General features: G+C 35.1%; 5 protein-coding genes across 9 annotated transcripts; 3 read left to right on the top strand and 2 right to left on the bottom strand.

Moving 5' to 3' along the window:
* Positions 1-14,400: 14,400 nt before the first annotated feature.
* LOC133300262 (eukaryotic translation initiation factor 4G-like) lies at positions 14,401-27,221 on the bottom strand. Its single transcript, XM_061499776.1, has 10 exons — positions 27,037-27,221; positions 26,630-26,884; positions 26,215-26,354; positions 25,866-26,015; positions 25,626-25,699; positions 25,465-25,521; positions 23,636-25,009; positions 20,522-23,538; positions 15,395-15,589; positions 14,401-15,088 (listed from the first exon to the last, which is right to left on the bottom strand). The coding sequence occupies exons 2-10, from the start codon at positions 26,785-26,787 to the stop codon at positions 14,761-14,763; spliced, it is 5,493 nt and encodes a 1,830-aa protein (XP_061355760.1). The 5' UTR covers positions 26,788-26,884; positions 27,037-27,221; the 3' UTR covers positions 14,401-14,760.
* Positions 27,222-33,822: 6,601 nt separating this feature from the next.
* Positions 33,823-35,594, top strand: LOC133300267 (probable calcium-binding protein CML22). Of its 3 annotated transcripts, none has more exons than XM_061499784.1 (5): positions 33,823-34,066; positions 34,365-34,575; positions 34,666-34,865; positions 34,965-35,049; positions 35,266-35,594. In XM_061499784.1, the coding sequence occupies exons 2-5, from the start codon at positions 34,380-34,382 to the stop codon at positions 35,355-35,357; spliced, it is 573 nt and encodes a 190-aa protein (XP_061355768.1). In that variant the 5' UTR covers positions 33,823-34,066; positions 34,365-34,379; the 3' UTR covers positions 35,358-35,594. The 3 variants fall into 3 exon arrangements, with proteins under 3 accessions (XP_061355768.1, XP_061355766.1, XP_061355767.1); XM_061499782.1 differs by having other exon boundaries at positions 34,965-35,139; XM_061499783.1 differs by having other exon boundaries at positions 33,823-34,070; positions 34,965-35,139.
* Positions 35,595-35,820: 226 nt separating this feature from the next.
* On the bottom strand, positions 35,821-38,395 carry LOC133300268 (receptor like protein kinase S.2-like). The gene has a single exon (XM_061499785.1). The coding sequence runs from the start codon at positions 38,318-38,320 to the stop codon at positions 35,828-35,830; it is 2,493 nt and encodes an 830-aa protein (XP_061355769.1). The 5' UTR covers positions 38,321-38,395; the 3' UTR covers positions 35,821-35,827.
* Positions 38,396-77,292: 38,897 nt separating this feature from the next.
* On the top strand, positions 77,293-108,067 carry LOC133300260 (phragmoplastin DRP1E-like). 2 transcript variants are annotated; one of them, XM_061499773.1, is made up of 15 exons: positions 77,293-77,552; positions 78,277-78,340; positions 78,441-78,548; positions 79,192-79,293; positions 98,868-98,918; positions 99,014-99,075; positions 99,651-99,741; positions 99,832-99,896; positions 100,011-100,205; positions 100,286-100,405; positions 100,499-100,569; positions 105,960-106,185; positions 106,269-106,319; positions 106,408-106,776; positions 107,703-108,067. In XM_061499773.1, exons 1-15 carry the CDS (start codon positions 77,409-77,411, stop codon positions 107,829-107,831), a joined length of 1,848 nt encoding a protein of 615 aa, XP_061355757.1. In that variant the 5' UTR covers positions 77,293-77,408; the 3' UTR covers positions 107,832-108,067. The 2 variants fall into 2 exon arrangements, with proteins under 2 accessions (XP_061355757.1, XP_061355758.1); XM_061499774.1 differs by lacking the exon at positions 98,868-98,918.
* Positions 108,068-110,547: 2,480 nt separating this feature from the next.
* Positions 110,548-137,883, top strand: LOC133300266 (uncharacterized). 2 transcript variants are annotated; one of them, XM_061499781.1, is made up of 14 exons: positions 110,548-110,699; positions 111,031-111,155; positions 112,539-112,659; positions 112,761-112,825; positions 112,931-113,044; positions 113,270-113,344; positions 113,784-113,822; positions 113,902-113,973; positions 114,356-114,469; positions 123,859-123,930; positions 124,027-124,063; positions 124,897-125,009; positions 136,607-136,813; positions 137,361-137,883. In XM_061499781.1, exons 1-14 carry the CDS (start codon positions 110,627-110,629, stop codon positions 137,397-137,399), a joined length of 1,266 nt encoding a protein of 421 aa, XP_061355765.1. In that variant the 5' UTR covers positions 110,548-110,626; the 3' UTR covers positions 137,400-137,883. The 2 variants fall into 2 exon arrangements, with proteins under 2 accessions (XP_061355765.1, XP_061355764.1); XM_061499780.1 differs by having other exon boundaries at positions 137,325-137,883.
* The last annotated feature ends 6,296 nt before the right edge of the window (positions 137,884-144,179 follow it).

Raw genomic sequence — 144,179 nt, 5'->3', positions numbered from 1 at the left:
ACTCAAGAAGGAGGGTGGAAAATTTTGTACTTTATAAACACATGCAATTGTGATAAAATAAAGTGTAAATGGAAGAAGTAAAATAATTGTTTAATGTGGTAAAAAATCCAACTAGAGGAAACAAAAACCCATGACCCTAATTTGGATACCTCTATCCAATTGAGAGACAAATTCACTATCAATCAATTCAAAGTACAGGAATAGACCCTATTCTACCCTTATACAAGAATTGACCTAAAACCTTGTCCAAGGTTTTCAGAATCCCATCCCTAGGATTCTCATTGAGTCTAATCAAAGACTCTCTGAAGCCAAACGGCTCCCGTCTTTATTCATAACAAATAAAGATCGACTTATTTATAAGCCACGACCTTTTCCGACGTCAAGAAGAATAGAGTCTAATCAACGACTCTCTAAAGTCAAACGGCTCCCATCTCTATTCGCAATGAATAAAGACCGACTAATTTTTAAGCCACGATATTTTCCAAGGTCAAGAAGAAAATCCAATTAAAATTAGTTGCCTTGCACACTTCTAAATAATAAGCAAATATGTACAAATAAAACCTAAGTGGTGAGCTCAATGAATCTGCTCATGCCTTGATCCCCAAATTAGTTTGAATGTGCCTTAAGAAGAAATACTCATAATATGCTCAATGCGCTCTTTCTTTTGAATGGTCAAAAATCTTTTTCTCTTGAAAGCTCACTATCACTCTAGAAAAAAGCTCCAAGTATAGTATTTATAAAAATTTTCTCAAAATTAAATCCTAATGAAAAAAATAAAGATTATCATAATTTTTTAGAAAACTTTCCAAAATATCTTTTTAAAAATAAAATCAAAATCTTCAAATTAACTTTACAAAAATAAAGATCAAATCAACTCTTTTAAAAGAAAAATTAATCTCAAATTAACCTTTTCTTTTTCAAATCAAAAACCAAATCTTAAAAATCTATTTGGATTAAAAGTAAAACTTTTAAATCTTCTTTCCTTAATTTTCAAAACTTAAAAGATTCTAACCAAGGCATGATTAGGATTCACCTCATCCAACCATTACATGAAATCTAAAATTTTATCTTGCATCTTTGATCTTCACAATTTCAAAACAGTTGTGTTGCATTCTCTTCATAACAAATTAAGTCTTGCAACAAATTTTCAAAAACTAAATAAACTGTTAAATACTTTGACATCACTTGTTTGTAATCATCAAAACTAGACAAGATGTGGGACCGAACAATAATGAATTGAATAAGTAAATGTATGAATTATATAGAGTATGAATGAGTTAAAACGAGTTTAATATCATGATAAGGAAATGAAAAGGTTAACCCCCACTTTTGTATATGGATAAATGGCAAAGTCACAAGTGTAAGTGACAAAGTAAAAGGATTTTCTTAATGTTATTAATAATTATGCTACACTTAATTACCATAAATGATATACGAACCGGATGCATACGGGATATTAGAGGGACTAGTTCTCTTCTCGTTTGTGGCTGAAGTTTTCTATTTCTAAAATCTTTTGTTACATCTAACTTTGTCAGGAAGGTGTTGGTGTAGTCCACGGTGATCGAGTTGCGGGTCTAGGTCATGATGGAACTTGGGGTTTAAGTTGTCTTTAAGTTCACATTGTAGCAACTCTGTGAGGTAGCCTAGTTCCTTTTGGTTTTGACATACATAATCACTACAAGAAAATGTGTGTTTCGCGACCGACGATCCACGACGGTTAGGGGAAAACCATCGCAGAATTAAATATCACGACGATTATGACGATGTTTTACTCAACCGTAGTTAAATATTATAATTGTACGACAAAAATTCTGCGGTGGTTTAAAATCGCCTTGAAACATATATTTTAAGGTCGGTTTAAACCGACGCAGAATAAAGAAATTCACGACTGTTTGAAACCGACGCAGGATAAAGAAATTCACGACCGTTTATGGCATTTTGCGACGGTTTGGCTAAATGTGAAAAATATTTAAACATAATTGTCGTTAACGGGATTTGAACACAATATACATTGGAGGATTTAAATGACAACAGTCATTATGCCATTAAATTCTTTATGATAGTATATTATTAATAATAATATATATTGCACACTTTTGTATAAATTTAAATCAAGCTTTTCAGCTAGTAATTAAATGATGGGACATAAGTGCTATACTTGCCCTAATATATGGGCTGGCAATTGGAATGATGTAAACTTAGTTCATGGAACTTTGACCAAGGTGCCATGTTTTTGCATTTATATACCAAACTACCACACGAACAGTAAAATTTACCCGACTGCCACGCGTTGAAGTTCGCTACGACTGGTAGCAAACTTGGTAGCCAATGAGTTCTTGACATGTGGCACACTTTCGAAAGAAAAGCTGGATGCCACGTGTCCAAGCTCGCTACGATTGGTAGCCAATGATTTCGTGACACTTGGCAAACTTTCGCAAGAAAAGCTGACTGGACTAAGTTCGTTACCAGTAATAGAGAACTTGGTGCGCTATGTGGCACAATCTCGTTGCCCGATCAGAATTAATGTACCAATCACAATCAAAAAAAGAAAATGAAGGAAAAGGGCTATTTAATTATTATACCAATCTCAATTAATGTAACAATCAACAATCACAATTAATGTACCAATCACAAATTGGTATTAATTTTGATCACAATTAATTTTTATTACAATTCATGTACCAATCATAATTAATTTTTACTGGTACATTAATTGTAATTGGTGATTGGTACATTAATTATGATTGGTGATTGGTGAATTAATTGTTTGTGATACCATTGTTACAAATTCGAACAATGATTGTGAGAGATAAAATATGTCAAATGAGGTGTCATTATGTACATTGTGGAAAGTTATGTGAAGTAAAATAAAAAAATTTATCTGATTTAGATATCCGAAGCAAAAGTTATGGTCTTCCAAAGTGATTGGTGATTAGTACATTAATTGTGATTGGTACAATAAAAAATTAATCCCATTGGTACACAAATTGTGATTGGTGATTAGTACATTAATGAATAAATATTTTAATGAATAAAAGATTTTATCTAGTAAATAAAAAACAATAGAAAAAAGTAATATATGTATTAAAGTTAAATTAAAATATTTTCAAAATGTGAAAATATTTAAACATATTGGTCGTTAGCAAAAACAGAATACATTAGAGGAATTAAATGATAACAATCTCTATGCCATTGAATTCTTTGTGATATTTTATTATTCTTAATAATATACATTACACCCTTTTGTATAAATTTAAATCAAGATTTTCTGCCAGTAATTGAATAATGGTTACATAAGTGCTATACATTGTTACAAATTCGAACAATTTTTGTGAGAGATAAAATATGTCAAATGTGGTGTCACTATATAGCTCTTGAAAAGTTATGTGAAATAAAATAAAAAATCATCTTATTTGAATATCCGAATCAAAAGTTATGGTCTTTCAAAGTGATTGGTGCATTAATTGTGATTGGTACAATCAAAAGTTAATCCATTGGTACACTAATTGTAATTGGTGATTGGTACATTAATGAGTAAATATTTTAATGAATAAAATATTTTATCTAGTAAAAAAAAATAATAGAAAAGAGTAATATATATATATATATATACATATTAAATTTAACTTAAAATATTTTTAAAATATATTTTTTATTTAAATATAATATATATTTTTTTTTTAGAAGTTACAAGGAATTGAACACAACACCCTACACTACACACACTCCTAACACACACACCCCACACCACTAGGCTAACCCTAGTGGTAAATATAATATATTTGAATTATATATCTTCTGATGTTTTTTTTTCTTAACTAATAATAATCGGTATTTCATATATAAATATAAAATACAAATGAATTATTTTCCTTAGAAAAACATTTTTGCTAACAATTTTAATTAATTATATTTGGGTGACATAAATTTTAGTTTAATTGCTAACAATAACACTAAGATATATTTGAATAAATTCAGTATGATATTAATATTGTATATGTAGAAAATCAAATTTTCTTGAAAAAATTAATTTCAACAATAAAATTAATAAAATAATTTTTACCAGAAAAAATTGATAAAATAATAATAAATCACTATTATTTAAATTGAAAACAATTATAATTTTAGAAATATTTAATATATACAAATTTATTTAAAATTTTCTAAAGTTACTGTATTTTTTGAAATAATATTTAGATAAAATTATAAATATATTAATAAAATTATAATAAATCACTATTATTCAAATTAAAATAATTTGAATTTTCAAATTTTAATATATAAAAATTTATTTAAAATTTCCTAAAATTATAATATTATTGAATATTTAAATAAAATTATAATAAATCACTATTATTCAAATTAAAATAATTTGAAATTTTAAAATATAAAAAATTCTTTAAAATTTTCTAAAATTACTAGAATTTTTGAAATGTAATTTACAAAAAATATATAATACATCACTATCATTCCAATTAAAATAATTTGAATTTTCAAAATTTTAATATATATAATTTATTTTATTTAAAAAACAATAATTTAATATTAGAGGCGGTTTGAAACTGCCGCGAAATACATCTTTCACATTAACTTGATTAATGGTATGTGGGGGTCATACCCGCATTTGAAACCGTCGTCGTATACTACTCTACTGTTATTTCAACGGTTGATTTGAACAATCATGGATTCCCTGCCGACGCTTATTTTCACGATGGTTTTATATCCGCCGCAATGCGATTTTGGCGACGGTTTGAACCGCCGCAAATAGATAATTTAACCGCCGCAAAATACACTTTTTCTTGTAGTGAATATTCAAGTCATACACAATGGTTGTTATGGAAACACATTTGGATTTATCCTTTTGAACGTGTTTCCTTAACGAGGGAGGTTTGGGGACATCTAGAGCTCGATGTTCATGACCTATTCAGGGATTTGAAACTAAGATGTCTATACAAGATGCATTATGTATTTTCCTTTGTGTTACGATCTGATAGATTGATATGTCCAATCATAGATTGGTATGTTAATATAGGATCTGTTTGCCCTCCCTCAGATACCTATAGGATAGGTACCTTAAAGATAAGCGGATCACTGTGCACAATAATATAACGACATAGTCAAAGCGTGAGGTGTGTGCACAGTGATAAGCTAAGAGAGAGGGTTTAGAGAGTGTGTACCTTATTGGTTTAACCCCTTATTCATAGATGGGTTACCTGGCAGAAGTAGACTTTAGGGCCTCTCAGGAGCATTGGGGGTCCAATTGTTGATCTATTGTTGCCATAGTAGGATTAGCATAATTAAAGAATGTTTCCTTAATTCCCTCTTAGCTGTTAGCCCTATTTGGGCCTTCTAGAATATAGACCTTTGTCAGGTCCATAACAGTTGCCCCCCAGCCCGGTAGTTTGGTTGTCCAGGCTGCCGGGGTGAATTGTCTTGCCTTTGGCTTCAGGTTTTCTACTGAGCTGAGAGCGTTTGAGTTTTTGTAAACTTTTTGTATATATGTTCCTTACATCTCAGGCTTTTAAACCGGGGTCCTCATTGCCCCTTATCTCGGCGGGTTGATCATAAACCATGGAAAACATTTCACGTACCGAGTAGTTGCCCCCAAGCATCATTCCATACGCACACATCCTGAGTTTGTAGCTTTCTTCTGAAAGCGGGAATGATTTTCCCTTGTCAACTATGTGGGCAGGTTATGCATGAACCCGGCAAGATACTGCACATGTGTAACCGGGGAACGGACGATCTTGAGTTGTTGGGATCCAACTGGCGAGTTTCCCCAAGCCTCATCCATGTAACCCGGCTAAAAGTTGCCCCCCAGCCCGATAGTTTGGTTTTCCAGGCTGCCGGGATGAAATAGCAGTAATTTCTGCATTTGAATTTCCTTTGCATATTTTATTCAAGTTAGGAGTCGAAATCTTGCTTTGACTTGGCATCTTTATTCAAGAAATTTTCTTTGGGTTGGAACTTTTCTTGGCCGATTTAATTGGGTCAGCGATTGCAGATATTATCTCTGTTATTCTGAGGTGGAATTTTAGTGAACCGAGTATTGAATATGTTGTTTCCATATTTCTCCCTCAATCTTTTTTGGCTGAGGTGGTGCTTTGGTGAGGCAGTGTTTGCCTCCTTTTAACATCGAGCTCGTAGCTATTCCTTCCGAGGCTTCCCCTTGGAGTCCAACTTCTTGCACTGTGGCATTATTGATTCAGATTTAGCTTTTCAGCGTTAACTGAACAAAAAGACCTAGCCAAGGTTTTTCATGTGGATTCCGCTTTTTGCTTTTAACCCAATTTTCTTAATTAGGTTTTCAAACTTGAGGCGTCATGGTGACTTGATCAAGGTCGTACCAATCTGCCCCTTATTTTTCAAGCCTGATTTCATTTATCACAGCTTGTACACATGTTGTTTATTTTGACAACGTTTAGGATTCGGAAGCGTCCTTCCGTTTTCCTATGCCTCGGCTAGAAGCCACAGTCCTACAGTGTGCTTTTTATTTTTAACCAGTTTTCTATCCAGGTTCTTGCACGTTGCAAGACGTAGGTTTCCAATACCTTGGCTTTATAATATTTGACGTAGGTGTCATTTTTTGACTTTGTCTTGTTTCGTCGTTTCAGATTGGGGTGTGATCCTTTTTCTAGGATCACATCTCTCCAAACCCGTCTTCATTCTTTACCCCAGATTTTTATCATGGGTCTTTATCCCGGATTGGGGTGTGATCCTTTTTCTAGGATCACATCTCTCCAAACCCGTCTTCATTCTTTACCCCATATTTTTATCATGGGTCTTTATCCCGGATTGGGGTGTGATCCTTTTTCTAGGATCACATCTCTCCAAACCCGTCTTCATTTTGCTGCGGATTGGGGCGTGATCTTTTTTCCCAGGATCTCGTCTCTCCGAATCCGTCTTTATTTTATCGTGGGTTGGGGCGTGATCCTTTTTCCACCAGGATCACATCTCTCCAAACGCGTCTTCATTTCGTCGCGGGTTGGGGCGTGATCCTTTTTCTAGGATCACATCTCTCCAAATTCGTCTTCATTTCATCGCGGATTGGGGTGTGGTTCTTTTTGCAGGATCCCATCTCTCCAAACCCGTCTTCATTCTTTATCTCGGATTTTTATCGTGGGTTGTTGCCCCTCAGCCCGGCAGTTTGGATGTTTGGGATACAGGGTTGTTGTGCATTACTCTTTATCGCATTGCGAATATTGTATTCTCAGTGTCTGGAAGTCGGCCATGTTCATGGTCCGAGCCTTGTTAGCCTTTGTTGGGCTTCAGCTATCTTGTTATGTTGACTTCTTTCTCGAAGTTTTATTGATTCATTGATCCATGTTCTTAATCTATAGATTCTTGTCGATCCGTGTTTCAGATTTATTTTTGTTCTTTCTTTGGTGTCGGGCTTCATGAGCTGGGTGCCGTGTGTACTAATTCAACGTTCCTCCCTCAACCCTTTTTTTTTTGGCCGAGGTACGTAGCTCGGACTAGTTGACCAGTCTTTTTGACTGTCTTACCGAGATCTTGAAGTATGAGGATTGCTGCTTTTTTCTTTTAATTTTGGTTGCATTCCTGCATTTTCCCCCCAGTCCGGCAGTCGGAAAAGTCGGGTTGTCGGGATGTAGTGCTTTAATCCAAGTATCTTTATGTTGGAATACTGACTTGCTTTTGTAATTTGCCTTTTTTCTTATTTGAGAATATTCGAGATCCCTTTTGACTGATGCTGCAGGGTTTTGTTCCCAGTTCTTTGCATGTTTGGTTTGCAGAGTTGAGTTTCTCCTTGCTATAATTAGCCCGGTTTTATATATTGTAGCTTTATTTATCTGAGCTCGGCTTTGCCAGAATCTCGTATTGATATCGTCTTCTGTTTCAACCCGGCTGTGCATTTCGTGTTATTCACAAATTTTGACTTGATCAACATCATTTACCTTTTTTAGTCCGGCTTCCATTGTCGTGACGTTCAGATAGAACGGGGTGAGAGTCCCGCTGAATGTTTTTGCCTTTATACTCGCATCTTGAGTTTTATGCGTCCCTGATAACTTAGATATATTTTTCTAAGTATTCGAGGTTCATCAGATTCCAGAGTTGCCTGAAGTATTCGATAAATACTTCTAAGGACTTAGCATTCTCTTGATTTTGATAAACAAGCTTGTATCCTTGTTATCTAGGTTTGTAACTTAGGCAATTTTCTAAGAATATCAAACCTTACTCTAGTTGTTCCTCATCCGAGACGGGTTATTTTTACAACTCGAATAAATTCTTATTTTCGCAACTCGTGTATTTTACGAGTTCCGGTATATTGACCTGGCCGAGGTCAAAGCATTATACGGATTCCGCTTTTTGTCACTCTCTGTGACGCATGTTTGTTTTAACTTAACGTTTTGTTAAGTCAGCATTGATGAAGGTGAATATTGTCGCCTTCAATCATGACCTGGGTTTCGTAACCCAGTACTATCCAAGGTAAAGGCAGTATTGTCACATGTCCCACTTGTGTCTTTCGACCTTAGTACGGAGCATTTCGACTTTATCAGAGTCAACGTGACAAATTGCGCTTATATCTCAGATTTATGTTGATGCATCAGAATCACAAGGATCCATATTTACGAAGGTATGTACTTGTTCCCTCGTTTTACTTTAACCCGGATTCGTATACCGTGGTTTTATAATATTCAACTCGGCCTTTTTCCTGAGTTTCAATTTCAAAGGCGTCATGATGACTTGATTAGTGTCACTTCAATATGCCCTTTTGAATTTTAGTTCAGTTTGGATTACGGAAGCGTCCTCCCGTTTTCCCTGAACCAGGCTTGATGTCGCATGCATGCATTATTCTTACATTTGAACCCGGATTGGATCCTTCTTCCAGTTTATATCTTGGATTTATATTTATCCTGGATTGGATATCTCCATAGTCGTCGTCATTTTATTTCCGATTTATATCTCAGATCTTTATTTCTATCTTGGACTGGATCTCGCCATATCAGCCTTCAGCTTGGATTGGATTGGATCTCGCCATATCCATCTCCATTTTACCTCCGATTTGCATCTTGGATCTTTATCTCTATCCCGGATTGGATCTCGCCATATCCGCCTTCGACTTGGATTGGATTGGATCTCGCCATATCCATCTCCATTTTACCTCCGATTTGCATCTCGAATCTTTATCTTTGTCTTGGATTGGATCTCGCCATATCCGCCTTCGACTTGGATTGGATTGGATCTCGTCATATCCATCTCCATTTTACCTCTGATTCGCATCTCGGATCTTTATCTCTCTCCCGGATTGGATCTCGCCTTATCCGCCTTCGACTTGGATTGGACTAGATCTCGCCATATCCGCCTTCGATTTGGATTGGATTGGATCTCGCCATATCCATCTCCATTTTACCTCTGATTTGCATCTCGGATCTTTATCTCTATCCCGGATTGGATCTCGCCATATTCGCCTTCGACTTGGATTGGATTGGATCTTGCCATATTCATCTCCATTTTACCTCCGATTTGCATCTCAGATCTTTATCTCTATCTCGGATTGGATCTCGCCATATCCGCCTTCGACTTGGATTGGATTGGATCTCGCCATATCCATCTCCATTTTACCTCCGATTTGCATCTCGGATCTTTATCTCTCTCCCGGATTGGATCTCGCCATATCCGCCTTCGACTTGGATTGGATTGGATCTCACCATATCCGCCTTCGACTTGGATTGGATTGGATCTCGCCATATCCATCTCCATTTTACCTCTGATTTGCATCTCGGATCTTTATCTCTCTCCCTGATTGGATCTCGTCATATCCGTCTTTCGTTTAATTAACCATTTATATCCCGGAGGGCCAGTCTTTATTTAATAAACCATTTATATCCCGGAGGGCCGGTCTTTATCTCGGATTTAAGTGCCATCATGTTGTAAGGATTGCAATCCGTCTTTATATTTATATTTCAGATTGGGGTGTGATCTTTTTGCCAAAATCTCATCTCTCCAATCCAGTCTTTATTCTTTATCTCGGATCCCGATGCTGTGATCGGAATGCTTTTGATCTTTGAATTTAGTGTCAAAAGCTTTTGGAACTCAGCTGCATGGCCAATTCGCTTATTTATTGGGGGTCATGGCCTTATTGCTGTTTCTTTCTTTCCTACTTCAACTTTTATCTCGATTGGATCACTCCACATCTGTCTTCAGCTTTTATGGCTCCATTTAATAAACCATTTATATCCCGGAGGGCCGGTTATCATTCTGGCTTGGCTTCTTTTGTTGAAGCCTTATATTTAAGGAGACGCATTTTACCTTTTTGAATTGCATTTCTTCTTCTTCTTGCATGGCTTTTTAATTTGGGCCCCACTTCTTTGCGGTGCCATTTTATCTGAACCCAGCTTCATTTGCCGTGGTCTTTTCATTTTCTCAAGCCGGCTTCTTGTGCCTCGGCTCTTCTTTCAGCTTGGCTTCTTTAGCCCAAGTCTTGCATTCATCTAGGTGGATTTCCTTCTTTATTTGAGTGGATCTGGATCTCCTTCCTTTTTTTTAGAGGGGATCTCTACACCACCTATTTGATTATTCTTTGCAAAAATAAATGCAACATAGTAAAGCATGAAGTAGGCTATTAGCAATAATTTTGCTTCAATCAGTAATTATCTGTGTAATCAGATAATAATTGTAATCAACAATTAATAGTTGATCAGCATCAATCAATAATTAATATTAGTTGACCGTATTTCATATTATCAGATTTGATTGAGCATCTATCATAAAGCCACGTGTGTGTGTGTGTATATATATATATATATATATATATATTAAAGGTTGTATTAAATACATTATGCCAATCAAGACAAATATTTGATTTGTCCACAAATTATTCCCAAAGCATTCAATTTAATCAGGTTTTAATCAAAGGCTGTATTAAATACATTATGCCGATCAAGACAAATCTTTGATTTATCCACAGATTACTCCCAAAGCATTCAATTTAATCAGGTTTTAATCAAAGGCTATATTAAATACATTATGTCAATCAAGACAAATCTTTGATCAATTTTATCAGTGAAAGTTGGAAATGGCCTTGAAGGCCGATGCATGCTGGAGGGAAAAACAAAACTTTTTCATTGCGGAACACACATGCATTCAAGATCATGCTTTAGGAAAGCATGATGTTACCTTGTTCGTGAAAACTCGTGATGATCAAGGTAGGTCTGAAGGGTTCAGACCCTCTAACGTTGATCCACATCACCCACTGCGTCTAGGTGCAAGAACTCCTTCTTGTGAAACCGCCAAGTGATCACTACAATGAGGCTTGCTAAGCGCACACTGTGTGAAGAGAAAGGCTAGGTAAAAGTGTTTGAAAGAGTGAAGCTTTCAATGTGAAAACTTCACAAAAGTGGCGCAGGAGAGGAGAAGAGAATGGCTTGGTTGGTTTTCTAAGAACCCTAGAAGGAACATATATAGCACAAGAGGAGCCTATTTGTTAAAAACAAATCAGATTTTTAATCAATAAAAATCCCTTCCAAAAGGGCGCTCCATCAAAGAGAGAGATAATAGGATTTGTTGCAAAGCAAATCTCATCAAATCTTGCCAACAACATCCTATAATATCTTTATGATATATTAGGTTCAAAACCTAATCAAATATCTAATCATAAATCATCATATAATCAGTTATATGGTGCGCCCCATATAGCCTAAATAATGACCAGATACATTTGAGTAGTTGCATTCAAACTTGAATCAAATCACTCAAATATTCTCCCAACAGTCAAATCAGCACCCCAAATCTTCTTAGATTATGTCCAAAAGATTTTCTCTTGATATGTTCCAACAAGATCTCATATTATCCTTTTGTTATGAAACAACTTTTCATAGCCAATTCAAATTCGAATTTCAAACATTTGAATTCAAACTTTCAAACACTTAAATTTCAAATTCAAATTCTAAATTCAAATTCAAATTTCAAATTTCAAATTTCAAATTTCAATTCAAAATTCAAAATTTAAACATTTGATAATTAATTTAACTAATTAAATTAATTAGTAATATCTTGGACTATCCAAGCCTATTACTTAGATCCATGCGCCCTCCACCCTATCTGTGGAGTTCCAAACTACTTCTTGGGCTAATAACAATTGTTAGGCCCAATACCATTAATGCTAGAGCATCTAGACAATTAGGTGTTAGTGTGTGACCCATTAGGTCCAACATAGCCACTGACATAAATGGGCTTGGGCCCAATAAGCCCACAACTCATCTAATGACAACACAGAGCACTAGCAATGCTTTGTTGCTCCAGAACTAGTTAGATTAGTGACTTGATCATCCTATTGCACATATTTGGTTGCCGTATATATTTCCTTCCGTCTCGGTTACCTTCCCATAAAACCTAGGGTAAGGAAGCGTATCAACCCCTGCGGTTTAGGGTAAGCTTTATTCGAAATAGGAAATCTTCAATTTACAGACTCTAAAGGCAGATCATCTCATTATCTCTTTTACTATGCATAGATTCCCGAGTCCCTGTAAATGTCATCCTGATTTCTCCGGTTTACAGATAACTTAATCTCTCACAGAGATTTGACGAATTCATTCAGCTTATCACCCTAGCCCTGTGTTCTTTCAAGACAAGCCCAAAAGTATACCTATGAGTCTCCATGTTTCAGGCAGACGAGGTGCACAATCAAAGCATGCATTCTAGAACACGCATGCATTCTAGAACACAGTCTAGGTAATAACTTCTGGTCTTAGGAAAGACATACCCAAATATAAAGAGACTACTCTAATGATACTCTCTGTGAGAGTTCCTCATAGAGTCTCTTTGTGGGTCTGTTCAGTGCGAGCTATACCCTTATAGGTCCCCCCACGACTTTAGCTAAGACATCTCCATATCTGTAGCACATGAGGTCTATACCTTGTATCCATATACAAGTAGATAAGTCATGCTAGTCTTACCCGAGATTACTGACCCCATTCTCAGTATCTCTAGACTAGGAACATAAAATTAGGAATAAACATCCGGTATTCTTGAATCCTCATGATTGTGATCTCATCACAGATACTCGAGAGATACCTATTTTATTCCACGGGGTTTATCAAGTTATTCATAATATATTAACATTAATATCGAGACAGAATTACGAAACAAGATAAAGAGTGCTTTTATTTATTTGCGACAATATTAAAAAGGTCTACATCTATGTCCTTATTTAATCATAAGATTGTCTCTAGGACACCCAAATACTAACAATCAGATATCGATATAAAATATTAAAAAGGTGAATCCTTTTATCAGATATCGATATGAAATATTAAAAAGGTGGATCCTTTTTTTCCCCTTTTCATGTAAATTTAGAATTTAAAAGGAAGGAGACTTAGCTTTTTCTCTTTGCTTGATTTGCCCCTTTCTTTTTAACCTCGATCTCGGCCACAATCTCGCCTGGATCTCAGCCACGATTCTGATGACAGCGGTGGTCACGACCTTGATCTTTTACGCCTATACCACATTTGGGTGGGAATCGAAGTTTATCGTTTCCCACAGACGGCGCCAATGTTACGATATGATAAATCGATATGTCCAATCATAGATTGGTATGTTAATATAGGATCTGTTTACCCTCCCTCAGGTACTATAGGAGAGGTACCCTAAAGATAAGCGAATCACTGTGTACAATAATATAACGACATAGTCAAGGCGTGTGGTGTGTGCACAGTGATAAGCTAAGAGAGAGGGTTAAAAGAGTGTGTACCTTATTGGTTTAACCCCTTATTTATAGATGGGTTACCTGGCAGAAGTGGACTTTTGGGCCTCTCAGGAGCATTGGGGGTCCAATTGTTGATCCATTGCTGCCGTAGTAGGATTAGCATAATTAAGGAATGCTTCCTTAATTCCCTCTTAGCTGTTAGCCCTATTTGGGTCTTCTAGAATATAGGTCTTTGTCAGGTCCATAACACTTTGGAAGCCTTTGTCGGGTGCATGATGCTTTCCCATTTTGCCTAGGGTCTTTTTTATTTTTTTGTGGTTGAGTCTCATCGTGTTTACGTAAAGTGAGCTCATTTTAAAAGAATTTTACCCCTTAAATTGAAATGAAAAACATGCTTGGTATGATTTATTTATTTTTTAATTTAAAAATTACTTTAAAACTAAAGTTAAAAAAAAAATAAACTAAAATTATTGGGTTTTTAAGTTATAAATCGTTTAGCCTAAAAATAGTTTTAACAAACGCTTAGTCCAAAAAAAGTCGTCAATTAGAATTTACGTGAATAAATATTTCAAATTGAACCAATGAGAATAGTTCTGCTACACTAAACAACCCCTTGTGTCTGAAGTAAAGTGATTATTATAGTAATCCATTAATATAGCCTACTCTTTTAGTGCATTTACCGAAACTAATGAAAACACACAAAATTATACACAGCTACTATATTTAAAACCATGTAGCATTGTGCTTAACTACATTCCCCATTTACAACACATTCTTTGACGAAACTATGGAAGCCTTCACGTACACACAATGATATGGCGCAGATCAATATGCCAGTATATTATCATGGACAGTTGAATGATACAAGACTGTTGAAAAAGTAAACCCCTCATGACAGACAGTATATAACAAAGCCTAAATTTTCTGATGCTTAACTGAACCTTTTTATAATTGCAGAAATAGTATTTAGACACAAATCCCCACATAAAATTCTCCCCATCCACCCAATGGAGAAAACCATTTCTGCAAATTTGAGTATATCCCAAAACACCATACATAAATAAAATCCCCCTCTATAAGCATCTCTCTATCCTCTAAAGAAATTTCTCTAACTTCTTTGATGTGATCGGATGCGGTGGCCGGAAAGTCTCCAATAGCAAGCCGGAGCTTGCGCAGATCTCAATGAAAACAGCATCACCCTTATCCATTTTGATTACCTCCAAGGTGCTTCCAAGAACATCAGCTGCAAGTCCAACTTGTAAGAGCTTGCCAGGTTCCTCTCCACCATCATATATCAACCGCCCAATCTCTTTCAAAGAGACTACATGCTCTGTTATCGCTTTGGCAAAAATACGGCCAAGAAATTCTGCTGCTTTGGGGGCATAATCCGCATCTTCCAAAGTGCTGAGAACAGATTCAAACCTAGCCAAGAATAAAAAAAAGGAATTAATAACAAACAAAAAAAAAGGCACCCTTGTGATACTAAGCTCCTGCTAGGCGTGCAAGGTGCAATGAAAGATCAGACTCATTGTGTGAGTCTACAATAGACAGTGTTAAATTGTATTTGCAAGAGGCTGATTACATGAATCAAAACCTCTGTGACCTCCAAGTCACATGACAACTACAGTGCCCGTTGTGCCAAGGAATGAATAACAATTTTAATTTAATTTATTTTTCACAAGTAGATTATTCTCACAACTAGTCATCATACTATAAAATAAAACTCACCCTTCGATGAGATGGGCTGAACTCAAGGTGCCATCGTGAGACTTCACAAGGTTGACTAGCAGTTGGGCCAAAAGATCTCTCTCTGTCTCCTTTCTCTCAAACGAGTCTGTGACCCAGAGAGAAACCATGGAAGGATGGAAGCTTGGAGAGTTCAAATCTTTGACACATAAAACAACTTCGTTCACATCTCTAGCACTAAATTGCATAACTTAAAAGAGTCAGATGATGTGACAAAACAAAATAACTGCAAAATAGATCAACGCTGTAACACTACATAGCAAGTTTAGTTTGATTCATGTGACAATATTTAAAAGCTTAACATTGAATCTTTATCATGAAACATTTCTAACATGTACAGGAAGCTGCACCAAAAAAACAATTTAAATTTATTATAGGTGTAGCAAAAAAGCACATTTTAATCCTTTAAGGGAAAGAAAAATAAAAGTAGGGAGAAACTCAATTAACCCCAATGGTTTGGCCTTTTTACTTTGAACCATGTGGATAAAAAGTAATGAAGTAACGGATGTTAATCTCTTCGCATGCATTTTTTTCCAAAAGCATGGGGTTGCAAAGTGAAAATCAGGCAAACAGAAGGGTAATAATCGGAACATTTCTCTAAAAAAATTAACAGAACCTAGTAAAACACATATTGCAACCATAAAAAAATATGTAAGAATTAAACAAACATCTCACCTAAATGCTTAAGTTGTTAAGTGGAGACCGTTTTAATGGTTTTATATTAGACTTCTCTAATACATCCCCTCACACAAAAGCCCATTGGGCTTGAAGAGTAGATAATGCACAGGCCCAACCACTCATGCCAAGAAATTTTACAATTAAATATTTATTAGAAGAATGGGGGTGGTGAAGATCGAAGTTGTGACCATTTGGTCACTAGCTCTGATACTATGTTAAACAATCATCTCGCGTAAAAGCTCTAGGTATTAAGTGAAGGCCATTTTAGTGGTTTAATATTAGACTTCTCTAACATTAAGGAATCACATCACAACCATAAAAAGCCAGGATCCATAATTAAAAAAATTCATAGGCTATATCAAAATGCAAATAAATTCCTAAACATAGAAAAATGGGAGTTAAACATTTTCATGTTGTTAAGAGTAAAGAGTGATAGAAGCTCCAAAAGCAACATGCCTCAACACCCCCACAGGCCTCGTGAAGGTCCAAACAAAAAGGCACTAATTACAGAGGAAAGGCAACTTGAGGAATTTGACTCCACGGTAGAAAAGAAAGGGCTAAATCAACTAAGACAGTATAAGACGTTACAATGAGAAGAAATAACGCGAAAATAAGACAACACAACAAACATTTAACACATATAAAGAATCTCAACTTTGGACAGATCTATTTTTTTCAGGTATCATACCCATTTTAACAACCAATTCCCTTCTTAACAAGTATCAGATATGCAATCTACTAGAAAATAAGACACATCTCACAACGCATAATCACACTGCTGAGCATACCATGACAAGCCATTACATATTAGAAGACAAAAAATAGCATATCATTCACTAACTGCTATTACAGTTAATTATTAGATTGATAAATGATGTTTATAAAATCATTCTCACATTGACATATGTGGCCCACTGAACCTGGTACAACTTGAAAGCAAATACAAAAGTTATGAACCTCAGATCTCAGCTACAAGATCCACTAACATAACTGTCTTCAATAATATACTGATACGATACCAAACTTATGGTTGAATTCTAGAAGTGTATACAGGGGATCAATACATGCTGAGTCATCAAATCAGTTATGGGAGAATATTCCCGAATTTGTGAGAGTGGGAATTGGTTAGTAACTGTGGCAAGTTTGTTACTGCTGAGCTATTAGAATAAATGGGTGATAGTAGGAGGATGGAAGTATCTTTGGGGCATTTGGGAACCTTGGGCACCTTAGGGTAATTTCGGAGAGACTCGGGGCTCTAGAATTCCTCTAAAATTATCCTTTTCTGTTATTTCCTTTTCTGTTAGTACATTTCTAGTTCATTGTAATTTTCTCTATTTCACTATTTCCGGATTGTACTTATCTCTTGATGAATATATGAAAATCTGATTATTCAGGCCAAAGTCTTTATTCTGTGTTATTTATGTATTTGATTTGAGTAGAAGGTCCTTATCAATTGGTATCAGAGCTATCCAATTCGGGTAGCTTTGAAGGATACCAATAAAAAAAATAAAAAAAATGGAAAATCAATTTCATAGGATGACGATCCCTGTATTTTCTGGTGAAGATGTATATGAATGGTTAAATTGGATAGAGTGGTATTTTCGAAAGAATGGTAAACCGGAAGTTGCGTGGCTATCATAAGTGAGAAAAGCCTTGCGGGGAGAAGCTTGGGACTGGTTTTTTTGGTGGAAGCTTCGGACGAAGGAATTTACATGGTCGCAGTTTCGAGTGGATGTGATTCAACAATTTTTGTCGTTCACGGAGAATTTACTGGTAAAGGACACGCGACCATTGCCAAATACAAAAATTCAGAGCCAGAAACACTCTGTGCTAGAGAAACAGGCGGCTGACAAGTTGATGACTGTCGAAAACCAAAAAAATAGAGAAAACAAAGGGAAAATAATAGAAATAGAAGAGAAGCAGCCCCACGATGGTGCTTTGGAGAAGCACGAGAAAGTAGGTGAAGAGGTTACGAACAAAGTTTTGCATGTGCAGCTACCGGCGACAACACTGCCACCAACGGTAGTTGTCAACCTTCCACCATTGCCTGAACCGCCAAATGTGAATCTTCAAGGGGAAGGGGGGGAGTACTTACTGCACCGCTACAGTCATTGAACTCCACAATACACGTGAGAGGATGAAAAACAAGCAAATTAGGTTAGAGGAGGTGTTGCACAATTTGGGCCAAGTTGCTGACCCGATGAATCAAGCCCAATTGAATATTAAAACACCTTTAACCCAATCCAATGATATTAGCGTTTTATATGGTTGGGGTTTTCAGCTTGATAGGGCAGGTTTGTCACTAGAAACAAAGAAAACGACACTTGCTAAGCATAAAGGAGTAGAAGAACTATGGAAGCAACGATTTGAACCACCACCAGAAGAGGAGAAACCTAAAGGAGAGCCACATGCAAAAGGAATTGCAGAAACTCCGACACCACCCGATGCCAAAAAATCATTTAAATCCAAGCTTAAAGCAGAATCAGGTGGGATCAGAAAGGATGTCAGTTTAAGGAGGGACGGGAACAAATGTTAGAATTCTAGAAGTGTTTTGGGAGGGAGTATTGATACGATACCAAACTTATGGTTGAACTCTAGAAGTGTATACAGGGGATCGATACATGCTGAGTCCATACTTGTGAATAGCCCCGCTTTAGCGCGCTATAGCGGTGTAGCATTGCGGTGCAACAGCCGCCCGCCCCATATTAGGCGAAGTGTAGCGGATGTAGCAGCCACTATTGCGGCTGAATTGCGGAGCAAAAGTGTTCTCGTCGTAGAAGGAAGAGATTTACAACTTAGATACAAGTGAAAGTGAAGATGAAGATTTGGATGCTCATGATTTCAATTATGATTAGTTCCAGTTCTTTGATTTTGACATTTCACTTAAGTGGCAGTTTGAATTTTGACTAATTTTGCCACTTTTTTGTTACATTATTTGAGACTTTAATTCCTTCAATTTGCTTATGATTTGAATTTTAATGTTTGGAATCATTTATGTTTGAGTTTGAGATCCTTCAAATTTGTTTTTTATGTCACATTTTCATATTTTAAGTTTTATATTTGTGGAGTACAATTTAGTGTATCACTTAGGTAGACTTTGCACAATAGCGTTGTAGCGCTATCCGCTATAGCGATATAGCAGTTTGGAGGGTCAGCTGCTACGCGCCGCTATCCGAGATTAATAAGTATGGCTGAGTCATCAAATCAGTTATGGGAGAATATTCCCAAATTTGTGAGAGTGGGAATTGGTTAGTAACCGTGGCAAGTTTGTTATTGCTGAGCTATTAGAATAAATACGAGATAGTAGGAGGATGGAAGTATCTTTGGGGCATTTTGGAACCTTGGGCACCTTAGGGTGATTTGGGAGAGACTAGGGGCTCTAGAATTATCCTTTACTGTTATTTCCTTTTCTGTTAGTATATCTCCAGTTCATTGTAATTTTCTCCTTTCTTTGCAATTGTCTCTATTTCACTGTTTCCGGATTGTACTTATCTCTTCATGAATATATGAAAATCTGATTATTCAGGCCAATGTCTTTATTCTTTGTGTTATTTCTGTATTTGAGTATAAGGTACTTATAATATACCTATAAAGGACATCTTATCCTCCCATTTATTTCTCCTTTCAAAATACAAGCTTTCCCCATCCATATCAGGCCCTCTTTCTCTCAACATGAAAACAAAACATTACTTACAATATTAAGTTCAAAGGTTAATTTATACACAACCCATGCATAAAATGTATAAAGTATCAAATCATACACTTATTATTGTAAATTTATATAGCTATTAAAAATGGCTGTATTAGTATACATCACATGCATACTAAACACATATTTCCTTCACATTTACTAACACTAGAACTTATGGTTTAATTTTTCGACACTAGTCTGTATTTTAACTCAAGCACGTCATTTTCATTGTTTATTAATAATATAAAATTCAAAATTTTAACCCTTTCAAGACAAGTATTATGATATGCTTTGAAAGCCATACATACACAGAAATAAAACAATACAAGACACAAAATATGATATAAACCAAAAAAAATAAATCTTTTACCTCATGGGCAATGTTGTTAAAATCGATATCTTAAATAAAATCGGAAGGAGATTAAAAAATCGTAAAACGTAAAATCGTAATGTAAAAAAATCGTAAAAAATCATAGAAACGTAAAAGCGTTTGAAATATTAGTAAAATCATTTTGATGAAAAAAAATCGTAAAATCGTAGTGATAAATCGAGATTTTAACAACAATGCTCGTGGGAACAATCTGTCTTATTAATAATTATTTTTCCAATAAAGAATTTGGACAGGTTCAGCATGCTGAGGATTATACTTTTTAAAATATGATAAATACTAAACTATAAATCATGCTTCTCAAACAAGCTGAAATAAAGGGGATAGAAACACCGTGAAGGGAAAGCAGTACCTATAGTATTCTCTGATTGCTGCCATGGACATGTCCTGCAGTCGCTCTTCTGGCCAACCCTTCTCTGAAGAAGGGTTCCGGGAGACTGCTGTCCCTTGCACTCGAGCAGTAGGTGAAGTTACAACAGGTTTATCAAGAATCCTATCTGCATGCCTCAATTCCCTGCTACCATAATTCATGTTACGCTCTTGAGCACTTGATTGATCATAAGCAGTTGGACCAGCAAATCTATCCGGAGCATATCTTGATGCAAGGTCATCCCTAAAGCTGTATGGAGTGCGCTCTGATAAATTATTATAACCATTAAGACCAGTTGAACTTGAAACTGCAGGTGGACCTCTAATGGACATTCCTCTAGCAAGACCACCCTGGGGTCCCAATGTTATTGAATCATCACCTAAAGGCCTTTGAGGCAAGGGAACTGACAATGTCCTAGGCTCATAAGATTGCCTTTCATCCATGCGAGCATCCTGAGAACCATACCCACGAACTTGAGTAGGCAACCCACGAAGTCCACCCATCTGAGAATTAGGAGAAGATAACATAGATGACCCTCTTGGACCAAAATCCATAGGGATCCTTCTTGCTGGATTGTTGCCTGGACCACGACCCAGCCTACTAGCTTGGGCCTGCCTCTCTTGGGAAGCATCTCTGTGCACCTCTTCAATCTTCTTTGGACCTTCAACTTTTCTCCTTTGTTGCCATTTATTCTTTCTCAAATCAATGGCATCCTTCAACATGAACCTCACCCTAGAAGATAAATTCATGTTGTTTGATAATAATCTCATCCTTTCAAAATATACATCCATGTGTTCCTTGGCTTTGGGATGGTCAATCATCTCCCCAATGGTACTCATCAGCTTGCACAAAGCTTCAATATCTTCTTCATCAGGATCCTGATGCTGCCCCAATAACTTCTTGATGCATTCATGCATTATTCTCTCTGTCAACATTCTCTTCTTATAAAGTTCTCCAATCAATCTGATATTACCCAACATGCGTCTTCTAGCCTTGGTTCGTTTCTGTTCTCTTTGCTCATCAGACTGCTTGACCTCACCCTCATCAGCCTTATTAGCTTCTTCTTGCTCTCTTTCACCCCTCTCAAATTCTTCCTGGCACTTGTTTAATAATAATCTTTTAAAAGTTATCTTTTCATTGTCTTGACTGAGATCAGGCAGCTCATCTGCCAGATGTAAACAGAAATCGGCATACATTTCACAGAAGGTGGGCTCCATCAAGGCTTTCTCGAATATTTGTGATATGACACCAGTGAGAGTGACTGCATTGTCAATATTAACTGCTTTTACCTGTTCAAAAAGCTTCTCAAAATTCTGAGGAGTTAACTTGTTCAAAATAGCTTTTAACTGCCTCTGCTTAGCCTGTTCCTCATCTGTCACTTTACCCACCTCATACTTCTTCTCAGCTTTGTGCATCATCTGTAAAGGAGTTTGAGGAGATGGAATTAAACCCCTGTGCTGGAAGCTTGGAGAACGCAACCACCTTTCACCATCAAGGCTACTTCTTTGCATTCCTCCCTGATTTACCATGGATTGCATTGGCCCAGAAAGAATCCCCCCAGCATACTGCAGAGGTGTTTGCATGCGTGGATTTCTTAGAACACCAAAATTGCCTCCTTGGGCCGGTCGAAATCCTGCATTACCTCCAATACTATCCATGCGCATACTGGAATTATAAGCACCAGCAGCTTTACTCCATTTGTCTTCCTCGATAACACCACTCCCACGACGATCCATCCGAAGCATCCCACCCGGCCTATCTATAATTCTTCCAGTAGAAGGATGTGAATCATGTTCAACAACATGAGGACTCATCAAAGCCTCAGCAACATCTGCCGTGATTTCAAACCCTTCAGGAAGATCAGTACATTGCTCTGCAAATTTCAAAAGGAAATCTCGGGAGTACTTTTTGGCAGTAACTTCACTTCCATCACTAGCTGGTTGACTTTTATCCGAAACTTCTAGTTTTGGTGTAGACATGTCAGCAGCATCCTCCCAGTCATCAAGTTCAGCTTTACTCTGCCCACATTGCTCAGTTGCTAAAACATCTGGCTGAGCAGCATCCGTAGGCAACTGCTCCAGATTTCCAGAAGTAGAAGCACTTTCTGTTTTCTCTGAAATTACAACAGCTTCTTTCTTTTCGCCAGGTCCCTTATATGCATTATAAAGATCAGATGTTGACCCAGAAGCATCTGCTTTCTGAAGAATCTCTTTTAGTTTCTTTTTCCCCTTTGATGTAGTTTTCACCTTACTTGGCTCTATTGGTCTGTCCTTGGTACCTGACGCTGGAAGAAACACTGAGCCACTAGCAGCATTCTCTGAACTATCCTGGCAATGTTTTAAAGTTGTTTCTGGAAGATCAACAGACTGCTGATCTGATGGGCCAGAATTTGTAGAAACAGCTTCATTACTAACTACATCATTTCTATTTAAAGAGAAATTTCCAGATTCCAATGCAGACATGCCTAAATTACCGGCCATCCTGTCACATTCTGCACTACAACTTGTAGATTCATCCGGTCCTCGCTGTACAGTCCTCAAGGTTACAGCCTCAGTGCTTAAATTTGCAGCGCCTTGCTTAGGTTGTTTGAAGTCTGTTCCACCATCACTAATATTTTGTTTACATCCTTGAAGAGATGAAATTTCAGTTTTACCATCAATTTCCAAAATATTCTGCTTTAACAGTTTATCCTGTTGTGATAATTCATATAGCTCATCATTCTTATGATTGTTCAAACTATCCACAGCTTGAGTAATTCCTTCAGCTGAAGCACAAGCAGAAACTTGTGTAGAACCATTGGTCTTCACTTCAGAAGCACAAGGTATGCTCCCATTGGTAGTTGATAATGTGACTGAAGCTGCTGCTGAGAGATCTTCACTGGTGATTGCTACAGAATAGTTTGTCTTAGTTCCTACAGTTTCAGAAATTCCACTATCAGAGACACCACCATCAACAGCTTGGGAAGGCACATTAGCCACAGCAGGAGATTGTGCAGTAACCTGCGAGAAAAAAATAATAATGATCATTCACAATACTTGAAGCAAACCAAGATCAAATTAGTAAAAAAGATAACTGAACAACAAAACACTTAGATACCTGATGCTGTGACTGGCCTTTCTTCTGTAGTTTCTTCTGATTATCCTTCGAAGAATTTGACCTACTAAGAGATTCCTTCTTTCTGCCTTCGTTATCAGACATAACTGAAACAGAATCCTCACTCACAGCAGATGTAGAAGGCAACAAGGAAATTGACATAAGCTTCTCACCAGATGCGACAGATACTTTTGGCAATGAGCTCAAAACTGAAGGATCACTGGACAACTTAGAGTGTTGTGTAGAGATTTCAGAACAAGTTTCAGACCCTTTTGTTGGCACTGAAGAGCTAGTATCACCAGATGCTACTGCAAAAGTAGGAGATTCACTCTTTTGAGCACCAGAAATACTGGAATTCACAAATGATGAGTCCACAATACCAGACCCACCATTTGGCTTAATAGACACAGAAGTTACCGCTGATGGAGCTGATGAGAATGCATGATATGTATTGCGGGAAAATTCCGGATGAGGCTGTTCAAGAATAGGAGTGCTAGCTTTATTAACAGGCAGGGAACTGTGAGACGATGAATTAATGAAACCAACATTTTGCGGACCATGGCTCATTGCATAATTAAATCTAGGCGGCTGAGAGTTGGGAGTTATCTGGCTACTTGTTAATGGAAGAGAGCTAGGAGTTGGATAAAAGACTGAACTGGTACTGGAGGAACTTGATGGATAGTACTTAATAGCATGAGAAGCTGCATATGTCTGGACAGGCTGAGATTGAGAAGGCACGCCAGAATCTGCCCTTTTATCAAGTCTAAGCTCTTCATGCGTATCAGGATGAGTTATCTTGACAGGAGTAGTTTTACGAGGAACAGCAAATTTTCCTCCTTGCTGCGGGGGATATTGTGGGTTGATGCCAATACCCATGTTGCCTAACTGATGGGGCAATTGAGGAGCCATTTGAGGAGTGAAACCCATGTTTTGGCCTTGATGCATGATTCCTTGAGGATGCATAGGATGAGGTTGAAGATTTGGAACATAAACCTGATGTGGCACTTGTGCAGCATTTCCAATTGATAAAGGCACCTGAAGAGATGCCATTGACATTCCTTGTGATTGAATCTGTGGATTAGGACCACCAAAGTGTACAGATGTCTGTGACTGGTGATATGGCATTGCCATTGAAATTCCAGTTAGAGGAATAACAGAAGGCTTCTGCATCTGGCTTGCTGGGGGTAAAGTGGATGCCTGAGTATCCTTTTTTGCCCTAGACCCTGTATGAGTCTCCCCAGGGTTAGATTGATCAGCGGCACCTGTATCCTTCCTCACTGGCTGCTGCTTTGGAGCAGGACGTATTGGCACTGGCTGCTGCTTTGGAACAGGAGCTGTTGGCACCGAAGGCACGGGTCTAAAAGAATCATGACGAGCCTGAAAGTTATGAAATTAGACGCCAAACAGTTACTTGCATTTGCATGAAAACTGTTGAATAACAAGGAATCAATAGGCAAACATTTAAATGCCTGTGTATCAATAACACGGGAGACTCTACTATATGCAGCAACTAAAACAATTACATAAGACTAATATAATGATGTGGGACTTCTTATCAACCTATTTTCAATACTTCTAACACTCCCCCTCAACAAGTAAAGAAGACTGCATCAACCTCAACTAGACTGAGTAGAAAAACATAGACGCACTCCTTTGTCAGATTCTATTTCTGAAAAAGCATTCCTAATGAACTTTCTAAGACATAAGAGGATTCAGAATCAATGGTCACGAATTAGATAATTTTTCCTTCATAAGGATAGGCAAAGGCATAAAATCTATAGTGCTGTACAAATAGCAACGATGATGGAAGGAAAAAAGGATAAACTTCATACCTGATCACGCTTCTGCTCATCTAAATTAGGAGGAGCAGAGCTTGTGCGAGCAGGAATCTGCATATAATTACAGAATGTGATCAACTCCACCTTGAATTCCAAGCATTATATAATACAAAACTTCGGGTGTACAATAAACAACTAGCAGATAAGATACTTACTGCCATCCCATTCATAAAGCCAGGACTAATAGATCCAAATTGGAAAGGGAACGTCTTGGATGCATCTCCTGGGGCTGACAACAACGTTTAGATCACTCTCACAAGTCATAAGCAATATGTAAGAAAAATAAAATATTTTGCAACATGTCACTTTACCATGAACCGAAATTACAATTCAAAAGTCATCAAACCTATTTTACATCTTATGTACTACATAAAAAACCTACAAGAGTAACATACCCTTAGCAGGGGTTGTAGGAGCTGCTGGATCAGAACTCACGGCAGGAGGTTGAGAAGTAGGAGCTTTTGGAACAATTCTGGTGCTCCTCTGTGCAGCTGATGATTCAGAAGGTTTGGCAATTGCATTTGTAACCGGTGCATCGGATCCTCCTATCATACAACACATATGAATGGATTCTATAAATGATAATCACATTTTACCAAACACTCAATTGCATCTACAAAACTCGCAGGTCATTGTAAAGCGGAATGCAAATAATTCCACAGAATAAACATAAACACACTCAAAAACCAATTTAGTGAAGAACCAACTGTTTAAAAAAAAAAAAAAGATCTTACTCAAACTTACCATGAAATTGAGGCTGTACATGTGAACCATTCGGTATTGTCCGGGCTGCAGAAGCACTATTAGACTCAGCTGAATTCACTGGGGTAGGGTTTACCCTAGATTGCCCACCGTGTGCATTATTATTAGACTTCTTGTGAAAACTAACACAAGAAACAATCAGAATCCATTAAACAGGGAAAAGAGCACACCACTTTACAATGCTTTTTTAAGAAAATAAAATAAAATAAATCATATAACCCCAGGTCACATAAACAAACCCAGTTTTCAAAATCTACACCACGTCACACTGAAAACAACACAATTAAGTACTACATACAAAAACGTCAAAAAAAAGAAAAGAATAACCACTATAAATGAAAGCAAACAAATATTAAAAAAAAAACGAACACACACAAATATGCAAACCCTAACTCACCTCCGGCTAGAGGAGAGTGACGGTGAAGGCCCGGCGCCGCCGCCACCCTTAACGTACGCACCGCCGGAGGAACCTCGCTGCTGATTGAAGCTGGCGGATCGCCCAGATTTTCGGTACACACCGTCGCTCTTATCGGACTTTGATTGATTGAAGGACATATATCCCAGCCCTTAATTCCTCAAGAACAAAGTTTTAGAAACAAAAAGAGAGAAGAAGAAGGGAGGAAAAAAACCGATTTTTCTTCCTCAATTTTCCCTGCAACCAAACAAGCAGATCCAAAACATCATCATCACATGAAACCTCGTATGAACCTCAAACCCATTAATCAACACCGACCCATATGCCCAATTCCAACAAAGAATAATGGGTAGGAGGAAAAAATGGAGTAGGGTAAGAGAGTGAAGCACCTCAAGTGTGTTGCACTGTGTGTAAAATTAGGGTTTTTAATATTTGGTGGTTATTGCTTTGCAGTCGTGTGCCTGAGATGAACACAGCGATTGATTGAAGGGAAAAGAGAGAGAAAGAGAAGCCAAATAGGATGGAAATCAGGGAGACTTCGAAGGAGAGAGAGAGAGAGAGAGAGAGAATTTTTCAGTGAGAGAAAGCGTGGTAACAATAACAAAACATGAAAAAAAAAAATAGAATGAAGCTTTTGAGGGTCAAGATAAAAAGGGTAGGTTTTATTCGAGATCACTTCTTCAGCTATTGTTTCCTTTTGAAAGGTTTATTTTGGGATTGATGGAAAAGTGTAAGTGGATATTGGAAAATATCATGTTTGGTTCAGGTTTTTTCAAAAAATATCAGGCAAATAGGACAGATGAGAAAATGACTTTTGTGTTGATTTTTGGATGAAATTCACTGTTACAGAATACCACTTGAGATGTGGTATTTTGAGATAAGTGGGAAAGTGAAAAAATAGGTGCAAAGTTTCTCCCGAATATAGATTTTGCATATTTAAATAAATTTTCCTGTTAATATTTGGGTCAACCAAATAACTTTTTTTACATTTTTCTACCAAACTTACTTTCCAACCATTTCCATATCAATTACGTTTCCCTAATAAAAATAATTTCTAGAGGAACCAAAGACTACCTCAATACCTATTACCTAGCGCTTTTTATGAGATACCCTCTCCTCTCTCTATCTCACTCTCTTTCTCGTTTAAATTTCATTAATTCATCAAAATATTTGTTTTATTATATGCTCTAATTATCTCTTTGCGCAAGAACTTTTTTTTTTATTCCATGATTTTAATTATCTAAGTTTTCGAAATATAAATACAGACTAATTTCAAATCGAGTAACATGATAATTATTGGTTTTAAAGATTCTCACTATACTTTTTTTTTTTCTTTTTAACACAATAGTCTTTTCAGTAAAATTATAGTATGATTCTAAATAATGAATCTTACCCGTAATATTAGGTGTAATCTAATAAGATCTTTCTAACTTAATAAAATAGTCTCAATGCCAAAAATTTTAATATACTTAATAAAAACCATTTAATTCTATTGTAAAAAATCCATGTGTAGTGTCGTACTTATAACCAAATTAGGTATCGTGTTAGGTAATTTTAAAATTAAATCAAATGTACAAATAAAAATTAAATTTTAAAAATTGTTTTAAATAAAAAAAATAATGATATATAATTTAAATAGAATTTTAAGAATATGAATTAAACAATTATATTTAGAAATATACACAATTAATTAAAAAAATATGTATTTAAATTATTAATTTTTTTAAAAAAAATCAAATTATAGAAATCATTCTTTAAAGTTTAAAAGCAATAAATTAAGAGATTTTCACAATCAAGAAAATATACTTTTATTTAATATATAAAAGTAGAAGGGTAACGTTATTATTTTAAAAATGATTAAATTATTAAAAAAAACTATTTCTGTTGCTTATGTGTCTTTGTTTGGATTTTGCCAAAATAGTGGCTTATATGTTGTGCGTGCGTGGCGTTTCGCCGCATGTTGTGTTTCCCCTACTTGCTTAATGCTTACTCCATCCATGGTTCTTGGTGTTTAATTGCCACGTAACAATGCACGCGCACTATTCACGCGCCGCCACGATGGAGATTGATTTTTTACTTAGAAAGTTACCTAAAAAAGTGTTTACTTTTTAAGGTAAAAAAGGAGAGAATTTTTTGAAGAGATATGCTTCTTCCTTCGTCTAAAAGAAAACACAAAAAGCAAAATAATGTTTTTTACCTTATATATGTTTATTTAAAATATGGATGAATCTAATTTTTTTGGTAAGTAAGAACAAAATTTAATGTTAACTAACAAATTAAAATGTGAACTTAACTTTATTGTAACGTGAGTAAAAGCAAAAAAAAAAAAAAAAAAGTGTATAATCAGCTTATTCCCTAATTTGTGAGTTGATATTATAATTAAATTCCACCAATAATTAAATTCTTCACCCTAAACCCATTTGAGGACATTGTTGAGTTATATTTAATTTTGATTCATTTAGTAAGTGCTTTTATTATACCCTTATAAAAATGGAAAATATGAAAAATTGATCCTCCATAAAACATGCTAATTCATTTTATTAATGTAACACTCCATTATTGGACTAGTATGTTATTATCACGTATGATAATCACAACAGTTATAATCACAGCAGTTAATTAAAATATGATAAAAAAATTCTTTTTAACAACGTTTACCTGTAAAAATGCCTGTATTTAGCAAAACTCCAAATTGTGATTATAACTCAAAAACAATTGTGGAATCATAAATTCTATTATTTAACATCATACAACATATATCAAGGGTTGTTAAGTGGTTCGCATAAACCAACAAAGCTTAATTACACAATTTTATAATTTCCATATTAGATTTACCCTCGATTTTTGTCAGGCAGGGCCAAGGAAAGCCTGTGGCGAGGGATCACCATCAATAAGCTAAGTTGATCAAATACACCAAGTGGGTTCGATATAACATCTCAACCCAAAATCTTAAGGCATCGGGTTCATGGATCCTTCCACTTATATCACCTTCACTTAGCTCATTATTAACCAATGTGGGACTCATCACACTCGAATACCCAACAATCTTCCCCTCAAGTGTGAAACTTAACAGTGGGATGCTCCCCCTTAATCCAGTACTCAAGCACAAAGTACTTAACCTGCCTTCTAGCCAAACACCTGGCTAGTCCAAGCCCAACCCAACTCTGATACCACTTTCAGACAGGTTAAGGGGGAGCCCATGGCGGGGGTCCACCACCAATGGGCAAAGCTACTCCAACCATAGCAAGTGGATCCAACACCATGTCAAATCCCAAAGCATTAAGATTTTGGGTTGAGATATAGTGTCGGACCCACTTGATATGGCTGGTTTAGCTTAGCCCATTGGTGGTGGTCCCCTGCCACAGGCTTTCCCTGAACCCGCCTGACAGTGGTATCAGAGCCGGATTGGACTCGAGCAAGCCTGGTGATTGGCTAGGAGGTGGGTTGAGTACTTTGGCCCTGGGGGACTCGGTTGAGGGGGAGCATACCAATGGTGAATTTTACACTTAAGGGGAAGATTATTGAGATATTCGAGTGTGATGAGTCTCACATTAGTGGTAATGGGCTAAATGAAATATATATAAGTGGAGGGACCCATGAACCTAATGCCTTAAAGTTTTGGATTGTGACATGGTGTCAGACCCACTTGCTATGGTTGTAGTAGCTTAGCCCATTGGTGGTAGTCCCCCGCCATAGGTTTCCCTAGATTCGTCTAACAATTTTTTCAAAACTGGGAACGGACAACATGTCCATAAAATCCTATATTTTAGTATGTTAAACTATACTCTCTAAGCTTTCCAAAGAGATATCATAAGCCTAATTTGGAGTTATATAACTTCAAATATGCTCATTGTAAGTTATTTACTCAAAACTGTCAACAGAAAGCAAACAGGGCATCCGAGTTTCCTCACTATTTTCGCGATTGCTCTAAAATTTTAATAAGTTCTAGTAGAAACCTAGACATTTAATTTGACATATCATAAGCCTGATTTGGGTAAGAAATGAAAGATATTGAATTTCAAAGTTTGAAAACTGAGGCTGTAGTTTAATTCGTGAAACAGGGCGATCATCAATTATTAGAAAACTGGACATGATCTATAACACACAATGATCTCATATTTTAGGACAGTGTAAGGGACATCTTAAGCTTTAGAATGAGAGCTCACACGCTTAATTTGACCAATAATTGAGGGAGATATGAGTCTCCAAAGTTAGGCAAAATCACTACATTTTCTATAATTATTGGCAGCACCTCTTTTGTTTTTACAACTAATTTTCTTTCTTCGATTTTGCACCTAATTCACATGGAATGGCATCCAAAGGCCCAACAAACTTTGATGCACTTACATCCTTCATTACAAGTCATGTTATGATCATATCTTAAGACACAAGTCATTATCCACAAGTTACTTATCATCTTTCATTAATTCATTTCATATAATTTTCATCACATACATTCCCCAATTTAGCATCCATAATCAACATAAAACATCAAGCTACTAAATAGGCCTAAGCCCTTCCATCGTTCATACATCAATATTACATAACCAAATCTCAATGGAGCAATTAGAATTACATCAACTATACAAAATATAACTATTACATCGCGTTTACAATCTTATACAAATACTAGAATTCATACTCAATTGAACTTAGCAAAAATAATGCATGAACAAAACCCAAGGCATGGTATACATCATTACATGTACATAATTAATTTCATGCACTAAGTCCAATCTCCAAAATAAACAACCCAAATATGCATCATATACTCCAAAGTCATCAAGGCATTATGCACTCCAAAATATCCAAGTCCAAAACCCTAAGTGGGCTTCTTACCCAAGTCTCCACCAACATCCTCAACTGTACTTGAAATATTGTCCACTAAACATGGGATGAGATTTGACAATCTCAGTAAACCAAGAGTCCTAAAGGGTCACTACACCCAATGGTTCACTCAATATGCATATATAATAATCAAACAATGATATTTCATTCAATTATCCATCCAAGGAAATCCAATGGCATCTAAGCATCTAAGCCCCTGCCCGCTCATTTGGGAGCGAGACCCAGTTGTCTTCCTGCTGACCCCGCCAACAAAGACCTTCATTAGCATGCGAAGTATGAGTCATACCCAACAATCTTTACATGAATTGAGCTCAATCACCGCAAAGCTTCCCTTGCAATGTCAACCATTGTATGACAATGGTGGAAAAACTCTGTGTAGAACTTCACATAGGCATACATTCTCATCCATATATACCTCAAACATCAAGTTTATATCAATTCCATGATTGTGATGTAAAAATAACCTTTAATTATAATAAAACAAAAAAAATCACATCAAGAGGGATCAAGTAAATGGCTTTATTTACTAGAGTAAATCATGTGTCCAGCTAAACAAATTTGCAGAGCCCGTGGATAAACCATTTTTCTTCACTTCTGTTCCAACAACTTCTAATATACCTCTATAGCTTACACAAATTTTTCTAGAGCATACGAAAAAAGGATTTTGTACTTTGATTCATGGGCTCTATCAACACTCACATGCAAGTATTTATCAACAGGAGAAGCACACATACATTCATTATCCTATTGAATAAACACACCAATTCAACATTGTAATTCAGAGCGACATACACTCACGATTCATGGACAAATTTTAAATGGGCAGAAAGTTTCTTAATCTTACTCTAGTAGTAGTTATTCCAAGATAAGATTTTTCCTACAATTTCGTGCTCCTCTCCTACATGCAGAAACACTCTTGGTCAAATTGGCCTTTGTTTTCACTCCTTAGCTCTAAACGAATTTTACACCCACTGTTCAAGTTCCAAGTTGTTTACTCAACCCAAAAATTAGCTTTAATTTTGCATGCAAACACTTTTTGGATAGGTCTAGAATTCTGTCCTAGCTCAAAAGAATTGCTAGACAAGCTAAAAATTAAAGGGAGTACGGCAGAATGATCACAGAAGGTGGCTATGATGTCTAAGGAAAGAGAGATATTCAGTGGAAATGGTGGAAACTTGATTTGGAATGATGGAGGAGGGAATTGCCGAAGGTGAAGTTTTGGAGAGAAAAGGGGAGGGGACTCATGTGAAAAAGGATTAAAAAAGGGTGAGTTTTTTCTGCAAAAAACTGCACATGATTTTTTTTATTTTTTTTCAGCAGACATAAAAAAAGTAGGATCCAAATAATCAGTATCCATCAGCTTATACTGGCTTTCTTGATTTTTCTATATGTTGCTATAAAAGATTTTTTTTTCCAGCAACAACAAAGCTATATTTCCCTTAAAAAAATAGGAAATAATTTAATTGGAGTTTAGGGTGAAAAGACGAAAATTCCCTTCTTGTTAAAGAAGGCTAATAGTTAGAAAAAACCCAAGTGTTTAGAAAAAAAATTAATTGTCCCGAAATTTCAAATTACGCCTTACTCAATTATATAAAATACATGAATTCTAATAAATGACATCCTTCTCTCATTTTTTTTCCCGGTCATTATAGTTAAAGTCCCCTTTGAAGGTGGGATTGAATTTGTACGTACAAGTTCCCCCATTACTTCAATAACATGTTTGAAACTGCATAACATCATTGAAAAATTTAACCATCTACAGTACAATACTCAAATACCCTTTATTTGCTTTAAAATCTTTAAAGTAGATAAGCTAAAGAGAAGTGGTCTTTTATTTTGCTTTAGTTTGTTGTAAAAAAAAAAATGGTGAATAAGCATTATTTGGAGTTTGTATAGTGAATGGAACATATTCCTTAGCCAGTGTTTGGTTGAAGGATTATTTTGGGATTGATGGGAAAGTGTAAGTGGATATTGGAGAATACCATGTTTGGTTCAGGTTTTTTCAAAAAAATACTAGGCAAATGGGATAGATGGGGAAATGACTTTTGTGTTGATTTTTGGATGAAATTCACTGTTACAGAATACCACTTGAGATGTGGTATTTTAAGATAACTGGGGAAGTGAAAAAACAGGTGCGAAATTTCTCCCGAACATAGATTTTGCAAATTTAAATAAATTTCCCTGGTAATATTTCGGTCAACCAAATAACTTTTTTTACATTTTCCTACCAAACTCATTTTTCAACCATTTCCCTAGTAATTACATTTCTATTTAAAAAATTTATCCTCGACCAAACACCCCATTAATTACTTCTGTAGATACTTGAAGGGAGAGAGAGACTCAAAAGGCTAACACTCAAAGCAATCATGGCATCTCCCCTTTGGAATCCACCGTACTTTTTTATTTTTATTTTTAAAACTTTTTCAGCTTTCATCTTTTCCTTTCCCTATAAATTTCGAGATGCTTCTCTTTTCCATAAATGTTTGCACATATATAACCTACTTCCTTCTGAACCTTTGGTTGTCCCAAAATTAGTTTCCTTCTGTTCATAAGCCAAGCACCAGGAAACCTGTGAGTATGTTTCTTTTACTTGTCATATTCATTTATCTTATTTAATATTCTTGCATGTCTTATTATTACTGTACAGTTTCAAATTGAAAATTTTCATTTTTACCCTTGATCAATGTTGAAGTTTGCTTAATTTAAGAGTGGAAATTACTGTACAATTTATTTTCTGTGGCTGGTGGAAAATTAACACTTGATTAATGTTAAACATGATCTAGCCCCGTATGTTTTTTTGAATTCGTTTGTGTTTCCTTGTACTTCATTCCATGGAATGTTAATCTTACCTTCTGCTTTTTGTCTTAAGTCTTTGCCCAATAAAATGGGAGCCATAATTTGTGGTATTGGTAAGCCAAGCAAGAAAAAGAGCTTGGATGGGAAGCTTGAAAGGAAAATAGCTGAATTGAAAAGACATAAATTTGGACAAAGCAGATTGAAATCAATTGATAGCATAGTTATACTGTTCCCTATGTTCAAGGAGAGATTGAAAACTTTAAGAGGAATGTTTGAACAGTATGGTAAGTTTCAAAGACAACCCAAACATTTTATTTTATTTTTTTTTTAATTTTGACAGAAAACTAACATACTTTATGTTGTATCTTTCACAGATGAGGACTCTACTGGATCTATAGAGCCCAGTGAACTAAAAAGGTTCTTAGAACATCTGCAACTTCATCTTCCAGAAAAGGACATTGAGGATCTTTTTCATTATTGTGATATTGATGGAAGCAAGGGCATACAGTTTAATGAATTTATAGCTCTTCTATGCCTCATCCATATCATACAAGAACCTCCATCCTCTGATAATGTATGCACAGAAATTTAATTTTATTCTTTCTTGATTTTGAAATTGGTATATTTGCTTAATCTGTGCTATCACTATATAATGACTATATTTTTGTCTCAGTTATTAAAGGAAGAGTTAGCACAGCTTGGAGAAGTTTTTAATTCCATAGTTGAAGCCTTTCTGTTTTTTGATAAAAATGGTGATGGTAAGCTTAACAAGAAGGACATGGTCAGGACAATGAATGAGACTAACCCTTGGGAAAGATCCCCAGCGCGCATCACTAAAGAACGATTTCGTATTATTTACTTCACTTCAAAGCTTCTTTTATACCATGCTTTGTTGTTTCATTCTTCTTTTCCCCTTCCTTATTTTTAAATTGTTACCTTTTATGATGCACTTGCTGGTTTTGTCTTCCTTGCAGAAGAAATGGATTGGGACAAGAATGGACAGGTCACATTCAGGGAGTTCCTCTTTGGTTTCATTAATTGGGTTGGGATTGATGTTGATGGATAGATGCATGAAAGGAAGTTATACCACAGAGAGGAATGCTTGAAGTTAGATTGTGTTGACTGTGTTTAACCTAGATTGTTCTCATTTCTTAAAATTGTATTGGAGGAATTTATACAATTTGCTTGTGGCATTGAAAATTAGAAAAACTGAAGTATGAATAGAATAGATTGTGTTGACTGTGTTTAACCTAGATTGTTCTCATTTCTTAAAATTGTATTGGAGGAATTTATACAATTTGCTTGTGGCATTGAAAATTAGAAAAACTGAAGTATGAATAGAAATATATAATTTGAGTCCTGCTTCAGCTGAAAGATACACTGATACATTAAGCTTCTGTTATGAACAACCTAGCATAGATAATATAATAAGCAGATAAAATAGATAAAGCATGGAGATACAAAGAAGAAAGTGCATTCTCTATTTTACAAAAAGTTCAGTTCCCATAAGGTTACTCCAATGTCTTCTGTAACCTCTTACTGTATTCCTAGAGCTTGGATTCTTTTAATCATTGACAAAGAACTAGCATTTCTTTGCCTCCATTCTTCCCTACTTTCCTTGTTTCTCTGGATAAGTAATTTGTCATTGCCATCAAGGATGCTTACTATTTGTCTCATGCTTGGTCTTAATTGTGGGTCACAACGGGTGCATGCAATTCCTAATCTTACCAATCTCATCAGCTCTTTGTTATTGTACTCTCCATTGAGTCTTATGTCTGCTAACTCTTTCAATGGTCTTTTTCTCATCTCAAATTCATGAACCTTCTTCACCAAAAGTACCTCTGGCTGCCGGAAGTCCACTGCCATCTGTCCACTGACAACTTCAAGCACCACCACACCAAAACTATAAACATCAGCCGCAGAGGTTGCTTCACCGGATTCCACATATTCCGGTGACATGTAACCGAAAATGCCGCGAACTGATTTGCTTGTGTCAGTGATTGTGTGATGACCCTGCTCATTCCTTGACAAAAATTCAGCTAGAGCAAAACAGCTGAGTCTTGGGTTCATATCTGGTTCAAGAATGACAGCTGAGGAGGTAATGTTTCTGTGAATCACTTGTTCCTCCCATTCCTCATGAAGATAGAGAACTGCAGAGGCAAGTGCTTTCACTATGTTGTATCTGTGATGCCATTGTAGGACAGAACACCCAATTTTACTATTGTTATGATGGAGGAGTTGTTGACTGAGAATTCTACTTGTTGAGTAATCGTAAACAACAAGCATCTCTCCTTGCTCAGTGCACCATCCACGAAGTTGCACCAAATTCCTATGGCGAAGCCTTCCTAGATTCCGGAGTTCATTGGAAAATCTATCACGCAATGCAGGGCAAGTCTTCATCCCCAAGCGTTTCACCAAAACATGGCAACTATCATCAAGGATGCCATGATAAGCAGTCCCAAAGTCTAGCTCTGCCACCCTTCTTGACTCTGAAAAGTTATCTGTAGCAGAAACAATCTCCTTGAATGATATTTCCCTTGGAGTTTCAACCACAGGAAATTGTGGCTGGTGATGCATGCTCTTTGAAGAGATGATTTCACTGTTTTTGTGTTCAGCAGTTACATACATAGTTTCCCCTATGGCTGTTACATAGTTGGATGAAGTATAGTTGGTGATTATGCTAGCATTCTCTGTGGCATAGCTAGTGCCACTTGTGCTGCTGGGACTAGTCTCAGATGGGGAAGACAAAGAGATGTATAAAGGGTGGGAGAGAAATGAAGGGAGTTTTGGAAGTTTGAAAGAAAGATCAGAAAGTGCTTCCACAATCCATTTCATGGTTGGCCTTAATTGTGGTTCATGGAGTGTACAAAGTAGGCCTATGTGAATGAGATGCTGCATCTCAGAAAGCTTGTAGGATCTATCCGGTAGCCGAGTATCGGCTGCCTCCAGAAGCTTCCCTTCATCAGAAAGCCTTCTGATCCAATCAAGCAGAATGATTTGATCATCTGGGTGTGTGAGATCTATTGCTCTCCTTCCAGATACCACCTCTAGCACAACTATCCCAAAGCTGAAAACATCAGATTTGGAGGTAGCGTTGCTTGGTTTCTGCAAGTTTTCAGGTGGAAGATACCCAATTGTACCACCAATTTTTGATGTATCTCCCAACCGGAAATAATCAATTCTGGTTGATGTTTTCCTATTCTTAAACTCAAGCTCATGTTCTAGCCACCTTGCCATGCCAAAGTCACCCAACCGAGCATTGTAATGGGAATCAAGCATCACATTGCTAGTTTTGACATCCCTGTGAATGATTTGAGTTTCTAATTGTTCATGGAGATAATACAATGCAGCTGCCAAACCTTTGACAATTGTCACTCTTTGTCCCCAATCAAGAGGCTCAGCCTTCAAGTTCTCCAGCCGGCGAAAGAGTATGCGGTCGAGGCTGAGGTTCGGCATGTAGTCATAAACAAGGTGTAACTGATCATCATGAACACACCAACCCCTCAACCTGACAAGGTTCTTGTGACGAAGATCTGCTACAGCTGTTAACTCTGCTGCAAAACTCTTCTCAAATTGTTTCCCTTTCTCTGCTAAGCAGCATTTCACAGCAACCACAGTTCCATCACTTGGTAAAACAGCCTTGTACACTTTGCCAAATCCTCCACTCCCAAGAACTTGATCTTCTCTGAAACCATTGGACCCTATGAAAAGCTCTGCATAGCTGAATATCCTTGGATTCTCCCTACCAATCTTGAGAGAAACTTGCACACCATCCATGTCATGAAACACATCAGAGTTCTTCTTTTCTTTCTGCACTCTATGTTGGCAAGTTCTCCAGCACCTTGACTCATATAACCTGCTCAAAGAACTGCGAAGCAATGCAAGAACTTGCACCCCACAAACTCTATGACACTGTTTGACCTTAATTTGTTTCTTTGCAGATTGAAAGGATTGTTGTGAACCCATTTCAGGTTGCTCCATTTCACCAGAATTTGATGGTAAAACAATACAGAGGCGATTGAGCTGCATGGCTATGGTTTTGGGGATTGCTTTGTGAGAAAGCAAGCAATTTGAACATGGATATGCAAATGGTATTAAAGAAGTTATTAATGAGGTTCTTTGGTATTTGATGATGACATTATTGTTATTTCTTCTTGTGGTGGTGGTGTTGTTTTTCAACGCGTTTAGTTTTGCATAGTGAATTGTGTGCAACTATCTGCCGAATTGGAACCTACCTCTAAGACGACGTCAATATTTCTTATATGCATTTTTCTCTTCTTTTTTTTTTGGGTTGAAATTCGTAAATTGTTTCTTGAACATCTAGAAAAATTCAATTAATGATTTCACACTTCGACATTAATATGAAACAATAAAGTAAGAGGCTTTTCGTGACAAAACGTGATAAGGAAAGAACAATAAAAGGGAAGATTAATCTACCTTTTTTTTTAGGTGGAAGACTAATCTACCTTTTAGCTGTATATAAATGGATGTCACTGTCTGTCATACGCTATGCACATATTTTGTATATATATTGTATTTTTGTAAACGGAGATAAGTTATCTCCATTGAGTTCAAAAGGACATAGTTTTGAAACAAAAATAAAGATGTTTTTGTAATTCTAATATATTATAGGGTTATATTAGTCTTTATCATTATAAAATTTTAATTTTATAATCTTAAAATGACGTCGTTTTGAGCTCGCTGGAGATAACTTTATTTCCTGTGACCGAAAAAATACTTTTCTCATATTCTTAACTTTCATTTGTTAAAAAAATAGGTCATAGCCAACAAAGGTGGGCACGGTTGACTAAGGGTTTGGTCCATACCCCTCAAGGGCGTGGGTTCAACTCTGCTGGCCGATGTGAGGACTTTGTTGGTAGGTGATATGTAATCCCTCCCAGAAATTCTTAAAGAGGTTGGGGGTCTGCCCTGACCCTAGTGGGATACCGATGTCTAACCTTACTTAAACTTTTTTGTATTAAAAAAAAAAATAGTTCATAAATTTTGAATTATATAGAAATCACTTAATTTCTAATTAAAATTATTTATAAATTTATATTTAATGTAAAATATTTTATGTTATCAGTCAATTATGAGCTTTTGTGTATTATATTTATATTATTATAAAGGAGATTTCCTACATTGATGTTCAATTTTGTTATAAAAACTATCATTATTGATAAAATTCTACAGTTACGATAGATAATTTATATTATTAAAAAAAAATTTAAAAAATTTAACTAATAAAATATAATTAAATGACGGTATAAAAATTTATTTTGTTAAATGAATTAAAAAGTAAACCCTTTTTGCATACAACAGCGTATACATTAAGTGACGTGCAAAAGCATTTTTATATAGATGGTATTGGGCTTCTTGGGCTTAAGGACAAAAGTGTTCTTCAAAACAGACAAAATTGCGCAACTATTAGGTTTGCTTTAGGTGAACTCCGCTAATCAATGTAAAACATTCCCAAAAGAATGGACCAAACCACACCAACCAACTTTTGAAAATCGGAGACATTGTTGCGTTAGAAAATCCACCCTTTATCACTTGCGTAATATTCTTTACCAAAATTGTTGCTGAAAAAATCTGGTTGTATGAAGATTACTTTAAGTTTTAAGTTTCAAGTTTCGGTGATGTGTGTGATTGGTTGGAGATTTTAATTGTATGGCTTGATTTTGTTGGAAATATTCAAGTGTAACAGTGATAAAGTTTCACATCGGTTAGATATAAACCAAGTTAAAATTATGGGAAATCATACTCTTATGCAATAGGAGAGCAACAAGTTTTCCTACACTAATTCGTTTTCCGTGCTAATTAATTATTTTTTTCTTTTCTAATATAAAATGTGGGACCCACATGTAATTTGTCTCTACTTTTGTTATCTCATGTTTTCATGCAACATAAGAAAACATGGACCCTAAAATTATATAAGTGTAAAAGATTTATAAATTTGTCTTGAGATTCTTTGGGATTGAAATGTGACATCACCTGTTGTGATTTTTCATTTTCTCCCATTATTAAATATACCCCTTGTGTACCAAAAAAAAATATATATATATATATACCCCTTGTAAAGGGAGTTAACAATGCACTTGAGTCACAAACTTTTTCTATATTTAAAAATTTCGAATTCCCCATCAAAGCAATAAATAAGAGAAGAGTTGGAATCCAATAACTTGTGGATGTAACCCACATACAAGTTTCCCATTGAAAACCAATAGAATGGGGGTTGGGGAGTGGGGAGCATTTGCAAGAAGTCAAATGTGATCATCTGATATTTTTTATTTTATTTTATTTTAAATATTGTTATTATTCTCTTACTGGTTGTTGGTTAGGATATGGGTGAGTTGAGTAACTAAACCTCCCTTATGATATCATAATTATAATCTTTAATGTTTGGATTGGTGTCAGTTGGGCTGCTTCACTATTATAATGTAGTATTTTGTCACAGAGTGACTGGATTTTGTGTCTAAAAATGCAATTTCAATTGGGTCCATTTGTGTGGACTTTCAAGACCTTCACTGTCATATGAAAGAAATAATGATTTTTAAAATAATTTTAATATAAATTCATTTTTATAAAAATAGAATGACTTAAAATAGAAAAGTTAATTTTTACTTTTAATTTTGGTTTACTAAAAATATAGAAGTTATTTTTATTTTGTTTTGTTTTGTTTTACTCAATAATCCGTTTTAACATGATTACATTTTTTTATAATTAAGCAGATTTTTCAAAAACAAAAAAGCAAAAAGATAAGGAATAGGATATTGTGACAACCAAATAATGTTACTACCAATGTTACTACCACATCTTAACTGTTGATTTCCGTCAATCAACGGTTATCATTCATTGCGAATTAATAATTAATTAATGAGTTTGATTTGAAAAATGATAACCGTTGTGTAACATCCCACGTAATTAGGAAATATATATATATATTGCTATGAGGATTATGGATATTCATGTTAAATTCGAGTTAGGTACAATACATGCTTGGTCTTCGAATTATATAGCTGTTAGAGAGGAATTAATATCGAGTAGAGAATTAATTTAATTACAATAATAGATGAGTACCTATTAGGCGTGTGGAACTTGTATTATAAATATATAAACCATTTAATTGTAATAGGTATTTAATGACTTATGAAAGATAAAGGACATGGAAACTTATAAACTAATGGGCTGGTCATAAAACAACAAAGGAATTGTAGAGTTTTGGACCCAAGTTCTAGGGTTGGCCCACGGCCCTAAGGGGTTTAGGGAGCAAATGAGGTTCAACCCAATCTTCTTATAATTGCCTTATCTTAGAATCTTCACAAGGTAGCCTTGGATTGGGTAGTGATTAACACATGGCAGCCTCATCTTATCATTCAGCCACTTGTGCGCCTAGGGTGTGTAAAATTCTGACCTTTGTTTGCTTTTGAGGACTTACAAGTCAGCCTCATTGCCTTCCAATGCAACTAATAAGGGGAGAGAAATCCAATTGCATGTCATTCTATTGGTCTTGCATCTTAACATGACAACCCTCTATCCCTTGAACCTAGTCATGCGCATAGTTTGAGTAATAAGAAATCTGACTCCTTGTTATGGACACAAGTTTAAACAACCTTTTATCAGCCATGCAACCATTAGGACCAAAAAGAATTCTGCACTTGTGTCTTTGTCTCAACAACCAAGATGTCCTATTCCTCCATTCTCCTTATTTAGGCGCTAGACTGTGAGATACATCAGCTGAAAATTTAACAACCCTTCTTCTTTAATTCCCCTAGCTGTGAGTTGTAGGTGTAGCAAGAGAAAAGAGAAAAATTGCATCTTCATTCTTCCAACCTCTTTGAGCGTACGCGACCTTGAGAGGAGACCAAGGAAAAACCACCAAAAATCGTATAACACTCTTATTCCCTCCTCCTTGAAACCGTGAACCTTGGTGAGCAACCACAATTGAAGAATTCCTTCCATTCCTCCTCTATCCAGCCGAGGTTCTCCACACAAGAAGGTATAGAAATTCCTCATCTCCATTGTTTTCATCTACCACGCTTAGTTGATGGAAACGTTCCCTTGTACATAGGATTTCGAGAAATTTCCTTTCTCCCTTGGTGCGCACAACCACGGTTTGGAGGGCTGAAGTTGTGGTGTCCGTGGAGCCTAGAAAGCGAAAGTATTGCTCTTTGTTCTGTTCGATTTTCCTTGTGTGCTGCAAGAGAGGTAAGCACAAATGTAGAACCTCTTCTTCATCTTATGTCCAGGTCGTGAAGCATGCCTAAGAAATAGCTTTCTTTTAGTTTATCCCTTTTTGATTCTGCCTTGTTACATCATTGGGGTTATAGTTTAAAAGCATAACTAGTAAATTTGGAAATGATCTTAAAATTAAATGGTGGGGCTGTTTGATGATGTCTTGGTATGTCTCTAAAGTTTTATGATACTATATGATATGGACAATATGTCTAGACCCCCCTTGTAGCGCACCATGAATGAAGTAGTTGAGTTTTGGAATAATCTATCTTTAATGTTTTGTTTAGGTAAAACTCATTCTGTTTTGAACTAGGCCCTTCTTAAATTAAAAATACAGCATGAGGTTAGACTTGTCTTTCCCTCACCTATGGTTTTGTTAAGCTAAGATTTCGAATAAACATCATGGGCCCTTGTATGATTAAACCGATTCTATTTTGGTGCAGCCTTATTGTGTACTAAACTCCATTTAAATTATATAGACAACATGATAATAAGCTCTCTTTTTGCGCACTTTATGAGTAGAGAAGTAGGAATATTATGAATAAAGTCTTGAGTAATTTTTATGCCAAAACCGATTCTGCCATGGTTGGGAACATTAGAAATCCTCGCTGTTTAACATTGGTAAAGCTTAAATTAAAGTCAGAATATTTTTGGAAAAATAGCCATGGTGGCCGAATGGGTACATGAACCCTTAAGCTTGGAAACTCGTTGGTAATGTATAAGGAATAGCTTAGAACGTATTCTGATTGGATTGCACTTGTATATATAGGTGCGCATATTTTGTGAGACTTTGGATCATTTTAGCTGCTGCCTGGTAAATTAATTGTGACGAGTGAGGTAAGTGTCTGGTGACATTACCTTCTGTGACTGCTAGCTAGAGCAAGAGTTATGAACGTTGCTCTCTTGTGTTTCGGTTTGGAATTCTTATATATATGATTTTGCTCATGGTTTAAATGCTGGGTATTTGTTTTGAGAATTAATTCTGATTCAGCATCTTGATATTAGACCCCATGAGATATATGTATCTTGATGACTATCTAGTCACGCATGCGCATTCATAATTTTTAACTGTATGTTGTGTGTGATCCATGACATAGCATACATGCATAATTTCTATATTGGTATCTGAAAACACTTTTAAAAAGTATGCATACGTTTGAGCACGCATCATGTAGGCATCCCTTGGGTACCAGGGTATGAGACACTTGGCTTCAGTCCGCTTAGGTTGCAGATGGAACCCTCTTGAGGAGCCACTATGGGATCTCCACTGTACTTGTGAGTACGGACACGACGGTGCTGTAAACGTAGACTTTTGGCGTTATATACGCATCTTGATTAGTATTTTTGGCGTTATATACGCAATATGATAATGTTTAGTATCTGTCGGATTTAACTTGATGATGTGACTGCTTTGTAGTTTTGTATCTAGTTAGTACTGTTGCATTATTGATTTTGTTATCACACTACTGGAATTTTTCTCACCCCTTTGGGGCTGCAATTTTTATAAAATTGCAGGAAGACGCAAAAGCATTTGAGGACGTGATTATATGGATATTTGCTGTAATTGCTGCTGTTTGAACTTGCTGCTGTTACTGTTTTATTTGATGGATGACTGTATTATTTTGAGAAGTTTGGATTACTGTTGAACCTATGTTTTAGCTACTATTTTATGACTTTTACGTTCAGTTCGTATCTTGGAAAAATTCTGAAAACGTTTGTGAAAATATTTTTTGAAAATTTTATTAAGTGCGGATTTATAAACAGTTTTGCGAGCATTTTGCGAGTTACGTTTCGAGGGGCAAACGACCTCCGATTTACTATTATTTTATATACACACGAAGCCCCAGACGTGCTCTTTCTATATTACAAAGAATATTTTTTGTGGATCGTTGAACTTTATTTTATATGAATTTTTCAAGACAGCAACGTCTGCTAGGAAAATAATATTTTCAGCAAGTTAAGAAATTTTGAAAGTGCACTCTGATTTTTGTAAGTGACTCGACTTCAATTATAAGTTTTAATTAGCAACATCAAAATAATTTTTCAGTATCAAAGTAATGACGTCAAAAACTCTAATTCCACTTAGCAAACAACTCTGTTGGATGCATACAAGGGATGGTGTTACACGTTGATTGGCGGAAATCAACGGTTAAGATGTGGTAGTAACATTATTTGGTTGTCACAATATCCTATCCCAAAAGCTAAAATGAAAAGTTTTTCTTTTTTATAAACTAGAAAGAGTAGCTTCTAAAAAATACAGTTTAAGAAAGTATATCTTTAAAACTTTTTTTTCATTATTTTCTCTAGTATGTATACGTATGACAAAATTTGAATTTGACTTTGAATTATATCGAGTTCACTTAATTTCTATCTGAACGTGGATTTTTATATATATCAATCACTTTAGGTGTATATGGAAGGATGAGCAAAAGCAATTATTTTTTTTAATAAAAGGGATATCTGTTTCGGCGCAGGTATTGGGCTTAAGGACAAAAGTTCTACTTTATTAATAAAATCAATTTCCCCTAAAGTCTATACTGACAAAATTGTGCAACTGTTAGGTTGAATTTAGGCCAACACCGCAAATCAGTGATACCCCCACATACATATAAACAAGAATTTTAAAATTGGAACCCCAACTAACTAATTGCGCTTAAGATAATGTAAAGTAACCTTATCTAATAAGAGTCACAATCAGCTAACTGTATTAGTTTCTAACAGCTCAACGCAATCATGCATATAGAAACTGAAAACCAATGTAACCAGGTTCAAATTCAATTTTTAGTCACAATTGCAACGCGGGCATCAAAATAAATTGAAATCAAATATGTTCCGATCAATATATGGGCTCCAATGTTAAACTATAATGCTCAATTACCAACGATCATCCGAGGAGGGTTGGTATAGTTGGTCGAACCTTTTGTTCATGTTAGTTGTGGCTTGAGTTTAATTTTCAGTTTTTTCTCTTTGGTAAACCATATGTAATCTCCCTGTAAACCGTTCATGAGAATGGTGATCTTTCATGATGACATGGGTGTCTTCCTTAATCTAAACTTTTATGTACCAAAAAAACACTAAAAGTTTTACAACATTATTTACACACTTGTGTGGGCTTTTAAATTGATGTAATACGAAATTGAAGATATTTTATCGGTTTAATTTTTTTTGGTAAACTATTTATCAATTTAATGTAAGTGAAACACATATGAGAAGTGTGCTTGTTTAGGCCACGCATTATCCCCATACGTGACTTGCGCAAAAGTCAAAACGTGCTTATCACGTGCCGCTCTCTATAAGACGTGTATGGGGGCGTGCGCGACTTGAAGCACATTGTCAGAATACGTGTCTTGCATTGCGCTAATTTTTGCACAAGTAGCGCATGGCGATGATGCACGAAATAAATACGCACACTCCTGATATGTGTTTCACTCGCATTAAATTAATAAATAATTTACCAAAAGAATTGATCTGGTGAAATATCTCTAATTTTGCTTTACATGGCCAAAAGTCTGTTATGTGTATGGCACATCGCCACATTATGACACCATAGTCAAACTCATACCAAATACATATATATAGGGGCGTTTGGTAGAGGAGAAATTCTTTTGTTCCTGGGAATCACGATTTCGAGGAATATGATGGGAAAATGAATTTTCTATGAATATTATCAAAAACCTATTTGGTAGGCCAAAACATTCTCATTAATGTTGGTTCAAGTTTCTTGATTCTATGTTTAGTTGATTGTTAATGATTCCTGAGAATGTGGGCTGATTTTACAAAACTAACCTTTGATGAATTTTTGAAATTTTTTCTGATTTGCCACAAAATGCGGCGTTGGGGTCACTGGAGTAAAGCGGTGTAAAGCAAAGAAGAAACTAGTAAAATGGCGTCGTGAAAGGGAAGAGATGATATTTTAGTCATGAAAATATTAAAACAGGATTATTTATGTCTTATAAATTATGTAAAAAAAAATCACCAAATGGAAATCCAAGAATACCACCCACCTGATGGTATTATTTTATGGAATTCTTATTCATAATTATAATTTCCAGGAATCTCATTTTTTCAAAATTTTTTTAAGAATTCTTATATCAAATATTGGGTAACTATAATTCTCAATGTGAGTTTCTTGCTAATCCTTTTTTGCTTTCTGTCAACCCATTTGTGGAACAGTGATCAAAGTGTCACTGTTCACCAACTTTTTTACCTAAATGTCACGCGAACAGTCTTATTTTCCAATCTGTCACGGGGGCAAGTTCGCTACCCGGTGTAGCGAACTCGGTTTGCTGACGTGTCACATTTCTAGTGGATAACAAATACCAAATTAAAAAAAAAAGTTTGAAGGTCGCTACATAGGGTAGCGAACTTGGTTAAAACCAAGTTTGCTACCCCGTGTAGCGAACTTAGTGTCCACTACAAACGTGACACGTCAGCAAACCAAGTTCGCTACACCGGGTAGCGAACTCGCCTTCGTGGCAGATTGGAAAATAAGACTGTTCGCGTGGCATTTAAGTAAAAAAGTTGATAAACAGTAACATTTTGATCACTGTTCCCCCATTTGTTGGATTACCTTTCACGAAAACCAAAGCAACTCCTATCTCACTCTAAATCTTCTCTCATTTTACATACCTCACCTCATTCACTTACAAATTTGGGCATCGGAGTCTATGTGGATACACCACCGGCGCATGCAAAGGAGTCATAATTAACAATCCTCATTTATAATTTGAGAGGACACTACAACAATATCACAACCTGTCCACATAATTTGGACATAACAAAATCATATAAACTGATTCCCATATATGCTTTCCCTCAAACTTATACTCACTTTCTAGTTTTGGTTACAAGAAATTAAAGAAATAGATAGGATATCCAATAATGAAATCTAGAGCATTGTAGTTCAATTTTACCAATTCAGCAAATCCTATTTTGCTATCTACATATTTTGCAATTCCTCATATACAAATTTCTTAATCAACAAGCTTTTAGACGTATAAACAATAATATCTGGGGTAGGCTGCTGCTCAACTAGTTGTGCCACCTGCAATATATATTGAGATATATTTAAAAGAATAATTAAGTTCAACACATTTTATTATTTCTCTCTTGATTATTCTCAAAAAGATAAAATCAAAGCACGATAAAACAAAGTATATTATTTTGGATATTAAGCTTAACCAAACCACGGATCAAATATGATGATAAGTTGATGTTACCATATCATCTTCCATAGTTTCTAGGTAGTAGCAATAGCTTTGTTAATACTGATTCGTAAACATCTACAATAAATTTTCTGTAACTAGATACCTCTAACTTCAAGGTCATATTTTCCGCCTTCGATAAATGTATGAAAAATAATGCATATTCTTTATTTGGTAGGGTAATGATCTTAGATCCCAACGAGAAAAAAAGAGAAAATTGTGTTGGGATATTCAAGTGTGATGAGTCCCACATTGAATATGTATATTCTTTATTTGGTAGGGTAATGATCCTAGATCCACTTGCTACGGTTGGTGTAGCCTTAGCTTATTGGTGGTGGCCCCCCGCCACGGGCTTTCCCTGGACCCGCCTGACATTGGTATCAGAGCCGGGTCGGGCTCGAGCTAGCCTGGTTTGGCTAGGAGGCGGGTTGAGTACTTGGGCCAGGAGTACTCGGTTGAAGGGGGCATATCAATGTTGGGTTTCACACTTGAGGGGGAGATTGTTGAGATATTCAAGTGCGATGAGTCCTGCATTGGTTGGTAATGGGCTAAGTGAAGAGTATATAAGTGGAAGGGACCCATGAACCCAATGCCTTAAGGTTTTGGGTTGAGATGTGGTGTCGAACCCACTTGATGTACTCGGTGTAGCTTAGCTTATTGGTGGTGGCCCCTGCCATGGGCTTCCCTCTGGACCCGCCTGACAAATTGGATACGGGGACAAAAAAAAAAGATTTTAGGATTTGAGAATCACAATTTGCTGCACGATCTCCTTGGTTGTGAGATTTGAAAAACTAAGAAGCAATGGGGAGATTTGGAAAAATTGCTACCCCTTCATAACAGGGAGTGGCTTAAAAATAAAGGGAAAAAAAAATGAGGAACAATATTTCAGCAACTAATAAAGGTTCCAAAAATATTTTGTAAAAAGTTTATATGTTATTTTATTTTTTCCTGATTTAATAACATGTGGCTAATCATCCATTTTATTTTATTTTTATATTGGTTGCATTAGACAATTTATCTCGAGGCTGAGAGATATATTTAATTCCCCTTATTAATAAACCAAAAGTTTGACTGTCTTAATAAACAACCAATTTTTTTAACTAAACTATCAATTAAGGAAGTTAAGATAATTAAACTTGTCTTAACACAAATTAAAATAAACTTTTGTATCGTTTCAAAGTTCCACATATAACCTCGAATAATTAAAATTGCTTATGACTCTAATGCAAAAGTAAAGGAAGAATTCAGTCTTCAACTGTTACGATATCATCTTCCTTTTTCCCCAGTAAAGGATGCAACAGTTCTTATTGAGCTAATTGCTTGTTCAACTACATGTGCAGCTTTAGCATATACTGTTTGACCTCTGGAAGCAGTCCTTCCAATGGTAAGGACCATAGCAGCGCCAGAAACAACTAGAGGTGGAAGAGTGGACAACATGACAACAGTAAGAAGCCACCCTTTGATAAAAGCTTTCATAAAGCCACCAAAGAATGTTGCTACTAACTGCAGAAATTTCCCAACAAGTTTAGGAGAATTCTCTGCACCATCATAACGAACCTCTCCTTCAATCTCAAGACCGGTAGCCTTTGAAACAACAACTGTCACTGCAGCAGCTTCATCAACAGTCCTTAATTCTGACAAAGGTCGATTTCCAACTAACTCCTTGAAGGTTCAAAAAGAAAAGAGAACTATAAATCCTCTCGGGTCCCAATAGAACATGGGATCTAGGATCATTACCCTACCAAATAAAGAACATGCATTATTTTCATGCATTTATCTGAGGTAGAAAATATGACCTTAAAGTTAGAGGTATCATTATGGTTCGCCATTTCGGCAAACACTTGGTGTGAATAACCATATAATTTCTGCTCATATGCTCTGGACACTATTGCTTCACGCGCTATGCGGCCCAACTTAATGAACTGCTCCTTTGCTTTCTTTAGATCTTCTTGAGCACGATTCAACTGGTTCTGCAATTCTGAACTCTTTGCAGCTCTTGGGGTTTGTGTATCTGGTGGAAAGGATATGGGTCGCGGTGATTTCCACTCAACCACTAGCTTTGAATTTATAGATCGCGATGATTGTGTAGGAAATCTTAGATTTATGCGGAAGCGGTTTAGGACCTAGTACATTGGTATGCTTACCGAATCATCCTTGTTTCACAATTACCTCTCGGTGCGCAGGTCTCGTGTAGAATCTTTCCTTGTAGGATTCCTCTTCACGAACAGCTCACCTCAGCGCCGCAGCACGAACAACCTCCTTGAAGCTGGACTGTGGCAGATCTTCCAAACTATCTCTCGAGGAGGAAGGGGAAGTGTGTGGGCACTGATTAGATTCTGAGCTTGCCTCTTTCTCACAAAAGAGACCTTTTTTGGCTGATGACTTAAGAGGTACTATTTATATGGGTTCCAAGAAACCCTAGCTCATTGGGCTCTAGGTTCCTTGGGCTCTTCTCATACTAATAACCCATTTGGGCTTTAGTAAAAGAGCAAACCCAACAATCTCCCACTTGCTCTTTTGGATACAAACTTGAGTCGTAAAACCCAAGATCATGTAACCCATAAGTCATCATCTATCCGAAAAATACCCCATCCCTTGTCTCAAGCTAGCTTGGGGATCTACCATCTGTTATTAATCAAGACTCCTGATAATCAACGAATGATTATCTAATTCGGTGCTACTCCACTAAAAGCCCGAACTTGAACTCCAAGATTAACAACACTTATAACATGAATATGCATCGCCCCTTTGTAGAATGTCTATAATTGATTGACAAGTTTTCTGTAACTCAATCAATTATTTATTCCATTGACTATGATAGTTTCTCTAATGGATTACATGCACTGGCCAGTGTCTTTAATATCCAAGTACCGAAACATATCAAGGGGACATATCCTACAAATTCCATATTGTTTATCTCATAAATACCGATAATCAAATAATCTCACTCCCAAAATACCGAGTTATTGGCCGTCAATAGATCGAACCTCACCCGTTGGTAAATCAAAGAATGAAAACTATTTGATTACCTATTTATAATAAACTCAGGATTAAGAGCAATTACATAACTATAGTTAACTAGAGATTTGATACCTTATGACAGAAAAACAATCTTAATCAAATCTCTCTTTGATCCTTTCAATGTGAATGTTAATTCACACCAATATTTTACAATGATTCGGACAAAATCACTTCATAAAATATTGCAGCCTGAATGAAGTGCCCAACTTTATTTAATGGCTGTGACTCCATTCATCAATTGTGAGATCCTATGATCATGTCCTCCATGAACGTATCCATATGATCATATACTCCACAATTTGATCCGGACCTTTATGTTTGTAAATAGTGCGCAAAATAAATAAATAAAACCTTATTTATGAAATTCAGAAAATTATTTTATTGTTTCATCGTCTTACTCCAAGAGCACAATGAAACCAATAACTCCCACTTGCTTAATGCAAGTCTGGGATCCTCCTAAGACCCAAAGAAGTAACATGCCTCTCGAACACAAGTTCAGGCAAACTCTTAGTAACTGGGTCTGCAAGATCCACCTCTAATGCTATCTGAGTTTAGTGAAAAACTCATAGCTCGAGGTTGATTTTCTTGAGTCAATATCCACTTGAAATAACTGAATTTTTGAAAACTCAGCTTTTCAAGACTCCCAACCAGCATATAATCTCTCGTTCTCCAAAGATACTTGAGTACATGCTTAACAATAATCTAGTATTCCTCTAGGTTCAAAATGGTACTATCTCACTACTCCCACTGCGTGACAGATGTCTGGTATAACGCCCAACATGATATGCGTGAGTCTACCTTTGCCAAAGCATAAGATATCTTGCTCATGCATTCTTCATTCTTAGAAGTCTTTGGTCACTCCTTAGGAAGATGAATTTCACATCTGAGAATTATAATTCTTCTCTTAGAATTCTCATGTTGAATTTTGGGTTTTGTCAATGTAAGTAGCCTGAGGTGATGCCAACAACTTATTCTTCCGGTCTCATAAGAGTTTTATACCAAGAATATAATTGGCTTCCCCAGTACTTCCATACCAAAACACTAACTTAGCCAACTCTTTATGCTTGATATTACCTCCACATTGTTTCTAATAAGGAGCATATCATCTACATAAAGTACCAGAAAAGCTACTGTCTTCCGTTGTATCCTTTACATACAAATACACATCATTCATCAAGGTTCTCTCAAAATCAAAATTTTGATAACCTGATCAAAACTGATGTTTCAAGACCTGGATGCTTGCTTAAGTCTATGAAATAGACTTTCACAACTTGCATACCGTGTGTTCCTACTCATTTGCTATAAACCCTTTTGGTTGTTGTATGTAGATATCCTGACATCCAACTCCCAAAATGAAATCTCATAATTGAGACTTATAGCAACTAAGAGAATCTGGATAGACTCAAGCATGGCGTCTGGCAAAAAATGCCTCCAAGCTAGCTTTGAAGGTTTTCACCTTTCTGTCCATCCTCTCTTTGCCTTTTATGTCCACATGCACCTTGTGGGTTTTACCCCTCTTGGTGTATTTACTAGGACCGAACGGAGTTGAAATACAAATATTTCATCTCATTGTTCATAGCGTGAGCAGCACTTGATCAACAACATCTTCTAGTGTATTATCGTAACTAGTAGGATCAATATCACTCAACAAGAGACAACTTGAGAGTTAACAAGGTTCTCTCCTACTACGAATGTACTGCACTAGACCTTGTGTATTTATAGGTAAAACAAATAGTGGGTCAAATGATGGATCTTCAATTTCTTGAGGATCCGATTATCCTTGATATTGTTCCTTTACATGTGATACTAATATTTCTACTAGTTTCACTTATATATTATCATGTTGAATTTCCAATCATGGTTCTCTTGTTTGTTCACTTAGAGATATATCTATCCCCTCTTGAACAATCAAGGGAACAATGGATGAAGCTTCTAGAGATTCTGGAAATTCTTGATCTGAGATAAATCTCATCAAGAATAACCTAACTTAAGAGCTTATAATTTCTTATCTAGTCCTCCTTTAAGAAAATCATGTGAGTGCTCACTTAGATTATCTTGTCCTTAAGACTAAATAAGAAATCATCCCTAGTTCTCTTAGGGTAGCCAAAAGATATGCACACTTCCATACAAGATTCCATCTCATTTGACTGCTGTTGTAGGACGTGTGTCGTAGCACCCTAAATTCGAATATGGTTTGATCTGGGCTTGCACTCTTTCCATAATTCTTTAGGTGTCTTTACAACAAACTTTGACGGAACCAAGTTAAGAAGGTACATTTCCTTCTCTTAGGCATCTCCCTTGAACAACATTGACAAAGATGAATAACTGAACATGATCTTCACCAAGTCTAGAAATGTTTGATTTTTGCATACTGCAACTTCATTCAACTAATGCGTTCTTAGAGTTGACAGTTACGAAAACTATCCCCTCTTAAATCAGGTAAGACCTGAACTTACCAGACAGGTAGCCAACACTTTAGTCAGACCAAAGTGCTTTTGATTTGAACACCTACATGTTTTTCTGCCTCAGACTTAAACCTCTTGGAAATTTCCAGAAGCTTTAGACTTATGGCGCACTTGGTTCATCTGTCCCAATCCAGAGTAAACATTCATATAATGAAGTACTCATCACCTCTTATGGTCTGAACGCTAAGTGGTCCACATACATTAGTATGTATCAGTTCCAGTTGAATAGTTGTGCAAACCTTTTTGGCCCTTGTAGGATTGCTTGGCCACTTTACCTTCCAAATAGGACTAACATGTAGCTGTTAGTTAAAAGATTCTTGAACTTTCAGTATCTCTTTTAACTAAAACATATTTTCTACTTGAGATAATGTGACTCAATCACAAAGGCCAAAGTTATGTTTCATTTGAAACTTTTATTTCTTTGGTGAAAATCCTTGTTCATCATCCTTTCCATTCAACATAACAAATTTAAAAAGGTTATAAGACATAGGTAATAAAGACTATTTAAACAATGTACCAGAACAAAACAAGACGAAGATGAACTTCGAAATGTAACTGAGGAATCAATTGCATTGTCAAACCGTGTTTTAACCAAAACAACTAACAAAAATTGAATTCCTCTTGAAATCTGGAACAAATAAACAGTCACCCAAAACCATAGTCTTATAAATAACTTGTCCTACTGCAAATGTAGACACAAGTTCCCATTTTCAAGCTTAAAATATCTATGTCCATTGCTGGCAGGTATGCCATGTTTGAACTACTACAAAGAGTAACAAACATAATCAGTGATTCCTGAATCAATAATTCATTCACTGATCAGGCCTTGATATGCCCATGTCAGGTTCTTTTCATCACCTCTGGACAATTTTTCTTTCAGTATCCCTTCAGTCTGCACTTGAAGAACTTGCCTTGCGGCTTCTTCATAGCAACTGGTTTGACAACTGATAACCAAGTCATTTTGTTACCACCCTTGGGTTTCCCTTTGGATTTAACAAGACTCTTAGCAAAACCTGCTCCGACTGCATTCTGTCTAGCAGAGCTGCTAGACGCAGCAAACATGTCATTAAGAGTCTGAAGCATTTTTACTCCACTCTTAATCATGTACACTTGCTTCTGCAAGTATTTGGAAAGACTGACAATAATATAGCAGCGAACTACCATATTTGCCATTTCCTAATCTGAGAAATGCATCTTAGTTTCCTTATACGCATCCTCTGCAGGTTGCTATGGCCCTCGCGTTGTCAGGACAAATTTTAGCTTCCATGTTTTAGAACAATATCAAAAAAAATTTGTTTTTCACTTATTCATAGTTGGTACCATCTAGAGGTTTTTGACTCAAAATCATTTCTAAGATATTTTCTGAAAAACATATAAAGCACACAATTACAAACAATTAATGCAATAAACAAACGAAGTGCAAGTAGATTCTCATAACTACTCTTGTTTATTGTTAACAATCTTTCAATTTATCTTTACAAGGCTTACGATGGGCAAGTCACTTGTAAAAACCAAAATTGTTATTTGGGCCTTCAGTGCCATTGCCAGAGCCTCGATGGGAGGGTTAACAATTTTACCAAAGTTGAATGTAATTAACCATTGTTTAATTTCAAAATTATCCTTAGTTTCTAAGCATTGCCGACGATGGGCCGTACAATACTTTACTAAAATTTTGAAATTATTAAGATTTAATCTAGTGAAATCTGATTATCCTTATCCGATGGGGCTTCAGCGATAACCATTTCACTAATAAACCCACAAATGGAGCCCGCAGGTTTTAAAATTAATTAATTTTTAAAACCTTCACCCATTCAACATTTTTGTTTGAGAATTTTCATAAGGCCAGTCGAATTCATTGTTTAATTTCAAAATTATCTTTAATAACTTAGTATTATCGACGATGGGACGTACAATACTTTATTAAAATTTTGAAATTATTAAGGCACAATAAAATCCAATCATGCTTATCCGTTGGGGCCTCACATGATTATTTTATTGATAGGCCCACAATGCGCCTGGAGGTTAAATTAATTTCTTAATTTAAATCTCCTCCCATAGATATTTAAGTCCAATCTAATAAAATCCAATCATGCTTATTCGATGGGACTTCACATGATTATTTTATTAATGGTCCTATAATGCGCTTGAAGGTTAAATTAATCTCTTAATTTAAATCTCCTTCCATTCAACATAAGCAACATTTTCTAATTTCCAAGAATTATTTAATTGAGAGTATCCTTTGTTTGATTTCAAAAACTATATAAGTAAGAGCGTCGATAAACGTGCAGTAAGCTTAACATAATTTTGAAAGTATTAAGGTCCTGAAATCCGGTCACTTTACGTCAGCGTGTGCTCCAAACAATCATGATACATGAATGTTGTATGCAGCGTGTGTTATTCCATGACCATTTCAGAAAAACCCACAAATTACTCGCAAAATAAAAGAATTCTCTCAGGAAATTTTCTCTAATTATTTTTCTAGATTTAAATCATCCAAATAGCTGACTTAATTATTCATCTAGATTGCAACAATCATAATAATTATCATTTATGAGGATAATTTGAAATCAAAATAATTTCCATAACGATTATTTGTCTTGATGTTAATAATCCAAAATTAATTAATTCAATTATTAATCTAGATTTTTAATAAAAATCATAATAATTATTAATTAATTTCTTAGGATGATTTAAAATCAAAATAATCCTATAATAACTATCATACTAGTCGCTGAAGACATAATAGCTATTATGCTCATGCAATCATACAAGTTATGCAACAATATGGCACCACCTATTCTATAAGGCATGTTATCGCAAAAAAGCATGTTATCTATCATATAATTTATACCAATCAATAAAAGCATTAAATAATAAATCATAATTACTTTAATCCATGGCCTTCCTATTTTAAAGAAAATAAAATAAAATAAAATAAAATAATACAACTTTGGAATTCAACTTTCGCCTAGCCCATAGTATCTGTCTCAAGCCCCTTTAGGGTTTCATGGGCCCAAAAGCCCAAAGACCCAATCCTTTGGCGAGAAACCCTAGGACGCGAAAGAGGAACCCTAGCCGTCAGGTCTGCCGCGCCGTCACCCAAAGTCAAATCAGGCTGAAACTCCAGGGGAAGGACCGCCACGTAGAGACGAGTGCACCGCCACCGGAACCACCCAAAAAGGTGGCCGGACGCTCTCTCACTCTCCCATTCTTTTCTGGAGAGTGGCGGCCACTCTCAGCCTCTTGTGGAGGCGCGTGGTGGAGCGTGGAGTCTCCGATGGGGGTGATCCACCCACCGTTGCGTTCGTATTTCCGTCCTCTTTCCAACCATATATAGATCTCCTGATTCCGAGATCGGGAAGACCTCGAAAAGTCTTCGACAGTACTGACTGCGCATCTTACTCGCGGTTTCTCGATCTTGAACTTTTACAAAATATTGGAAAAATACACAGAAATTTCGAAAATAAATAAAAAAAGCAAGGAGGAAACCTAATCATATGGGATTAGCCTCCTTGTTACAAATCGAGAAATACACGAGAGACCCTAACCATGGATTAAAGCATTTTTACCGATTAAAATTTAAACTTTTATGAAAATGAATTATAAAATACACATGCTAGATTCATACCATAATCCTAGAACCCTAGGTGCCACATTTCAAGAAGCAAAACTAATTACATGAATAGTGAAACTAGATTCACATACCAATATACAGCCAAGGCTCTGATACCAATTGAAGGAAATCTTAGATTTATGCGGAAGCGGTTTAGGACCTAGTACATTGGTATGCTTACCGAATCATCCTTGTTTCACAATTACCTCTCGGTGCGCAGGTCTCGTGTAGAATCTTTCCTTGTAGGATTCCTCTTCACGAACAGCTCACCTCAGCGCCGCAGCACGAACAACCTCCTTGAAGCTGGACTGTGGCAGATCTTCCAAACTATCTCTCGAGGAGGAAGGGGAAGTGTGTGGGCACTGATTAGATTCTGAGCTTGCCTCTTTCTCACAAAAGAGACCTTTTTTGGCTGATGACTTAAAAGGTACTATTTATATGGGTTCCAAGAAACCCTAGCTCATTGGGCTCTAGGTTCCTTGGGCTCTTCTCATACTAATAACCCATTTGGGATTTAGTAAAAGAGCAAACCCAACAGATTGTTCCACAGAGAGATGCGAATTTTGCAAGGAGATGGTGATTCTGATTCTGAATTCAGTAGCTCTTTCTCTGAAACTGAATTATTTTCCTTCGATTCAGCCATATATATTCTACACTTATAGTCATCAGCCTTTTTGGTCTTCATTTGGTGGTTGCAGAGGCTGAGGTAAGGTCATCTCTCTGAAAGTGAGAGAGTGCCAACACACTTCCCATTTTCCTTTGAGACATAGTCTGGAAGATCTGCTACAGTTCAGCTTCAAGAAGGTTGTTCGTGCTGCGGTGCTGAGGTCAGCAGTTCGTGAAGATAAATCATACATGGGAAGATTTTGCATGAGATATGCACACTAAGAGGTAATTGTAAACAATTTTGATCCTTTACATCCAAACCGCAATGGTCTAAACGCTTCCGCATGATTTAATTGTTCCTACAATTGGTATCAGAGCCGAATTGTGAGTTTGGATGTGGATCTAGTTTTGATTTACAATTTCCATGTAATTAGTTTTGCTCCATGAAATATGTCACCTAGGATTTCTATGTTTAATGGTATGAATTTTACATGAGTATCTTATAATTCTTTTCATTAAAAATTAATTCTTTATTTGGTTTTGGCTTTAATCCATGGTAGATATTTCTTTGTATTTTCTTGGATTATAATAAGGAGGCTAATTCCATATAATTAGGTTTCCTCCTTTATTTTTATTTTTATTTTTGTATATTTTCTATGTATTTCAAATAAAATTGTAATAAAAAAGACCAAGAAGATGCAAAGAGAAGGACGTTTGTCCCTGTTTGGACATGTTTGTGACTTTTTGGTGGCCGATCTCAGAAACCAACCACATGGCGTGAAAGGGGACAGAAGCACGAGAAGAACGGTGGTTGGAGCAACGTGAAAGGATGCCGGACGCGCCCACACGCGCCGCCTGAAGTGGCTGCGCATGGGTCTCACTCGTCGGTACAAATCTGGCACGTGAAGGCGCGTGGATGAACCTTTTTAGGCGATTCCAACGGTGTTGTGTTCGTCTCTTCATGGTGGTCATTCCCCTGGAGTTTCGTGCTAAGATGAGTTCGGGTGGCAGCGCAGTGGACGTGACGACTAGGATTCCTGAAAGTTGACTTAGGGATTCTCGCCAAAGTTTGGTATTTTGGGCCCATGGTTACCATTAAGGGACTTGAAACAGAACCTATGGACCATAAGGAAGGAGCAAATGAGCTGAAAAAGTTTCCTTTTTGTTTATTTTGTAATTTCTTTTTGGCAACCATGGATTAAAGTTTTTGAGTAAATACCCTTTTTGGTCCTCAACAAATTTTACGATGCCCGCTTTAGTCCCTAGCAAATAAAAAGGCTATTCATGGTCCTAAGAAATTCAAAATGGACCCATTTAGTTGAAATCGTGGTCCCTCATAAATTCAAAAAAGACCTATATTAGTCCCTCAAAAGGACTAAAATGAGTCCACTTTAAATTTCTTATGGACCACGAATAGCTTTTTTATTTGCTAGGGACTCAAACGGGCATCATAAAATTTTCTGAGGACCGAAAAAGGTATTTACTCAAGGTTTTTAATAATTAATTGCTTTATTTTATGAATGGATGAATTATATGATTGATAACATGCTTGATGTGTTAACATGTCATATAGAATATGTGGTGCCATATTGTTGCATGACTTGTTAATTACATGAGCATGATGACTATTATGTTTGTAGTTTTGTATGACTAGATTAATAGTCATTATGGTAATTAATTCATATTTCGAAATTTAAATGTAATAGTCATTACATTTGAAAGGCTAAATTAATAGTCATTATCACATTAATTCTAATTTTTGAAATATGTGCATAACGAATTTAATAATTTAATGATCGTTATAGAATTTATTTTGATTTCAAATTATCCTCATAAATGATAGATATTATGATTGCTGAAATATAGATTAATAATTAAATCAGTTATTTGGATGATTTAAATCTAGAAAAATAATTAAGAAAATTTCCTAAGAGAATAGTTTATTTTGAGAGTAATTTGTGGGTCTTCTAAAATGGTCATGTGTTAAACACACGCATACCACAATCATGTACTATGATTGTGTGAAGCATACGCTGCCTATCATGACCGGATTTTAGGACCTTAATGATTTCAAAATTCAGATAAGCTAAGTGATGCACGTTCATCGGTGCTCTTGCTTACATAGTTTTTCAAATCAAAACAAAGGTTACTCTCATTTAAACAATTCTTGGAAATTGAAAAAATTATTTATGTTGAATGTGAGGAGAATTAAATTAAGAAACTAATTTAACCTCTAGGGGCATTATAGGACCATTAATAAAATAATCATACGAAGCCCCAACGGATAAGCATGACTGGATTTTATTGGGCTTTAATAACTTCAAAATTTTAATAAAGTATTGTACAACCCAACGTGAGAAATACTAAGTTATTAAAGACAATTTTGAAATTAAACAATGAATTCAAGAGAGCTTATGAAAATTCTAAATTATTAAAATATTGAATGAGTGAAGGTTTTAAATTAAGTAATTAAATCTGAGGGCTCCATTTGTGGGTCCATTAATAAAATGGTCATGTGAAGCCCCGATGGATAAGCATGACCGGATTTTATTTGATTGGACCTTAATAATTTCAAAATTTTAGTAAGATATTGTATGGCCCGTCGTTGGCAATATTTGGATACTAAAGATAATTTTGAAATTAAACAATGGTTAATTACATTCAAATTTGGTAAAGTTATTAACCCTCCTAATGAGGCTCAAATAATGGCACCGAAGGCTCAAATAACAATTTTAGTTTTTACAAGTGACTTGCTTGACGTAAGTCTTGTAAAGATAAACTGAAGGATTGTTAACAATAAACGATGAGTAGTTATTAGAATCTAATTGCGATTAATTTGTTTATTGCATTTCTTGTTTGTAATTGTATGCCTTGTATGTTTTTTCAGAAAATGACTTCCTTCAATCCTTTAGCCATGATTTTGAGTCGAAAACCTCTAGTGGTACAAACTACGAAGAATGGAAAAACAACATTGATGTTGTTCTTAAACATGAAAAGCTGAATTTTGTCCTTACTGTACCAAAGTCATGGCCACCTGTAGAGAGTGCGTCTAAGGAAACTAAGGTTCATTACTCAGATTGGGAGAGAGCAGATATGGTAGTTCGTTGTTATATTATTGTAATCTTTCCAAATACTTGCAGAAGCAAGTGTACATAATTAAGAATTGAGTAGAGATGCTTCAGACTCTTAATGACATGTTTGATGTGTCTAGCAGCTCTGCTAGATAGAATGCAGTCAGTGCAGGTTTTGCTAAGAGTCTTGTTAAATTCAAAGGGAAACCCAAGGGTGGTAACAAGAACAAAATGACTTGCTTATCAGTTGTCAAACCAGTTGCAATGAAGAAGCCGAAAGGTGCTTCAAGTGCGGACTGAAGGGACACTAGATGAAAGATTGCCCAGAGGTGATGAAAAGAACAAGGTATGGGTAATTTAAAAGGCTTAATTAGTGATTATCAGTTGTCAAATTTAATATTTTATATTTATTTTCACCTTTGTATGGTTATGATTTTCCGTATTTAATGTTTTGACTTTAAATATGGGGAATCATAATCATACAAAGATGGAAATAAATATAACCGTTGGATCAACATAATTGATCTAACAGTGAGATTGATTGGTAGTAACACGGTAGTAAAACAACTTGGTTGTTACAATATCCTTCCCCTATATATATATACATATATATATTTATCGTTTCTCAAGTCACTTGAGATAACTTTATCTCCGGCCACTAGATCATAACCATACAAAAGTGGATCAATGGTATTAAAGGAAGAGAGAGAGAAATGGAATCATAACCATATAAAGGTAAATCAATTAATATAAGAAAATAAAATAAACGACGTAGTTTAATCATGACTTGACCATCCAGTGACATAACAAACAATAATCCCACACACACACACATATATATATATGAGAAAAATATTTCTCAAGTCACTTGAGATATATTTATTTCCATTTACCCCAAAACTAAATCGTGTTTTATTTATTTTCTTATATTAATTGATTTACCCTTATATTGTTATGATTCCCTTTTCTCTCTCTTCCTTTAATACCATTGATGCACTTTTGTATGGTTATGATTTAGTGGCCGGAGATAAAGTTATCTCAAATGACTTTAGAAACGATAAGCCATATATCCCATACATATAGGGATAAGTTATTTTGCCTATTCTTATTATGTCGACCTTTGCCTACCCCTCTCAACATCATTAGATTACAATCTCATCCAACGATAAAGATTTGTGGGATAAAATAAACTCTTTTATACCTTTCACTCTCCTAACACCTCCCACCCTTTCTCTCTCCTCCCCAAGCGTGGACGAAGAGATAAATTTGACATCACGCAATCGTATGATGAGTGATGACAAGCATATCGTATGATGAGTCGATTCAAGAATCCCCAAAACTATGAAATTAATAAATTTTTTTCGAATTATCCAAAAAAGTAATAATAATATTTTTTCGATTTGAATATAGGGATAGGTTGGCTGCACCAGACGTTCACAGTCCAGAATTAATAATATTCATCAAATCGTATGATAAAGCTAACATTTCTTTTTCTTTTTCCTTTTCTTCTTGGTTGACTGCACCAGATGATCACAGTCCATAATTCATATGGATGATACAAGGAGAAATTTTGGGGATCATACGACATGCTTGTCATCACTCATCATACGATTGCGTGATTTTTAAGTGGACTGCGTGATTATATATATATATATATATATATATATATAGAGGCAGGATCCTTTTTTGACATCAGTGTCAAATTTGAAATTTGACACCTCATCTGAGAGCCGTTAGATCAAAAAAGATCAATGGTGTCACATGCTTACAAATCAGAGTCGTTGATCTTTTTTGATCTAACGGCTCTTAGATAAAGTGTCAAATTTCAAATTTGACACCAGTGTCAAAGGTCAAAGGATCTTGTATATATATATATATATATATATATATATATATATATATATATAGATGGAAAAAATATTTCACCTCCAACTTGAGATAAGTTTATCTCCGGCCACCCCAAAACTACGTTGTTTTGTTTATTTATTTGCTTATATTAATTGATTCACCTTTGAATGGTTATGATTCCTTTTTTCTCTCTCTTCCTTTATCACCATTTCTCTCTCTTCCTTTATCACCATTGATCCATCTTTGTATAGTTATGATTTAGTGACCCGGAAATAAAGTTATCACTATATATATATATATATATATATATATATATATATATATATGAGCTTATCATTTCTCAAGCTGCTTGAGATAACTTTATCTCTGGGCCACTGAATCGTAACCATACAAAGATGGATCAATGGTGATAAAGGAAGAGAGAGAAAAACGATAATAACCATTCAAAGGTGAATCAATTAATATAAGAAAATAAATAAATAAAACGACGTAGTTTTGGGCTGATCGGAGATAAATATATCTCAAGTAGCTTGAGAAATATTTTTCTAATATATATATATATATATATATATATGGAAAAGATTCGTTTACAAATTTTTTTTTACAAATTACACTAAGTATGACTAGTCATACACTCTGGTCATACTTAGTGTAGTTTGTAAACAAAAAATTTGTAAATATAACCTTCCCCGATATATATATATATATATATATATATATATATATATATATATATATATATATATCCGGAAGTATACTAGGTTACACTATGTACTTTCGGGAATACATAGTGTAACTTGGAAAAATTTATAAACGGATCCTTCCCCTATATATAGGGGCAAAATTCTTTGACACTAATGTCAAACTAAAAAGTTTGACACTAAATCTTAACTGTTTATTTTTGAAATCTAACAGTTATAATTTATTGGGTAAAACTAAAAAGTTTGACACCAAATCTTAACCGTTTATTTTCGAAATCTAACGGTTATAATTTATTGGGTCACACTTCTTAATTTCAAATAAATGATAACCATTAAATTAGAAAAAATCGACGGTTAAAGACTTGATGTAAAAAGATCTTATCCTATATATATATATATATATATATATATATATATATATATATATATATATATATATATATAGGATAAATAAACAAAACGATGTAGTTTTGGGATGACCGGAGATAAATATATCTCAAGTGACTTAAGAATTATTTTTCTTATATATATATATATATATATATATATATATATATATAAGAAAAATAATTCTTAAGTCACTTGAGAATAGGGGTGTTAACGGGCCAAGCCGAGCCTGACTTTGGTCTTAAAAGGCTAAACCCGTGATTAAATGTGTCGGCCTTACCAAGCCTGTTACCTGTTACAAATATAATTATCGGCTTGTGGCCTGCCTTATTTACAAAAAATAAAAGCCTGATTTGGCCTATTAGCATGTTAGAAAAAAATAAGACAATAAAAATTTATCCAAACAGAATATACAATGAACAACACTAGTAATTCCATAAATATTCATAAATTCAATGTATATCAAAACATCATAATATAGAACAAAATCATTCAAAAAGTATGTTTAACTAATAAAATTAGGGGTAAAATGGATTAAGAGGAGAGAGAGTATTACAAATAGTATAAAAAATATAAATAAAAATAAAAATTAATATACTAGGCCAGCTTGAGAGGCTCAAAGGCCGAGCTTTTGAATTGGAGCATGAGGCCTTTTTACTAAATGAGCTTTTATACAAGTCTAAGCCTGGTTCCAAGAACCAATATTAGACATGTAAGCCTGAGCCTTCACGAGCCAAGTCAAAGGCCCCTGACTCGTTTATCACCCCTACTTGAGATATATTTATCTTCGGTCATCCTAAAACTACATCGTTTTGTTTATTTATTTTTTATATTAATTGATTTACCTTTGAATGATTATGATTCCTTTTTTCTCTCTCTTCTTTTATCTCCTTTGATCCATCTTTGTACGGTTATGATTTAGTGGCCGGAGATAAAGTTATCTCAAGTGACTTGAAAAATAATAAATCCTATATATATATATATATATATATATATATATATATATATATAGGGAATGATATTGTGACAACCAAGTTGTGTTACTACCAAGTGACTACCAATCAATCTTACCGTTAGATCGATTATATTGATCCGACGGTTATATTTATTTCCATCTTTGTATGGTAATGATTCCCCAAATTTAATACTTTATATTTATTTTCACCTTTGTATAGTTATGATTTCCCATATTTAATGCTTTCACTTTAAATATGAGGAATCATAACCATACAAAGATGGAAATAAATATAACCGTTGGATCAACATAATCGATCTAACGGTGAATTTGATTGGTAGTCACTTGGTAGTAACACAACTTGGTTGTCACAATATCTTTCCCTTATATATATATATATATAGGGAGAGGTTATAGTTACAACCTTTTTTTTTACAACTTACAACCATATATCATAATCATTGATTTCCGTCAATCGACGGTTATGATTTTCATAAATTAAACTCATTAATTAATTATTAATTCATAAAAAATGAATCGTTGATTGGCGAAAATCAACGGGTATGATATATGGTTGTAAAAAAAGGTTGTAAATATAACATTCCTCATATATATATATATGTATATATATATATATATATATATATATAAAGAATCAATTTACACAGTGTAAGTTACACTCTCAATCTTGATCCTTAATTCTATTTATATCTAACGATTCTGAATTTATCAAATATTTGAGCCGTGAAATGATCAAGATTTGATGTAAGACTTATTATATATATATATATATATATATATATATTTATCTCCGGTCACCCAAAACTACGTCGTTATATATATATATATATATATATATATATATATATATATATATATATATATATATATATATATATATATATATATATATATATAATCAAACTTAAGAAATACTATGACTGAGGGGGTAATCTGATTCCTTTTTTATCATGGTTTCATGTTGTACAAGCTACCGTTTGGCCATCATTGACGATATTTTTTGTCAATTTTTCTATGACTTCATCGTCAGTTATTCTAAAAAGAAATTTTCTTTGACTTACTTTATCATCAATTATTCTTAAAAGAACATAAAAAATATGCTAGTGATTGCTTTGATATTACTTGTTAAAGAGTGTTTGGACTTTTTCTCATAAGAGGCCCAGCCCAATAAAATTTTAGGATTCCCTTTTGCAAAAACTTGAAGCAGCTGTTGCTGTTGGACAAGAGGAGCATCGATCATGAGAAATATGCAAAAGACAAATAGATGGGTAATGGCAATTTTGTTACTAAATTGAAGTAGTAGTATTTTCGGGATCTCCTTATTTCACTGTTGGATTGAAAGAAATTTTAGCACATCTCACCCATAATTTTGTCGAGTTGGATTGTGTATTAAGATTTCATTAGTCTATTATGCGACTGCAAACTGAGGAGATCGGTAGTTTTGTCCTACATCAGAATAGATAAATTCAAATAGCAATACCTCTTTAATTCTATTGAATCGACTTTAAATTTGGTCAATGTATTCCTCTTGTAGTGCTTTTCGGATTTGTGATTGGATAGTGATACAAGTAATTTCAAACAAAACTTATGTTCTTTTTGAATTCCTCTACTTCTTGGTACAACTTGTGTGTAAGTGATTTAGGGTGTGTTTGGTACAAGAGAAATTTTTTGGTGACCGGGAATCATGATTAATGAGAATTCAGTAGAAATTGAGTTTACTTGGAATCTTACAAAAGATGTGTTTGGTTCGCGAAAATATTACCGGGAATACTGGGTAAAAATTACTTATTCCATATTTGGTTTAGAACGAAATATGACTTGGAATATGAGGTTATTTTACAAAAATAACCCCAAACTATTTTTACTTTTGTAATTGATAGATTGGGTCTAGATTTTTATGTGTATTGAGGTATTTTTATCTCAAAATTTATTGTTGTGCTTTCCCTTTACTTGGTATTCTGATTGGTATTCCGAATTACCATATTATTTTTGGTAATCTGAATAGTGACTTTTCTTTATAAATCAAATTACCGGTAATCCTTGGATATCCGGGAATCGTAATTTATTCCTTCTACCAAATGTGGTAATTACATTTACCAAAGAAGGATTACCGGTAATCCTCTCCAAAAACTTGAACTAAACACCCCCTTAGGGTCTGTTTTCTTTTTCTTAAAATTATTTTGTAGAATAGTTAATGAAATAAGTATTTTTTATATTTTTTTTGTATTGAAAGTTAAAAATCAAAACACAAAATAAAAATAACTCAGATATATTCTTTAAATTTGATTCTAAAATCTAAAAAAAAAAAAAAAAATTAAACTATTTTTAATAAGCAGGTTGTCAAACAAGTTTTTTTTGTTTTTTGTTGTGAAAATCAAAAAACTGTTTTTAAAACAGAATTCAAACAGGGCCTTAATTGTTGTTGTTGGGACAATTTTTACTAAACTTGTTGATAATAAAGAATTTGAATGGAATATGAAACCAATCCCGTGATTTTTACTCCTTATATTAAGTGGGTTTTCTATGTCAAAATTTATTTTGTATTGCTTTGGTGAGATTCTGACATATTTTGTTGTTGGAATATCTATTTAGTTTGTGCTCAACCAAATAACCAAAGGAACAAAGTCATCTTAAGCAAAATAGATCATCTTCATAGAATTTGCTATATCAAGGACTTCACAAATGCAACACAACCAGCATCACCAAAACCCCAAAATATAGAGTCAATGGGAGCATAAAGAGTATCTTTACTTTTGCAGCAAAGTGATATTCATAACTTAAATTCATTTTCTTCAATTCATTCATAATACTCCTATAATCATTAAACACATCTTAAACAACTCCAAGGTAGTCTCTAGTCATTGCCAAACTATTTCTCAATCATTCTAAGATAGTCTCTAGACATTGCCAAACTCCAAGGTAGTCTCTTAAAGCAACTCAGCCCAATCATTGTAAGATAGTCTTTAGCCATTGTCAAACTCTTTCTCAATTTCGATATCTTGTTAGCAAGCACACATGCTCCTTGATTTCTCTTCTTTGGTTGACTTTCCTCATGATCATGTTTTCTATTAGATTGTGTTTTGCTTACAGATGCTGATTGAGTTAAATCAACTCCAACATCATTATCATTTTCTTCTTCATTTTCTTTATTTAGCTCCTCATTAACATCAGTTGGGGTAACAATTCATTTACTTGCACGATCTTTTTTTAAAGCAAGAGCAAACTTATCAGGAAGTGAGAATGAAGCATTCATGTAATCTTTTGCATTTGGATGATTCTACAAATTACTACTGTTGGTCAAGTGGCCTCAGTAACTTGTTGAGAACAAGTATAACTCTAGAGGGGGTAAATAGAGTTATCAAACTTTTTCACACATAACCCTATTTGATGCATGTTCTAACAAGCGATTAGCAAATCATTGAAGCAAACAAACTACCTAAGTATCACCCACAACTCCAATGTAAAAGGTATTTATTTGCCTACTACTACTTAATAATTTGCAAACCAAATTCAATACAACCAATTTTCAAAAAGACTCGAAGACTTAATGGACTATGTCTTCAAGAATTGCTTTTTGAACGTCTCAAGGTAGGTGTTCTTCTTGATCTAGGAAACTACTATCAAAGGTGGGTTGAGTTATATAGACTCGGTGATGGCATAATAATCACAATGAACAAGAAGAGGAAACAAAGTATGCACGAGTAATTTTCACTTTTTATGCATATAAGTTATAAACATACTAGGATAATGGAAGTAAATAATAGGAAAATCAATAAAATAGGTGTTCAAAAAAAAAAATCAACAAGTAAAATAATTGTCATTTACAAAACAAGAAAAAAAAAACTAGAACAAGATAAAACAAAAATCATAATTTAATATTGTAAGGATTACTCATGATAGAATCAAGTTTAAGGTGACTTCACCTCGTTGATAGTCCTCTCCTCCCAAGGGTGGCATTTCCCATAGGGGCAATTCCATCTAAGAGGCAGCCCTCTCCTTTCTCAATTCAGGTCAAATCATAATATCTCATAGGGGGCAACTCTACCTCGTGATAGCTCTCTCCTCTAGGGGTGTGAAAACAGATTATGACATGCGAGTCGACCCACGACACGACACGAAAAATTCATGTTCGGGATTCCATATAATAATTTTCATACAAAACTAACCTATGATCACCTAGGGATCAGGATTACACTATCAAGATTCATATAAAGCTAACCTATGACTCTCTAGTGATTAGGATTACCTGGTCTCCATATTTGAAAGTTTTCCCTCGGAAGAAGAGTGATTCTTGAGGGGAAGTGCACTTGGTAGCCAAGAGGAAATAGAAATTGAAGAGGGTTAGGAATAAGAAGAAAAAGGAGAAGAGAAGAAAGGAATTGGAAGTGATTTAATTTGGTTAGGCTAAGCCCCTATTTATAGCTGAAGTTTTCCTTAGGCTCATGATATGGGCTCGACTCATTTTTATCTATTTAGAATATTGCTGACTTAGGGTTGACTCATCTTATCTATCAAATAAGATATGTTGACTCATGGATGACTCATTCTTATCGATTAAATAAGATATGCTAACTCGTGGCTGACTCGTTCTTATCGATTAAATAAGATATTCTAACTCATGAATGACTCGTTCTGTACATTAATATCATATACATATAAGGATGTTGTTATTATTAATATTAATATTATTATTATTATTACTACCACTATTATTATTAATTATTTTATTATTACTATTTTCCTGGGGTATTACACTAATCAACTAGCAAACATGGCTATGATGAGGATAATGATGGAAGATATGAGAGCTAGCAAGCATGAAAATCAGTCACAACCGTAGGTATCGTGACATATTTCACCTCCATATACTCTCCATATAGAGGGGGGAGTGGAGTTGCTAGTCATCATAAGGGATTTGGTCAGCATGAGAGTACTAGCCACCATGGAAGGAATCAATCTACACAAGCTAAACCGGTTTGGGATGTGGATACAAAGGATATGAGGTTAAATGCTTTTCGAAAGCATAAGCCACTTATCTTTGATGGAGCATATAATCCTGTTGTGGCAGCTAAATGGCTTCAGTCACTAGATAAGAATTTTATGGTGATGGATTGCCAGGATCATCATAAGTTCTTGTATGCCACCTATATGCTTGAAGGTGATGTCCATGATTGGTAGAGGAATGTCTCACAGCCTCTGAGAACTTGGAAACTATTTGAAGATCTTTTTTAAGAGAAATATTTTCCTAATGATGCTCGAGATAGGAAGCACGCTGAGTTTCATGATTTTGTCCAAGGGGACATGTCAGTTGATAAATATTTAGCAAAATTCAATGATTTGGTTATGTATTTGAGGTACATGAAGTCTATGCTGGATCAAGATGAATTGGTTGCAAATTTTAATATAGGCCTTAATGATCAAATTCAAATAAAGATTGCAAGTACAACATCTAGGGAGTTTGGCCCTCTGATTAATCAATTTCGTGCTATTGAAGATGTTTACCATAAGCAAAAGAACTAAAAGACCAAGGAACTTAAATCTAGAAGAGCAAATGGCTCTGCTCCTTCATGGAAGGATGAGAAGAACAAGGGGAAGAGCTTGCAAGTGAAGCAATATGATGATAAATTCAAGATATCTGGAGATCAGAAAGGGAGTAACACTAATAAATATTTTGTGCCCAAATGTGACAAGTTTGGTGAGAATCATAGAGGTGTATGTTGGCTGAATCAGAGTGTATGTTCCTAATGTGGTAAGCCTGATCATTTTGCCAGAGAGTGTCCCCAAAATATGGGACAGGCTGCTCCTTTGCAGATAGTTCAAAATCCTCCAACCACAAGGCGCGTTTATACAATTGATCCTTAGTAGTCAGAGAGAGCTCCGAACCTTGTGAAACGTACTATTTATATTGATGGCAATGCTATTAGAGTCTTGTTTGACTCGGGAGCTAGTCAATCCTTTATTTCAGGTCCAATTGCTATTAGACTGCATTTACCTTTATATGAGTTTTCTCATCCTTTGGAGGTGAACTTTGGGTATCGATCATGTACCCCATAAAGTTCTTATTATCACATCAATTTAATGTTGAGCCAACAGCTCCGTGAAAAATCTTGCCTTTCCAGGAAAAATTGGGCAGACAAGTTGTCGTGTCCACGATAACCAAACAAAGTCGATAAAAGTGTAAATCTTCGACAATCCGAGAATGAAATCTCAGGTCAACCCACATGTAAAGATTACCTCCTTGAGATATTTCCCTTATAACTGTTGAAACAATACGCTTCTTAATTCGTGCAAGTTCATATACGTTCTTGCACACGTTTCAAACTAGCATCTTGAAGTCGTAGCAACTCCAATGAACGGTTCTATAACTCTTCTCCAGGGTCTGAAGTGATCAACACCGAACTCGTTGTCCATTTCTCTGTCAAATTCTAATAACATACTTCGTGTTCACAAACTCACACAAAAGCAATACTCTTCCTAGTAACACGTCAAAAGTAGCATCATCTGAGAGAATCCTCAAATGAGCCATAACCTATTATCCTTGGACATTCCTGATTTTGGAAGTATTTACTATGTGTTCCTAATCCACAACTGCCTTTATTTTACTAGGATCAACAGTCACTCTTTCAGTAGAGATAATCTACCCACATACTCTATTCTATACAATAACTTGAGTGAGTTTAGGTCATATTCCATGACTTTAGTCGTGTCTCGACTTATAATTTCCATAAGTCATTACTCTTTAAAATAAAGTCATAGTTCTTTCATAGTATAAAACCATGTTCATTTCAATCAATAGATGTTAATTACAATATCAATTCACATAGTAGTGTATCTCAGTTCACGTGCACCTGCAAAATTAACAATTCAAACAACAAAATAAATAAAATAACTCTACATAACATCATACCTCAATCTCCATGGCATCTGAAAAATTGAAAGTCAATAAAGGGTGAAATAACATCGATATATTACCACAGTTCTTAATATTTATTTCATGCTTAATATTATCCATGGTGTTTACATGCAATCTACATATATAATATATCAACTTTTTGGACGTAATACTCTAGAGTCATGGAGATCATTCAACTCACATAACTAATTGTACATACACCTGTCTCACATATACCAGCTTGCGCATGGCCTTGCCACAAAGGCATCTTAGGTTATTGTAATACATAAGGATTATTATCATATTGTAATACATAAGGATTATTATCATATTGCTCTAATACCATCAAATATAACACCTCGTATGCATCCGAATTATTATCATATTATGATATTAAGTGCAGCTCAATTAAATGCGGAAGCTAAAATAAATTAAATTTGCAGACATGCAAGATCACTTTTTTTTTTTACTAACATAGCAATATAAAATCCATCTATATCATTATGTAATTTCAATGCCACAATAAAACTTTCAAAATGGCCCAATATATATAAAATACTAAGTCATGAAACTACCACACGTAGTCATGACAAACGCCCATATCTCATGGCGTATACAAAATACACATGTTCAACAATAATACAAATAAATCAAAGGCATGGACAACCCACATACTCACGAAACAAATAAAATATACGTGTATGGTAAAAACATAAAGTCATATTAATCATGTCACGGTACAATAATCCTATCCATAATAATCTTAATAAAACATGCATCTTAAATAAACTCTAATCCGGCCTCTTGCCTTGGGAAACATCCATCTCATGGACATTTGCACCTGAAAATGTGTCCCAAAAGGGATTAGATCTCTAATAGAAATCTCAGTAAGCAAGGGTTCTCGAAGAGTTCCTCCGCCCCAAGCTTACTTCGGTATAACAGTTCAAAAATAATAATTTAACCGTAATAATATCCATATAATGCAGCTACATATGTATATCATTGGGTCAACGTATCTTTAGATTAATCTAATAATGACAAAGTATATCATTGGGTCAACATATGTATATCATTGGGACAACGTACCTTAAAATGTCTAGATTAATTGTTAAAAATATGACAAAGTATGGTTTAATTAGCCAATAGAATTAAAGATAACTTTGTTATTTTAAAAGCTAACTAGTTAATATGTTATATGGATATTTTGTGAACAAAAATCTGATTTCTCCTTGTCTTCTAAGGCTCCAAATCAGCACATGATGAGAGGGAAAAAAGTGTGTAGAAAACCAACCAACAAGAAGTAAGCTAACAAAGAAAGAAAGCTTGGAAGTCAACAAAGTAGACTAGATATTTCCTACTCACTTAGCAAGTCGGTTCTTCTTATTTAAAGAAGCAAAAATCTGTATTCTTATGCCTTTAAAAGTCGTGACCACCATGAAGGAAGGAAGAGCTTGAGAACTTGCTTGTTTAGTCACTAAAATGATTTACGTATCTGTTAATATGTGAAATTATTGACATGTCTGTTGATGTGTGAAATGAATGACATGTATGTGAATATGTGGAATGATTGATGTATTTGTTAATATGTAAAATGATTAATGTGTCTGTTAATATGCGAAATGATTGACATGCCTACTGATATCTGAAATGATTGATGTGTCTAATAATTTGTGAAATGACTGGTATGTTTGATAAGTTTGGAGATGTACTTTGAGTCTGAAATTCTAATGAAATTGTATGTCTGGTAAAGTTTATGTGTGAGAATCAGATACTTTGATGTTCTGATAAATTTCACGGTGAATCGGTTGTATCTCGTAAAGAGAAAAGTAATGAATACTAAATATCTGTGATAGTTTGTAAAGGTAATTATTAGAAAAAGGGATGCTTTGTAAGTGCTAAATTGAAAGTACATAATTCAATAAGGTGATATATATATATATACATAAAATATGACTTATTTCTAGTATGAGGCCAACGAATAAACTGGTCATACAAGTTGAGTTCATTCGATTAATGGATGACTCTGGTGGAATATGATAAGTTATTACCGTGAATGCATCCGGTCATCGGGTGGTTATATGACAGATTTCCAGTACGAGGCCAACGAATAAACTGGTTGTACAAGTTGACTTCATTCGATTAATGGATGACTCTGGTGGAATATAATAAGTTATTACCGTGAACGAATTCGGTCATTGGGTGGTTCCAGCTATTTATGATGTAAAGATAAGTATATATGTAAGTGTAGGTGTAGGTTTATCTTGTATTTCTGTGATGTGTTGTAATGTGTAGATTGAATGTGTGTGTTTTAATGTTTAATGTATTTGTTTAGTTGATGAATTGTTTTATGTGATGATGTGTTTTCTCTGTTAATTGTTGTTATCTGTTGATTTTTATTGTGTTTGTAAGTTTTGTTGATATTTTGAAAATTTATGAAATTGTCATTCTTGGTTTTTGAAAGAAGAATATGATAAAGTAATGTGAGTATATCTGGAAATGCTATGGTAGTTGGAGATCTTACCAATGGGTGGGTCTCAATCTCTAGTTAATGCTTAGTGGAATGGTGAAGTTAGATGACTCTTTCTTGGAGACTTAGTCGAATGGGTTCTTTCAAGAAAATGAGATGAAGACATTGATCATATAGGAAGAGAAAGCTTTTCACAGGAGTGAGGAAGAGAAACTAGAGAGAGAATGTGACTTTAGTTGCTTTTTGACTATGTGAAAATATCTTACTAGAAGAATACTATTTTACCATTCTTGTATATCTCACCCTTTTCTAACAACTTATAGTACTTTACTTGTAATTTTAGGCTCTTAAAAATTTATGCGATGGTATCCATTAAATTATTTTTAAGTTTCGAGTAATTTTGTCAAATTATATTTTTACCCCAAAATTTTCAATATTTGCATTTTTGCCCCGAAAAGTGAATTAACTTGAATAATTAGATTTTTCATCTAATCAACCTCTTTTAATCATAAAATAATTCTTAATTATCCAATTTAATTACTTGGTTTATTATAGTTAATGTTTGGTTTACCACAAAATTTGTGGGGGAAGTCATTTTATTGACAAACTATATAACCAGTAAAGTACCCTACAAGAAAACAAAGAACACCCCTTATGTGAAATATGAAAAAGTAGGAAGCCTACCTTGAATTATCTTGAAGTGTGGGGATGTTTGGCTAAGGTCGCGATTCCCAAACCAAAGAAGGTTAAAATCAGACAAAGACAATAGACTGTGTTTTTATTAGATATGCACTTGATAATAGTGCATATTGATTCCTTATGTATAAGTTTGAGATCTTAGAAGTACATGTGAATATGGTTATAGTATCGAGGAATGCTTTGGAAACACTAGCCAAGCTAAGAAATATGTTGAGTATGCTAGTGTACTATGTATGTCATAGTCCAAATGGGAATAATTAGAGAGAAGTCACATGTATCTCGAGTCACTTGAAGCATACTCAAGATCATGCTTTGCATTACTTGTAGTATCTTGCAATACTAGAAAGATATTGTTATGCAAATTAGATCACCGACTATAATAACAAGTCCACAAATGGGTATATGTACACACTTGGTAAGGGTGTTGTGTCTTGGAAATCATCCAAGCTAAAATGTATTACAAGTTCAACCATGAAATAGAATTTATTGTCTGAGATAAAGTTGGTGGGATAGCCGAGTGACTTTGTAACTTTCTTGAGGATATTCCAAATTTTCTAAAATCAGTATTTGTTGTGTCCATCCACTACGATAGTAAGGTTGCACTCGAAATTGCAAGGAGTGTTATATATAATGGTAAGTCTCGATATATATAGTCACAACAGGTAACAGGCTAGGCCAAACTGATACATTTAAACACAGACATAGCCTTTTAAGACAAAAGTCAGGCTCGGCTTAGCCCATTAACACTCCTACTAGTTCCAATCAAATCTAGAGTGATGTGTAATTTCCAAAAAAATCTTGAGACTAAAACATAATTTTTAATTTTTTTTGGAATTAATCTATAATTTTTTTTATTATATTTGTGTTCTAGAATTAAAAATAATAAAAAATTTCATGATAATTGTTATAATACTCTTCATTTAAAATCATGGTTTACTATGTATAAAAAATAAAATAAAAAAATCATGGTTTACCAATCCATTAAATTCAAATAAATAGAAGAATTTAAAATGATACAACTTTCCTAATAAAATCCCCCCTTTAATAGCATGATTCACCAATTCATCAAAACTGGATACATAAGAGAATTTGGAGTGCTACATATTATTAACATTATTTTTGTTTGCAAACTTACGTCGACATCTTGATTTTATGTATTGTTCTTACGAGCCTCAATTTTTTTTTAAAGAAATCACACCTATTTCCTCTATTGAGGTATCAACGGCAAACAAAATATTATTGACAATAACAAACCATTAAAGGAGGAAAAATTTCCATCCGAATCTTGATCCCAAATATTTAGATAGATTCGGATATGCGTTTTGTCATGGCTGGATATTCATCGGGATTCTCAATGCTTAGTGTTTGAACCCTATTTCGTACAGAACTGACTATTCCTTGAGAGATGAATTCGAGCTTGGCCATATAATAATTAAAGGGGTTTACATTTCATCGGCCAACATGATCACAAATTTTTTTTTACACACACAATATTTTATGGAGCTAATATTTTTTGAAGTAAAAAAAAAAAATTACGGCACAGAAAACGAATCTCTAACATAACATAATCATCTTTTCTACAACATAACATTTATAAAACCCATAATTAAATTTGTATGGATAAAGAAGATACGTTGAAACCCTTGTTAAATAACCTCATACTAGAAAAAGAAAAAAATGAGTGCTATAGTATAGAGAACTAAGAGAACTATTAGTTGCTTATTTATGCTTCAACATTATCTTAGAGTAAGCCTAAATTTTTTGCCTTTGGGAAACTCGTTTTGACATATTCATAATACTATATATTTTTTATTTTTTTTAGAAATATTCTAATCGGTTCATCTTAGTTTGATTCGGGATAGATCTTGAGATTAAAATTTTAAACTCTCCTAAAAATGGTACTGAGAATGATCGAATACATGCTCTTATCTTCACCTGTTTAGTTCCTGACACCAACTAAACTATTATCATTTGATTATAGATTATATTTGAAATCACAAGGAATAACATATACCAGGCATTACACTTTATAACAAGGTCAGTAAAATAATAATTTTATAAAAATTAATATAATTTTCAAATTTTATCTAAACGTATCGTATTTTTATTTCACCTAATTTTATAAAATCTAATTTATTGTTTTAAAGCTCTTTCAAGAATAGATAATTTTTGTTTGTTAAATGAACTAATTTAAAAATATGAAAATCTATCTTTTTAAAAGATATAATCATATGTTATTTTAGATCCTAATTGTTAATTTCCGTCAATCAACGATTATAATTTATTGGATCAAAATTATTAATTAATTAATAATAAGTTTTGCCCATTAAGTTTGATCCAATAAATTATAACCGTTGATGGATAGAAATCAACGATTATAATCTAAAATGATATATAATTATATCTTTTTTAAAATGATAGATGTTTTTTCCTTTAAAACTATACCAAAACCATCCTTATTTGAATATACTTAAATTATGAAAAATATATATTTTTTAATTCTTTATAAAATTATTATACTTTTCCAATTCAACAACGGTTTGAATTTGGTCCCGTCCTGGTTTCTTGTGGCACTACTGAACTGTACCAAACCAACGTTCAGAATCGAGTTGCCGGCCACCCGAGAGTCACGACATGTGGACCCCACCAAAAAAACCAGAGGGACCCACCTCGGAATTTCAAATTTAAGGTAAAATGAGGAAAACGACCAAAGCGGTGCGCACAACGCTATATCGTCGTGTCTGTGGGTTCCAGACAGTGGTGATTACTATTTACTAGTAAGTGAGCTTTGTTCAAAAATCAAAAGCTGTAGTATTCTTTCTATCTTTCTAGAATTCGCTTCGCGTCTTGGTCCACTGGTTAGCGTTCTTTCTACGTCGTCGTTTTCAGCTGCTCCTGGAGATTCTAGGGCTTTTGCGTTTTGTGCAAGAAGATGACGACCATGGAGAGCTTGATTGGGCTGGTGAACAGAATCCAGAGGGCTTGCACTGTGCTCGGTGACTATGGAGGTGATGATAACAACGCCTTCTCTTCTCTCTGGGAAGCGCTTCCTACCGTTGCTGTTGTGGGTGGCCAGGTTCGTCTCTTCCATTTCAACCCATTTTTTTTATTTTATTTTTTCCTTTTTCGATATCAACGCTCTTGAACTTTGTGGCGGAGAATGATTAATCGATCTTTCGAAATGGTTATTTTTTTTATGCGTTTAATTTACTTGTTGTGGTTCTGAATTTTTGTTTTTCTTTTTGAAATTTGAGTTGAATTCAGATAGTGTTTAATTTTGGATAGCATTTTTGGCAATGGGTTTTTTGGGCTTTTATGTTTTTGTTTACTAGGTGTTGGTCTGAATTCTTGAAATTGCGGTGGAGAAAACAGAATCCAATAATTCGAACTGGCTTCTTTTTGTTTTTCAATTATTCTGTATTTTTACCGCTTGTAGTTTGAATTTTCGTTTTTTTTTTTTTCCTGTGTTCTTCTCTAAAGTAAAGTAGAACTCAAGAGAGTTGTCTTGGAGAACTTTTTAGAATGGTTATTTTTTTATTTTCCTTACTGTGAATGTGTCTGAATTTTCGATTTTTTTTTGGGATCAAATTTGAGTAGAATTCGATTAAGTCTTGAGTTTTCTGTTTTTGTTGCTTGGGTGTGGGTCAGAATTATCGTTTTTGCAGTCTTAACATTCTTGAAATGCGGGGTGGGGGTAAAAGATCGAATTTTTGGAATTTTTTTTTTTTTTTTCAATTTTGTTTACCTGGTGTGGGTCTAAATTTAATTTTTCATCTTTGGTTTCTTTTGAAATTTGTCAGAGTTCGGGGAAATCTTCAGTATTGGAGAGCATTGTTGGTCGTGACTTTCTGCCTAGAGGATCAGGTTTGATCTTTTCTTTCCTTTTTGGTTTTACATTTTTTCTTTTTCTCATTTCATTAAGTATGACGTGGGTCATGTTTTTCCTTGGTGTAATGAATTACAGGGATTGTGACAAGGCGTCCATTGGTGTTGCAGCTTCATAAGATGGAAAGTGAGTCACAAGAGTATGCCGAGTTTCTTCATCTGCCAAGGAGAAAGTTCACTGACTTTGGTATGACAGTGACCCTCCTTTATCATCTTTTGTACTTGTAGTGACTAAATTTGTGTATAGCTGTTTTAATCAGGAAAGCAAACTGTTTAACTAACCTTAATCTTGTACTGTTGTCGTGGCAACATTATTGACCATTTTCTAATTGACATTTTCACATTATTTTTTTTTATTATTTATTTTATAAAAAAAAAGATGTCTTAGTTGTAATGCATATGAATAAATTATATGATGTGGCCGCACCAGCCCTGTTACTTTTTTTTTTTCTGTTTTTTTATTTATTAGTTTTCCTCAGTTTGTTCTTGTTGTTTATTTAAGTTGATCGATTGCTGACCCTAATTAGTTTGGGATAAAGATGATATTAATGTTAATAATAGAGCTTTGCTCATATGTCCATGTGGTAATAAAGAATCAATTTCTAGAAGCTGAACAAAATTTAATTTTGTATGGGTTGCAGTTAATTCTGTTTCTGAACATGTCAAGTGTCAACACTCATCGATAGATTGGAAGTTATCATGTGATCATTGTGATAATTGTGACTGCTTGTAGAATTTTGTATGCAATTAATTTTTCTTATTTTTCTATTGAATAGTATATAAATGATGTTAACAGTTTCTTTTTACACAATCTAGTTTTCCTGTTGCAGCCTTGGTCCGTCAGGAAATTCAGGATGAAACTGACAGACTAACGGGGAAGACAAAGCAAATATCTCCTATTCCAATTCATCTTAGCATCTATTCTCCAAATGGTGCGCTTCAATTATTATTGTCATTTTTTTAACTCATATCTTTTAATCTAGATGATTTGTTGTGTAAATTAAAACTCATTTTATAAGATAGACTGAACTAGTTTAAAATATTTTTGTTTAGTTAGTTTAAATTTTGTTTTTGAATAATTCTAATATCGAATACTGCTTGGTGTGTGAATATTAGGGTTATTGTACTAGTGTTACTAGTACTGGACCTAATTATTATTATGAACAGAACCAAAATAAAAGCATCAAATTGTATCACATCGGATTATCAATCTTATATTATATTGTTAGTCTCTCTCCCACTTTCACTTTTTCCACTTGAACTCTATAATTTCAACATTTTGGAACAATAAAAAGGTGATTTTAAAACCAAATTTGTATTGGCTTTATTTAGAACTTGTCGTGTGATGGTACCAGAAATTATGTGAAGCAAAAAATACTTCTCACACTATGAGAAAAATGGAAATCAAGAACAACACAGATTTGCTACCATTCATCAACTTAGAAAGGTAATTACATGTAAGAAAATGACACTACTGTAATGTGTAAAAACAGAAGACTCAGACTCCCATAATCCCATTATAGCCAGCTATTGAGACAACCCTTTGCCTCAATGTCTTCACCTTTCTACCTCACAAAAAAAGTGTGTGTCCCCACCATTCATCCTAACTATCTTATATTCTTTCTTTGCCTCCCGGATCTTCTCTCCATTACAATCCAATTTCCCATCTCCATTCATGGTCTTCCTTTCCATTACCATCCAATTTCCCTTATCTATTCATGGCCTGCCATGTGGCTTCTCTGGTAACTAACTTCCCTCCCTTACTTTCTATAGCCATTAGTTCATTATTATCTGTTACGATCCTACTCTAAGGTATGTGAGTTGGAGCCTCACATCGGAAACATAAGGTTCTAGTGTGAGGTTTATATGGATTTTGGGCTCTCTAACCTTATGGGCTAGCTTTTGGGATGAGGTTCTCCCAAGGTTTGTATCAATTGGTATCAGAGCCTTCAACTATGTCTCCTAGTGGTAATCGAGTGGCACGGGTGGTGACGTTAGCATTGTAGTGTTCACCCAGGGCTAGTAAAAGACTAGCACAAAGCCAGCCCGCGTGAGTGTCGAGGCTGCGTAGCGTGGTGGAATGTTATGACCCTACTCTAACGTATGGGACTTGGAGTCTGATGAGCCTAAAAATATGTTGGCTTTCTAATTTGTGTAGTGTTTATATCAAAGCACTACAATCCTAGGAGTGCTTTCTGGTCCAGATTTGTGAGAAAAATAAAAAGCAATGGAAGGAATAGTGATTCTGAGCTCAAAGAAATGCTATTAAAAGTGGTAAAGGCTTTCGATGATGCAATCAAGAGGATGGAAACATAGGACTTGAATACGAGAATATGAAGTCGCAGAGCGTTAAAAAAATTGAAGAAGAAAAACGAAAAAAAGTAAAGAAAACAGAAGAGCACACAGAAGGAGGAGGAGGAAACCAAGAAGATGAAATCAACGAAGAAGAAGAAAAAGCATCGAACAAGAAGATGCATCGGTTGTAGAAAAAGATGAAACAGAGGTTGAAGATGAAGAAGAAAAAGAAGGTGAAGAAGAACCAGAAAAAGACGAAGAGAAAGAAGCGGACGAAGAAGAAGACGTAAAAGCTGAAGACGAAGAAGACGCTGAAGAGGAAATGATGCGCGCAACATTTCTCAATGTGTTCGAGAAGAGATCAGAGTTGAAATTCGCCTTCATGATTTACGTGATTTGGGTCGTCTGATGATGCTAGCTCAGAGGGTGCAGGAAAGGGAAAACATAATTGGAAGAGGTGGGACGATGACAGGGAAAGGGGGAACTGGGGTTGGGCATGGAAGTAAACGCTACACTCGCCCAGCCTTGGTGAATCGGGCCATTAGCACCAAAATAGGCCCAATGTGCTGAATAGTGAAGGGAGAAATGGGTCAGTTAATAATGAGCCACGTAACACTACCCAATCTGCTCAAGGGAGTCGTAATATGTAACACCCCCAAATTTCTAACAATTTTTATGAATATTTTTGTAATAATATATTTGCCAAAATTCACATTTTTTTATTTTTAGGATCTTACGCGAAAACTAATCTAAAACTAATTTGGGGAACTGTTACCACCGCACCTGTAACAAGGACAAGTGTAAGGCTAACTTTATTTTTTTTTTTGGAGTTACCCAACCCTAATTACCTCTTTGAGGCGAGTTGGCTCCCTCCGGTATTCCCATGAGCTTCGACTCTTTGAGCCGGCTATGGGACTAATCCGGAGTGTAAGGCTAACTTTATTATACTCTTATACCAAAACATATTCAATGTAAATATTTAAAACTTCAAAATATAAATCCAAAGTGTAATATTGACTTAAAAATATCTTATACATTTATTAAATCCTAAGCCTAGCTTGAAATGTCTGAGACGTTATCCTCACTGCTTACTGCTAGTTCCAATCTTTGCAACCTGCTTCACTGAAATTCTGCTCTCCCGGATCATTGCATCACACATACACAAACACAAACGATCAGCAAAAGCTGGTAATCTCATTCCAGAACACATCAATGATAGTCATAAGTTAATCAATAATTATAATTAACCCAAACATCAATCAAGACATTTTATTTAGAATAATTATAACTCAATCAATTAACATAATCAATTCAATGATATTTTATTAAGGATAATCATAAATTAACATATTTGGCTTAGCATCAATCACAATATTACATAGATAATAATAATCACAACACAAATATTCATCGTAATCAAGTCAAGTATCAAATTCCATTATTAATCATGTTTAAGTTCATTTAGGAGGAAGAGAACCATGATAGACTCGGGAAACCCTGTTACCAGTCTACCCCGTGACTCGGGAAATCCTGTTGCCAACCACATACAATCAAATTTGACCATTATCAAAACATCTCTTCCTAGTGTGCACATGTCTTTCCAAAGTTGCTACTAGTATCCCGGGAAACCATGTTGCTAGATACCACTTTGGGAAAAACGGATAATATCGTTTTCAGATCATGTAACATCGAAGGCATAAAGTCCATAGATTGTGTTCATCACTTTCAGGAGGTACCATCCCAAAAGTTATCTTCCCACCATTATTTTATTACAATCACACACAAACAGGAAAATTCAATCTTGTCACAATTATCATATTTGGAAAATTTCTTCTGAGTATTATATTTTCTATATTAGCTGCTCGAGGGCATCATAATTTTTCAAATTATTCAAGAGTATCATAATTCTAATATTCAACATCCTATTTAGAGTAAGGCCCAAATCATATCAATTATCCATTATCATAATTTTCCGATTTATTCAAGAATATCATAATTCAAATATCCAATATCTATCAGAGTAAAGCTCAAATCCAATCATCATATCAATTATTATAATTTTCCAAATTATTTAAGGATATCATAATTCAAATATCCAACATCTATCAGAGGAAAATCCAAATCCAATCATCATATCAATTATCCATTACACAGAATCCAATCATCATTACACATAATCCAATTCTCATATCAATTATTCATTACTTCTAGGGTATCAAAACCATAATTTCAACAATTATTCAATAAGATTCATATCGCATATGATCAATTTTCTATCATTTTATTAAAGGTAAAAATTTATATTATATATATAGTCCGTTATCCATCATCTCCGCTTATCACCATCATAGCATTAAGATTATTCCCAAAATAATTATATAATTAATTCCATTATTTTATAGGGGTTAAAACCCAATAAAGTTCCCAATAATATAATTACCCTACGATTAACTAAAGGTTATGATTATATATAATAAATTTCATATAAAATTAATCTATTATTTCCTAAATGGATTAATAGATATGAATAAAATGAAGCTAAATAAGTAATCCTTACTAATGGATTATCCGCATAAAATAGTTATAATATGATTAATATAAACACATAATACGATGCTAACAATTTCCAAATCCATAAATTATATATAATTCATTGTTATGTTCTGGTTATTTATAAATCATATCATATAATTAGGTTATAATTATTAATATTTTGAAACAGATTATTAACTATTAATTTATTATTAATTATATAATTCAATTAAAAATACTCTATAATATTATAATGATTAATTACATGTAATTAAATAATAATTAATTAGGATAACATATTATACACTATCATTGTAAAATTGATTCATTATACATGTTTAATATAATATGAAATATTATCATATAAATTATTAATGATATTAATTACCGAATAATTACAAGATATATCATTATTATAGGGTTCATAATATTATATAATAATCATCTATATATTACTCCCAACATATGTAATTTCACCCTATGATGCCCTAAGGATCAGAATCACACTATCAAAATTTATATAAAACTAACTCTTGACTCTTTAGAGATTAAGATTACCTGAACTTCTTGTTTGATGACTTCCTTGGGAGAAGAGCGATTAGAGAATGGAAACGTGGTTGGTAGGCAAAGAAAAAATTAGTACAATAGAAAATATAAAAAAAATAATTTGGAAATAAGAAGAAAGAGGAGAAGGGAAATGGAGAGGTGCTGAGGATTGGAAGAATATGGAAGTGAATTGGTTTGGTTAGGTTAAGCTCTTATTTATAGCTGAAGTTTTGTAACTGAGGCTTTAATTACGCTAATATCAATGGTCATCATAATTACGTTAATTATCATTAATATATTGTAAAAGTCACAAATTAAATGAAAATAACTGTTTATATTACCAATTAAATGATAACCAATACTACTAACATTCAATGACAACCGAAATATACCTATGTTTATAACACAACTTTATACTAAACCCAATATATCTAACATAATATAATTATACACATAAGAGTATATATTACTATTATTATTATTATTATTAATTTTATTATTACTATTTTTCCTGAAGTAGTACATAATACCACAATTGGACCTGCTGAAGTCCAAAGGATCGAAAACCTTACATTTAATGAAGGAAGTGAGACTTTGGTTGGCAGAAGCTCGAATGCGAATGGAAATTGAAACCCTAATGCTAATGGAGGGGGCGTGGAACGAGATTCCGACGACTTTCATCCCAGGAGCTCGACGACAAACAACGGCAGAATGTGGGTTTTAGGTTTGACGCACCCTTCTCACTGAATCTTGTATGCCCGACACTAAGTGTGATTTTGAGATCAGGCGAAGCAATAATGGTAGAGAATGCGAAGTTTCACGATGAAGGCAGAATGGTGGAACAAGAGAGAGGCAACTTACAAATAATGGTGCAAGAAGAAGAGGGGATGATACATGGCTAGAATTTCAGGTCAATGCACTATGTTTTTGGGCCAAAAACACCACAACAAACAAAGCTCGGAGACAACAAAGTTATACTCTATTTGGTCACCGAAAATGCTACAAAAAACATAGCACTGGTGGGCAACAGGGGCACAACAGTTGGTAAGGTGGCAGCAGGACCCAATGATAGTTCTTTGACTTCAAGCATATCTTGGTTTATAGGCTTTGAACAATGGGATCCAGGTGGAAGGTGGTTCACATCAACTATCTCCTCTCTTCACCTTGAGGACAATGTGAGTTTTGGAGGGAGAGTATCGATGGGCCTAAAAATAGTGAGTAGTTCAGTTAGTTTGTTAGGAAACTATCTAGAATATTCTTAGAGGAGGGAATAAAAAAAGAGTGAGTGTATGTAGTGAGCTAGGCATATATTGAGCATTTGGTGAGTGGGGAATTTGGGGAACTCTGGGAGCCTAGGGTAGTTGGTTCTAAGGGGGAGCTGAGGTCTTTTGTTGTTTTTCTCTATTTCATTGTTATTGCTTTTGTATTTGCTTTGTTTGTAATTTCAGTTGATCAAAGTGTATTTTCCCTACGCCATTAGGGTTAGCCTAGGGGTGAGGGGAGTGAGTAGTTATGTAATAGGTTGTGTGTTCAATTCCACAATGTATCCAAAAAAAAAGTGTATTTTCCCTGTCAGAGTGTGATAGGTTGGAGTCGATTCTTAGGAATTAGTAATTAGGGAAATTTGTCATCCATTTGTAGTTAATTGATGCGAATCAATGAAATGTTATTGCTGTCATTATGGAAATGTTGTTGTCCACTGTTTATTTGTCTGTATTGAGCTGAACAGGTGCTGTTAAATAATCCATATACGCATAGGTACCATCAAAGTCCAATATCAGAAACATAAGGTTCTTGTGTGGGGTTTATATGGACTTTTGGCTCTCCTACCTCATGGGTTAGCTTTTAGGGTGAGGCTCTCCCAAGGTTTGTATCACTTGAATATAAAATAATATGTTGTGTATTGATCTAATTCAGAGAGTTACAATATATAGAGACTCTAATGGGCTTATATGAAAGGCCCAGACCTAATACAATCAGAATAATTACAGACTCTAATCATATCTAATCTGACTAATCATATCTAATCATATCTAATATATTCTAACACTCCTCCTCAAGCTGGTGCGTATATATTGTGAGCACCAAGCTTGTTACAAATGTATTGAACCCGAGGACCTCTAAGAGCTTTAGTGAAGACATCCGCTAGTTGATCAGAGGAGTTGACGAAAGCAGTCTTGATTTCTCCTGATTGAATCTTTTCTCGAATGAAGTGACAATCAATCTCTATATGTTTGGTCCTCTCATGAAAGACAGGATTAGAGGATATATATAGCGCAGCTTGATTATCACAGATGAGTGTCATGGGTTGTTTCTGTTCACAAAGATGAAGCTCCTGAATCAACTGCTTTAACCAGATTAACTCACAGGTAGTATTTGCCATTGCACGATACTCAGCTTCTGCACTAGACCGAGCAACTACAGGATTTTTCTTGCTCTTCCACGAAATTAAGTTTCCTCCAAAGAAGACACAATAGCCGGAAGTAGAGCGCCTGTCCGAGGGTGATCCTGCCCAATCAGCATCTGAATAATCACAAATTTCTGTATTTCTTTGATCTGAATACAACAAACCTTTTCCTGGTGCTCCTTTGATGTATCGGAGGATCTCACAGCAGCATCCCAATGTGAATCACAACGGGAATCAAGGAACTGACTAGCCGTACTAACAGCGAAAGAAATATCTGGCCTAGTCACAGTAAAATAATTGAGCTTCCCTATTAGCCTCTGATAACGTCCAGGATCAGATAACGGCTCCCTCTGCCCGGGCAATAACTTGACATTAGGATCCATGGGTGTATCAACTGGTTTACTCCCCAATATACCAGTTTCTTCGAGGATATCCAAGGCATATTTCCTTTGACAAATATAAATGCCCTGTCTAGATTGCGCCACCTCAATTTCCAAGAAGTAACGCAGCTTCCCAAGGTCCTTTTTTTTGAAATGCACTGAATAAATGCTGTTTTAACTGACAAATTCCGTCTTGATCACTTCCGGTGAGAATGATGTCGTCAACATAGACTAACAAATAGATGCACTTGTCAGGAGATGTAATCCTATAAAATACAGAATGATCAACTTTACTGCGGCTTAAGCCAAATGCCTGAACTGAAGCTACTGAACCATGCTCGAGGAGATTGCTTGAGACCATATAAGGATTTTTGAAGACGACACACTTTTCCAGACTCCCCCTAAGCAACAAAACCAGGTGGTTGCTCCATGTAAATTTCCTCTTGCAAATCACCATGAAGAAAAGCATTTTTGATGTCAAGTTGAAGGAGTGGCCAGTGACGAACAGCAGCAAGGGCAAGAAATAGGCGGACTGACGCCATCTTAGCAACCGGAGAGAATGTATCGCCATAATCAAGGCCAAAGATTTGAGTAAAGCCCTTGGCAACTAGGCGTGCCTTGAGTCGATCAACATGACCATCAGGTCCAACTTTTACAGTAAACACCCAGCGACAACCAACTATAGACTTCTTTGGAGGTGCAGAAACAAAGTCCCAAGTGCCATTGGAATGAAGTGCAGTCATCTCATCAAGCATCACTTGGCGCCACCTTGGATGAGGAAGTGCTTCACCTGTGGTTTTAGGAATAGAAATAGAAGAAAGACTAGAAACAAAGGTGAAATGAGGTGAAGAAAGACGGTCATAGCTCAAAAAGGTATAAAGAGGATAAGGGTTACGGGTAGTACGTGTACCTTTTCTTTGAGCAATAGGAAGAACCTCTGGTGAAGGATCCGGAGGGGAAGAATCAACTGCAGGGGGCAATGAGTCAGCAAGAGTCGAGTCGACAGGAGGCACAGTTTTACGACGCTGATAAGTGAGAAGTGGACGGTCCGCAGGTATTGAAGCAATAGGTTGCTTATCTGGAATAGAAGTACCTGCAGCTGGCAAAGACAAGTCAAGAAAAGGGACAGGAAGAACATGATCAACCTGTGACAACTGAGATGGGATAGAATGAAAGGGTTGTTGATCAAGAAAACTGACATCAGCGGAAACTAAGTAACGCTTAAGATCTGGAGAATAACAACGATAACCCTTTTGAAGACGAGAATAACCAAGAAAAATACATTTAAAAGCTTTGGATCTTAACTTGTCCTTACCAGGGGTGAGATCATGAACAAAACAGGTACAACCAAAGACATGTGGGGATAGAGGATAGAGAGGAACATTTGGAAGCAATAAGTGATAAGGAATGTCATTATCAAGCACAGATGAAGGCATACGGTTGATGAGAAAAGAAGAGGCAAGGACTGCATCGGTCCAGAAGTGAAGAGGAACATGCATGTGAATAAGAAGAGTTCGTGCAGTCTCAATGAGGTGTCTATTTTTACGTTCAGCTACTCCATTTTGTTGTGGAGTGTGAGGACAAGTAGTTTGGTGTAAAGTACCCTGTTTGGCTAAGAAATTAGAAAAGTCCACAGAAACATATTCCTTAGCTTTATCACTACGTAAAATACGAATAGAGGCACCAAATTGAGTATGAATTTCAACAGAATTTTTTTGATAAATAGAAAACAACTCAGAACGGTTTTTCATTAAATAGATCCAAGTACAACGAGAAAAATCATCAATAAAGATAACAAAATACCGAAAACCTAAAACAGACACACTACGACTAGGACCCCAAATATCTGAATGAATAATTGAAAAAGGAGCATCAGCTCGTTTATTGACCCCAAATATCTGAATGAATAATTGAAAAAGGAGCATCAGCTCGTTTATTGACTCGATTAGCGAAGGAGGAGCGTATGTGCTTTCCTTGCTGACATGACTGACAATCTAAAGTCTGAAGACCGGACAAAAGAGGAACCATCTTCTGTAACTTGGAAAGACTAGGATGCCCGAGGCAACTGTGGATGAGTTGTGGAGATTCTGTGAGAGAACAAGCAACGGAAGGACTCGGCACAACCTGGTAGAACAGACCCCGTGACTCACGTCTTCCCCGTACTCGGGTCCTGCACAGAAACAGAATGATTTGAGAAAGTGACAATACAGTGAAGAGAGTTGATCAATTTACTAACAGATATTAAATTGTAAGGGATGTTAGGAATGTAATAGACAGATGTTAAGGTCAATGAGGAGGTTGGACAGATTTGTCCAATTCCATGAACAGGAGCCTTAGTGCCATCAGCAAGGGTAAAAGAGGGTAAGTTATCAGATTATGTAAGGGATGAAAAGAGTTCCTTATTACCACAGAGGTGATCAGTAGCACCTGAGTCAAATATCCAAGGGCCAAGTGATGCAGAATGAGAAACACAAGCAACGGGTTACTAGTTTCTGAAGCAGAGGCCTGAGACTGAGGAAAGACCTTTCTGAGAAGAGTCTGGAATGCTGCATAGTCTTCAGAGGAGAGAGAGACTGTACCATTTGAAGCAGAATCCGATTGAGCTACATTAGCAGCATAAGAAGGTCGCAGGTGAGGGTACTTTGTGTAGCAACGTTCCTCATAATGACCAAGTTGCTGACAGTAATTACAATGAGGTCGCTAACCATGTCTGACTGGGCCTCATGGGGCTCCTGGACCACGTCCTCCCGGGCCTCTACCACGACCACGACCACGTCCACCTCCAATGTTCCCGCGAAAGTCAGTACGGGAAACTAGAGCAGTAGAATCAACAGCAGAAGATGATGCAGGAGCAGATTTCTTATTCAGATTCAGAAGACGCTGATACGTCATTGAAAGATCAGGCTCCCCACTAGTCAAGATAGTATCCCGGACATTATCATATTCTTCAGGGAGGCCAGACAGTGTGGCAACCATAAAGAGGCGTTCCACCTGTTTCCGATATGCAGTAGCATCAGTAGGGTAAGGCAACATATCCAAATATGCCTGCTTCAAAGATCGACTCTTGCCAACATATGTCTCCATCTGAATGTCGGATGATTTGCTCAGTTCCATAAACTGAGAGATGTTGAAATAGAGCTGCTGAACATCATTAGTGTAGAGGTTTTTTTGCTTCCTGCCACACTTCAGTACAAGTTTGAAACGAATAGAAGATGTCCAAGACAACTGGATCAATAGATTGCCAGAGGATGCTCAAAAGCTGGTTGTCGATCTTTTCCCAATCAGACTTTTCCTCCTTAGGGACATCAGTAGACTTAGTCGTGAGGTGGCTCCCATGTCCTTGTCCAAAGAACCGAACTCGAACAGAGGTGGCCCAGTTCTTGTAATTAACAAAACTCTTCAATTTTGAAGAGGTAATGGACCCAACATTGGTAGAGATGATATTGGGAGAATTTTTGACAGGAGGAGGTGGAGAATTGATCTCCGAATGAAAAGAACCATCTGCTGCCATAATAAGAAATCAGAAAGATATAAACCGAGTAAATAGGAACGAACCTGATCACCGATCAATAAGGGGTGCGCGCAAAAAGTCAGACCCACACCAAAACAACCTCAGATCCAGAAAGAGCAGGAGAAGACGAGTTTCTCTGTCCAAGACCGGCCGGAAAAGGGCTCACGCGCCGGCAGAAGGTGGCGCGTGAGGCCCACGCGTAGAGGAGCTTGGAGTCGTGTGAGAGCGCGTGGGAGGTGCGTTGCTGACAGGACCTCCACAGACTTGGTCGCCGGGAAGAGACGGTCCTGATCGCGTGAAGTTTGGTCGGAAAAGTCGCCGGAAAAAGTCTCCGGTGGCCTGAACAGTGATTCTGGTGGCGGGCGGTGGTTCCGGTTGCCGTCTTAGGTGCTGACGCGTTTGGAAAAAATACTCAGAGGCTGTTTACAGCCCTAGATGGCTTGCCGGAAGGACGCACGGCAAGAAAGAGGACTCCTAAGCTGTGGGCTTAGGTTTTAAAGCAAAAACAAGGTTTCTAAGCGGAAGCGAGTTTGATCTAATTTGAATATAAAATAATATGTTGTGTATTGATCTAATTCAGAGAGTTACAATATATAGAGACTCTAATGGGCTTATATGAAAGGCCCAGACCTAATACAATCAGAATAATTACAGACTCTAATCATATCTAATATTTTCTAACAGTATCATTCTCCTTTTGCATTTGGGCTTTTCTTTGGAACTATATTCTTGAAAAGTTTTTGAGGCCCATCAGTACTCCCTTCCTTGAGAATCACTTTGTCCTCAAGGTGAAAGGACAAAAATTGCTCCATAATGTCCTCGAAATCTTCCAAAGTTTAATCCCAATCTAAAAGCTCTTTTGTGGTATTAGTAGCTCCACTTGAGATTTTGTGTGAACAATTTTGCAATATGTCCATTTTGCTTCGTGTACCATCTAGAATACTCCGTTAGCCAAAGTAAAACCCTTTTAACCCCTTAAATCTTGCGGAAATGCCGAACGTTGATATGTCAAATATTTTAATCTCCTTTGATATGCTCTAACTATGTTGTGGTGTGTCATGAGATGGTGGCGTCATTTCTAGACTACAAAAACTATTGTTTTTAGTTCTCGCTCATAAACAAATAGTGCTTAGGCCTAATCCAAAAGTGCTTGAGTAAAAAATGCTATGCGATTTCCTTGCTACATAAGAACAACTCCCAAACCCACACTTGATGTGTCATGCTCGACAATGAAGTTTCGTGAATCTAAGGTTCAACCACATTTTACAATTGCAACATCTTTCTCTTTAAAGATTCAAAAACCTTTTGAGATTCCTCTCTCCAACAGAAACCATCCTTTTTGAGCTATTGTGTTAGCGATTTTGCAATATGTCCATACTGCTTCGGGAATGATCTATGATATTTCATTAGCAATAGGAAACCCCTTTACCCCCTCAAATCATGCGGAATTTCTGAACATTGGTATGTCCAATATTTTAAACTCCTTTTGTCTTAACTGCGAAAACAATTGCTTGTTCTTGCTCAAACTAATAGTGCTTTGGCCTTATATGAAGATGTTTGACTCAAAAAGGTTATGGGATGTCCTTGCTGCATAAGAATAGTTCCCATATCCACTCTAGAGGCGTCAGTCTCGACAATGAAGTTTTGTCAAAGTTAGGTTCAACCAGGTTTCGCAATTGCGACATCTTTCTCTTTAAAGATTCAAAGGCCTTTTGAGCTTCTTCTCCCCAATAGAAACTACCTTTTTAAGCTATTGTTTTAACGATTTTGCATTATGTCAATACTGTTTCGTGGACCTTCTATAATACTCCCTTAGCTAAAGGGGGAGCCCCTTTACCCCCTCAAATCATGTGGAATTGCCAAATGTTGGTATGTCCAACATTTTAAACTCATTTCTAGACTGAAAAAACTTTTGCCTTTAGTTGTCGCTCATAAACTTATAGTGCTTTGCTCTGATCCGAAAATGTTTGACTCAAAAAAGCTAAGGGATGCCCATGATGCAAAAAAATATCTCCCATCCTCATACCCACACACGAGGCCTCAGTCTCGACAATGAAGCTTCATCAAAGTTAGGTTGAACCATGTTTCACGATTGCTTCATCTTCTCTTTAAAGATTCAAAAGTCTTCTGAGCTTCCTCTCTTCAAAAGAAACTATCCTTGTGGAACTATTATTTTAACGATTTTGCAACATTTCCGTACTGCTTCGTGAACCTTCTTTGATATACTTTGTTAGCCAAAGGAAACCCCTTTACCCCCTCAAATTATGCGGAGTTGCCTAATGTTAGTATATCCAATATCTTAAACTCCTGTCTTCTATATTGCAAAACTATTGCCTTTAGTTCTAGCTCATAAACTAATAGTGCTTTGACCATATCCGAAAATGCTTAACTCAATAAAGCTATGGAATGTCCTTGCTGCATAGGAACAACTCTTGTACCCACAACAAAGGCGTCAGTCTCAACAATGAAGTTTCATCAAAGTTAGTTTCGACCAAGTTTCACAATTGAAACATCTCTTTCTTTAAAGATTCAGAAGTCTTTTTAGCTTCTTATCCCCAACATAAACTATACTTTTTGAGCTATTGTGTTAACGATTTGCAATATGTCCATACTGCTTCGCGAACCTTCTATAACACTCTGTTAGCCAAAGGAAATCCCATTACCCCCTCATATCATGTGGAATTGCTGAATGTTATTATGTCCGATATTTTAAACTCCTTTGATCTGTTCTAACTATGAATTGGTGTATCATGAGATGGTGGCGCCATTTCTAGACTACAAAAACTATTGTTTTTAGTTCTTGCTCATAAACTAATAGTGCTTAGGCCAAATCCAAAAGTGCTTGACTGAAAAATGCTATGCGATGTCCTTGCTACATAAGAACAACTCCCATACCCAGACTTGATGTGTCATGCACAACAATGAAGTTTTGTCAATCTTAGGTTCAACCACGTTTCACAATGGTAACATCTCTCTCTTTAAAGATTCAAAAGTCTTTTGGGATTCCTCTTCCCAACAAAAACTATCCTTTTTGAGCTAGTGTGTTAACAATTTTGTAGTATGTCCATACTGCTTCGCGAACCTTCTAAGATATTCTGTTAGCAATAGGAAACCCCTATACCCTCTCAAATCATACGGGATTGCCGAACGTTGGTATGTCCAACATCTTAATCTCCTTTTTTCTAGATAACAAAAACAATTGGCTTTAGTTCTCGCTCATAAACTAATAGTGCTTTGGCTTGATCCAAAAATGCTTGATTCAAAAAGGTTATGGGATGTCCTTGCTGCATAAGAATATCTCCTATACCCACTCTTGAGGCGTCAGTCTCAACAATGAAGTTTTGTTAAAGTTTGGTTCAACCAGGTTTTGCAATTGCGACATTTTTCTCTGTAAAGATTCAAATGCCTTTTGAGTTTCGTATCCCCATAAAAAACTATCCTTTTGAGCTATTGTGTTAACGATTTTGCAGTATGTCCATATTGTTACGTGAACCTTTTGTTATACTCCATTAGCCAAAGAAACCCTTTAACCCCTCAAACTATGCAGAATTGCCGCAAGTTGGTATGTCCAATATTTTAAATTTGTTTGATCTGTTCTAACTATGAAGTGGTATGTCATGAGATGTTGCCGCCATTTCTACACTGCAAAAACTATTTCTTTTAGTTCACGCTGTAAAACTAATAGTGCTTTGGCCGAATTTGAGAACACTTTACTCAGAAAAGATATGGGATGTCTTTGCTGTGTAAGAACAGCTCCCATGCGTACACGAGGCATCAGTCTCATCAATGAAGTTTCATCAAAGTTAGGTTTAACCAAGTTTCGTAGTTGCAACATCTCTCTCTTTAAAGATTCAAAAGCTTTTTCCATCTTCCTATCCCAAACAAAAACTTTCCTTTTTGAGCTATTATGTTAAAGATTTTGCAATATGTCCGTACTGCTTCGTGAACCTTCTATAATATACTCTGTTAGCTAAAGAAACCCCTTTTACTCCCTCAAATCATGCGGAATTGCCGAACGTTGGTATGTACAATATTTTAAACTCATTTGATCTTTTCTAACTATAAAGTGGTGTCATGAGATGGTGGCACCATTCTAGAATGCAAAAACTATTGCTTTTAGTTCTTGCTCATAAACTTATAGTGTTTTGGCCCAATCCGAAAATACATGACTCAAAAAAGCTATGGGATGTCTTTGTTGCATGAGAACAACTCCCCCATACCCCCACCTAGGACGTCTGTATCGACAATAAAGTTTCGCCAAAGTTATGTTCGCCAAGGTTTCTCGATTGCGATATCTCTTTCTTTAAAGATTCAAAAGCCTTTTGAGCTTTATATCCCCAACAGATACTATCCTTTTTGAGCTATTGTGTTAATGATTTTGCAATATGTCTATAGTGCTTCGCTATCCTTTTATAATACTCCGTTAGCCCAAGGTAACCCCTTTACCCCCTCAAATCATGCGGAATTGGCGAACATTGGTATGTCCACTATTTTAAACTTCGTTGATATGTTCTAACTTTGAACATCGGTATCTCTTTCTGTAAAGATTCAAAAGCCTTTTGAGCTTCATACCATCATCAAATACTGTCCTTTTTGAGATATTGTGTTAATGATTTTTCAATATGTCCATATTGCTTCGCTAACCTTTTATAATACTCTGTTAGCCAAAGGAAACCTTTTTACCCCCTCAAATCATGCGGAATTGGCGAACATCGGTATATCCACTATTTTAAACTCCCTTGATCTGTTCTAACTTTGAAGTGGTGTTGCATGAGATGGTGGTTCTATTTCTATACTGCAAAACTATTGCCTTAAGTTCTCACTCCTAAACTAATAGTGCTTTGGTCTAATTCAAAAGTGCTTGAATCAAAAAAGTTATGGGATGTCTTTGCTGCGTAAGAATAACTCCGATAGCCACACATGAGGCGTCAGTCTCGACAATAAAGTTTCGTCAAAGTTAGGTTCAACTAGGTTTCTCAGTTGCAACATCTCTTCTCTTTAAAAAGTCAAAAGCTTTTTGAGCTTCCTCTCCCCAATAGAAACTATTCTTTTTGAGCTTTTGTGTTAACAATTTTGCAATATTTCCATACTGCTCATAGTTATCAAATGCGGATTGCGGCCTGATGCGGCCAACCCTCAAAACCGCTATAGCGTTATTGCGGGTTGCGGTTGCGGAAATAGTGGAAAAAATATATATATTAAAAAAACAAATTATATATGTATATATATAGATAGGGACAGGATATTCTTACACCGGTGTAAGAGTTAGAAGTCTTACACTCAATCTTGACCATTGATCCAATTGTATCCAATGGTTCACATTACTAAAAAATTAGAGCCCTTATATATAAGTGGGATCAACGGACAAAATTGAGAGTGTAACTTACACTGGTGTAAAATGATCCTTATCCATATAGATAGATATATATATATGTAACATAATAAATTATTAAAAAAATAATAACACCTAAAAAAATACAAATAATACTTTACTGTTTTACCTTAGTTACCTCTTAATGATGCATTCTTTTTTTTTTTTTGGGATACAGAAATAGTTTTAACATCTGTTACTGTAACCAGGTTACTTGGTTACCGTGACTTATGAATCACTTTTCTGACAAATGTACTTTTCTTTTCTTTGAATGGAGATAGATCAGAATCTCTTTCTTTCTCACTCTCTCACAGTTTCTCTTTTTCTCCTTCATCTGTTCTCTCTCTATTACTATTTTTCTCACTTTTTCTCCTTTTCTCTGTTATCTGCTCTCTCTCTCTCTCTCTCTCTCTCACTCTTTCTCTCACTCAAAGCTTTGCTTCTTCGTTCATGGCTTCCGCATTGAATTTCAATACTATAAGAGAGAAGTAGAGAAGGGAAGAAACGAGCGCGATAAAGAGAGCATGAAAGGCAGAAGAGAGACACACAACAGAGAGGCAGAAAGGAAGAGTGGGTTAGGGTTAAAACCATAAAAAAGCACTGTTTGTGGCGAGATTTGGACCGCTATTGCGATCTGGTGCGGTGCGGCGAGAATGGTTGCGGCGAAGCTCCGCGAAGCGCAACTGCCGCGGCTTGCGGCACAAGAGCGCCGCTATTGACTACTATGATACTGCTTTGCGAACTTTTTGTAATATTCCGTTAGCCAAAGAAACTGCTTTACCCCCTTAAATCATGCAGAATAGGTGAATATACCAATTGCCAATATTTTAAAGTCCTTTGATTTGTTCTAACTATGAAGTGGTGTGTCATGAGATGATGCCGCCATTTCTACATTGCAAAAACTATTGCCTTTAGTTCTCGTTGTAACATTGATAGTGCTTTGGCCTAATTTGAAAACTCTTTACTCATAAAAGCTGTGGGATGTCTTTGTTGCGTAAGAATAGCTCCCTTACCCACACGAGGCGTCAGTCTTGAGAATGATGTTTCGTCAAAGATAGGTTCAACCAAGTTTCACAATTATAACATTTCTCTCTTTAAAGATTCAAAAATCTTTTGAGATTCAATTCCCCAACAAAACTGTCCTTTTTGAGCTATTGTGTTAACAATTTTGCAATATGTCCATAGTGTGTCACTAACCTCTTATAATACTCCATTAGCCAAAGGAAACCCTTTTACCCCCTCAAATCATGTGGAATTGGCAAACATTGGTATGTCCAATATTTTAAACTCCCTCGATCTGCTCTAACTATGAAGTGGTGTGTCATGGGATGGTGGTGCTATTTCTATACTGCAAAAACTATTGCCTTTAGTTCTCACTCGTAAACTAATAGTGCTTTGGCCTAATTCGAAAATGCTTGAATCTAAAAAGCTATGGGATATCTTTGCTGCATAAGAACAATTCCAATAGCCACACTTAAAGCGTTAGTCTCGACAATGAGGTTTCATCAAAGATAGGTTCAACCAAATTTTGCAATTGGAACATCTCTCTCTTTAAAGATTCAAAAACTTTTTCAGCTTCCTATCCCAAAGAAATACTTTCCTTTTTGAGCTATTATGTTAACAATTTTGCAATATGTCCATACTGCTTTGCGAACCTTCTATAATACTCCGTTAGCCAAAGGAAACCCTGTTACCCCCTCATAGTATGCAGAATTGTTGAACGTTGGTATGCCCAATATTTTAAACTCCTTTGATCTATTCTAACTTTGAAGTGGTGTGTCATGAGATGGTGGTTGTATTTCTATACTACGAAAACTATTCCCTGGAGTTCTCGCTTCTAATAGTGCTTTGGCCTAATTCGAAAATGCTTGAATCAAAAAAGCTATTGGATGTCTTTGCTGCATAAGAACAGCTCCCATACCCACATTCTAGGTATCAGTCTCGACAATGAAGTTTTGTCGAAGTTAGGTTCAACCAGGTTTCTCAATTGCGACATCTCTTTCGTTAAAGATTCAAAAGCCTTTTTAGCTTCCTCTCCCCAGCAAAAAAATATCCTTTTTAAGCTATTGTGTTAATTATTTTGCAATATGTCCATATTGCTTCGTGAGCCTTTTATAATTCTCTGTTAGCCAAAGGAAACCCATTTACACCCTTAAATCATGCGGTTTTGGTGAAGAGATTTTGTGTTCTGAAGAGGACAAATGGGTATATGGCCATAGCAAGAGTAGGGGGCTTTGACTTGACTATTTGATGAGGGGGAAAAGACTATTCTACCCTTTTATATAAATTGTGGAAGGACACTCGTGAAATTGTCCAAATAAAACATTTAGAAATTTTTTAATTATTTCCCTTAGGTACCAAATTCATATCTAGAAATTACACAAGCTGGATCCTTACTACAATAGTGATAAAATAAAAAATGAAATCTGTTTCTTATAATCTTTCTGACAAAAATAGCAGCTACCTCTTGAGCATCAAAGGGATGATTGAGTGTCATGAAGTGAGCATATTCGTTAACCTGTCAACCACTACCAATACGGTGTCTACTTCGTGAGACTTGGGAATACTTTCAAATTTGGCATATTTGCGTCCGCATCAATCATGAGTCATTTAATTGAGGAATCAATCTTTATGAGTTATTTTTTATTTGTTATGTTTCTTGATTTATTTCCTTGTTTAATTAAGGTTATAGTCTTCTTGTATTAGTGGGCTTGGGATTTTATTAGTAATACAATGGTAGTTGGTGTAATTACTAACATAAATAGGAGTATTTGGTTAGGGTATTGTATCCCATTATATCCATTCAATAATATACTCAGTGTTATTGTTAGCTATCTTTTGTTTTGTCTTTTTCTTCTCCCCTAATCCTAAACCTACAATTCTTTGACACATCCCATCCATTTCGATGAATAGTATAATTCTGACTGGAAAATGGACAAAGTTGCTAGCGCCTCCATATATCACATTATTTATGAAAAATTCCAAGTATTATGCCCCTAAAAATTATTATACAAATTTGCCTTTCCTTCTGTTTTCGATTTCACTCCTGTTCTATTTCTTCCTATAAAATCTGAGAACTACTTACTTAACCAGCTGTTTGCCACCTTTTTTGTGGAGCAGGATTAGCACCTCTCCACTGTCACCTGCTTTCTACTAGGTAGGGGCAGGTATTTCTTTCACAACTTGTTCAAGACTGTACAAGTGAAAGTTTACATGAATTTGAGGTATTTTAGGTTATAAGTATAACCCTTGTTAAATAGTATTTATTTGTGTACTTTTCCGTTTATTTATATATATATTTCTTATTTTTTAACTAAGTGTATTTAACTCTGTTTTCTTCAGTGTTATTATATGGCACAAAATGAGACTAGTACAGCTGTAACCTGAAATTCTTTACCTATTATAGTTCCTGTGTTTCCTGACTGATTTTTTTTTATGTCTTTTCCTTTTGTTTTTTTGAACAGTTGTGAACCTAACCTTGATTGATTTACCGGGTTTGACTAAAGTTGCTGTAGGTATGCTTTGTGTTCAATTGTTAATTACAAATCAATTGTTTGGATATAATGATGCCTTTTTTTTTGGTCATTACCAACTTGCCTATCTTTTTTAGAGGGACAACCTGAGAGTATTGTTCAAGAAATTGAAACTATGGTTCGATCTTATGTTGAGAAGGTAAAAGAAGCTTTGCTCTTATACCGTGAATATATATATTAGACATATCTTTGGTGAGATTGCTATCAGTTTGCTAGTCTTTTTATACAAATTGTATTATAGAACTTTGGATGTAAGCATCTTCTGTTGTTAATTATGCTGAGGGATCAGTTAAGTACCTCCTATAAGCGCTCATTGAGATTGGAAGCTTAGACTAAATCTTATGTACCCGAATAGTCAATAGCGGGAAATAACGCCACTATTGCATTGTTGCATGGTGGAGTGGCCAACGGCGGGTACAGTTTCTGTGTCACGAGGTGTTCTGATATTGTACACAATGCGCTAACATCCTTACAGGATTTACTATCTATCTTGGTAGAGATAGTGAGGAGGAGGAGGAATGAGTACTTACATAATTTTCTTTCATATTTATTGCGAGTTTACTATTATGAACTGTCATAACATTCCTTTCTCTATATTTGTAACAGTGATAGGGGGTATCATTTTATTTCTTTGTTGAATCATTCTTAAATTAAATTAGTTTCAAGTCATACTCTGTCCATAGTATATTCAATCAATTGCTTTATGCTCAACAGCCTAATTGCATCATACTAGCAATATCTCCGGCCAACCAAGACATTGCAACATCTGATGCTATTAAACTTTCCAGGGAAGTTGATCCCACAGGTATCTTCTGATTGCTTCTTGGAATGGCCAATTAGTGCCCTTGCTTGTGTCATAATTTTGTACTAAAATCCTTTTCTGTAATCTGCCTAGGTGAAAGGACATTTGGAGTGTTGACAAAGCTAGATTTGATGGACAAAGGAACTAATGCGTTGGATGTAATTTCTCTGTCTTGTCTGAGTTTGATGCGTATCCCTTTAATGTTCAAGTTTGAAATGTGCCTGTAAAATTATATAATTGCTTTGTCCTCTTACTCTCTTTATTCCCACAAGGTCCTTGAGGGAAAGTCATATCGTCTGAAACAGCCTTGGGTTGGTATAGTAAATCGATCCCAAGCGGACATCAATAAAAATGTTGATATGATTATTGCTAGACGCAAGGAGCGTGAATATTTTGCAACCAGTTCTGATTATGGGCACTTGGCCAATAAAATGGGTTCAGAATACCTTGCAAAACTACTTTCACAGGTTTGCTTATTGAAAGATGTTATTTGCTAATCTTTTGTGAAATAGGTTATTGATTTAATCATGTGAACTTATTTTTGTAGCACTTGGAGTCAGTAATTAGATCAAGGATACCTAATATAATGTCTTTAATTAACAAAAGCATTGATGAACTTGAATCGGAGATGGATCATCTTGGTAGACCTATTGCTCTTGACGCTGGGGTAAGTGGTTTGTACATGTGATAATTTCTTTGAAGAGTAAAATTCTTTTTGTGATCCTTCTGAATATTTGTTGAACGTTAATTTCTGTTTTAGGCTCAACTATATACCATCCTAGAACTTTGCCGAGCATTTGAACGAATATTCAAGGAGCATTTAGATGGAGGGTGAGTATCTTCTATTATGTTTTAATTTTATGCTTAGCTCAGGTACTGATCAAGCTCAGTCCATAATCCATTCCAGAATACCATAATACTCTGTTACATAGAGAGCCTTGCTTGGTAGAAAAAATCTTATTCCTCTGATCATAGGAGGTGGCGGCATCTTGCTTCATTGAGTCTGTCTGTCTATCTAAGAACATCCCAGATCTCAAGAGCGGTAGGTAAGAACATGCAATGTTGACTAACCTCAGAAGTCATAGAGTTCCAAAGCCACGTTGTAATAAGAGTCTTCGTCATCCCAATTAGGAAATTTTGGATCTGTTTTGGTAGGAACAAGTCCTTCAAGATGAGTAATTTCAGGTTTTTGTTTAATGCTATGTAATTTACACAAAACCTCCAACCTCCAATTTTTTTTTCTTACTAGTAGCAATGATCTAGAAAATGGACTCTAATCCCTTACGGTAACATTTTCCCTTCAAGCTTTTCCACTTTATTATTCAGGAAATGAGGGTATTTGTAGTGTCAGGCTCTCTTGGTTGGATGCCTTCAAGGTTCTGTAAACAGGTGCTGAAACTCCTTCAACAAATCATCCAATGGTTGTGCTAGTTTCCCCTCGCCCCTCTGTACTTAGCCTGCATAAGTTCCTGGTAGAGGAACCCTCACCTCAACCTTCATTGACTTCCACGTACTTTTCAAGGTTGTTTCTTATCTGAGTAGGGACGATCACCCCAGCTAATCGCATGGTTTGGTTTTCCAATTACTTCTAACCTCCCCAAGATATGATAGTCGTTCCACTCCCACTATTATATCAACAATCAACATTAACATCAACATCAACACCACCTTTATCCCAAACTAATTGGGGTCGGTGGAAGAGGAACCCAAATAAAAGATAAGAAAGGGTTGAAAAAAGATAAAAAATAAAAATAAAAAAATAAAATAGTAATAATATATATATAAAAGAAGGGGAAAAGAAAAAGAGGGGGGAGATGTAGAGGAAAAGAACTAAAAAGAGATCATCTAGAACATAGGAATAACAACGGGTCTAACACTCCACCATGCTTATAGTTTTTCTCCATTCCGTTCTAAGGCACACCGTCCGCCAATCTATATTTGTAACACCCCCAAATTTCTAACAATTTTAACAACAATAAAATATTCCTATTCTTTAGAAAATTTTCAAAAAAAATAACATTTAACTAATTATTAAGATCTCATATCTATTGCGGAAGCTAATGTAAATCTAATTTGGGGAAATGTTACCGCCGCACCTATACAGGGACAAGTGCAAGGCTCTTTATTACATTCATAAATATTACAATAAAATCAAAGATATGTCTTATACATAAAATTTTAGGATTAGCTGAAAATCTCTGAGTAGTTATCCTCACTGCCCACTGCTAGCCCAATCCTTTGTATCCTGATTCACTGAAACTCTGCTCCCCCCAGCCTCGCAGGATCATTGCAGTCAAACAAACACAAAAGTCAGCAAAGCAGCAAAGCTGACAATCCCAATCAAAATACAATTTATGTAATTAATAACAAATTAAATCAAATATCAAATAGTATTCAAATCAATTCCACGTTAATCAAATCAAATATCAATATAATAATCAAAATTATTATTATATAATATTTATCTTTATTAAATTCATTTAGCGTATTTGGTAATTATCAACTAACATATTTAGCACAACATTAATCATAATATGATAATATTCACAACTCAATGACATTCATCATAATCAAATCAAATAACAAATATCATTATTAATAATGTTTAAGTTCATTGTATTTAGTGGGAAGAGAACCATGGTAGACCCGGAGATCCTGCCAGTCTACCCTGTGACCCGAATATCCTGCCAGTCACAAACAAATCACATTGGCCATAATCAATTCACATCTTCCTAGTGACCCGAATATCCTGCCAGTCACAAACATATCACATTGGCCATAATCAATTCACATCTTCCTAGTGTCCCGGATATCCTGCCAGACACCTCTTCCCAAAGTTGCTACTAGTATCCCGGATATCCTGCCAGATACCACTTTGAGAAGAACGGATATTCTCTTTTCACATCACATAATTATCAGAGGCATAAAAGCCCAAAGGTTGTGTTCATCACTTTGGGAGGTACCATCTCAAAGCTATCTTCCCACCATTAATTTATTACAATCACACGCAATCAGGAAAAATTCAATCTTGTATCCATTACAATATATCTATCATATCAATTATCCTTCATCATAGTTTTTCCAATTTATTCAAGAATATCATAACTCAAAATCCAACATTTTTCACAAAAAGCCCAAATCCACTCATCATATTTCCAACATCAATCATATCAATTATCATAATTTTCCAAGGTATCAAAATCATAATATGCACAATTATTCAATAGGATTCGTATCACACATGTGACACATAAATAATCTTCCAAAGGATACCATAATCATAATTTTCAAAAATTTGAATTATTCCACAAAAATAATTATATAATTAATCATGTTATCTTCTCGGGGTTAAAACCCAATAAAATTCATATATAATTACCCTACGATTCACTAAAGATTGGGACTATATATAATAAATTTCATTTAAAAGATAATCTACAATTTCCTAGGGATAAGGATTACCTGATCTCCATTTTTGCTAACTTCTAGAAGAGAATAATTTGGGGCAGAGAACCGGTTGATAACCAAAATAATATAAAAATAGACATTTGAAGTAAGAAAAGAGAGAGTAGTAGAGGAGAAATGTTAAAGAGTGAATTGGTTTGGTTAGGCTAGGCCTCTATTTATAGGTGAAATTTTGGGTTTGGGTATGAATTTTGTGCAATTATTTCCTTATTCTTCATTGATGTATCTGGCTCAGATATTGGCTTCATACATTATTTTCTTTTTATTCTTAATTTCTTAGAATATAACTAACTTATTTGCTAACTCAAGGCTGACTCATGATTGACTCATCATATCTAATCAAATTATTAATCAAACATTAATACATAAATCATCAATCAATTAATAAATCAATTAATCATAACTTATCATCTAATATATATATATATATATATATATATATATATATATATATACATATACGTATTAATATTATTTTATAAATAATCTAGAATATTACAAAGTATCAAAATAAATTTTCAATAACACATATCACACAAAAATCATTTTATAAAAGGTAAAAATTATAATTTGTTATCTATCACCATCAAATATATAAATAAATGTATATATATATATATATATATATTATTACTACTAATTTATAGTTTATTATTATTATCATATAAATCAAATAATATTACTATTATTATTATCTTACATCTTATTATTTTAACTATAACTAACTCATTAATTAAAAATATTAAATACCAATATTATTAATTACTAAATATAATTATTATCCAAAAAAATTATTATATTATTATTATTATTTTATTAATAAAAAATATGGGGTATTACAATATCCCACTCCATTAAGCCTTTTTTTACTATTTTCACCCAAGTAAGTTTCGGTCTACCTCTACCTTTCTTTGTGTTGAGCTCTTGATAACAAACTTTTATTCTTACGGGAGCATCCAGGGGCCTTCTCATCGTGGCCAAACCACCTCAATCTATGTTCTCTCATCTTTTCAGCTACCGGTAGTACTCCTACCTTTCGTCGAATTTCTTCATTTCTTATCTTATCCATCCTCGTATAACCACACATCCACCTTAACATCCTCATCTCTGCTACTTCCATTTTATGCTCATGTTGCCTATGTGCTGGCCAACATTCAGCTCCATATAGCATTGCAGGCCTTAAGACTGTTCTATAGAATTTTCCTTTTAACTTAAAGGAGATTTTGCGGTCACACAAAAATCCAGATGCACTACGCCATTTGATCCACCCTACTCTGATTCTATGATTTACATCTTCATCAATCTCTCCTCCTTTTTGCAAAATGGATCTCAGGTGTCTAAAAGCATCTTTCTTGGGTACCTTTTGACCAAGTAGATACACGGGATGTTGATCTACATCTCTTGCCAGAGAAAACTCACTTCAAATGCTCAATCTTGCTCCGACTTAACGTGAATCCTTTAGATTCTAACGTGCTTCTCCACAATTCAAGTTTTTTGTTAACACCGTCTTTGTTCTCATCAATAAGCACAATATCATCTGCAAAAAGCATACACCATGGCACTTCCTCTTGAATATCTTTTGTTAGTTCATCTACAACTAAGGCAAAAAGATAAGGACTTAGAGCCGAACCTTGGTGTACACCTACCATGATAGGAAAATAACTTGATGTTCCATTACAAGCATTCACACATGTAGTAGCCCCATCATATATATCCTTGATTGCCTTTACATACTTTAATGGTACTTTTTTCTTTTTAAGAACCCACCATAAGACTTTCCTTGGAACCCTATCATATGCTTTCTCAAGATCTATGAATACCATATGTAAGTCCTTTTTCTTTTCTCGATATCTTTCCATTAATTATCGCATCAAGAAAATGGCTTCTGTGATATATCTTCTTGGCATAAATCCAAATTGATTTACAGAAATTTTGGTATCTCTCCTCAAGCAATGTTTAATAACTCTCGCTCACAACTTCATAGTATGACTCATTAGCTTAATGCCCCTAAAGTTAGAACAATTCTGTATATCTCCCTTATTTTTGTAAATAGGCACAATGATAATTTTCCTTCATGCATCTTATTTGTCTGAAGAATCTTATTGAAAAGATTGTAAAAAGCCCCATCTTATTGTAAAACCCACTATTATATTAACAATCCGTAGGTTAAATTGAAATTTTTTTTGGACAAAATGTGCCCTTTGTAAATGTAGATAGACTTGCTGGCACACATCATTTCCATGCACATTGTTCCCATTGCCTAAGCTGACCCTCAAATTTGCTTGTCTGAACCATCGAGTTGTTAGTTGCTTCAGTTTATCAATGATAGTTGATAATGCTATCACTGAAATTTGCTTGTCTGAGGCATTTTTTTAACATTTATCTATATCTTGAATGGGATCTTGCAGACTTGCAATAATGCTCTCTCTCTCTCTCTCTCTGACCTACCTAATTCCTGAGTTTTGCTTTTTCGAGCTGGTTCTATCGTGGACAAACCACTATACACTGATATATTAGGTGCTGACAAAATTTAGTGCACTACCTAAAATGTTTAATGGTCTGTTGTAAAACACTTATGCTGAATGAAAAAATGATTTTAGCAAAAGGAACCTTTGTGATGCAGTTTGCCCACTGCATAAGGTAAAAGACATAGCCAAAACAGTTTAAATGATTGTTTGGATGCAAGTTTGTTATCACTGATGAACCAGTTGATAGGTCTCTTTTTTTACATAATATTTTTATTTTTTTATTTTTAGGAGGCCAGGAGGAGATAGGATATATAATGTCTTTGACAATCAACTTCCTGCTGCTTTACGAAAGCTTCCCTTTGAACGGCATCTTTCTCTCCAGAATGTAAGGAAAGTGGTATCTGAGGCTGATGGATATCAGCCTCACTTGATTGCACCGGAGCAAGGTTACAGGCGCCTGATTGAGGGGGCTCTCAATTACTTTAGAGGCCCAGCTGAAGCTTCAGTAGATGCTGTAAGCAGCCTTATTATATTCTCGGTATTAATTTTGTTCTAACATTAAAAGAATTAAGCTGTCTGTTCTTAATTTTTCTGTAGGTTAATTTTGTTTTGAAAGAACTTGTGAGGAAGTCAATAGCTGAAACTCAGGTAAGTTTCAGGAGCATATTTTTATAGTTACTTTGTTTATGAAGTGCTAGCCGATGGTCTGTAAAGATTTTAATATGTGACTAAGCAGGAACTGAAGCGCTTCCCAACTTTTCAAGCTGCACTAGCTGCAGCTGCAAATGAGGCTTTGGACAGGTTTCGGGAAGAGGGTAAGAAGACAACTCTTCGGCTTGTAGATATGGAATCTTCTTATCTCACTGTGGATTTCTTCCGGAGACTTCCTCAAGAAATAGAGAAAACTGGAACTCCTGCTACCTCGAATGTTGACCGTTATGCAGAGGGGCATTTCAGGAGAATTGGATCAAATGTGTCATCCTATATAGGGTTGGTGGCAGACACGCTTAGGAACACAATTCCAAAGGCTGTGGTTTTTTGTCAGGTCAGACAAGCGAAACTGTCTCTGCTAAATCATTTCTACACACAAATAGGGAAGAAAGAGGTGTGTTCTCTCTTGCTCTCTGTGTGTGTGTCTGTTTATCACTTTATCTATTTTGTGTGAACATGAATATTGTTGGCAAGTAGTATGAATCCTAGCCTCATCTGGTCTCGTAGATTTTGATAGTTGTTGACCTGATCCATTAGAGAGTAACCTTTTTTACTCGATGGGTTTTTGTAGCTCAGTAGCTTCAGTTAAGCAAAACCGCTGATAGAAGACAATAATTGCCTGTTTGGATGGACTTGTAAAAAAAGGACTTTTTATTTTAGTAGTGTTTTTTACAAAAGGTAAAGCTATTTAGAATTTTAAAAAAATATTTGGTTTTTGAAAAAAATATTTGGCTTTTGACTTCTGCTTTTTTTAGAAGTTAAAATTTTTAACTTCTAAAAAAAGTAGGTTTTTGGCTTTCTTTGTGACTTATGTTTTTTTTTTAAAACAAACATCCAAATGGTCTTTGTAGTGAGAAGCTTTTGGAGAGAAAAAAGCTCATCCAAACAAGCTTTTAATGTGGCAGGTCATTTCTATATATTAGGGAAAAAAAGAGATATATTATTTGTAGTTTAGGGTAGTAAATTACCTATCAAGGTACCATCTGCATATAAGTATTTTTTTTGTGTGTGTGAGTGAGGGAGGGAAGAGTTAAATGTGTCTAGTTACTCAATTTGATAATTACAATTATCAGTGTCATGCCTGCTGTGTTATGAGATACTGTAAATGATATAAATAACTTCTGGTTGAAGCAAATGTCGTATGATGATTTTCTGTATGTCATGATAAACTCTCCTTTAATTTTTCATTCTCTACTGGTTCATCTATTATTCATTTAGTCTAGGTCGAGCCTCGTCATACTCCACCATGTTGTACATTATTATGCACAATCTTTTTTACGTAGTTTCAACATATCCTTGATAAGATTTTGCATGCTATAGGGTAAACAGCTATCACAAATGTTAGACGAAGATCCTGGACTGATGGAGAGGAGGCAACAGTGTGCAAAAAGGCTTGAACTATATAAAGCAGCAAGGGATGAAATTGATTCTGTTTCTTGGGTAAGATGATCTTGGCTGCTAGCTGAGTTTCTTCTTCCCCTTGTACTAAACTGTAACTGATCGCGATCGATTATGGGTTGGCTGGACCCAGATGTAATATATCTACTATTATTTTATTGTAGAGGCATTTTAATAGCTTTATTGTTTGTAGAGGGTAAATCGGAGTTAAGTTATTGTCTGAATGTGTGGTGTACATCCATACAGATCCTGATTTTAACTTGATATGTAAAATAAATTTGTGTATTCTTTCTGTATTCTCTTATTCTTGGTTGTCACATTCTTGAATATTGACACTACTATTATAGTGTTCCAATCTTTTGTTTGTTTTTCTTTTCTTGACACAAACAGTCGAATAAAAACTTGCTGAGAAGACTGAGTCCCATAGGAAAATTATTTGAGTTGATGAATTTGACTCACATCAAATAAATATGAAAGGCATAAAGCCCAAAGAGATTGTGTTGGTCACTTTCAGGAAGTACCATATCAAAAACTATCTTCCCTACTATTATTTATTACAATAACACGTAAACAATGAAATTCAATCTTATCACAATATTTATAATTGTAAAATTTTTTCAAATATTTTTCATAATTTCCACATCAATTTAATCGAGAGTATAATTTCTAAATTCAATTTTTCAAGAATATCATAATTTTTAAATCCATTATCCAAAATATCATAATGTTCATATTCAACATCTACTAGAGTAAAACTCAAATCCAATTATAATATCATAATTTTTCAAATCAGAATTCAAAGAGTAAAACTCAAATCCAATCATCATATCATAATTTTTCAAATCAGAATTCAAATATTCACATCTATTAGAGTAAAGCCAAAGTCCAATAATTAATCCAATTAATTTCTAGAGATTAAAATAATTTAATTAAATAACCTAAGGGTTACATATAATATATGAAAACAGCCTAAAATTTCCTAAAGATTAAGATTACATTTAACAATTTTAATATAAAATTATCCTACGATCACCTAAAGGATTACATATATCAAATTTCATCTAAAAATAATTTAAGATGCCCTGAGGATTAAGATACCTAGGGATTAGAATCACTTACTTTATATATATATATATATATATATATATATATATATATATATATATATATATATATTACTCTCTAAATATCATAATCACACTATCAACTTATCTTTTGTAATATCCCATTATATCAAACAAAATTCATATATAATGAATCTATTATTTCTAAAGGAATATGATACATCCAACAAATTTCATATCTAACCTAAGGGATTACTTATACCAAATTAAATATAATCTCTGAGCACATAGAGAATAGGATTATATAAATTTAAAATAAATTAATTGATTATTCCATGAAGATAAGAATGACTCTGATAAATTTAATCTAAAACATAACTATAGTACCCTAAGCATCGAGATTACATCAAACAAAAATTCATATAAAGCTAACCCTTTCCATAGGGATTAAGATTACATATAAGGATTATGCCCAAATTTCATATAAAAGAGATAACCTACAAATATCTAGGGATTAGGATTACCTTGTCTCCGTATTGGCTACCTTCTAGAAGAAAAGTGAGAAAACAGTTGGTAACCAAAGAAAAATAATAATAAAATAAAATAAATAATGATTTGAAGTAAGAAGAGAGAAAGTAGAGAAGAAGAGAAATGAAGAAAGGTCCTATTTATAACTGTAGTTTTGAAACCGAAACATTAACTACAGGTAATATCAAAAGTCGTATACTTATTTCAATTATTGAAACTACAAGTAATATCAATGGTCATCATAATTATTTTAACTATTATTAATATATCAATGGTTACAAAATTAAATAAAAATAATTGTTGTCATTTACTATTTAAATGATAACCTACCAGAACTGCTGAATGTTACAACTAAAACACCACTAATTAAGGTTACAATTTTTAAGTCAAATTATGACACACTATTAGAAATCAAAAATGCCTATAACACCATACATAAGAGTACACATTATTATTATTATTATTATTATTATTATTATTATGGGATATTACAATTAACCAACGTCTAGGCTTTTCTGATCCAAATCACATGAGTTCATTGTTTGAAAAATATCACCGGTCATCAATTAAAATGACAATTTTCATTTCTCTATTTTGCAAACTTCATCGTTAAAATTGTGATGATTAAACTATAAATTAATGATGGTGATTTTTCACCTAACATACCATATTATAACAAAGTATATTCACTCGTCGGGAAATAAAATTACCAATATCACTTTTTCGGAAATTTTAAAAAATTCCTTCAACCAAACACAAACAGATCTTCTTAGGTTATAAGTTGATAGACATGAGATTATATGAATTTAAAATTTATTATTATTATTTTTTCTATTCATCTTTTTCTGCATCCTCCTTCCTTAATTATGCTTCTTAATAAATAAATAATAGGGAGTTATACTTATTACTTTTTTTACTTATTATTTCTTATTATCAAATTTTACTGTTGATTTTTGTCAATTTAACGATTATAATTTATTTATAACTATTAGATTAATAAAAATCAATGATTAAGATTTGATAATAAAAAAAAATAATAAATATAAACTTTCCCAATAAATAAATCGTAATAGAGTAAAAGTATAATTTAACAAAAGAAAATAAACCCCATCTACAGACAGGGCAGCCACTGAAATCATAGAATTTTCCGAACCCGAAAGATACAAAACCAGTTTGCTACCTTCTCTAACTTAGCCGTTGCCTCCATCTCCGAATCCGAAGCCATACGCTTAATCGAGAACAACAAGCAAAGACATGAGAACCCCTTCCACTCTTTTCCTCAAAGCCCACATTCCTTCCTCCATCTTACTCTTCCCAACCTCCAAAGGTTCACTACACTTCCATGTTCCTACTTTCAAAGGGTGTTTTTTTTTTTTTGTTTTTTTTTGTTTTAGAGCTTTATTATTGATTCTTTATTTAGTTTCTGTTATTCCTTGTAATGGGTGAAGTTTTATTCTTCTTCAAATTTGTTTATTTCAGCCTTCAAATGTTAATTGAATTATATCATGCTCTTGAATCCTTTTATTTTATTTTTCCTCTTCTTCATGTCTTGCATATTCTCATAGTTGGCTCTTGCTTTTAGCATCCATTTGGTCACAGCTCTGTTTTATTTTTAAATAGACTTTCTGGAATAGCTTATAATTGGGTATATAATGCAGGAACACACAAGGCAAAAATGCATCCCATCTTGTGCTTCTGTAAGAGAATCCAAACTAATTCATATGAAGTTGCTAATGGAAGCTATCATCCCACTGTGGAGCAGACAAAAGAAAAGAATATATTGGTATGTATTGCTTCTACAACTGTAAATGTCCAGTGGCCTATCATGAAAGTTATTTTGCTCACAAAGAAATGAATGACAGAATGTCTAATAAATCAAGATGGATATGAAGATGGGTTAACCTATCTTTATCTAGAAGCCAATGGCTTAGCCACTTATTTTATGCATTAAAATATGTATAAGGAGGATAAATGCTTTGAGATTCCATATGCATTTCTTGCTTTTTTCTATTCATTTTCTTCAATTTTTAAAACTCTTTAAGTAGTCTCCAAACAGGAATATTTTCTCTATTGCTAAATTCTTAATGGGAAGCCAGGATTAATAACAAGGGCGAAGCATTTCTTTGTTCTACGGTCACCAACAGGATTAACTTCTATCAACAGTTGCAATGTGAAAACCATATAAAACATTGATCTCCTGATATATGTTCTTGCTGTTTAGAAGCTCCATGTCAGTATCAACTTGTTTCTACAATGTATGCTTCTTTGTGCTTTGTAAAAATTGTGGTAGCTACTTTTTTTCTCTTTTTAAATAAATGTTGCCTACCGTTCATGATCTCTAGTGCCAGTCAATGGGAGCAATTATTTGAATGACATATTAAACTCAATTCTAGCCCGCCCAAATTAAAATACCATGGAAAGCAGTAGATGTAATCTAGAATATCAACTTGTTTAGACTCTCAACAAATAGGACGTTATTATATTCATATGCAATATGTCATGGTTAGGTTATCTAATTTACATTACTCATATCAATTTTCTTTTCGTGTGTTACTTTTGCTATTGTCATAAACCAACTCTCTAAAAGCTTAAATTGTTATGTGAAACACATGAATGGTTTTATATTTTATCTCTAACATGCCCTTTCACGCAAGAGCTCTTTGACTTTGAAGTTTGGACAGGACACATGCCTACCTACCTTGTGCTAAATATCAACTTTTTTATTAGAAGAATGGTTACAACTTACAACAAGAATCAAACTCTAGACCACTTGGTCATAGAGGCTTTGATACCATGACATGGACTAACTCTTTCAAAAGTTTAAGTTATTAGGTGAAACACATGAATGATTTTTTTTTCCTGATGGATGTCAATTAGCATGTACTTTTACTTTCAAGGGCGCTTCGTTTACAATGTTTCTGTTTATTATTCAGTCTTTGCTTGTTCATGTTTGTGTTCGTTTTGCGCGCTCTCTCTCTACACACACACATGTATATTGTCATATTCAAAAGTGTCATGTTCTCAGTCTTTTCTTTAACCTTGACAACCCGTGTTTTTTTATTTTTTTATCTAAATATTCTATTATGTTAGTCCCACTTAAGAGTGTCTTTATGGTAGTTTGGAAAAAAGATTTACTAGTGTTACCATTTAAATATTCAAATTGAAGGAAAAGCCATCTGGAAAAATTGAATCTATTGGAGCATTTCAAAAATTGCCTATAGTGATGCCATCTGTTGACATTCTTGGGTCAGCACTGAGAAAGGCAAAGAGGATTTCTCCAACAAAAGGTTCTTGACTGCAATTATGTTCTTTAATTCCAAGTTGACATTTGTGTTTACATCTTAAATCCAACGGTCGACATAAAATTTATTGTTTGTGCAAACTGTAGGAATTGCCAATATTGCAAAAAGAGAGAAAAACAAGGGTGCAAAGCAACTTGATGCACTGATGAAAGTATGTTTTTAATTTTGAAATATGTCTATAATGTCTATTCCAGCGTCTATTGTCCATTTTATATAAAAAGAATGTAGCAAAAGTTAACATTACAGCTCTTGGCAGGAACTTGCTATTCCCTTGAGGACGTATGTGGAGAATTTTCCTAACAAAACATATCTTCATCCTTATGAAAGGTCTCTTATTGAGCTGACTCTTGGAGATGGATATTATGAAAAGGTATTTTAGCAGAATTGCATTGCAGCACTGAACATGTGTTTATTGACTTCCGTTGGCATGTTCCCTTAATTATTGTAGGACATATATAGTCTTATGAAGTTATGATTATTTATCAGTCCCATTTTTAAAAGGCTGCATCAACACATATTTGTGGTCAATGGCTATATTTATATATAGTTGTTCATTTTGACATTTTCTAATTGCAGATTTAAATTTGTTTAACAGGTTCTGGGGAAGGTAGATCGTTTAAGGAAGAGGGTAGTATCTGTTGGAAAGGAACATGCTTCACTTTGTGCTAAGGTTTATTTTCTAATTTACCTTTAACAATTTCTTGGCTGGGTAATTCTGCCGTTGACATGCTGCTTGAAAGTTTTATTTGCACGGATTTTTATGAAGTTTTAGTTGGCAAAAGTAGGAGTCCTTCTAGGTCTAGACTTCCATTGTAATTTGTTCTTGTCAAAGGTATAAAATCTTGTCTTCACATTTATATGATTTTATGGTGTTTAAATATTTTTGAAGAGATCTTTATATCATTTTTATGGTCTCCATTGTTTCATCCTTAAAGCAGGAAGCCTTGCCCTTGTCAGTTTTTGTATCATGATATCAATCTGTTATTTTTCTGAAATTGATTCTATCAGATGGAGAGTTCTGATGTCTCTTTATATATTCATCATATCACTGTGTATTTTGCCATCTTTTGCTTTCTTAACATGATTGATATCCTTTCATCATGTAACAGTCTACATCAAAGCGAGAAGCAGAGGAAAGACTGAATGAGGTGAATTTCATATCTTGTGAGGAAACATCTGGTTTCTAATTTCTCTGAAGATTTCAGTATATGCCATGATGTTATGCAGGGTCTTACGAAAATTGAAGAGATTTTTGCTCAAGAACGGAAAGTTGTTGACGATTTGTTAGACATAGCAAAGGTATTCTGCATTTTCATCATATGAAATCCTATGTCTGCTGTATCATATATATATATTTACTATTTAGGCATATCAAGTGAGAAGCATGAGAGGTGAGAAGAGCAAAATGCTGACCATACAATCATACATGGATGGTCAAGATTGGTTTTACTTGAAACTAATCTTGACCATCCTTATAAGATTAAATGGTAAAGATTAACACTTCTGACGCTCGTATACTCTCTCTCTCTCTCTCTCTTTACACACACACACATGCTTGCTGTCAATATACATATCAATTTTCACAATTTGGGTGGCCTGTGATGCTTAATCTTTTTTTCTTCAATAATTTTCCTTCTGAGCTAATTCATATCATCTAGCTGATACCTGATAAATTTTACAGACTCTGAGGGCAATGCCTGTAATTAATTTGGAAACACCAACACTCTGCCTTGTTGGAGCTCCTAATGTGGGCAAATCTTCTTTGGTCCATATACTCTCTACTGGCAAGCCTGAGGTGTGCAGCCAATTGTTTGAATATCTTTGTTAAAATCCTTCTTACGCACACTGTTTATATTTTAGGCTTTTTATAAAGCCGAGCTTGAATTGAATTGTTGATCTTGCTAAGGTAACTAGTCTGACCTTATAAATTCTACATTTCAAGCATCTCTCTCTATTTCCTTCTTATGGGTCTGCCCAAAAGATTTGATAGGCATATGATGATATCATACAATTAACCTTGGTTAAAGTTGCCACTGCTGGATAATGATTATAATTCCGACTGATTCTCTGTTATAATGTGAATCTTTTTCGGTTGATCTGTGACTATCTCCAATGGTTCTGTGATGGGGTTTCAGAAGTGCTCAAGTGCCTTCTGTCATGATTTTAGTGTTTTTTCTTCTTTGACTCCGTAAAAAGGATTTTTTTTTTCTAGAATATGAATGCATTTAAAATGATGAAGACTCTTTAGTGGATAGTTACTCTTGACTGGGTGTGCAAATATAAATACCAAATTTATAGTTTTAGATGCAAATATAAGTATGCTTTAGATCAGAATGGTTGAATGCAAATCCAGCTGTCCTTGCTAAGCACAAAGTTCATTTCTCAGGGATATGCTTCACTTGGAAAAAGGAATTGTATATTGAATTGTATTAAACATGTACAAGAGGTTCTCTATTTCAAGAGATTAAGTGACCTAGTAGGCTAATCCCAAAGAAGCTTCTAGAATAACCTAAAGGAATAAAAATAATTGTTTACGAATATAATTATTTGCAACACTCTCCGTCAAGCTGAGAATATATATTTATCATTCCTAGCTTGTTAGTAAGTTCTTAAAATCTATCAGCGGGAAGCTCTTTTGTCAAAACATCAGCTAATTGGCACCCCGAGGGAATGTATGGAGTGGAAATCAACCCACTATCAAGTTTCTCTTTGATGAATTGGCGGTCAACCTCAATATGCTTAGTTCGATTATTTTGGACTGAATTATGAGCTATACAGATGGCGGTATAGCTCGAAACTCCGCCTCTGCACTTGATCTAGCAATCACATGTTGTTTCTTACTCCTCCTTGTCACTAGGTTGCCACAAAAAAACATGCAATAGCCGGTGGTAGGTCGACGATCAGTCACTGACCCATCATAATCGGCGTTAGTTTATACTTCTAAGGAAAGATTTCCTCTACGCCAGAATAATAGCCTTCTACTAGGAGTAGCTGTAAGATATCGAAGAATTCTTTCCACTACGCGCATGTGTTTGTCCCTTGGATTATGCATGAACTGGCTGACAATACCAACCGTATAAGCTAAATCAGGTCTAGTATAAGCCAGATATATTAACCACCCCACTAGTTGTTGATATTGTCCTTTATCAATTAAAGGACTCTGTTCTTCATTGCTTATTTTGTGATTTTGCTCGATGGGAGTACTAGAGGGTTTACACCCAAGTTTTCCTGCCTCTTTAAGAAGATCAAGGACATACTTCCTTTGATTAATATAGATTCATTCTTTTGAATAAGCTAGATTCCTTTTTTTGAATGAGCTAGCTCTATCCCTAGGAAATATTTCAATCTCCCAAGGTCCTTAACCTCAAATTCAGAGGCTAGTCGTTCTCGTAAGACACGTTTCTCCATTATATTATCCCCTATTATAATAATGTCATCTACATACACAAGGAGGACAATGAGTTTACCATCTTGTGAATGTTTAAAGAAGAATGTGTGTTCTCCTTGATTCTTTTTATATCCTAAGACCATCATAACCTTAGTCAATCTCTCAAATCAGGCACGAGGGGATTGCTTCAGCTTATACAAGGCCTTTCTCAGCCTACAAACTTTATTTTCTCCATCTGTAGAGTCAAATCCTGGTGGGATTTTCATGTAGACATCTTCTAACTCAATGTTGAGGAAAACATTATTCACATTAAATTGATTTATGTCCCAATTGTAATGTGTAGCAAGGGATAATAAGGCTCTTATAGTGTTCATTTTTGCAACTGGAGCAAAAATTTCTTCATAATCAATATCATAGGTCTGAGTGTAACCCTTGGCTACTAATCAAGCCTTATATCTCTCAAGAGTACCATCAAAATTATACTTTAGAGTATACACCTATCTACACCCTATTGCGTTCTTTCCACTAGGCCTATCAACGACTTCCCATATTTTATTTTTCAAAGCATCTATTTTATCTTGCATTTGGACCCAATTCCCATCTTTCAATGCTTCGTGCATTGATTTCGGGATTGGGATTGAATCTGGTGCTGAAGTAAAGCTTCCATGCTGCACATACAGGTTATTAGAAGAGACAAACCAGGAGATAGGATGTTGTGAAAGTTAAAATGTGAGTCACTTGTCATATAAACAACTCGCTCATGAAGGTGAATTTTTTTTTTTTTCGATCTTGTTCTTCATTGTGAAACCTTAAACACCTTACGATCCTCATAAGTTGCCTTAGGATCGATTAATTAAAAACACGCAGGGGTTGTAGTTTTCACTCTTGATCACCTGAAGACACCAAAGAGTATGGTGTCCTCTAATGTTGATTTACACGATTGTCCCTTGATAGTGTGCAAGAACTCCTTCTCCTTAATCCCTCCTTCCTTGGTGCTTGCTAGGCGAATGCAAGGTTGAATGCTATCAAGTGTCTGAGTTAATTTTCTAAAGACTATAATTGTGTCATAAGGTTAAGTGTGGGGCATATCAATAGAGGAATGGAGGTATGTAAGGGGCGTTCAAAACTTAGGTTTTCATGAAGCAAAAGTAAGCTGCATATGTCTCTTGAAAAGACTCATAAAAGTGGCGCCTAACAAGCCCACTTAAATTAAGATTTGTTCCTAATTTTGAATTCCACTCAACAGCTTCCTCTAAGAGGATTTTCTGAATCCTCTTATATTTGATCATATCATGTAGTTGGAGGACCGTTCTCCACATTTGAATTCAAAATTCAAATGACCAACTGAAGGTGCTTCATGAATTTCAAAATTCAAATGGTTTCTAGAACCATTTGGAATTTTGTCCCAATCACAAAACATATTTGAATATGAAATTCAAACCTTCATGGAGCCTATCATGATATTCGAAATTTCAAATGGGTTTTAGAAGATTCCACTTGAAAAATTCGCACCTATTCTTATCCTTTCCATGTTGTTGCTTCAACAATTTCATGAAGCCTTATCCAATCCCAATTGGATAGTGCTTTGGATATTTCAAAATTATCCTTATCCACTTATCCTCTTGACTTCGAATTTGAACTTAAATTCAAATTTAAACTTAAATTTCAATTTTGAATTCAAATTCATTCTTATCCTAGTTCATAATTTAAATTTGAATCCAAAATTTGAATTTTGAATTTTGAAATTCAAATTAAGATTTGTGACAAAACTCATTTTAATCCAGTTAGCTCCTTGGCTTACTAGGACTCATGGCCCAGACCCTATTGGGCTTTCTAACACATTTGGACTTATTAGTGGAGAAACAAATTTCAACACTAAAGCCCAAATGGGGTGCATGGTGTGTTTGAGAAATTTCACTCAGTCTTGACTAAAGCCCAATATTGGCCTAAACTTTCTATAACACGCCATCAAGAACAATCTTGATGTGTGATCTATTAAGCCTAATTAGTCACTAACATGGGTAAACTTCGACCAATGAAACTCCTTTAATGGGCTTAATTTATCTTATGACCACATAAGACACGAGCAATGCTCTGCAGCCCCAAAACTAATTGAATTGATCAAGTGATCTACCTTTTTGATTTGGAGACCGTGCTGGCATCATCCCTCGTATCGTCGTTCACACTTAGTAGAGAGCAATGATAGAGTATTATCTTTCTTGTGTGACTAAATGTAGCTTTTTCACAAAACTAGGAATTTTCTTATAATGACTCTAAGGTGGATATATGACTCCTCATGATCCTTTATTGTGCACAGATTCTCGAGTCTAAACGACTAATCCCTTGTAGGGGACTATGAGTCCTATCGGTATGTCTATCTATACTCATGTATTCGAGTTATATCCAAGAGTACAATGATTTCCCTGTTTTCAGGAAAATAGAGTTGTACAGTCGAAGTATAACCCTAGGACATAGTGTTTGATGACATCCTCAATCAGGACGATTTGCACTATCAAACGATGAAAGACATTACAAATCCAATGATACTCTTTACAATGAATCCTTATGGAGTCTCTCAGTGGGTTAGTTCGGTGCCATCTGTTTTCTAACAGATCCACCCACGACATCAGCTAAGGCATCACCATGCCTCCATTCCATGAGGTCCTTTCCTTGTATCTCCATACAAATAGATGTTGCCGTGTTGGTCTTATTGAGATCACCAGTGCCCTATCTTGGTGATTCAAGATTAGGAACAAGTTTCAGCTTTCAGGCAATAGACATTTAGTGCACTCGGGTCCTCATGATCATGATCCCTATCATAGATTCTCAAGTGAGCATCCGTTCTATCTCTAGGGATCATGATCCCTATCATAGATTCTCAAGTGAGCATCCGTTCTATCTCTAGGGCCTTTATCTTTAAATGCATATTAACCATAAATAAAAGGCGAGACAAAATATGATAAAGATAAAGTGTGTTCAAATTAAATCAATCATGAAATGCTAAATAGAAAAAAATGTTCATTTGACTAAACAGATTATCTCTAGGACACCTACATAATAGCAGTTAGGTGCAAGATCTTTTTTCTTTTCTTAAGGCAATGAGTAAGTCATCAAAGTCAACAATGGATAAGTCATCAGAGTCAATAATATTAGGCTCAGAAACAGGAGATTTAGGACTTACTAGTAGTTCAGAGGATTAAGGTTGCTGGTGGGACAATATGGGTTGTTTCCTTCACTGATATACCAATTGAGGTGTCCTAGCCTTTTGTTCCTTATCAACTAAGTCACGTTGCGTATTTGCAGAATTTGGAGTGTCAGAAACAGGAAGAGATATAGGTAATGATGAAGAAGACTTAGACTCAAAAAAAGAAAGAGACATCGGAGCTACTTCTCTCCCCTGAAGATGAAGATCGGGGTAAAAGGACTTAGATCCATGAAAGGTGACATCCATAGATACAAGGAATTTTCGGCTAGGAGGCTGATAGCATTTGTAGCCTTTCTTAACAAGGGTATAACCAAGGAAGATACACGTAAGAGCCCTAGGGTCCAACTTACTCTGATGTTGTTTATGAAATTGGATGAAAGCAACACATCTAAACACTTGGGGCTAAAGACTCTGCATAATGGAAACAGAAGGAAAGAAAGAAGTCATGGAGTGAATAAGACTTACATGATCAAGGATTCGGGATGATAAACGATTGATTAAATAGGCTGCAGTAGGAATGGCATCTCCCTAATAACAATTGGGTACATTTGTTGAAAGAGTAATGCTCGAGTGATTTCAAGAAGATGACAATTATTTCGCTAAGCAACCCCATTTTGCTTAGGGGTGTTGACACATGTGAGTTCATAAATCATTCCCTTATCCCTTATAAATTAGGAAAGGTACTGGTTGACATACTTCGTACCATTGTCTAATCTCAATCTTTTAATATTTTTGCCAAATTAAGTCTCAATTATATTATAAAATTAAATAAATTGCTAAGGAACTTCAGGCTTGCCATGCATAAAAAATATCCAAGTTACTCGAGTACAATCATCAATAAAGGAAACAAACCATTTATTATTAGAAACTTTAAGGGCCTTAGAAGGATCCGAAACATCATAATGAAAAAGATCAAAAGGTTCAAAACTTTTTATTGTACTAGAAGGAAAAGTTATATGATGGTGCTTTGCTAACTCACAAACATCACAATGAAAAGACTTAACAGAGTTAGATAAAAACAAGTATGAAAACAAAGACTTAAGCAGACTAAAAGGAGGATGTCCCAAGCGTTTGCGGTAAAGCCAAATCAGAGAATCAGAAGTAGACGGGCAGCGAGTCATCAATGTATGATCCTGAACACAATCTGCAGCAAACTCGGGAACAAGATAGTACAACCCACCCTGCTCCTTAGCACCCCCAATCGTCTTCCTTGTGGTGAGCTCCTGAAAAACACTATGAGTAGGGAAGAAAGTTACATTACTATTCAAATCTTTAGTAATTTTATGGATAGAAAGAAGATTGGTGGAGAGATAGGGAATATGAACAACATTTTTGAGATGCAGGTAAGGTTGTATGTGTATGTTATCAGAATCCGCAAATGATGTGTTAGACCATCAGCAACGACTATAGTATGGGTGCCAATAGTGGGGTGATAAGAAAGAAAAGAATCAGTGCAACAAGTCATATGATTAGTAGCACCAGAATCCACAATCCAAGAATTTTAAAATCAGTACAGGAAGCAAGAAAAGAATAAGAGTCGGCAGTCATACCAATCATAGCCAAGGCACTAGTACCGGATGGCTTACTCAGAGAATCAAGCATAGTCCTAATACGCCCCAACTCGTCTTGGAATAGTAGTGAATTTCGAAGACGTAGGTAGAACCATCAACAATCATCTTTCTTGGTCTTAGAGGAAGAACCATCAGCAGTCTTGCTAGAGGAACCTCCTTGAGAAGAACCTTCTTTCTTTGTCGAGATCATACCAGACCCATCAATGCTTATAGAATCAGTAGAAGGCTTAGAGGACAATAACAAAGTAGACCTATATGATATTTTAGCATTCATTATAACTCCACTGCGAGTCTCCTCACCCCTAACGATATTAAAAAGCACAGAAAATGATGGTAATTTCTCTTTGCCAAGTATCTGAACCCGAATAGGGCCATATTCAAGGTTCAACCCTGCAAAAAAATCAAATATGCAATCTTTTTCTATTCCCGCAGGTAAGGCGGTAGCATCCTTAGTACATTTCATCTTCAAACTCTGATATTGATCCAACTTAGTCCTCAACTCCTTCATAATGTCATAATAGGATGTCACAAATAGTGAACCCTGTTTGGTAGAAAATATTATATTTTTTAACTCATAGTAGGTGGGCCACATCTTGTTTCAAAGAACATGTTGATCGAATAGCTTCCCAAATTTCCTTAGGGAAGATAAGAACATGCAGTGATGACCCACATCAGAAGTCATAGAGTTCCATAACCATGTCATAATAAGAGAGTCCTCATCATCCCACTCAACAAACTTGGGATCTATTTTGGCAGGAGCGGGGCCATCAAGATGAGCAACCTTATCTTTAATGATAGTGCGAACAAGTTGAGACCATTGCAAATAATTAGTCCCATAAAGACAATAACCAAGATGTAAGGCAAGAAGGTCATTGTGACTGTAAAGAACCTTGGGATACACCACCCCAAAAGCTAGCTCAAAGGGTGGGAGTGCCCAAGACCTTATAAACTCCACATTAGTTGCACATACAACCAATGTGGGACTATATATCTCAACACGCCCCCTCACACGAGAGCCCATTGGGCTTGAAGAGTGGACAATGCAACAGGCCCAACCTACCTGTGCTAAGAAACGCCACAAGAGAAAGTGGGGGGCGGCGAGGCTCTGATACCATGTAAAGAACCTTGGGATACACCACCCCAAAAGCTAGCTCAAAGGGTGGGAGTGCCCAAGACCTTATAAACTCCACATTAGTTGCACATACAACCAATGTGGGACTATATATCTCAACAGTGACTAAGAGGGGCAACTGACTACGTAAAGGGTTGTGTAACCTCTGAAAGGGTGGAGCTACTACTGTTAGTAACTGTCATTGTGCACAACGGTATCCGGAGAGTCCTAACAACAAAGGAAGGGTTAGATATGAGCAAAGGAGATTCGAAAAGCCAAAAAGTTTGAACTTTTAGGCAAAAACACAACAACACACAACCAAACAATATCTAAATAGCATCCAATCTACAAAACAAGCTCAGATCTAGAAAGAGCAAGAAGAGGCGAACCGAACAACGATGGTCTGAGACGGAGAATCACTGCCCAGAAAGCCCAGCTCCAACGGGGACCAGAAACAAAGGTTCCGCACTAAAGGCGGCTGTAGTGGAAGTAAGGCCCTCAGAGTCGAGAGCTCTGATACCAACTTGAAAAAAGGAATTGTATATTGAATTGTATTAAACATGTACAAGAGGTTCTCTGTTTAAAGAAATTAAGTGACCTAATGGGCGAAGCCCAAAGAAGTTTCTAAAATAACCTAAAGGAATAAAAATAATTATTTACAAATATAATTATTTACAACAACTTCTTTAATACTTCTGATCAGTATTTGTTTACACTTGCATTCAGTTTTGGGAGGTCCTCATTTCATTTAGGATTTTTAGTTTAGTAGAAATTTGATTGAGGTCCTTATCTCAGCGATTTTCACTATTGTCATTTGATTGAGTTCATCTCCTATCTATATTTTTTTCCACCTTAATTCCCTCATTAATAATTTCCTTTTTACTCAGGGACCTCATTTGGGATTTTCACTTTAGTAGAAATTTGATGATCTGCAAGTGACTCACAATCCCTATTTATTTTACTTGTAACTCTTCACTTATCTACAAGTCCTGACAGAAAAATTTGGATTCTGGATTATTCTGGCTCATTCTCTTATAAAGCCCTCTTTCAGTTTCTCACTCAATCCCCTCTAAATCAAAGGTTCCTTCTTGACAAACTCATTTGGAAGTCCAAAGCTCCTTTGTTTGCTTGAGAGTAATCCTGTAAGCCCTTTAATTTATATTATTAGAACACAAGAATGAAATTCCCTACTTGTAGGGTTGATAAAACTAGTTACAGCAGGTTTTCTATTTCTAATTATAGTAAGAATCAATAAATACTAAAAAAAAAATTGTACCAAAAAAAAAATATATATAAATATAAAAAAAATAAATCAAGAAATATTAACAATCCTCCTCAAGCTGCTGCATATATGTCATAAACATGCAGCTTGTTATAAAGGGTACTTTGCCAATATATTTAGCCCTTGAGCTGCCTTTTGGGGTTGAGTTAGACCCAATCATAATAAAGCGGGGGAGGATTGCTCAATCATTATAAAAGGGTTCTTTTGCCCATATATTTAGCAGATGTCAGCCTTCTTAACAGATTGCCCATATATAAAGGGTGCTTTTGGGGTTGGGTCAGGCCTCATCATTCTAACAGAGATTATAATGTCCATATCATTCATATCTTGCACTAGTCGTCAGTCTTTATTCTCTTTTTTCTTCCTACTGTATCTAAAACCCTATAATTTTAACACCAATAATGAATACACAAATCCTATCTTCCCTAATTAACTTGTCAACAAAGAACCTGAACGTAACTGATCATATGTACGAGGAATCTTGACACTAAGAGCTAGGTTAAAATCCAACACATTTTTCTTTAGGCTTCAGCAAAAACTAATAAGTTGCTGAAGATTTAAATATTCCAGTGTCCATATAACCTTTTTTCTCTTCCTTTCTCCTTTTCTTTCTACCTAATATTTCAGGTTTGTAACTATCCCTTCACCACAAGAGGAATTCTTATGGGTCATGTTGTTTTAAACTATCATAAGTTTCAGGTTAGCAATTTTCTTTGACTTGTTATTTTTTTTAGCAGTTTGTCTTTGTTAGTTACATATAATGCAGTTGTAATTGCATACCTGACATGATTGTAGGTAACAGATACTCCAGGCTTGTTGAAGAGACATGATGGTAATTAACATTTCATATATTTTTCTCAATTTTTAAGTAGTATTAGTCTATCTTATGCGGTGAATGTTATATATCCAAGGTCTTAAAGATTTTTACTCCATCATTGGGTTGAGGATTAGAGGCTGAGCCTTGAAACAGTAATAAGGTTGCTCCTTTGTGATCGGAAGGTTACGGGTTCGAGTATGGGAAATAACCTCTTTGCAAAAATGTAAGAATAAAGCTGTGTACAATCAACCCTTATCTTTACCCTCTCAAAGTTATGTGTGCACAGGGGTTTGCCATTTGGTTGAGGTTTAATTTCCTAATACTGGCAACTGGCATAGTATAGAGTAGCGTTGATAGTGATGTCCATTTCCGTTTTACCTTAGTTTCTTTAGCTCCTCCTTAGATTTCGTAGTGCTACTTATTTGGCTCCAAAGATCTCTAGAAGGTTCTGTAAAGAACCAATTCAACCCAAAGATCTCCAAAGATCTTTTGAGCTGGTATTCATTTTTCAGTTTTCTTTTAGGAGAATTCCATGTTGTTCTGAATGAGTAATTCTCTTCTGCGTTAATGATGTTTTTATTATTTTTTTTCTACTAAAAAATAGTGTAAAGAAAAAGCTTGGTGTGAAAGCTGGAGTTAAAGCAAATTGACTTGTTAAAAATTCAATAGAACCTTCCATGTTGATAAATGGTAATACTTGACTTTGAGTTTGAGTTGTTGGAGGATCTCAGATCTCCTGCGCCTCGTAATTATTTTTAATAAATTCCAATTGATTTCCTGTTCTTTTGTTGTAGTTCTAACATAAAATTTTCCTCCTTTTAATTTTTTTTTCTGGTTTGGATATTTAGAGGACAGGAATAATTTGGAAAGGTTAACCATTGCTGTCCTTTCCCATTTACCAACAGCAGTTTTGTATGTTCATGATCTTTCTGGGGAGTGTGGCACCTCACCATGTGATCAGGTGTGCTTCTATCACAACTGAGTTATTAGAATAACTGAAAATAAGTGTGAAATTGATCTTCTTTAGCTGGCTATAAAAAAAGTTGCCCGGTTCATTGTTTTCAAATTTATAATTCAAGAAGACATGATTTCCTTCAAGCGGTTGAAATATTAGTCATGGCTTTGTATGAAGTCGTATTATGTACTTGTCTATACATGTGCTTGCCCACAAATGTGGCTCCATTTGAATAAGATTTTGGTGAAAGTTTTTTTTTTTTTTGGGTGATTGTGTTTAAATTCAGTGCTTCTTCATTTTAATGTATTCTGGGGAAGTCAACTTTTTGTTATCTACTGTTAAGACTTAAGAATTAAGATGAAGAGAAAACCAGAGACAAGATGAAATCTGTGTGTTTGAATTACACAACAGAGGCTCTTATATAGAGTTAATAATTACAAGAATCACAAATATCGTATTACAAGATTTGTTTAGCTTTTATTTGCAATATTAACATATTTTCCTACAGATTTGTAATTACTTCGATGGAAACCCATAAAAGTATATCTGCCAGTACTCAGAAATAAAGTAGCAGAAATTGGTGATGAGAAAGTGATGGGAGTTGACTGAATTGAGTATGGTCTAGTTCTGGCCACCTCTACACTGCTTCTACCCTTTTGTTTTCTGCTTGCTAATATAAAAGGAATGGTTTAACAAGTGATGCCTGCCTTGAGAAAGGCCCCTTGTAAATGAGCTACATTGTGGGTTGCTGGACTCTTCTTATGCCTTACAAGATAAAACAAGCTTTTTTTACTTGAAAAATAGAAGGAAAATATATTATTGAATTATAATTACAACTGTACAAAAGGTTCTCTATTTAAAGAGACTAACTGACCTATTGGGCTAAGCCCAAGGAAGATTCTAGAATACAACAATAAATAATAAATAAAATAATAATTATTTACAACACTCTCCCTCAAGCTGAGGAATAAATATTTATCATTCCCAGCTTGCTAGTAAGTTCTTGAAATCTATCTGAGGGAAGTTCCTTTGTCAAAATATCAGCTAATTGACGCCCAGAGGGAATGTATAGAGTGACGATCAACCCTCTATCAAGTTTCTCTTTGATGAAATGGCAGTCGACCGCAATATGCTTAGTCCGATCATATTGAACTGGATTATGAGCTATACAAATGACAGACTTGTTATCACATAGCAGCTTCATGGGTCCTTCACATTTTATTTTAAGATCATCAAATATAATTTTTAACCATAATAATTCACAAATGCCTAGAGCCATAGCTCGAAATTCAGCCTTTGCACTTGACCTGACAACCACATCATGTTTCTTATTACTCCACGTTACTAAGTTACCACAAAGAAACATACAATAACCAGTGGTAGATCGACGGTTAGTTACGGATCCAGCATAATCGGCATCAGTATAAACTTCTAAAGAGAGATTGCCATCACGCCGGAATAACAGTCCTTTACCCGGAGTGACTTTAAGATACTGAAGAATTCTCTTCACTGTCTGCATGTGTTTTTCTTTTGGATTGTGCATAAACTGATTGACAATACTAACAACATAAGCTAGGTCTGGTCTAGTATGAGCCAGATATATCAATCTCCCAACTAGCCGTTGATATTGTCTTTTATCAACTGGAGGACTCTCCTTTTCATAACCCATTTTGTGATTCTGCTCAATAGGAGTACTAGAGAGTTTACACCTAAGTGTTCCTACTTCTTTAAGAAGATCAAGTACATATTTCTCTGGCTGTAAAAATTCCTTCATTTGAATGAGCTACTTCTATCTCTAGGAAATATCTCAATCTCCCAAGGTCTTTAATTTCAAACTCAAAGGCTAGTCGTGCTTGTAGAATATATCTTTCTGCAAAATCATCACCTGTTATAATAATATCATCAACATACACAAGGAGCACAATGAGCTTCCCATCTTGGTAGTGCTTAAAGAAAAGTGTGATTTCCTTGACTCTATTTGTATCCTAAGGTTATCATAACCTTAGTAAATCTCTCAAACCAAGCACGAGGAGACTGCTTCAATCCATACAAAGCCTTTTTAACCTACAAACTTTATTTTCTCCATCCACAGAGTCAAAACCAGGTGGGATTTTCATGTAGATCTCTTCTTCTAACCCACCATTAAGGAAAACATTCTTCTCATCAAATTGATTTATATCTCAGTTGTAAGGGGCAGCAAGGGACAACAAAACTCTCACAGTATTCATCTTTGCAACTGGGGCAAAAGTTTCTTCATAATCAATGCCATAGGTCTGAGTGTAACCCTTTGCGACTAACCGAGCCTTATATTTCTCTAGAGTACCATCAGAATTATACTTTAGGGCATAAACCCATCTGCACCTGACTGCTTTCTTTCCATTAGGTCTATCAACAACCTCCCATGTTTTATTTTTCTCCAAGGCATTCATCTCCTCTTGCATGGCTAAAGCCCAATTCTCATTTTTTAATGCTTCATGTACTGATTTGGGATTGAGATAGAATCTAGTGCTGAAACAAAGCTTTTGTGCCGCACAGAAAGGTTAGTAGAAGAGATAAAACGAGAGATAGGGTGTTGGGTACAAGATCTTTTTTCTTTTTCCTTTTCTAAGGGCAATGGGTAAGTCATCAGAGGCATTAATATCAGGCTCACAAACAAGATGTTCAGGATTTACCAATGGTTCAGACAATTGAGGTTGCAAGTGAAACAATGTGGGCTGTTTTCTCCTGTTCAGGACTTACCATTTTGGAGATGTAAGGAAGACTGTAAGAATATGTTACCAAAACCCGCAATTGATGTGTGTGAGCCATCAACTACAGTTATTGTGTGGGTGCCAAAAGTAGGGTTATAAGAAAGAAAGGAGTGAGCACAACAAGCCATATGATCAGTAGCACCAAAATTGATAATCCAAGAATGTTTAAAATCAGCACAAGAAGCAATAAAAGAATGAGTAGTAGAATTCATACCAATCATAGCCAAAGCACAAGTATCAGATGTCTTACTCAGAGAATTGAGCATAGTCTGAATCCACTCCAATCATCTCCGCGTATAGAAGTAAATTTTGAATATGTAGGTTATGTCTCATTAGGAGCAGCGGTCACATCCGAGGAAACTAAATGAGCTTGACTGTGCATCTTTGCCATCTTGTCCAAGACATTTTGCTTCCCATTGAGGAGAAAGCATAGATCCTTGATATGACCTGCCCTTCTACAATAGGAACATCAGTGATCATCTTTCTTGGATCTGGTGGATGCACCATCAACAGATTTGGTGAAGGAACCCCCTTGAGAAGACTCGTCCTTTTTTACTGAGATCATAGCAGACCTATCAATGGGTCTAGAAATAGCAACAGCCTTAGAGGATGATAGCATAACAAACTTATCTGATGTGTTGGGGTGCATTATAACTTCTCGACGAGTCTTCTCACCCCGAACAATATTGAAAACAGTAGAGAGGGATGGTAATGTGTCTTTGCCAGGTATCTGAACCCGAATAGGATCATATTTAGAATTCAACTCAGCAAGAAAACCAAAAACACGCTCATTTTCCACCTCCTTGGCTAAGGCAGTAGCATCCACAATACATTGCATCTTCAAACTTTGGAATTAGTCAAGCTCAGTCCATAATTCCTTTATAACACCATAATAAGTTGTCACAGATAGGGAGTCCTGTTTAGTAGAAAAGATTTTATTGCGCAATTCATAGCGCGTAGCCATATCTTGTTTCAAGGAGTAGGTTGAGTGGACAGTTTCCCAAATCTCCCTAGCGGAAGACAAAAACATGCAGTGATGACCCACTTCAGGAGTCATCGAGTTTCGTAACCAAGTCATAATAAGGGAATCCTCATTATCCCAGATAGCAAATTTAGGATCAATGGTTGCAGGAGCAGGGCCATCTAGATGAGCAATCTTATTGCGACTCTTGATCATGGTGCGAATAAGCTGAGGACCATGATAAATAATCCACCTATTAAGTCGATAACTTTGATGTAGAGTTGGAAGATCATAGATTTGTAATATTATTGAATTGTATATTTTTTGTACAAGAGTTCTTTATTTAAAGAGACTAAAAAACCTAATGGGCTAAGCCCAAATACACTTATAGATTATTCTAACTATTAGAAAATAATAATAAAATAATTCTAATATTTACAATACTCCCCCTCAAGCCGAGGAATGGATATTTATTATTCCCAGCTTGGTAGTAAGTTCTTGAAATCTATCATTAGGAAGACCCTTAGTTAGGACATGAGCCAATTGACGACCAGAAGGAATATATGGAGTAGGGATCAGTCCACTGTCTTATTTCTCTTTAATGAAGTGGCGATCAATCTCAATATGTTTGGTTTGATCGTGTTGAACTGGATTGTGGGCTATACAGATAGCTGACTTGTTATCACAAAGTAACTCCATAGATCCTTCATATCTCACCTCGAGATCATCGAGAATGATTTTCAGCCATAATAACTCACAGATACCTTGAGCCATAGCTCGAAATTCTGCTTCTGCACTTGATCTAGGAACCACATTTTGCTTTTTGCTTCTCCATGTTATAAGATTTCCACAGAGAAACATACAATAGCCCGAAGTAGACCGTCGGTCAGTCATCGATCCAGCATAATCGGCGTCTGTATAAACTTCTAAGGATAGGTTTCCTCCTCTTTGGAACAATAGTCCTCTACCTGACGTGCCTTTCAGATATTTGAGAATCCTCTCCACAGCTCGCAAGTGTTTCTCCCTCGGATCATGCATAAATTGACTAACAACACTAACTGCATGAGTTAGATTAGGTCTAGTATGAGCTAGATATATCAATCTTCCCACTGTTCATTGATATTGTCCTTTGTCAACTGGAGAGCTCTCATTTTCACTTCCTAGTCTGTGATTCTGCTCAATCGGAGTATTGGAAGGTTTACACTCAAGTTTTCCTCCTTCTTTAAGGAGGTCAAGAACATACTTCCTTTGACAAATAAATATCCCTTGCTTTGAATGAGCAACTTCTATCCCAAGAAAATATCTCAGTTTTCCAAGATCTTTAACTTCAAATTCAGCCGCCAGTCTTTTTTTCAGAGCACATTTCTCACCTATATTATCCCCTGTTATAATAATGTCATCAACATAAACTAGAAGGATAGTGGTCTTATCTTCCTGAGAATGTTTAAAGGAAAGTGTATGATCCCCATGGCTTTGCTTGTATCCCCATGAAAGCATGACTTTGGTAATTCTTCGTAACCAAGCATGTGGGGATTGCTTCAAGCTATACAACTCCTTCTTTAACTTGCAAACTTTATTATGTCTATTTGTAGAGTTAAATCATGGTGGAATCTACATGTAAACCTCCTTGTAATTCACCATTGAGGAAGACATTTTTCACATCAAATTGATTCAAATCCCAGCTACAATGAACAGCGAGGGACAATAGAACTCTTACAGTGTTCATTTTGGCCACTGGAGCAAATGTTTCTTCGTAATCAATGCAATAGGTTTGTGTGTATCCCTTGGCTACCAATCGAGCTTTATACCTCTCAAGAGTCCCATCAGAATTATACTTCGGAGTATACACCCATTTGCACCCTACTGTCCTCTTTCCATTTGGCCTGCCAACAACTTCCCATGTATTATTCTTCTCCAATGCATTCATCTCCTCATGCATGGCTTGAACCCAATTATAATCCGTTAATGCTTCATGTACTGATTTCAGGATTGAAATGGAGTCAAGTGCTGTAATAAAACTTCTATGCTGCATAGAGAGATTTTTAGAGGAGACAAAATGAGAAATAGGGTTTGGGTACAAGACCTTTTCCCTTTTCTTTCAGCAATGGGTAAGTCATTAGAATTAATATCAGGCTCAGGAATAAAAGAAGTAGCGTGTTCAGTACTTACTAGTGGTTCAAGCGATTGCAGTTGCTGGTGGGGCAGTGGGTTGTTTCTTCCTTTGGTATAATAGTTCGGGTGTCCCAGCTTTGCGTACTTTCTGTCTATCAATAGGAGGCATGTCACTTGAGGAATCAGATGAATTTTCAGCTTCAGCAATTAAGTCTTCCTTCTCATTGTCACGTAGTGTAACTACTGGAGTAGAAGACGTAGGTAACAGAAAAGGGAGACTCAGATTCAAAGAAAATGGATGAAGCTTCTATACTATTCTCCCCTGAAGCTTGAAGGTGTAGAAAGTAAGACTCAGATTCATGGAGGCTAACATCCATAGAGACAAAGAATTTACTACTTGGAGGGTGGTAACATTTGTATCCTTTCTTGTTGGGAGCATAACCAAGGAAGACACACTTAAGGGCTCTAGGCTCTAATTTACTCCTATGTTGTTTATGGATATGGACGAAGGCAACACATCCAAAGATACGAGACTGGAGACTTTGCATAATTGGAATAGAAGGAAAAAAAAAGGTCATGAGATCAACAGGACTTACATGGCCAAGGACTCTGGAAGGCAGGCGATTGATCAAATAGGCTGCAGTTAATAAGGCTTTTCCCCAGTAAGAGTTGGGTACAGATGTCTGAAACAATAATGCTCTGGTGACTTCAAGCAAATGTCGATTTTTTCTTTCAGCAACCCCATTATGTTGAGGGGTATCCACGCAGATGAGCTCATGAATCATACCCTTATCTGAAACAAATTGTGACAGACGCTGGTTGACATACTCCGTACCATTGTTAGATCTTAATCGCTTAATACTTTTACCAAACTGTGTCTCGATCATTTGATAAAATCGAATAAACAATTCTCGTACTTCTGACTTGTCTTTTATCAAGAATATCCATGTCACCCGAGTGCAATCATCAATAAAAGAAACAAACCACCTAGCACCTGAAATATTATGTACTTTAGAAGGGCCCCAAACATCCGAATGGATAAGAGTAAATGGCTCAATACTCTTTATTGAACTTGAAGGAAAGGGCACACGGTGCTGTTTCGCAAGCTCACAAACATCACAATGAAAGGAGTCAATTGACTGATCCTTAAACAAAGAAGGAAACGTTGACTTCAATAAGCCAGATGACGGGTGCCCCAGGCGTTTATGATGAAGCCAAATCTGTGAGAATGAAGTAGACGGGTGATGACTCATCAATAATTGATTCCCGGTATTGCTTGTAGCATGCTCTGGAATGAGATAGTACAACCCACCCTGCTCCTTAGCAACTCCAACCGTCCTCCCCGTGGTGATATCTTGAATAACACAATGGGTAGGAAAAAAGGTGACAACACAATTCATGTCAGTTGTAAGCTTATAAGTGGAGATAAGATTGGTAGAGAGCTGAGGAACATAAAGAACATTTTTTAAAAATAAGGAAGATTGAATTTGAATATTACCAGAACCCACAACTAATTTTTGGGATCCATCAGCTACAGCTATAGTACGGATACCACTAGTAGGGTGATATGAAAGAAAAAAACCAGCTAGACAGGTCATATGATCAGTTGCACCAGAATCCATAATCCATGAATTTTTGAAATCGGTGCAAGAAGTAAGAAGAGATGTAGGGTATGTGATCTTACCAAACATAGTCGATCAAAACAGTAAAATAAAATAAATTTCTCTTTCTCTTCCATTTTTTTTTCCTGATGAACAGTACCGATGAACAGTGCGCGTGAACAATACCGGTGAACAGTACGTACTTTTTTTTCTTCCTGAGCTGCTCCGGTCGTCTGATGAATAAGAAACCTGAGAAAACGGAGTGAAATAGGGGTTCTCACGATTCAAAAGTTCCCCGGAAATTTTCTCCCGCCGGCGGCTTTGTGGCGGCGAGAGGCAAATAGGGTTTGGTTTTTAAAGGCGATGATTTGCGGAAACAGAGCCCTCAGAATCGAGAGCTCTGATACCAACTAGAAAATAAGATTTGTAATATTATTGAATTGTATAATATTTGTACAAGAGTTCTCTATTTAAAGAGACTAAAAAACCTAATGGGTTAAGCCCAAATACACTTAGAGTATTCTAACTATTACAAAATAATAATAAAATAATTCTAATATTTACAATAGGTTGCAGGAGCAGGGCCATCAAGATGAGCAATCTTATTGCGACTCTTGATCATAGTTTGAATAAGCTAAGACCATGATAAATAATTCCACCTATCAAGTCGATAACTCTGATGTAGAGTAGGAAAATCATTAGGACCAAGCGGGGTCGCAACAGGCTGTGCAACAAGTTGTGCAACAGTCGAATAATCATCGGAGTTGGCCATAATGCGAAAAATAGATAAAAAAACAGCAACAGGAGGCATAAAAACACACAAAAGCACACCCAAACGGCTTCTGACTCTGGCGATGAACAGTGCTTCCGGTCGGCGATTGATTGGGAAACATCCGTAGACTGATAATCAATGCCATAAGTCTATATGTAACCCTTGGCTATTAATTGATCCTTATACCTGTCAAGAGTACCATCTGATTTATATTTCAGATTATAAGCCCATCTATACCCAACTGCTTTGTTTCCGCTTGGTCTATTAATAACTTCCCATGCTCTATTTTTCTCCAAGGCATTCTATCGTCATGCATGGCTTGAGCCCAATTCTCATATTTTAATGCTTCATGCACTGATGTCGGGATTGAAATGCGATCGGGTGCTGAAATAAAACTTTTATGATGTATAAAAAGTTCCTTAAAAGAGACAAAATGAGAGATAGGGTGTTGGGTACAAGACTTTTTCCTTTTCTTTAAGGCAATGCATAAGTCATTAGGATTTATAATACTAGGCTCAGGAATAGAAATTGAAGTGCATTCAGTACTCACCGGTGTTCAGGCGATTGCATGCTGGTGGGGTAGTGTGGGTTGTTTCTTCCTCTTATACAATAATTCGGGTGTCCCAACCTTTTATAGATTAGCCTTCTGTATATTGTTAAGGGGAGGTATGTTGGATAAAGTATCAGATGAACTTCGAGTCTTATCAACTAGGTTTTCCTGCTCATTATCATGTAATGTAGTAACTAGGGCAGATTAAATAGAGTCTGACTTAGGAGGTTTGGGAAAAGGTAAGTGGGACTCAATCTTGAAGAAAATGGACGAAGCTTCTAAAGTAGTCTCCTCTTGAAGCTGAGGACGAGTGAAGAATTACTCAGATTCATTAAAAGTGATATCCATAGAGACAAAAATCCTGCGACTCAGAGGATAATAGCACTTGTACCCCTTTTCGTTGGGGGCATATCCCAGGAAGATACACTTGAGAGCTCGGGGATCCAATTTACCATGGTGCTGTTTATGAACATTGATGAATGCAACACACACAAAGATGCGAGATTGAAGGCTTTGCATAATAGGGACAGATGGAAAATGAGAGGTCATGAGGTGAATAGGACTTACATTTCCAAGAATCTGAGAGGGTAACCAGTTGATCAAATATGTTGTAGTCATCACAGCCTCTCCACAATAGGAGTTGAGAACAAATGTCTGGAAAAGTGATATTCTAGTAACTTCAAGTAGGTGATGATTTTTCCTCTCAGCAACCCTATTCTATTAAGGGGTAACTACACATGTGAGCTTATGAACCATGTCGTTGTCCTTAATAAATTGTGTGAGTTGCTGGTTAATGTATTCAATATCATTATCAGTCCATTGTCTTTTAATATTTTTCCCAAATTGGGCCTCAACCAAGTGATAGAATTTAATGAATAACTGTGGTAGGTCTGACTTGTCCGTCATTAAGAAAATCCTAGTTACTTGGGTACAGTCATCAATGAATGAAACAAACCACTTAACACCTGAGATATTATGTACTTTATATGGTTCCCAAACACCAAAGTGAGCAGGATCAAATGGTTTGGCAAATTTATGGAGCTAGAAGAAAAAGATATACGATGGTGTTTTGCAAACTCAGAGACATCACAATGAAGTGATTCAACAGACACGTACTTGAATAGGGTCGGAAACAGTTTTGAGAAGACTAAAAGGTAGATGCCCCAGACGCTTGTGTTGAAGACAAATCATAAGCCACCAACAACTGTTCCCGGGCACTATTTGCAACATGTTCTTGTAGGAGACAGTACAACCCACCTTGTTCCCTAGAAACTCGAATTGTCCTCCTCGTGATGAGATCTTTAAAAACACAATGTGTAGGAAAGAATATTACACCCCTTTTTGTTGTGAACGGAGAGAAGATTATGAGAGAGTTTGAGAACATGGAAAATATCTTTTAGTTATAAGGAGGGTTGAACTTGAACGGTACCAGAACCCACAACTGATTCGTGGGATCCATAAGCGACAGTAATACTACAAATACTAGTGATGAGTTAATAAGAGAGAAAGGTATCAAGCGGACATATCATATGATTAGTCAAACCAGAGTCAACAATCCACAACCTTTCAAAATTAGTGCCAAAAGCCAAAAAAGATCGAGTACGTGTGTCCTTACTAGTCATAGCATGAGAGCAAGAGTAAGATGTCTTACTTAAGATATCCAAAGGATATGTTAGAGAATAGTATAAACTATTAAAAAGCCTTCACCCACCAGCTTAAGCTTTTGGGTTGAATTGGTTCTTTACATGGTATCAAAGCCTCGTGTCTCAGGTTCGATCTTCATCGCCCTCCACTTTCTCTTGTGGGATTTCTTAGCACAAGTAGCTGGGTTGTGCCTTGTCCAGCCTTCCAGGCCCAATGGGCTTTCGTATGAGGGGGCGTGTTAGAGAATAGTATAAACCATTAAAAAGTCTTCACCCATCAGTTTAAGCTTTTGGGTTGAATTGATTCTTTACAGGATCCACAAACTAGAGCACTGACTTTCTTGAGTTACCGGAGCTCCCTAAACAATGATATAAACTTCAGATCTGAGGAATGAAAGCCTAAATGAACCAAAAAGATTCAAAGCTTTATGGGAAAACAAAGACCCACAACCCAAATGCTATCGGATCGAAAAGATGAGGATAGATCTGAAAATTTTGAGTGAAAAAGTTGCTTTCCTGGTGGCAACTGGTGACTGGAATAGTGACCGGAGGTTGAGGCACAACAGCTGCGCAAGAGGATCCGCACTAAAGGAGGTGACTTGGATGTACTAAAGGCGTAAAGAAAGAACCGAATTAGAGGCAGTGGCTGTGGAAGCAAAAGGCTCCTAGATCGGGAGCTTTGATGCCAACTTGAATGGAGAAAATTTGAAAATTATTATTGATTTTCAAAAGTACATGTACATAGAGATACAATATATATAGAAAGACTAATGGGCCTAAAGGAATAAACGCAAATCCTAAAAAATAATATAACTACTAAAGGAAACATAATTTGATTAATGAAGGAAACAAATATTACATATATTTTCCATTTTTACAACAAAGATCTTTCTTTTCTTTTTTTTTGAATTTTATTTATAAATAAAGAAGTGGAGTGGGAGAATCAGCCGTAAACTCCCTCTGCTATGTTGATAAATTAGGGAATGAGAAATTGAGGTCACAGCTTGAGTTTTGACAAATATTATACGATAAAGAGAATCATAAAGGTTTAAATTTTGACCTTATTTTGAAAGGTTTATCACTTACAACTAAAACAGCCCACTGTTTGAGATTGATGGGCATCTGGCTTTTTGTCTGTTCCTTGTCTATAAGTACTACTTTATTCCATTCTTGCTTTTGGTAAGGCATTCAGTTGATCATGGTTGCCTATGCAGTTTTCAATATACAAAGAAATCAGAGAAAGATTTACTGGGCAATTATGGCTTGATGTTGTGTCCAAATCTGATTTGTTGAAGACGTCTCCTGTGGTCTATGCAACGGAAGAGCCTTGTCCCACACAACCAGAGCTGGAGAAGTACCGAAAATCAGGTCCTGATGGAGCTATAAGTGTATCTGTGAAAACACAAGAAGGACTACATGAGGTGAGGAGAATCTGTTCTAAATTTCCATATTTTCACTAGAATCTTTAATAATATGGGTGCATGTAAGAATAAAGTCATGGTAGTGAATTTCAAATAATGGATTTCACTAGTTGCACAATGACCTTGTTGATGCTGGCTTATGGAATTCTTTACAGCTCAACTTGTGAAACTAGAAAGCCTTGTGGTGGATAGAAATTTTTACTTTCAAAGGATAGTTAGGGCTCGAATCACCTCATAGAGGGTAATGTTATCAAAGTTTAGTTAAGATTAAATATGCAAGGGTAAGGATGTATATAAGAGGTTAATAATGTAGATACACTGTATAAGGACCAGGCCTAGGACTAGGTCACGCTAAATGATTATATCGTGGAGCTTAGGTAGAGAAGTAGGAAAAGGTAATATTAATACTAAGGAATAAAATGATATTGGATTTTATAAAATACAAAGCACTAACATGTATTTCTGTGGCCAAGTTTATTAAGTAATAAGGGTTATTGCTTTTATTGTGTAGCTGAAGCATAGAGTGCATGAGCTGCTTAATTTGCAGATGGCCAAGATAAAAAGTATAAGCAACAACCAAGAGTAAGTGAAAGGTGCCACTCTAAGGGGACATCAAAATTTGTGAAGAAACTTTCTGGTAAAATAGGGAAGTTGAAATCTTCATGAGCCTGAGTATCTTTGTAAATTAGTTAGGCAAGCTCTATGGCGATCCTCCAAACACGAGAACAAGCAAAGGCTTCACTACTGGCTCCATTACTGTCTGCAAGCAATTAAGCATCGTCCAGTAAATCAAGGGGTGACACGCTGAGCATCTGAATTTTCCAGAAAGTTTTTGGTCATCTATTGTATTTTTTGAGGGAATCTTTCTTGTTCCAACCATATTTGACCTTCTTGAAGAAACAAGAAATGATTGTCTCTTGGCTTTCCAATCCATCTGGCCTTGCATTTAATTTGTTGTAGTCATAAGTTGTAATTATGATGTATCTTAAATCCATTGTTAGAAGTAACCATTACTTGGTTTAACTAAAGCTTGTTTCAAGGATTTATGTTTCACCTTTCTTGTGTTATGCCTTGTCAATAAAAACAGAAAATGCTTCCTTAGACCGAATGGTAATCATGGTTACGAAGATCTTATATATATATATATATATAGATAGATAGATGTAGGATCCTTTGACACCAGTGTCAAATTTTAAATTTGACACCTTATATGATAGCCTTTAGATCAAAAAAGATTAATGGTGTCACATGCTTGCAAATCAGAGTCGTTGATCTTTTTTGATCTAACGGCTCTCAGATGAAGTGTCAAACTTGAAATTTGACATTGGTGTCAAAGGATCCTACCACACACACACACACACATATATATATATGGGTCAGGATCATTTTACACCAGTGTAAGTTACACTCTTAATCTTATCCGTTGATTCAATTTATATCTAAATGCTCAAATTTTCTAGTAATGTGAGTCATTAGATACAAGTGGATCAATGATCAAGATTGAGTGTAAGACTTCTAATTCTTACACCGGTGTAAGAATATCCTGCCCCTTTATATATAGAGAGAGAGAAACGCGGGGGGGGGGGGGGGGGGGTGTTGGAGCAGTAAACTATTATTATACTGTAGATATAGCATAAATTACTACGGACAGTTTTTTTTTTTTTTTTTTTCTGCATAGAAGATAGAAGTTAGAAGTTAGAAGTTAGGGAGATGGGGATCTTAGGCATGTCACTAGTTTCAACGACGGTTTACTACGATACTTAACAGATTATCTACCATTGAATAATGACCAGCAAGTTGAATTAAGTCCATAACAATTTCAACATTAATTTTCTAGTCACTTTTAAGTAATCATTTCGATCTGATTCAATCAAGCAACACAAATCCAAAAACAAGTTTGATTTCTCAATTGAAAGATATCTGCAAGTGATTTAAATGGAAATGAACTACTAAAATGTTCAAGCCACTCCAAAGCTTCTAGCTGAAATAGATTCCTCTTCAAAATGTTTGGATCCTTGTGTGGCTTCTCAAGTAGGCATGAATTCCTTCACGCAGACCTTGCTGCGATCCCCTAAAAAAGTGAGAACGTGATGGGAAGTTGGAGGGAATGTCAGAAAGTCAAAAAAGTGCTTTCACAATCTTTACTTTTTCTTATATGGCTTGAGACCCTGTTTATGTCCAATTAGAAGCGCAAAAGGAATTTTTTTTTTCTTTCGTGTGGTTCCCACCATGTGATTTGTACAACTATCTGCTTTCTCTTTCCACCTTAGTACTTTCTTCGTACCACATCATCTTTCCTTTCTTTTTTACAATTGTCAAAAAAACACCCGCATTTAAAAGAAATCATTTATTTTTGAAAATTATATTTTTCATATTACATGAAATAATTTTATCTTATATACATACAAAAAATAGATGAGATCTATTGTTTTCTTAATTTCTCTTCTCCTTAACTCTGGAGAGGAGCTGATATTTTGATTTTTAACTCTGCATTCTTTATCTTGCTGACAAAGAATGATAATGATGGGCATGATTTCTTCTTCTCCCAGGGGGCGTTTGGTTGAGGAAATTTTTTATGAATGATAGGGAAATGATATTCATAGGAAAATGGTAGGAAATGATAGGAAAGTGAGTTTGGTAGGAAAATATAAAAAAAAGTTGTTTGATAGGAAAAAATTTAACCGGAAAAATTAGGTAACTTTTATAAAGTCTATGTTTGGTTGTAGGTAAAATATAGATGGGAAAAAAAAAACCAACCAACAAAATCCCAAATAGCCATGCAAATGGGGGGAATACCACATCTAAAGTGGGAATATTTTTCCATCAATTTTGATCCAAATAGTCATGCAAATGGGATACCTAGCAAACTCATTTAGGTGGGCAAATTTGAAAGCTTGTCAACCAAACATGGGCACCCAATTTCCCCACTTCACATTTTCCTATCATTCTCCTCAAAAACCTTCAACCAAACACCCCCCACAGAAATCGTTGGTTTTGTTAGGAAAGTTATTGGTGTGTACTCGAGTACGTGGCGGTTGTACTTGAGTAATTCATCTTTCACAAATAGTACTCGCGTATATATGGAGTCTAATACTCGAGTAACTTTGAAAAATGAAATATAATAGAGTACAAATATGAAATACTCGAGTACATAGCTCGATCACCAGTCAAATGGGTGCAGATGGATGAAATATTTTGGTACGAGGGCATAATGGTAATATATATTTTAATCAGGGGCACAATGTTCAAAAAGCCTATAATTTTGATATTGCAAGTAAATTTTACATAATGCATAATGTTAAACCTGAAAATTAAAGTTTGAAAAAGAAAAAGAAAACACAAACGCTCACATATATACATAGTAAAACTTGGATTGAAACTCAGCTGAAGTGGATACCGAGTTAATAGGTAATTATTTCAATCAACAAATCATCATTGCCTAAGAAATATTAAGAAGAAACACAATCATATTTTAAAAAGATGTTGAGTTGTGAACCATAGGATAAGGAAAGTTGAAAATTCAAATGTGATAAGTCAAATTATGAATTAATTAGTAATGGATTAAGTGATGGCCAAAAGATTTATAGACTCAATACATAATCTATGTGGAACGATACTTGGACTCACACATTCACTTTATTACTTGTAACACGTGTACTTGCATATTTGTGTGATCATATTTGATTGCAAAATTGCACAACAATAGCCAGAAAGCACTACTGCCAAAATTGTATTTGCATTAAAGGTCATGAATCTTAATATATTTGGCCACGATGGAGGATGAGGCAATAATGAAAGCATGACAAATGTAAAGAGCATCATCCTCCAAGATATTTATAATTCTTTTGAGTTTTATTATAATTTTAGAAAATATTTTATTGGATTTAGTTGATAAATATCTTGAAAATACTAATTAGGAAATTAATAGCTTATTTTCTTGATTTACTTTGAATTTCTCTTTTCCTTATAAAGAGAATCTCAACAAAACAATACTTTTAAGTTTCTTTTAAAAAAAAAATTAATAAAAAGAAGAGCTTGATATCATAAGCATTTCACTTCTCATTTTAAAAACACATCAAAAAATTTTTCTAAAATTTTTAACCTTTTTTAATTCATTTATATCCTCATTTATAATTTACAACCCTTAAACTAATTAAAATTCTTCTCTTGTGACACTTCTCTTGCTTTTTCTTCTTCTTCATACCCTAGCAGACGTTGTTGTTGTTCAAAAACACAACTATTGCTTTGGAAAAATTTCATTTAAATTTGGGCGTTTATTCATAGAGGAGACTTCTTGGAGTTTCTTGGATTTTAGGTAAAACATTTCTCTTTCTTTATTTTTGTATACAAGAATCATGAAAAATTTTAGGCATTGTTCACATGGGTTTTTATTTTTTTACATGGTTTTTTTCATTTTTTTATGTGGGTTATGTGATGAAAATTAGTTTTGTTTGTTGCACTCAAATTTAAAGTTTTATTCTTATATTTGGTGGATTTACATATACAAAATTTGTAAATTATATTGTAATTTTTTTCTAAAGAAAAGTATTTTGAATTGTGCGAATGATGATTGAGCAATTTTTTTTTTTTTTGGTAATTATGATTGATTGAACATTTTGATTTTTCTTGGAAGAGACATAAGTAATTTGATTAATGCTTAGGTAGAATAATTTGATTCAACATTTAGATTTCTTCTTGAGATTTAAAGTAGCTTTTAATCTAAAATCATATATTGTCTAATATATTTTTTAAATTATTATTCAATTTAACATTGAAATTTCTTTTAAGCTTAAAAAACCAACTAAATAGGCTTTAAAGATATTTTTATTAAAATAAAAAACACAAAAATTGGTATGTCTAAAATTCAAAATATATTTCAATATTTTAAGTAATTGAAAACATTTATTACTCTTTATCAAATGCTTCTTAACTCTAATGTTAAAATTGCGTGCAAAATCGTAGGATCGTACGATCCTACCATTTTTTTTTTCTTTAAACGATTTGAATCGCAACTAGGATTGTTTTCCTCTTAGATCGGAGAGTATCATCAGGTAAGATCGTAAAACCGATGGGATCATATGATACCACGTTCAAGCGATTTGGGTGAAAAAATCCAGATTAACACGATGGAGATCTGAAATAAAAAAACACAGAAGAGGGAAGAGTATTCAAGCGTTAGTTGGGGTAGACCAGATCCCTGCAAGGAAAAGACTCATTTGCAGAGAGAGAGAGAGAAATAGTTTTGCAAAATTTTTTCTTTCGTTTATGAACAACAGTGTGATTAACAAGTGCCAGCTAAAAAACAAAATCGAAAAGTTGTTTTCAAAATTGGATATACGATCACATTCATTGATACATGTTTCAATCTTATCTTGCATTTTTTTTACATATTCTAAGTTGTAAATTTTGACTTTCAATTTTATTATTTTTATTTTGTTGGAATTAGCAGAATTTTTTTTTGTATAATTAATAAAAAATAATTATTAAATTATTCTTTATAATTTGATAATTTTTATTAAACATTGATTTTGATTAATGGTTATTGTATAAATTTGAATTAATATAGATTAATTGTTATTGTATAAGTTGGATTAATTGTTATTATATATATATATATATATATATATATATATATATATAAATATAATTTTATATATTCATGTGATTTTAATATTTTATATGCATAGTTACGATTTTACAATCCGTGTCGATCTTACGATTTACGATTTACGATCTTTTTACCCCTTCCCGATCTTAGGTAAGATCTCGAATTTAACAACATTGCTTAACTCATTTTATTTTAATTTTAGAAAATATTTTATTGGATTGTTGATAAAATATCTTGGAAATACTAATTAGGAAATTAAGAGTCTATTTGCTTGATTTACTTTGAATTTTTCTTCTCCTTATGACAAGAATCTCAACCAAAAAGAGAGAGATTCTTTTAATGAAAAAAGAGAGAGCTTACTATCATAAGCATTTTACTTCTCATTTTAAAAACATGTCAATTTTTCCCCCTGCAAATTTTAATTTTTTTATTTCATTTATATCCTCGTTTGTAATTTATAACTTATAATTTAACTCTTAACCTAATTAAAATCTTTCTCTCATGACACCTCTCTCTCTCTTTTTCTTCTTCTTCATACCCTAGCGGATGTCGTTGTTGTTCAAAAACACAACTATTACTCTGGAAATTTTTATTTAGATTTGGATCTTTATTCATAAAGGAGACTTCTTGGAGATTCTTGGATTTTAGGTAAGATATTTTTTTTTCTTATTTTTTTATGCAAGAATCTTGGAAAATTTTAAACATTTTTTACGTTGGTTTTGTTTTTTTACATTGTTTTTTCATTTTTTTTTTATGGGGGGTATGTGGGGAAATTATTCTTGTTTTTTCTACTCAAATTTAAAGTTTTATTCTTTTATTTTGTTTATTTACATATGCAAAATTTGTAAATTATATTTTGATTTTTGTCTCAAGAAAAAGTACTTAGAATTGTGCTACCAATGATAGAGTATTTTGTTTTCTCTTTGTATAGGCATAAGCAATTTGATTAATACTTGAGTAGAATGATTTAATTCAACATTTAGATTTCTTCTTCAGATTTAAAGTAGCTTTTAATCTAAAATAAATATTTTCAAATAATTTTATAAGCAAAGTACCTTTTGGGTTCTCAACAAATATTACGGGGTCTAATTTAATCTCTTAGAAAAAAATGCCGACTCGTGGTCCCTCTGAAATTCAAAATAGACCCATGTTATTTTGGTGTAGTGAAGAGGGAGATACCACCCATTTTCAATTACAAAAATATTGAAGTTTTCGGATTTTTTTGGTGGAAATGAGCTCATGAGAACTTGAAGAGCTTTCTTCATTTCCATTCTTGGGTTATTGGTGGTAAATAATCCTACTCTTTTATTAATTTTCATGAAAAAGTGAAAATTTTAGGTTTTTGGTATGATAAAATTCGAAAATGATGGTTATATGTGGTGTAATGATGGGATATGATCTTTAATTGATTTGGAGTTGATTAATCCATTGATTGGTTGACAAATAACATGTTGGGTTAGTAAATTTTTCAGTGTTCACTTCAACCATGGTTGTAAAAATGTGTAGATGAGGAATCTGATCAAATGTCCATAAGGGTTAATATATGTTGAATAATAAAATGTTGAATATTGTGGAAAATAGCCATTGGAAATGTGTTTGAAAAAGTGTTAAAATGGAAAGAGAATGGTAAAATCAATTGAAACTATGACTTTGAACATATATGTTTTGGACCGAAAATAATGATGTAAAAGTGTTGAAATCTGTGTAGCGAATTGGTGTTAATGATGGAATGATCATGTAAAATATTGGTTGATAGTT

This window comes from Gastrolobium bilobum, unplaced genomic scaffold (assembly GCF_033153095.1).
Source record: "Gastrolobium bilobum isolate Gb01-03AN ecotype WA unplaced genomic scaffold, APGP_CSIRO_Gbil_v1 utg1963, whole genome shotgun sequence".
In the NCBI taxonomy this organism is placed as follows: Eukaryota; Viridiplantae; Streptophyta; class Magnoliopsida; order Fabales; family Fabaceae; genus Gastrolobium; species Gastrolobium bilobum.
The sequence above is the reverse complement of the archived record's forward strand: the minus strand, read 5'-3'. Positions and strand labels throughout refer to the sequence as shown.

What these genes read in the sequence shown, in the direction of transcription:
- LOC133300262 (XM_061499776.1), bottom strand. Translation starts at nt 26,787, where the DNA reads ATGTCCTTCAATCAATCAAAGTCCGATAAGAGCGACGGTGTGTACCGA. An exon ending in ATGAGCAGAAGCGTGATCAG is followed by an intron (nt 25,010 to 25,464) that starts GTATGAAGTTTA and finishes CATAACTTTCAG; the next exon opens with GCTCGTCATGATTCTTTTAG. An exon ending in AAGGCCAGTCACAGCATCAG is followed by an intron (nt 23,539 to 23,635) that starts GTATCTAAGTGT and finishes TTTTTCTCGCAG; the next exon opens with GTTACTGCACAATCTCCTGC.
- LOC133300267 (XM_061499782.1), top strand. Translation starts at nt 34,380, where the DNA reads ATGGGAGCCATAATTTGTGGTATTGGTAAGCCAAGCAAGAAAAAGAGC. An exon ending in AGGAATGTTTGAACAGTATG is followed by an intron (nt 34,576 to 34,665) that starts GTAAGTTTCAAA and finishes TATCTTTCACAG; the next exon opens with ATGAGGACTCTACTGGATCT. An exon ending in AACCTCCATCCTCTGATAAT is followed by an intron (nt 34,866 to 34,964) that starts GTATGCACAGAA and finishes TTTTTGTCTCAG; the next exon opens with TTATTAAAGGAAGAGTTAGC.
- LOC133300268 (XM_061499785.1), bottom strand. Translation starts at nt 38,320, where the DNA reads ATGCAGCTCAATCGCCTCTGTATTGTTTTACCATCAAATTCTGGTGAA.
- LOC133300260 (XM_061499773.1), top strand. Translation starts at nt 77,409, where the DNA reads ATGACGACCATGGAGAGCTTGATTGGGCTGGTGAACAGAATCCAGAGG. An exon ending in CTATTGCTCTTGACGCTGGG is followed by an intron (nt 100,406 to 100,498) that starts GTAAGTGGTTTG and finishes TTTCTGTTTTAG; the next exon opens with GCTCAACTATATACCATCCT. An exon ending in CACAAATAGGGAAGAAAGAG is followed by an intron (nt 106,777 to 107,702) that starts GTGTGTTCTCTC and finishes TGCATGCTATAG; the next exon opens with GGTAAACAGCTATCACAAAT.
- LOC133300266 (XM_061499780.1), top strand. Translation starts at nt 110,627, where the DNA reads ATGAGAACCCCTTCCACTCTTTTCCTCAAAGCCCACATTCCTTCCTCC. An exon ending in CAAAAGAAAAGAATATATTG is followed by an intron (nt 111,156 to 112,538) that starts GTATGTATTGCT and finishes TTCAAATTGAAG; the next exon opens with GAAAAGCCATCTGGAAAAAT. An exon ending in TAAACTATCATAAGTTTCAG is followed by an intron (nt 123,931 to 124,026) that starts GTTAGCAATTTT and finishes ACATGATTGTAG; the next exon opens with GTAACAGATACTCCAGGCTT.